General features: G+C 38.2%; 2 protein-coding genes and 1 non-coding gene across 5 annotated transcripts in view; 2 read left to right on the forward strand and 1 right to left on the reverse strand.

Annotated features, from left to right (window-relative positions):
• Window positions 1-62,236: 62,236 nt before the first annotated feature.
• On the reverse strand, window positions 62,237-121,644 carry PRCP (prolylcarboxypeptidase). 3 transcript variants are annotated; one of them, XM_012736112.2, is made up of 10 exons: window positions 121,544-121,644; window positions 120,167-120,355; window positions 90,802-90,942; window positions 87,345-87,446; window positions 84,470-84,651; window positions 84,070-84,227; window positions 83,191-83,360; window positions 73,097-73,261; window positions 72,317-72,504; window positions 62,237-62,998 (listed from the first exon to the last, which is right to left on the reverse strand). In XM_012736112.2, the coding sequence occupies exons 2-10, from the start codon at window positions 120,338-120,340 to the stop codon at window positions 62,770-62,772; spliced, it is 1,509 nt and encodes a 502-aa protein (XP_012591566.2). In that variant the 5' UTR covers window positions 120,341-120,355; window positions 121,544-121,644; the 3' UTR covers window positions 62,237-62,769. The 3 variants fall into 3 exon arrangements, with proteins under 3 accessions (XP_012591566.2, XP_012591565.2, XP_075858470.1); XM_012736111.2 differs by having other exon boundaries at window positions 121,539-121,639; XM_076002355.1 differs by lacking the exons at window positions 90,802-90,942; window positions 121,544-121,644 and having other exon boundaries at window positions 120,167-120,425.
• Window positions 77,793-77,901, forward strand: LOC142870864 (small nucleolar RNA U13). Its single transcript, XR_012919190.1, has one exon. It is a non-coding gene; the product is annotated as a small nucleolar RNA U13 (small nucleolar RNA).
• Window positions 121,645-132,780: 11,136 nt separating the features above from the next.
• DDIAS (DNA damage induced apoptosis suppressor) overlaps window positions 132,781-143,199 on the forward strand; it is an 11,263-nt gene continuing 844 nt past the window's right edge. The window contains exons 1-4 of the mRNA XM_076002356.1: window positions 132,781-132,906; window positions 138,163-138,324; window positions 139,635-139,752; window positions 141,100-143,199. The exon at window positions 141,100-143,199 is cut by the window's right edge and continues 844 nt beyond it. Coding sequence (XP_075858471.1) covers window positions 132,794-132,906; window positions 138,163-138,324; window positions 139,635-139,752; window positions 141,100-143,199 — 2,493 coding nt within the window. The 5' untranslated portion in view covers window positions 132,781-132,793. The remainder of the gene's footprint in view (window positions 132,907-138,162; window positions 138,325-139,634; window positions 139,753-141,099) is intronic.

Genomic DNA, 143,199 nt, shown 5'->3' on the forward strand with positions numbered 1-143,199 from the left:
CAAGTCCCCCAGGGGCTCAAGGGCTGAACTCACCCCAAACCGTTTGGAAGAATTGAGATTTCATATTGTTCTTTTACACTTGGATTTCAGGACATTACTTAGACAAAAGCCCACCTGAGAGCTTCCTCCTTTCTTGTGGGTAAATATAGCAGCAGGATCAAAAGCTGACTTATTTATTTTGTTTTCCTCTTTTGTAACTTTAATCATATTCCCTGCAGGACAATCTTAGCCCTCAGAGATGTCAGGAATGCACATTCATAATGAAAGAAATAATTATGCATCTTTTTTTTCTCTCTCGCTCTCTTCCCAAACCAATTTCCTGTCACTCATTATTTTTGAAATGTCAAATAAAGCAAATTAATTCCTCAATTTTGCAGCACAACTTAAAAAGTATCATTATCATCACAATAAAATGTTACCTTACAAATTGCTCACCCCCAAAAATGTGTTTCTTGTTTTCTTTCTCATCCTTTCCCCCTGCAAACCAGATTCTACTAACACAAGATCTTAATATCCATCTGAAAACATTAGACATTATTCTGGTTATCTACAGTTATATAACAAATTACTCCAAAATTTAATGGCTTAAAGCCACAACCATTCTTGCAATATTATGGATCAGTAATTTAAGCAACAGCTTCTGGTCCATATGATGTTGACAGTTGCTGGCCTGAAGGACCCAGAATGGCACTGTTCATACCACTGCTCCTGTGCCTACTGGCCTCTCCAACATGTTGGTCTAAGAGTGCTCAGACTTATGTGGAGCCTTAGGAATCCCAGAGACAGTGTTGTAAGAGGCCCATGTGGCACCTATAAGGTTTCTTGTTTATTTATTTTATTCTTCTTTATTTCAGCAGAAATCTTAGGCCACTTATAATGATACATAAAATGCAATAAAAAAGACAAATTAAAAGTAGGATGATCACTCAATGCCCAAATATTGGTTTATAATAACATTCTTCAATAAAAAGAACTAGAGTTCCTTGAAGGACGGGCTGATTCTAGAACTGGGGTAGGGAATATACAAGATGAGCCTTGAGCATCTTATGGTTCCAGAAAGTAAAGAAATGCTCAAAACAAAACAATGAGAATATGTCAAAGGGTACAGGAGCCAACTGAAAGAGCTCCCAATGACCAAAGCTAAGACAATTTGAATAACAATGAGTTACTGAGTTATAAGCCAAAAATAAAACAAATATCCATTTGTCCATACTAACATAAATAAATGATTGAATAAGTGAGGGAGAATAAACCAGACGAATTCCAGGTAATTTTTGTAGATACTCTGCTCTCAAGGAAGTGAAGCATAAGTCCTCACTCTGTGAATGTCAGCTGTGCATGGTAAACTTCCTTCCAAGAGTACAGCATAAAAAGAGGGAAAAACGAGTGACTTTACAGTGGAGAGGTCTGGCAAGCGCTATTGAGCCAGGTGACCAAGATTAACATCAAGAGTGATGTTATGGTTGACAGTATTAATATGTACCTTTGATAGTATATGATGAGAATGGCATTTTATTTTTGTGGTCTTTGCTGAAACCCATTACCCTTGTCTAACCATGAGAAAAACATCAGAAAAATCACATTTGAGGGACATTACACAAAATACTCAACCAATCCTCCTCAATACTACCAAGATCATCAAAAACAAGAAAAGTCTGAGAATCACTCACAGCTGAGAGGAGCCTAAGAAGATGCAATGACTAAATATAATGTGATATCCTTGATGGGATCCTGGAGCAGAATATGGGTATTAGGTGAAACTAAGGAAATCTGAATAAAGCATGAACTTTAGTTAGTAATAAGGTATCAATATTGGTTCATTATTTGTGGCAAATGTAGTAATGTAAGATGTTAACAACAGGAAAACTGGGTGCAGGGCATATAGGAACTTTCTATATTATCTTTGTAATTTTTCTATAAATGTAAAACTATTCTAAAATAAAAATGCTATTTAAAAATAAAACAAGGTAGAATTTCATGAAGAAAATTTTAACAAGGAAGTTATAGCATAAAATGGGACTGGGATCTAGACTAAGATTAAATATAACAAACATATAAATACATATACAATATATCTTTATTACAGAATCTCAAATTTGGCTCTAATATTCCTAAAAGCCAATGGGAAAAATTAAATCTGATCAGTTTCTATAATTAACATCCCCCAAAAGATAATGAGACCAATTGCTTAGAATAGATACAAAGATCCTTGGTAATGAAGTTGGGTAGTTCTCTCAAGGGTCCTCATGAAGAGGAAAGTATAAAATGGAGCAAACAACCTTTATACACAATACCTATGATAGATCATTATAATAATGACCCCCAATGAATCACCACTCTCTGGGTCTGAGCTTCTTTGCAATATGACATTGCCTCTCCTCCCACCAAGAGCTGGAGTCTATTTCTCCATGTGTTTGAATCTATGTAGAGACAGTGCAAATGTTCCAAACCTTTGCAACTTTGCAATATTAGAGGCTTTGAGCTTCCACTTTTACACTCTTGCAACACTAGGACTGCATGCTACAAATACTCCCTGTCTAGCCTATTAGAGAATGTGAGATTGGGCCAAGGGGGGTGGCTCATGCTTGTAATCCTAGCACTCTGGGAGGCCGAGGCAGGAGGATCACTTGAGTTCAGGAGTTTGAGACTAGCCTGAGCAAGAGCAAGACCCCATCTCTATTAATGAAAAAATGTCATTATACTAACTGCAATCAAAAGCATTCTAAATTGTATAAGAAGGTGCTATTCTTCTGTTAAAGTGTTTAGGGAAGAATTAGTAAAGTGTTCAGAGAAAAGTAAGTCCCCCCAAAAACAATGCAATTATTAACTTCAGGCAAAACATAAAGTTGTACAAGAAATCTCAGCAACATATACATGAATTATGAACAATGTTTATATAATACTAATAATAAATTAATCAATCATTAAATCAGTATCAATTTGATGACTATTAGGTATATAATGGACAAGATACTTTGTTTGATCCAAATATCCAGAACTGTCTAACATAACCAGTAAACATTTGCTGTCATTTCCAACAACCTGTAATTGAGTTAGAACTAATTTAGTATAAATAGGGAGTATTAAGAGTATGAAAATTTGCCTAGTTATGGAATCAGATCTATATAGCTAAAGTAATCTGTTTTGATCTGTATACACTCACCTTAGTAAAAGACTGCATATGATTTCATCCCTCTGTGTGATATGAAATATTTTTATTGCTTTTACAGCTGTTTTTTCTTGCTATATTCTATGATTAATTTTTTTTTAATTTTATTTCATTTGCCTAAAATTTGGAGTCTGTATTAACAGATTTGGGATTTCTTTTGGGGTGATGAAAAATTTTCTGGAATTAGAGGTTATGGTTGCACATTTTCATGAAAGTACTAAAGAAACCGCTGCATACTTTAAAAGGGTGAATTTTATGGCATATGGAAAGTAAAAGGGTGACCCACATGTTTGCTGAGTTTCCATTAAGAGGTTCCTAGATGTCAATAGTTTCAGTTAGAGCCCGTTATGTGACCAGAGATGGACACTAGATCTGTGAGGAGCCAGCAATGAGGAAATAACCCTCAAATGCCCGCATTCCCTCTGGACTGTGAAGAGTCCCTGATTCATGGGAGCTGTTAAAGCTATCCTACATAATCCTGAACCACCAATTCATTCATGCAACCAATGCAATTCTCAATTTGCTATCTTAAAATCCTCTGTTCACAGAGTGCACCACTGTTCTGATGCTGCAACAGCCGAGAGAAATTAGGCATTATCCCATTCTCAAGGCCTCTATGTCCATTCCATTACTGAAAATGCATAAGGAGTTGTGGCAATACAGACAACAGAGGAATACCTGGTTAACAGGTAAGGTGAGACATTGCACAGCCTTAAAGACTGGGGAGGAAGATGCCATGGAGGGAAAGGGAAAAAGAGCATTTCAGGTGAGGAGATAGCCAGGCCAGAAGACACAAGGGTAGCAGACAGAATGCATTAACAGAACAGCGAGACACTCACCTGGAACACAGTTTCCACGGCTGGAAGTGGCAGGATAGGAGAGACCATGGTCAGATGAGAAAGGGCTTCAATGCCATACTAAAAATTTTTGGATTATTATATAAACAATGGGGGGATGATGAAGGATTTTAAGTACAGAGAGAATGATCATTAGTTTAGAAAGATTATGCTGTGTGGTAGATATATGCAATGGAATACTAATCAGTAATAAAAAGGTACAAACTACTGATGCAACCACATGAATAAATTCTGAAAATGTAGTATTGGACAAAATAAGCAAGACATAAAAGAGTACATACTGTATGACTCCATTTATATGAAATTCTGGATAAGGAACTAATTTATGGTGCTAGGAATCAGAATAGTAGTTGCCTGTAGGGGGTGGGGTTGACTGAAGGGGGAACAAGGGAACTTTCTGTGGTGCTGGAAATGTGTATTTCACTGGGGTGTTGAGGGGGTTGCATTTATCAAAACTCATGCAACTATATGCTGTCGTGTCTGTTTTTGTAAATTATACACTGGAGAAAGAAACAAAAAGAAAGGAATATCATTGGGTGTCAGTATAAAGGATGGATTTACAGAGAGCCAGGCTGAAGATAACCCTGCCTTTCAATTGTTGTTGTTGTTGTTGTCTCTTCTGTTATAATTCATTCAGGGCCTGCTCCATCATGTGGTCAGTCTGCTGCAGGCCCAAGTAGATGAGGCCAAGACGGAGCTGAAGGATTTGATTTCCAAATAGTGATTATGCCCCCTCTTTTTCCAGTAAATGAGAAAAATTACAGAAGTCTCTCTGCAAGGAATCTTTTTATGTTCAGACTTCACTCAAATAACCTGATAGCTCACTGCTTTTAAAAACACTAGATTCAGGTTGAATCAATGGGTGAATCAACCATCAAAGCACAGCATAAGGCTGCTCTGAGCCCACAGAGATTTACACCAAAATGTGACAAGTGTGGACACCAGAAAGACCCTGAGCTTCACTAAGGGAAGCCGGGTAACTTGAGCAGCCCAACAGCCCAATATCCGGTGCACCAGACAGAAATGCTTAAAGACCTAGATCCTATTATATGAGCTTGAATTCATTCAATTAAACAGCTTAAGCAGCTCCGATCAGCCGCTGGAACACTTCTCTGCAGAGTGCTAAAACAATGGCCTGAGGGGCAGCTGAAGTTCGCTTTTTCTTGTGTGAGGCCAGCTGGAGTTGCCCAGCACATCCCCAAGCTGGGGAGGGCCAACACCGCACCGCATAATTGCATTAAACCTGCCCGTTCTTTCCGGAAAGCACTTCCTGACTGCAGCAAGGGAGGAAATGAGTTAAGAGGGTGCTTTCAAGTCTTAGGACACCACACCTACATTTCAATCCCCCTCCTTCTGCCCTCAAAATCACTTTTAGGAAAAGAGAATCTGAATTTAGACTCTCTTGCCTATGGCTAATTTTGCAATATTAATCTTCATCTTTCCTCATTATTATTAAATTGACTTACAGTGGGCATAGCATTTGGGAACAGCATAGAATATATTAGATTGTATTTCTATAAGGCTGAACCAGGGAATCACTAATCCACTCTCTCAGGATCCCATCCTGCTTTTAAAACTCACATTAAATCTTAACCTTTTTCAAAAGTCCTCCCAAATCCTCATTTTCACCAGTTTGGGCTGTCACATCTCCCTCCCTCATACTTCCTTGCTTCCTTGATATTTTACCTTTATTTCTTTTATAGCACTTCTTTATTCATCCATGCATTCACTCAAGCATTGATTAATTTCCCACCTTAAATTTGAAGCAGTGCTGAGCATTTGCATGTATTATTCATTTAATCCTCATAATAACCCTTTTATGTAAGAAATATCATCCCCATTTTACTGAAGAAACTAAACTGCCTATTGGCAACTTGCCAAATGTTAAATGGCTGGTAGCAATAGTGTTCAGCTTCAAATCCAAATTTTCTATCCCCAGGCCCAGTTTGCTTTGTATAAGCTATTTGTGTACTTGTCTATCTCCATCCCTTATTAAATATCTACTGGAGGCCTACTATGTGCTAGGCAACATCCTAAGAATCAAGGATACACACATGATTAAGTCCTGATCCAAAGAAGACAGATATATTCCCAATGATCTATTTGCCATGTTATTTATTTATTCACTCAGCAGACATTACTGAGCAGCTACTGCATCCTAGGTACACCATGTACTAGACATGGAGGAAAAGGTATAGACAGGCTTTCTGTCCTCAGGGATGTTTTATAGAGGTATGAGCAAATTGTCACTGGAGCACATAAGAAAGAGTAATTCACTGTGTATGGGAAATTTCAAGAATGCTTCATAAGAAGACACCATTAAGTTGGGCTTACAAGGATAAAGAGAGTTTTTATAGATCAAAAAAGGAAAAAGTTCATCCTAGAAGGCATATTCATGAGCCACAATGTGTAGATTTAAAATTGCAGGGAAGTAACACAGTATTGAAAGAGAAGAACAAAGTTGAAAGACTGACACTATCCAACTTGGACATTTACTATAAAGTTACAGTCATCAAGATAGTGTGGTATTAGTGAAAGAACAGACAAATAACTCAATGGAACAGAAGAGAGACTCAGAAATAGACCTATGAAATTAGTCAACTGGTCTTTGACAAAGGAGCAAAGGCAATACGATGGAACAAAAATAATATTTTCAATAAATGGTACAGGAACTAATGGACATGCACATGCAGAAAAATGAATCTGGACATAGATCTCACACGCTTCACAAAAATTAACTCAAAATAGATCATAGAACTAAATGCAAAATGTAAAAGTATAATACTCCTAAAAGATAACACAGGAAAAAACCTAGATGACCTTGGGTATGAAGATGACTTTTTAGATACAACACTAATGGCATAATCCATGAGGGAAATAATTGATAAGCTGGGCTTAATTAAAATTAAAAATGTCTGTGAAATACAATGCCAAAAGAATGAGAAGACAAGCCACAGACTGGGAGAAAACATTTGCAAAAGACACATTTGATGAAGGACTGTTATCCAAAATACACAAAGAACTCTTAAAAATCAATAACAAGAAAATGAATAACCCAATTTCGAAAATGAGCAAAAGACTTGGACAGACATCTCACCAAAGAAGATACATAGATAGTAAATAAGCATATGAAAAGATGTTCAACATCATATATCATCAGGGAAATGCAAATTAAAACAATGAGATACCACTACACACCTACTAGAATGGCCAAAATCCAGAAAACTGACAACACCAAATGCGGATAAAAATGTGGAACAGCCAGAACGCATTCATTGCTAGTGGAAATGCAAAATGTCACAGCCACTTTGGAAGATAGTTTGGAGGTTTCTTTCAAAATTAAACATACTCTTACCATATAATGGAGCAATCACTCTCCTTGGTGTGTACCCAAAGAAGTTGAAAACTTATTTCCACACAAAGACCTACATACACATGGATGCTTATAGCAGCTTTATTTATCATTGCCAAACTTACAATCAACCAAGATGTTCATTAGTAGGGAAATCGATGGTACTGTGATACTACTAAGGATGGTACCATGATATGTCCAGACAATGAAATGTTAGTGCTAAAAAGAAATGAGTTATCAAGCCATGAAAAGACATGAAGGAACTTTAAATGCACATTACTAAGTGAAAGAAGCCAATCTGAAAAGGCTGTATGATTCCAACCATATGACACTCTGGAAAAGGCAAAACTATGAAAACAGTAGAAACATCAGTACATCAGTGGTTGCTAGACATTGGGAGGCAGGGAGAGATGAAAATGTGAAGCACAGAAGATTTTGGGGGCAATAAAAATATTCTATGTGGTACCATAATGGTAGGTACATGTCAATAATTTGTTTGAACCCATAAACTGTCTACCACCAAGAGTGAACCCTAATGTAAACTGTGGACTTTGAGTGATTATGATGTGTCGCTGTAGGTTCATCAGTTGTAACAAATGTACCACCGTGGTGGGGGACGTTGATAATGGGAGAGGCTATGCATGTGGGGGTGGCTGAGGGTATATGGGAAATCTCTGTACCTTCTTCTTCTTCTTTTTTTTTTTTTTTTTTTTTTTTGGAGACAGAGTCTCGCTTTGTTACCCAGGCTAGAGTGAGTGCCCTGGCATCAGCCTAGCTCACAGCAACCTCAAACCCCTGGGCTCAAGCAATCCTGCTGCCTCCCAAGTAGCTGGGACTACAGGCATGCACCATCATGTCCGGCTAATATTTTCTATATATATTAGTTAGCCAATTAATTTCTTTCTATTTATAGTAGAGACGGGGTCTCGCTCTTGCTCAGGCTGGTTTTGAACTCCTGACCTCGAACAATCCGCCCCCCTCGGCCTCCCAGAGTGCTAGGATTACAGGTGTGAACCACCACGCCCGGCCACTTCTTCTTAATTGTGCTATAAACCTAAAAGTTATCTTTAAAAAATAGTGTTTTTTAAAAATTTTAGGGTAGCATCAGGGAAGTTTAACTAGTACTGCATGGCTGGCTGGAATGTGAGGTGTGAGGCAGGGAGTAAAGGGATATAATACTGGAAAAGGTGCCTCGAATGCTTGATCCGAAGGAGCTTAGATTGGATCTCATGAAAACGGGGAGCCATTGAAGATTTCCAAACAGAAGAGCTTATTTATCTTTGTATTCCATGGTGTGTGACACACTGCCTTGTTCTTGGTAAAAACTTTTTAGCATTTGTCACTTTCCTGGCACAAGAGAGGACTCTGGCCCCCAACCTGATGCCACGCTCTGTTTACACAGGAAAAAAATAATTCCCCACACTCTTGCATACAGCAATTTCCTTGCCAGTCCCACTGCCAAGTCCTCCTAGGTCTGTGAGCAATTTTTCTCTTTTAACTGAGGCCAAAGTGCTGCCTTCATGTTGTTGTCATTGCTATAGATCCTGCTAATTTCTCTTTGGAGAACAGAAGTCAAATAAGTTCTGATCCAGTGGAAGAAGTCCTAGCCTCGGAGGCTTACAGAACCAGGGTCCTGATTCTCACTATATAAGAACATAGAGTGTAAACTTGGCCTGTGCCCCATCTATAGAATGGATAGATGGTTCCTATATTCCCTTTCAACCCTAAGTGTCTCTGATTTTAAGTTCAGGGTCAACATGCCTTCAGCCAGGCCAGGGAATGGCTATAGCTGCAAAGTTCTGCTTTACCATGTGACAGGATTTTTGTGGTTATTTTAGTCTCCCTCTTCTTTGCCTCACATCTCCACATTCCACCTACTCCTTGCCCAACCTAGGAAGGTTGCCAGAAATGTTTGTGCTCTTCCTCAAGAGAGTTTTGTGTTGCTAAGCTGGAAGCAGAAGTTGCTGAAGGAAACCCTCTCTGCCAGTCTTCTTGAAAATCCTAAATGCACTGAGGATACTGGGCTTCTTGTCTCACTGGGGTCCTGAGAGAAGGGAGCACCTTTCAGAAGACAGAGACAGGAGTAGCAAGATTGAGAAGAACCTCTTAGGATGATCATGGACCAAAATCAATTTTCTGAAGAAGGACATTTTAAGAATACAATGTAACATTATTAATCAATGCTCTGGAAGCACAGGCATAAACCAGATGGTCCATGGCAAACTGCATGGTATAGTCACCTTTCATTTCCAACAAATTCAAGAAGAAACGTGGCCTCACCTTCCACTCTCTCATACAGACATCACTTATCAATCCCTACTCTTTCCACCAAGCCCAGATGAGCCTAGAACTCTTCCCAACATAGTGCTCCTGACATTCACTACTAAGCCACTAGGGTTGACCCTTGCATTGAAATACTTTTATTACAGTTAGCCTTGTAATAAAACCCAAGTGTAGCAGATACAATGATACTCTGCCCAGATCTCATCCAGGGGCTAATGAACCCATCCCCCACCTGCAGAGCAGAGCCTACTGGTTATTTGATGGCTCACCTGGACCTCTCACCAAGCATTGACCTCAGCTGAATGAAACTGGCTTGCTCAAGTTCACAGGCCTTCCCAGGTGTGCCAGAGACCAATGATTGGCTGGTGCAGGGCTACAAAAGCCAGACCCCTTTTGCCTCAACTTGGGTCAAGTCTGAAACATCATCTCAGCTCCAGAGATTCCCATGGGATTCGCTGAGGCTGATAATAGGTCACTTCTCCTTCTGTCCAATCTTGAATTCCTCACTTCCCAACAATCCCTCTTAAGGAAACTTCTGTGCACAACTCTCCGTTGCAGGATCTGTTTCCAAGTAGCCCTATCTAAGGAAACAAATCACCTCTGTGCTATTAGCAGGAAGTAAACTCTAAGGTTAATTTGCTTAGCAACATGAGTCAATTAATATATATTAATATATCTTTATCCCACTTTTAACTGAAATTAGTTTAAAGCTGCTCTGGAAAATGCATGCCTATTTACTCTTTATAATCAGAAAAATCCAAGCCCTCTCCGTCTCTGGTCTCTAGTATTAACACCAGGTAAAAGAATAGGATTGCCGCATGGTCCCACAGCAGTAAAGTAGAGCAAACACTTTCGGGAGACAGCAGATCTGGGTTTTAGTTCTGCCTTTGCCACTGATACCATGATGCAGACAAATTATTTCGTTTCTCTAGGTGGGTCCAAATTTATAAAATAGGGGGATTATTAGAAAAATCGTCCAAAATTTGGAAGTAAGGCAGAAAGTTTAGTGCCATATTCTTTCAATGTTATACAGGAAAAAAGACCAGCCAGAGATTGCTAGAGGAATGTATTCAATGTTTCTCGCTATTTGCTATTGATTAAAGCTCCTACATTTAATAAAATTACTTGTTATCTGGTAGAGTTTTGTCTGATAGGCAAATAATTTTTTGCCATGGGACAGATAACCACAAAGATGTACAGCCCAGTTTTTATGTAACTTAGTAAACTTATCCTAACATTGCATATGTATGTCTGGCTTCTTAAATGTTCTTTGAACCAGTCTTAACATTTTAGTGGTTCTCTTACTAAATAGAATCTTTTACACATGGTTCATATTATAATTGCCTACGAGTCATAATTTTACCTTTTGGGGAATTATACTTCAGCAGGCTTGATCTACTCCATGATGCTGGAAGAAAAACAATCCCCACACTCATCTTGCAAATTCAGAATCTCATGGTATTAGTGTGACACAAAGGCATCTAGGACTCCTTTCTGTAGAAATCCCTTGGACCATTTTGACCTTCAGAGAATAGTCAGCAATACCACAGCAACCATAACCACCATCCTTGATCTCTGCGTGGCTAAGGTGAAGCTAGGACAAAGAGCAGCACGGCCAAAGCTTAGTGAGAGGGGCTTTTTCAAAGTTTCCCAAGGTCTGAAAGATATAAAAGTTATACATTGTCAGAGCTAGGATTCAAACACAGACCTGTCTAGCATGAAAGGCAGGACCTTAACTACCCCTCCTCATATTACCACGCTATGTCTCATGTACCTGTATTCCCAACCCATATCACATGTGCCCAGCACATAGACACTCAATGTATACCCTATATTTACAAATTTTAAAGTGTTCCTAGTGGCCGGACGCCGGTGGCTCACGCCTGTAATCCTCACAGTCTGGGAGGCCGAGGCGGGTGGATTGTTTGAGCTTAGGAATTCAACACCAGCCTGAGCAAGAGCGAGACCCTGTCTCTAAAAAAATAGAAAGAAATTAGCTGAACAACTAAAAATGCATAGAGAAAAAATTAGCCGGGCATGATGGCACATGCCTGTAGTCCCAGCTACTCGGCAGGCTGAGGCAGAAGGATTGTTTGAGCCCAGGACTTTGAGGTTGCTGTGAGCTAGGCTGACACCATGGCACTCTAGCCCAGGCAACAGAGTAAGACTCTGTCTCAAAAAAAAAAAAAAAAAAAAAAAAAAGTTGTCCTAGTGACTAGAGTTTAGATATTTCCAAAAGACCAAATCTATCTGATGAACCTCAGTACAGAGCCCTGGAAAAGACAGACATCCTGGAGCCAAACAAGTCTATTCTGTCTTTGCCCTTTAGTGGCCAATTAAGCAGTGTAACCTTGAAACAGAAATGAAAGCACCTGAGCTTCAGCTGCCTTCTCTATCATATGCAAATAATCCTCATAGGCTTGTTACAAGGATTAAAGTGGAAAAAGTACGTGAAGGCACTTAGCACATGGCCTGGCCCATGCCCACACCCACAATGCCTTTCCTTCCCTTCTCAGAGGACCTGAAGAGCTTTGAGGCCTGGGCTGAGCTGCAACTCCTCCCAGCCCCCACTTCAGCCACACAGTGATCAAGGGATGGGAAAATCGCTCTGTTCAAACAGGTGTCACTGTTCTAAACCTACAGTCTCATTTCCTGATCGTGTCTTAATCTGCTCGCCGGTGGTGAAAGTTGATTTCTTGCACATTCTTATATCAGTGGGAATTTCTGCCCTTGGCTGACAGGCATTATGGGCTGGCTTTGACATACAGCCCTACAGGGCCTGAACAGCCCCCATTCTTTCCCAGTCCTGAAAGGGAGCTTTGTGCCAAGGATTCATTAAACTGCACTGCACAGCCCCTTCCTAAATGGAGCTCAATAATGAACAGTCGATTTAACTGGAAAAGCTGCTGGAGCTGTTAAATTAAAGGGAAATAAAGTGCACTTTAGGCTCAGTCTGCCAGAAGAAATGGTGACCTAAAAGGAAAATCTTCATTTTTATTGAATTGCAGTTTTTTAAAAAGTCTAAAATGTCCAGGAAGCTTCCTCGTGACAGGCAATGAGACATAAAACTCAAAATTCAGGCTTCAGATAGTGCTTGCTTTTTGTTCACCAGAGTCGTCCCAAAGTGAGTCTTAGGCTCTTAGAGTATATCATTGAGGAATGATCTAATTTTGAGAAGGAAATATGAGGGGACTCTGCAATGTGCCACAAGAAGTATTTGTTAAAAAGGAAAAAAAAAAGAGAAAATGAGAAGAATTATTTTGTTTAAGACTAGGCTTTCTCTTTCTTTCTTTGAACACTTGAAGAACCAAGAGGCATTCTTTTCAGTTTTTCTGCTATTTCAGGGATAAGAAATCTTTCTCAGAGAAAACCCAATTGTTTCTTCTCACATTACAGCTTGAACTTGTGTTTGGTCTGAGTATTTTCCTCTGAAATGTGACTCAGTAACCTCTGTTTTAGAGTTGATATTTTCATAAGTATATGTCAGTGCTCTAAAGAATTTCCTTTTTAACTTTGTCTTCTGAATTCTATAACTTCTCAGCATAGTGAGACAGAAATTTTATTAACATATGCTGGAATGTTGTGGCTTCCAATAACCTTATGTGCAAGAAGCAAAAGCCACAGTTCTTTGGCAAATAAAATAACCATACGGTGATCTGAGCTTTTTGCTGCTAAGCTGCTATGAGCTGGGAATTCTTCTTAGCATGCCCTTCTATCCTTCATCTGTTTTCAAATCATTATTTAGTCTGCTCCTGGGTATGTTACAGATTTTATTACCCTAGTGAAGGCCTTTTCTAATTTTCATCTTTAAGCCTCTTTTTAGCAGCAAAAGTGATAGTCACTCATCACAGGGAATTTAAAGAAAAACCTAAAAAACTGTGTGAAAAAAATAAAGGCCCATTTAAAACCACATTGTTCAGGGTCACTGGCATCCCTACGCAAATATTCAGTTGCAAAGCTATAGAGGAAAGGCAAAACTTCCTTTCTAGGAAGTTTTAAGTTCTCTTTCTAGAACCTGCTTCGTTTTTCACTTTGGGTTCCAAGACACTGATTAAGGATGTGGCATCAGGCAATTTAAGTAACCTTGAACATACTTTGAAGTTGAAAAAATATTACCCTAATACCAAAGCCAAGAAAGCTTTAGAAAACTATAGCTATCCCAATATCCCTTATGAATATACATGCAAAAATTCTCAATAAAATCCTAGCAAACCAAATTGAACTGTACATCAAAAAAGATAATCCATCACAACCAAGTGTGATGCAAGGATGGTTCAACATATGAAAATCTATAAATGTAATTCACCACATAAGTAGAAGTAAAAACAAAGACCATATGATCCTTTCACTAGACACAGAAAAAGAATTTTACAAAATCGAGCACCCTTTTATTATAAGAACACTTAACAAAATAAGTATAGATGGAACTTACCTCAAAATCATAAAAGCCATATATGACAAACACACAGCCAACATCATACTGAACAGGGAAAAATTGAGAGCATTCCCACTTAAAACTGGAGCCAGACAACATTGCCCTCTCTCACCACTTCTATTGAACATAATGCTGGAAGTCCTAGCCAGAAATATCAGACAAGAGAAGGAAATCAAGGGCATTCAAATGGGGGCACAAGAGGTCAAACTATCACTCTTTGCTGATGATATGACCATATATCTAGAAAACCCCAAAGATTCTGCCAAGAGACTGCTGGAATTGATAAATAAGTTCAGCAAAGTCTCAAGTTATAAAATCAATATACATAAATCAGTAGCATTTATATATCCCAACAACACTCAAAGTGAGAACAAAACCAAAGACTCAATACCTTTCCTAATAGCAATAAAGAGAATAAAAATGCCTAGGAATACATTCAAGGAGATGAAAGACATCTATAGGGTGAACTAAGAAACACTGAGGAAGGAAATAGCAGAGGATGTAAACAGATGGAAAATCATACCATGCTCATGGATTGGCAGAATCAACATTGTTAAAATGTCTATACTACCCAAAGTGATCTACAGATTCAATGCAACCTGTATTAAAATACCAACATCATTTTTCACAGATCTAGAAAAAATAATTCTACACTTTGCATGGAACCAGAGAAGACGCCATACAGCTAAAGCAACCTTAAGCAAAAAGAACAAATTGAGAGGCATCAATTTACCAGACTTCAAGTTATACAACAAGTCTATAGCAACCAAAACAGCATGGTACTGGCCAAGAACAGAGACATAGACCAATGGAACAGAACTGAGAACCCAGATATAAAACCATCTCCATACAGCCATCTGATCTTTGACAAAACATCCACTGGGGAAAAGAGTCCCTATTCAATAAATGTTGCTGGGAAAATTGGATCACCAAATGTAGAAGATTGAAACAGGATCTGCACCTCTCTCTCACACACACACACACACACACACAAAAAAAAAAAACCTCATGGTGGATAACAGACTTAAATGTAAGGCATGAAACTATACGAATTCTAGAAGAAAATGTTGGAAAACCTGTTTCAGACATTGGCCTAGGCAAAGAATTTATGAAGAAGACCCCAAAGGCAATCACGACAACAACAAAAATATACAAATGGGCTTGATCAAATTAAGAAGCTTCTGCACAGCCAAGGAAACTATCACGAAAGCAAACAGACAACATACAGAATAGGAGAAAATATCCACATGCTACACATCCAAAAAAGGGCTAATAACTAGAATCTATATAGAACTCAGGAAAGATCAGCATGAAAAAAATCTAACAACCCCACCAAAAAGTGGGCAAAGGACATGAACAGAAACTTTTCAAAAGAAGATAAACTAATGGCCAACAAACATGAAAAAATGCTCAACATCTCTGATCATCAGGGAGATGCAAATCAAAACCACAATGAGATATCACTTAACTCCAGTGAGTGATATCTCACTGGCTTTTATCAAATGGTTTTTTTTTTATTTCAGCATATTATGGGGGTACAAACATTAAGGTTACATACATTACCCTTGTCTCCCCTCCCCCCTTGAGTCAGAGCTTCAAGCGTGTCCATCCCCCAGACGGTGTGCATCGCACTCACTATGTATGTAAATACCCATCCCCTTCTCCCCCCTCCCACCTTCAAATGGCTTTTATCAAAAAGTCCCAAAACAACAAATGTTGGCAAGGGTGTGAAGAGATAACACTCATACACTGCTGGCAGGACAGCAAACTAATACAACCTCTATGGAAAGTAGAATGGAGATATCTCAAAGAACTAAAAGTAGAACTACAATCTGATCCAGCAATCCCACTACTGGGTCTACCCAAAGGAAAAAAACATTCTATAAAAAAAGACATCTGCACTCGAATGTTTCAACAGCACAATTCACAATTGCAAAGATGTGGAAACAACCCAAGTGTCCATCAGTACATGAGTGGATTAATAAAATGTGGTATATGTATACCATGGAGTACTTCTCAGCCATAAACAAACAAACAAAAAAAAAACTATGTTATGTTATCCTGGATAGTACTGGAGCCCATTCTTCTAAGTGAAATATCACAAGAATGAAAAAACACCAAATGTAATCACCATTAAATTGGTACTTATTGATGAAACTAATGTGCACATATGGGAAGTAACATTGACAGGGTGTCGGGCAGGTGGGAGGGGGAGGAGGGATGGGTAAATCCACACCTAATGAATGTGGTGTGCACCCCCTGGAGGACGGGCATGCTTGTCACATGGTGCAAAGGCAATACATGTAACCAAAGCATTTGTATCCCCATAATACTCTGAAATAAAAAAAAAATTTAAAAAAAGAAAATATTAACAGATCCAGATGCTGCCACTTCTAATCCTTTCTTTTTCCTTTCTTTTTCTTGCATCAACAAAATCTCTGTGCTAAAGCTACTATTTTATTATACGTGACATTTTGCAATAGTTATAAGTATTGTTAACTACATTCATGCAAATGCAACATGGCATGCTCAGTTTCATAACATGCTAAAGTTGAAGGATGAGGTATTCAGTGTGAATTTGCCTTATCATTCTAAAGTGTGTTGGCTATTGCAGAGACAGATGTTAGTCAAAATTTTATCTCTGTGAGAACAGATAGTTACATTTTATTAAGAACAGAATTAACAATGTGAATTATTGAAAGAAGATTTCTATAGGATTGCAGCATTTCTGTGTGATATCATGTCAAATCAAATTGACTTGAATATATCTTTGTAAGGTAAAACTAACTCTATATATATGTGACAAAAAATACAAGCAGTTCAAAAGATGCTATCTTTTTTCAAAACACTTCCTCTTCAAAAGAAAATTTCAGATGAACATTTTCCCCAGTTAGCGAAGGTCACTGATGAGCAGGATGATATATGTGAATAATTTGAAGAATACATAGCTCTTATAGACCTACTATTTGGAGATTACAATGAAAGGCTCACTGACTTTGAGAATCATGACATCACACTAAAATTAGCATTTTAGCCTCGCCTAGTTGATATCACCAAAGCACCTAAAGAACTACAGATGGAATTGATTGAGCTTTCGGTAGATGATATTTTAAAGTCATTGTTCGATGCTAGGAAAGATCCAATAGAAATACGGAAAAAGGCAGTAGAATACCCACGCCTTCAGCAACATGCCCGAAACATGCCTTCTTGCTTTTCAACCACTTATTGCTGTGAATCTACATTCTCCTACCTAAATCAAGATGCTCTTAAGATCACAAATAATTGATACTCATTTAGAAGATTAACTGAAACTGCAGACCTCCATGCTGGAATCAAATATTCAAATGCTTTCCAACAAAAAGCAGACACGACAAAGTCATTAAAAGTTTAGTTACCCTTAAAATTAACAAATAGTTTTCATTTTTTGAAATTATTAAGTACATAGTAGTTATATTTTTATAAAATAATGTACATTTTTAAGTATATCTAATTGAAGTTTCTTGAATGCAGTCTTATTTGATTATAGCTAAATTGATTCAGCCTCCCAGCATGAAAAGATTCCCCACCCCGAATTAGGGTATACTTTAAAAGAACTAAAAGAGTAGCATTGGAATGTTCTTAATACAAAGAAATGGCAAATGCATGAGATGATACACCAATTTACCCTGATTTGATTAATTCACATTTTATGCCTATATCAAAACATCACATGTTCCCTATAAAGAAATATAACTATTATGTACCCATAATACTTAAAAGTTTTTTTTAAATATAGATTGTATTGATTTTGTATCCTGAGACTTTACTAAATTCATTGATCAGTTCCAGGAGTTTCTTGGTTGAATCCTTGGGGTTTTCTAGATACAATATCATATCATCAGCAAACAGTGAAAGTTTGATCTCTTCTGCCCCTATTTGGATACCTTTGATTCCATTTTCCTGTCTGATTGCTGTAGCCAAGACTTCCAGCACTATGTTGAACAGAAGTGGAGATAGTGGGCAGCCTTGTCTGGTTCCAGTTCTAAGTGGGAATGATTTCAATCTTTCCCCATTCAGTATGATGTTGGCTATGGGTCTGTCATATATGGCTTGTATCATTTTTAGGTATGTCCCTTCTATTCCTATTTTCTTAAGTGTTCGTATCATGAAAGGGTGTTGAATTTTGTCAAAAGCTTTTTCTGCATCTATTGAAAGAATCATGTGGTCTTTGTTTTTGCTTCTGTTTATGTGGTGAATTGCATTTATAGATTTACGTATGTTGAACCATCCCTGCATCCCTGGGATGAAGCCCACTTGGTTGTGGTGGATTATTTTTTTGATAAGTGTCTGGATTCGGTTAGCTAAGATTTTGTTGAAAATTTTTGCATCTATATTCATTAGGGATATTGGTCTGTAGTTTTCTTTTTTTTTTTTTTTTTTGAGACAGAGTCTCACTTTGTTGTCCAGGCTAGAGTGAGTGCCGTGGCGTCAGCCTAGCTCACAGCAACCTCAAACTCCTGGGCTTGAGTGATCCTTCTGCCTCAGCCTCCCGAGTAGCTGGGACTACAGGCATGCGCCACCATGCCCGGCTAATTTTTTATATATATATCAGTTGGCCAATTAATTTCTTTCTATTTATAGTAGAGACGGGGTCTCGCTCTTGCTCAGGCTGGTTTTGAACTCCTGACCTTGAGCAATCCGCCCGCCTCGGCCTCCCAAGAGCTAGGATTACAGGCGTGAGCCACAGCGCCCGGCCTGTAGTTTTCTTTTTTTGTTGCATCCGTTCCTGGTTTTGGTATTGTACATGAGAAGGGCAAAAAAAAATTTGAAAATCTTGACAAATTAAATATATATATATATATATATATATATATATATATGCCACAAATGTAAGCCACATGTATAGTTTTAAGTTTTCTAGCCATATTTTATTTTTTTTATTTGTTATTTTTTGGTTTATCAATTCTGGACATAATGGCCACATTTTACAAAGTAAACAGAAACAGGAAAAAAATTTATAATGACATTATTTAAACTAATATACTGAAAATATTATCACTTTAGCATGCAATCAATTTTTTAAATGTTAATGACATTGTTACTTTTTACCCTAATTTTTCAAAATATAATATGTGTTTTACACTTACAACACATCTCAGTTCAGACAAGACACATTTCAAGCGCTTAATAGCCACATGTGGCTAGTTGCTACCATATTGAAAAGTGCAGGTATATCCTCTAAAACTAAGTTTCAGCACCTTGAATTTTTAAAATGTTTCTTATTAATAGGATATAGAAACTATTAAACTTTTATAAGAGGAAATAAGAACAGAATTAGCTATAGTTAAAATAAATATTTTATGACATAATTTGACAAAATAATTTTTAACTGCATTAATAAATAATACATACTAAATCAGAAAGCAATCATGGAAAACCTAACCATGGGCTTGATTCATTGTAGTTTGAAAATTTTGGCAGTCTCAATAAACATTCCAATTGCATTGAAAGCATCCAGCTTCACTATCCTATATGATATAATTTCTACTGCTTCAACTATTCAGAACAGCTTTTCTTTCCAGCTAATGATACAATCCTAGGTGCCAGTTTTTAGAGTGGTTAAAAAGAATTGCTTACATTTACATGTATTTTTTTAAAGACTTGGTTAGCATTTAATATTTCTTACCAGTCTCTCATTTTGCTTTGATTTCATAGAATCCCCTTAATAGCAATATGCTTTATAAATAATCATATAAAAAGCATACTCATTAGAAAAAAGTTATAATATTCCCACCACCTCATTCTATGACAAAGAAAGTTTCAGAGACAAATGTGAATGTTGATAAAAGTTGCTTGCAAAAAAGCCAGTTTCCAAAGGAATTTGTGGACTGAATAAAAATTACAGCAATATTAAACAAAAAAAAGCATGAAAGTTGCAGTTGATTTGTCCATTATTCTCACTGATAAAAAAAACAGTAGCTCCTGTTTTCCAGGCCCCACCATCCCCTAGTTTCTTCTGAGACTTTATAAAACAATAAAACTTGTTCTTGTTTTCCTTTTGCAAAAATATTTTCTTTGGGTTCCACCATCAATATATGATGTATGGTGTGGGAGGAATGCAAAGAAACTACTGAAGAAATGGTTTTAGATGTTTTAATCTTGCAGACAGTTTGTATAAAGAGATTTTGGTCAAGACATAGCTATTTGAAGAGCTCAGAGCTAATAACCTGGGCCTCTTTGCTAAGATCCTCCCCACCTTCCTCTCTCTACCAGCTGTCTCCACGACTTTTTAGGTTTCTGCATTATGTCCACAAACAGTGTCCCCTCCCTGCCATTGGGGGGATCCATCTGTCCTGTGGGGGAGACTCCAGTTGAGTTTCTCTTGTCCTGGTGAGATAGCTGCCATAAAATTTTGTTACTAACCTTTTATTCCCTATAGCTTCAAGGGATTTGGAACCAGGCCTCCACAAGATACAACTTATGGTACAGATACAAGTAGGACTTCGTTTACTAGCCTTAAAAATGCCTTATATCAGTTTTCTCACCAGATTCAACAAGATTGTGCAGCAAAAGTGAGGAGAAACCTCTGACAACTTCTGATTGGCAAGAGGGACTATCCACTCTGCTTAACCAAGGAAGTGCTCAACTGCCTAGATTTTTTTCTCCATCAGCCTGCTGTGTTGTATGCCACTGCCCATCACAAAGAAGAAGCCCATGGAGCTGCTGGAGGATTTCAAGGTATAGAAGTTGAAAGAGCACAGAGTAAGCCCTATCTGCAACCCACTGGCACTAACTCTGAAGTTCATGCAAATACTGCCCCTACACTTGCATGACTCTAGAAGTAAATGCTTCCTTACATTTTAGCCCTAGGTACCTGGCTTTCCCACCCTCAACTCAGCCCTTCCCTGGCACATTCTTGCTGAGTATGCCAAGAATACAAGGGCCTGACTTCTCTTTACCTGGATCATTTCTCAGTCATGTTTGCAGTGAGCAACCTTGAAAGATAAGATAATATGTTCCCTTGACAAAAAGCAAACTTGCTTCCACTTGTTATAAAAGTAGTGAATCTTCTAAATTCAGTCTTCTGCTCATGTATGGCAACCATTGTATATGCAGGCATCCATTTGGGCTCGTTGTATCACCCTGTGTGTATTGGGAGACACAAGGGTTAGATGCAAATGAACATGAGCCCCAGATTACTGCTTTGCCATGAATAATAAAGTTCTTTGCTTCCAACCCTATAGTCTCATGCTTTCAATTAGTACCCAGAAAACAGTAACAGGCTAGTTTATTAGCTTACAAATGATGTAAAACCCTAGATTCTGCACCATTCTTGAAAATTTTTTAAAGGTAGTATTATATTATTTCCCTATTGATTTTCACATTCTTCCCAGAGATTACAGGGGGAAACTCTGAAACTTTGCCCATATGAAAACGTGTAGAATTAGTTATTCTTGATTTTTGTGCCCTTGAATTTTAGAAGGAAAGGAGCAGCCATTTCTGCATTTTAAATTTTTCCCTGCCAGTCCCACCACTATCATATGCATCTATCATATACATCTCATTCCACATTGGTCATATGCCCACCTTTCTCTCTATTCCTGGGAAACTAGAAGAAATTGTTGAAAGATCATAATGTCAGTTCCTCCCTTATCCCTCTCAAACATGTTTATTCTCCGTATGTCTAGATATCCCCAACTTCTGCCTGCCTCTCTGTCCCTGTTAGGTAGATAGTGAGGGATTCCAGCTCTCACAGGGACAAAGGTGAGTGTCTTGTCTTGGTGCTGCCTTGAGCAATCATCCCACCTGGGAAGAAGGACAAGGGGTGCCTTGTCTTGGTGCTACCCCACCCTTAATCCTTCCCCAAGCAACTGCCACACCTAGGAAGAAGGAGGAACCCCTGCTAATATGCAAAAGAATGCAGGGAATACCCCACATCCCACCCCACCCCACCCCTCAATTCAGGCAGCCCAGGCACAATAGGATTTGGAAAGTGACCTAGAGTAACCTAAGACTAATTATCATGTCATTAACTGTCCATCATAGTGGTTCAATGGTGATGTCTGAACCATGAGGAGAAGAGGGCCCAATCCAGACACTGTAAAACAAGACCCCAGACCATATCAGAGCCCTTTTGTTATGACAGAGGGGTCCTGTAAGATTGATGGCGGCCCCTGGCCTCTCCCTAGATCAAAAAGTAATGGCTCACGAGACCAGACCTGCCAAGGACAACTGCCAGGCCCTGCTGAAAACAAACAACACCTGTATGTCCACCCAGATAAGAAAGTTTTCGGTTCCCAGATTCTGCAAACACTGCCAGCCCCTCCTATTTCTCAATGACCACCAAAAGTCACCCCAGCTCTTCCCACCAAAAGTCCTCAGGCCATTTAAAACAGTATAAAAGCCTTCCCCCCTTTCAAATGGATGTGACTTCTCTGGCCCCCCCTTCTCTTGGGACCCATGAACCTCATCTGGGAGTGCACAATAAAGCCATGTTGTTTGGCCCCACTCTCTCTGTGTTGGTTTCTTTTGCCACCGGAAAACTTTATAGGTCCATTTGTTGTTCTGTGGCAAACATCCTTGCTCTTACTCTGTAAACCTATCTTGTCCTTTCTCAAGAAACTTTGTTTCATGCTTGCCTTGTTTTTGGTGTGTATGGTCATTCTTTGGCTAAAAGCACACCAAGAACTGAGAACAAAATTGCCAACCTGACATCCCCACTACATGTCTGTCCCAGGCACTGGTTCAGGGCCACACAGAGAGGCTCAGTTCCTATCTCCTAGCTACCTCTTCACACACAGCCTAAACCTCTGTGAATGCTTGATGATGGATTAAACTTTTAAATTGACATTGCCAAATGATTTCCAAAATGACTGTACCCATTTATATTCTCACAGGATGTGAGAATATTTACAGAGTTTCATTCCTACCTATGAAAGCACTGGATATTTTTATCTAATGATGTACTCAGTCTTAGTATATATAGTTACTACTTAAGCTAACGATGTTTTCACATATTTTTTTCTGGCATTATTTCTTCTTTTATAAGCTCTATAAATACCTATTTTTTCCTGTGTTTTTCTAGACAAATGCCATATGCTTCAAGAGCCCTTGTTGCCTAATTTGAGAAAAATTGTCTTTCTTGAAGTTATTTCAGGGAATTTCCAGTGTGTGAGATGTATACACAGAAACAAGTCGCAAAAATAATATTAATCTTATTAATAATTAATTGTAATTGACAAATTATATATATTTGTCATAACTCTAGAACTTAATCATATTGCATAACTGAAACTATGTACCTATTAAACAGCAACTTCCTCTTTCTCCTTCCCCCAGCTTCTGACAACCACCATTTTACCTTTTGCTTCTGTGAGTTTGACTCCTTTAGATACTTCATCCAAGCAAAATCATGCAGTATTTGTTCTTCTGTGACTCTCTTATTTCCCTTAAATAACACCCATAGAATAACATACTAGATTTTATCATCTGGGAAGGGAGCATACATAGAAAGAAAACATAAAGAATGAGTCTGACAGCACTCCAACAGAAAGAACCAGCAAAGGAAACCAGTCATGGGTAGTCAATGAGGTAGGAGAAAATGAGAAGATTGTAGCATCGGCCAGGCATGGTGGCTCACGCCTGTAATCCTAGCACTTTGGGAAGGAGGGCAAGGCGGGAGGATTGCTTCAGCTCAGGAGTTCAAGACCAGCCTGAGCAAGAGCAAGACCCTGTCTCTACTATAAATAGAAAGAAATTAGTCAAACAATTAAAAATAGAAAAAATTAGCCAGGTGCAGTGGCGTGTGCCTGTAGTCCCAGCTACTCAGGAGGCTGAGGCAGGAAGATCGCTTGAGCCCAGGAGTTTGAGGTTGCTGTGAGCTAGGCTGACACCATGGCACTCTAGCCCAGACAACAGAGTGAGACTCTGTCTCAAAAAAAAAAAAAAAAAAGAGAGAGAGAGAGAAAAGAATGTAGAGTCATGGGGACCAGTGTTGAATTCTGTTGAGAAGTCAAGAAAGATGATGGCTAAGATCAACCAGTAAGTTTTTGGCAGTGTGATAGCAATTGTTACCTGTTAAACAAGAGTAGTCTCATTACAATGGTAAAGAGTTAGGATAGACTAGAAGATGAAAGAGTGGGGAGAAAGAGTGTAGTCAACACTTCCAAAAAATTTTATAGTTAAAGGGGAGAAATGAGAGACTAGTTATTGACTGATGACTAAAGGTAGATATTGTTGATCACATTTAAAATATAACCTTTCATTGGTAAAATTAAGAAATTTTAACAAGAATAAACATTAAATTTTATCAATGATTCTTTTTATTTTAATATACTTTATTTTTTACAGCAGTTTTACATCTATAGAAAAATTGTGCAGACAGTACTGAGAGTTCCCATATAACCTGTCCCCCGTTAATACAGTTTTTCCTATTATTATAATAACATCTTGCATTTGTGTGGTTTATTTGTTATAATTGGTAAACCAATTTGTCAATATTGATACATTATAATTAACTAAAGTTTATAGTTTACATTAAGGCTCATTCTTTATGTTGCACAGTTCTATTGGTTTTGACAAATGTTTAATTCCTTGTAGCTAACATTCAGTATTACACAGAATAGTTTCACTGACCTAAAAATGCCATATTTCAGTTATTCATCTCTTTCCTAGAAAAAACTGATATTTTTACTCCCTCTATAATTTTACCTTTCCCAGAATGTCATATAGTTGGAATCATACAGTATATAGGTTTTTCAGATTGGCTTCTTTCACTTAGCAATATACATTTAAGATTCCTCCATGTTGACAGGCTTTTCCCAGCTTGACAGCTCATTTCTTTCATCACTGAATAATATTCCACTGTACATAGTGTATTTATCCATTCACCTATTGAAGGACACCTTAGTTGCTTCCAATTTTGGGCAATTAAGAATAAAGCTAGTATAAACAGTCATGTATAGGTTTTTGTTTATACATAAATTTTCAACTCATTTGGGTAAACACCAAGAAGTGAAATTACTGAATCATATGATAAGCCTATGTTTAGCTTTGTTATAAACTTCCAGACTATCTTCCAAAATAACTGTACTATTTTGCATTCCTACCAGCAACGAATGAAAATTCCTGTTGTTACATATCTTTGCCATTTTGTGTTGTCAGTGTTTGGGATTTTAACTGTTTCTAACAAGTGTGTACAATGGTATCTTGTTATTTTAATTTGCAGTTACCTAATAACATGATGTTAAGCATTTTTTTTCATATGTTTATTTGAATTTGCATATCCTCTTTGGAGATGCTTCTGTTCAGATCTTTTGTCATTGGGTTGTTTGTTTTAACCCAATTGTTTGTTCATTGTTGATTTTTCAGAGTGTTTGGAATATTTTAGAGTGTTTGGAATATAATAAAGGACATAAGTCCTTTATCAGATATATGTTTTGCAAATATCTTCTCCCAGTCTGCAGCTTGTCTTTTGATCCTCTTAACAGTGTTTTTCATAAAGCAGAAGTTATTAAGTTTAATGAAGTCCAAATTATCAACTTTTTCTTTCATGGATCATACTTTTAGTGTGGTATCTAAAGAGTCATTGTTAAACTGAAAGTCACCTAGATTTTCTCCCATATTATCTTTTGGAAGTTGTATAGTTTTGTGTATCATGTTTATGTCTATGATCCATTTTGAGTTAATTTTGGTGAAAGGTATAAGGTCTGTGTCTACATTCTTTTTTATTTCTTTTTCTTTTTCTTTTTGGCATGTGGATGTCCAGTTGTTCCAGCATCATTTTTTGAAAAGACTATTTTTTCTCCATCCAATTGCCTTTGCTCCTTTGTCAAGGGATCAGTTGACTATATTTGCATAGGTTTCTGATTTCTCTATTATGTTCCATTGATCTATTTGCCTATTCTTTTGCCTAAGTCTTGATCACTGTGGCTTGTTAGTAAATCTTGAAGTCATACAGTGTCAATCGTTTGACTTTGGTTTTTTCTTTTTTCTGTTTTGTGTTGGCTATTCTGGTTCTTTTGCCTTTCCATGTAAACTTTAGAATCTGATTATGAATATCCACAAAACAAATTGCTGGGGTTTTGACTTGGATTTTGTTGAATCTGCAGATTGAGTCGGGAAGAACTGACATTTTAATAATATTAAGCCTTCCCTCTGTGAGCATGGAGTATCTTTCCATTTATGTATGTCTTCTTTGATTTCTTTCATTAGAGTTTTACAGTTTTCCTCATATAGACCTTATACATATGTTGTTAAGTTTAGAACTAAGTATGTCATTTTTTTAGTACTAATATAAAGGGTGTTGTTTTTAATTTAAAATTTTAATTGTTCGTTGCTAGCATATAGAAAAGCAATTGATTCTTGTACGTTAATCTTTTATCCTGCAAACTTGCTATAATCACGTATTGGTTCCAAGAGATTTTTGTTGATTCTTTAGGATTACCTAAAGAAATCATAACTTCTAAAAAAGAAAAAAAAAGGTGTTTTTCTTCCTTCCCAATCCATATACCTTTTGAATCCTTCTCTCATTCTATTCTATTAGCTAATACTTCCAGTGTGACATTGAATAGAAGTGATAAGGGGGATATTCTTATCTTGTTCTCAAACTTGAAGTTCTCCTCTATTCCTAGTTTGCTGAGAGTTTATATCATGAATAGATATAGGATTTTGTCAAATGCTTTCTCTGTATTTGAAAAACTATATAAGTTTTCTTCTTTAGTCTGTTGATGCGATGAATTACATTAATGCACTTTTGAGTGTTGAACTCACCTTGCAATCTGGAATAAATTCACTTAAGCATGGTATATCATTCTTTTTAAATGACTTTTTAAACTTTTATTAAGATGATTTATATTTGATAATTTTATTATTTAGTAATATTGGATTTTCCTAGTATTTCTTCAATTAAACTACATGTTGTATGATGTATTCATCTTTCAATATGATCATAAACTAAACTTGAATTATTTCATTGAGGATATTTCTATCTAATGGTGGCAGTATGGAAGCATTAGAGTGCTTCATATTGGAAAAGAGCAAAGGCTTTGAAATCAGATCATCCTGCATCTAAATCCTGACTCCACAACTTAATGACTGTGCTTAGACCAGTTATTTAATTTCCCTAAGACCTTAATACCTTCCACATCAGGCTGTAGGATTAAATAAGATATTATATCTCATGGCACACGGTAAACATTCAATAAATGAAAGTTATTGTGGATGTTAATATTTTAGGTGATATTATTATAATACAAATATTTTTTTATACTCCCTTTGCCAGATTTTGGTATCAGAGTTTAGCGGATAAGAATCTCAATATACAAACACGACCCCCCCCCAAAAAAAAACCATGCACACATATTTCTTTATTTTTTTTAATCATTTTAACTTTGACACTAAGCTCTACGCATGGGAAATTTCACCTCAATCATCCTTGGGGTTACTCCTTCCCCAGATGTTGCAAGGTTCTGGGGTCTTACATAGCATTGAGACTGGGACATGCTCAGCCATAGGTTATTCTTGCTGACACACAGTCTCGCATACTCTGCAGACCCATTCAGACCCAGACATACAGAATGACAGAAAAATGGTCAGAAAAAAATGGGCTCAGAAGCCAATCACCCCAAGTTTAAATCCTGAGCCTTGGTTTCCTAATCTATAAAATGAAGAGAATAATAATACTTAACCTATAGAGTTTATGTGAGGAACAAATTAATTATAACATGTAAAATTTTTAACAGTACCTGTTAAAATATAACAGTTGTAAATGATAGCTATTTTTTAAAAGTTTAATTATAACATGGGAACCTTGGGCAAAGCTAAGAACTTCCACTAAAGTTTTGTTTCTCTTGGGTAGTGCTGCCAAGGGGCAGAGAGATTCCTCATTGATCAAGGGACCCACAAATCGTTATCCCCTACCCAGTCTCCTGGAGCCTCTCCTATATGGGATTTGATGCTTCTCAAAGGATCATCTTCCTCACTCCTACCTCTCAGGCTACCTAGCAAGATTCCTTCAGCAGGCTTAGATTTTTAAGAGGGAAAAGCCAGGAAAGTAAGATGTGGATAGCCTCTGCTCTCTATCTTACCACAAATACTGAGGCAAGGGAGAACAAAGACTATCTGCTCAAAAGGGGGAAGGATAAGGGGGGAAAGGTAGAAGAAAAACCATAAATTCATATCTCAAATATCTATCCTGGCCGAAGAATAAACCTAGCTTCATAAATGACTCCGAAAAATTTTCTTTTTCTTTTTCTTCCTTCTCTTAGTACTGGAAGAATAATCATCAAAAAAAAAAAAATTACCCATAAAATTTTCAGGGTAGGCGCATTTTGGGGAGGCAAAATTTTTATATTTAATAGGCAGAAGACAAAGCCGGGATCTACATCAGCAAGTCACCCCACGTCATGGATTTCACATGTGCTGGAAGCAGTTAACGTGTAAAAGCCATTGATCCAGAAAGTCTGGTGCAGAAATTATACATTATCTCTTCATTAATTACTAAGAAATATGAGAGATAGAAGACTACAAAGGAAAGGAATGCAAAACTAAGTCCAACAAGCAATTAACAGGTGTCTCTTTCTTTGTTAGGTCGTTTCTAGACAATTAACATTTTTATTTGCCCACTTCTGTCATGTAAAAAAAAACAACAACACATTTTTATAAATGAGAATGATAGCAGAAAGGTAAGTTTGTTATCCCCATTTTATAGATATAAATAACTTCAATAACCCTGTTTGAATGAGCAAACAGGGTTATTGAGTTCAGACCACCAGCAGATAAGGGAGCTAATATTTAAATCTCGTTCTGATTGATGCCCAAACCTATGCTTTTTCTGCACCTCCATTGGTTTACAGCAAATTAATGATAAATATGTGAATCTTCCTCCTAAACTTCACTGTCACAAAGTGAGGTTTTTAGTAAGTCTAGCTCTCTGATAAGCTCTAAGCTGAGGGAAGATCTATAAAAACACATATATGTTTGTTAACATCAGAAGCAATTTTACTATAGAACGAACACAGGCCTCCTAAGAGTTTCTCTTGAACAAGCTGCATCCCAGATGAACATCTTCTATATCAGGAGGGGATGTTTTGAAAGGCCAGTTTGGGAAGTGGATGTCTTGGCTGAACATTTGGGTCTTTAAGCCCCTCTAAAAAAGGCTCACTCATACATTGACTTGGGACTTTTTTCCAAAGCCCTTATATGTGGATGCCCCCCCAAGTAAGAAGCTGAGCCTTATTAATGGGAAAGGAATATCACCCACTTCCATTTTCATGCAAATGGTCCCAGAAGAATAAAAAGGGGGACAGTGAAAGTGATGACACTGATATAATTATCTGCAGACCAATATCACCAAGTTCCTGAAAGGAGCCCACAGAACGACCTGACACAGTCACACAAAACACAGCCAGGAAACAATCGGGACCCTAGCAACAAGGCAAAAACTGGCTCCTCTCTGCATAAAGAGCTGCTTTATGAGAATTTCTTGTTACTTTCAATGAGGCCCCACCACTTCCCCCAAAGAAGCCCCATTTTTAATTGATGCCGCATTGCCAAACAATCACTGACGTGTACCATTCCACCAGCTTCTGCTTTCCCGACCATCATCCGCTCACACAGTTCCAAGCCCTGGTTCTATCAGAGAAGTATGTAGCACATGAGAATAAAACTTCAGTAGTCACAGGGCCTCAGCATCCAAATAATGTGATACTTCACAAATTCTCTCTCATATGATCCTCATAATCACAGAGTGAGGCAAGTGTTAAAATTAATTAAAGATATTTAGGAGGAAGAAAACAAAATCCAGGGAGATGAAGTCACTTGCTGAAACATTCAAAGCGACAAGCAACAAAAAAGGAGCCGGAAGTCTAAGATTCCTCATACTGTACCTCACTGCTGCCGTGTTGCTAACATATCAGCAAAAGGATGAAATGAGAGGTGTACCCTAAAAAGCAACTTTTAATGCAACTCAGCAAGTTCCTGGTTTACTTTAGTCTGCTCAACCTGGGTTCCAAGGCCCTCTTTTGCTGATGAGCCTGCTGTCTCAATGGGATGTGTCTCATTCTGTCTCTCTCATCACCACCTCCCAACCTGAGGCTTGCTCTAGTCCTGCTTCATTCAAATCCTGTCTCTGCCTTACCTGCACTCCCTGTTGCCTAAGTATCGTCGCTGCCATGAATCCTTGATGCTATATCATGCCCTGCCCTGCTTTCCAGACAAGAATCCTGGCCACCTGATACCAGCCTGGATCTAATCAAGTTCTTGGCCATCCCCCTCAGGGATCAGACCTACAGACAGCTTAGTTCCTCCAGCATGGGCCCTCTCTGAGCCTCGCTCCATTCACCACTCCATGGCCTGACTGGACACAGCCTCTAACAGAGGCAGAGTCGGGGAGAAAATGACCACAGCATTTGGAGTTAGTCAGAGACCCAGGTTTGAATTTCATTATATGAATTGGGCAAGTTATTTCGGCTCTATGAACTTCTATTTTTTTAGTCTGCATATGAAATAATTCTATTTACCTTATGAGGAAGCTGGTATACTATGGTTGTACAATAACAGGTAGGTGTTCTCATTATTTGTCAGCTATCTTCCAAGGTCAATTCAAGGTCATAACTCTTTTACATGTATTTAATCAAAATTCCCCCTACTAATTAGTTAAGAGTAACTTTATATTAAAATTAAATGATAATAAGTTGCTTATCACCTATGAACAGCTAACACTATTTAAGGAATTAAAAAATGACTAAATAAATGAATGAGTCAAACCATTGGATATACCTGCAGTAAATTAATCAATTCAATTAAATCAATATATATTAAATATACATTATGTCCTAGGTACTCTACTAGGTTCTAGGTAAATAGCAGTGAATAAGATATTTAGGATTCTCGCCCTCATGGAGCTTATAGTCCAGCAATTACTCTCTCCTTCCTATAGATTTTTATATGCAATCTATTATAACACTGTTCAAACTGTATTGGAACTATTTGCTTTGGAAGCTGCCTCATTCACTGGCCTGTGAGCACCACGAAGGCAAAGACTGGTTCTTGTTCATCTCCGTGTTCTAGCACTTGGCCCAGCACCTGCTAATGACTTTGTGCGCTAGCCCAACCTCTCGATCCTAAAAGAGATTTTATTACTCCTCTGGGCTTTCCTTAAGTGTTCACATTCCTATTTATCTCTGCCTAACAAGATTAAAAGTATCTTAAAGAATATATACGTATACTACAACATTATGCTATACATTATAAATACATACAATTTTTTGTCAATTTGTCAAAATAAAACTGAAAAAATAAAACAAATAAAAAATTAGAGCATCTTAAAGGAAAATACTGGGTGTTGTGACAGAAAAATTAGTCCAAAATAGAATATCAATCCAAGAGGGCCAAGTGATCAATGAGAGTCAAACAGGGCCCCAGGGAGTGAGGAAGCAAACTTGTGGGAATGCTCAAATTAATTCTTGAGGTAGGGAGCCAATTCTGTCGCTACTTTTGTCTACTCCCAATATGGATTTCTGTAAGTGGGCCCAGGTTAGTTAAAAAAAACACAACTGCATGAACACTGTTAAGCTGTGGAACTTCAAACCTTCCCCAGGAGACCAAAAAACCTGTGGTCTCGGAGTAAACCTCAGGGTGGACAGGAAAATCAGGGGTGCCTCCAGAGACCCAGGGCTGATCAAAAAAATGTACCTGTCAGACACCAGCACAAACAGCATTTGCCAGGGCTTCTTCACCTTCCTTCTGGTGTCATAGTTGGAGGGGAAAGAAGAGATGACAAGCCCAACAATTCTTTGTGCTCACTTATACAACAAGTGGAGAACAGGAAGCTTGAATCCACCCACCTCACCCTCTCCCCAACTCCTGTCTGTTCTGTAGCTGGAGACTGTGAACAGCTGACAGCATGGGATTGTCACCTGTTTCACAGAACAGCCCTTCAGAGTGAGCAATGCTCAGTAGGTCATTACGTAAAGCAGGTGGGAGCAGAGCTGCTCTGGTGGAAATGACGATGTGAGGTCTGGAATGCCACCTGCTCCGGCCCCTCCTTGTGCCTTGCACTTGGTAAGGGCGGTGGGGGAGGGGGGTAGTGGAAAGTGGGCAGACAGAGAGAGCCGGGAAAAGGATGGGGAGGTTATGGTTCATAAAGAGAAGCCACAATGCTGCAGAACACTGGGGATTTGATATTCTTTCAGGGTTTTATGTGCCAAAACAATGGTGGGAGAGAAGAGCCAGGAATGAGTAATAACTGGCCGCCAGGATCCTTGTTAACCATGGTGATTATCTCCCAGCCAAAGTCTACAGGCAGCAGACTGATAAGAGACATCAGTCCGTCTGTTCACAATGCATCTGGAGCTTTTTTTTTTTTTTGTCTTTTCATTTATATGGAAGCCAGTTTATTCAGGCTTCCAAGCTAGGTATCTAGTCACTGCGGGGGCATTTGTCCCTTATCCCTCAACTACTTCTTGACTCAAAACCAGAGAGGAAAAGGTGGCCAAAGCAGATGATAAGCCAGGTCCGAGTTCACACAGGCCTGGGCTGTGGAGGCTGAGGCTGGGAGTCTGTGTAACACACCAGCCTGTGGCCAGGCTTCTTCCGGAGGCCCCGCTCCCACCACGAGCCAGCTTTGGGCAGCTGCTTCCCAGCTGCAGCGCTTGCCAGCCCTCAGACAGAGGGAGGGAAGGGAAACCACTGCCATTTATCACCTGTCAAAAATTCAGACTCCACTTGTCCTGAACAGTACGGCCAGACACACAAAGACACCACCAGGCAGAGGACAAGAAGAGGGAGGTGAAGGAGAGCCAAGGGGCCTGCCTCCCACTTGCAGGGAAGAAAACAGGAACGTAACAGAACTTTTTGCCAGTATCTTTCTGTCCTTGACCTAAATAGGGCAGCAGAGTCAGTGGATGTGTGTTTCTCTAAGAATAAAAAGATCTGGCTGAGGGTCTCGATTCCACCTCTTCACCATGTGTCTTCCAGAAACTTACTTGACCCTCATAAGACCCAGTCCCTTCATCTTTAGCGGGGAGAATAATACGAACATCTGCTTCAAGACTTTTGTGAGGTCAACTAAGAAATATGACAAGTTTTGTGAACTATAAAGCACTACATACACAACAGTGATTATTAAGAGTTTCCAAAGACTCTCTAGAGTCTGGTTCTGAGTGTGTTTATCATCTTACCATACCCTGCAGTGATCTGATCAGGCCGTTGTCCTCAGCAGTGCTGTGCTGCAATCACTGACTCCTTCACTTTGCATAAACCTGGTCCTCTATAGGATGGAGTAGAGACAAGCGGATAGTGAGATGATGTTACAGATATGTGCGATGTGCCCAAATTCACACACGTGCTAAGAGCTTATCATGCCTGCAGGTCTATGTGCTTTCTGGCTGCTCTTACCAGCTCTGTGAATTTGGGCACATCACTTAATGTCTCTGATTGTTAAGTTCTTATCTGTAACATCAGGCTAATAGCACACACCTTCTGAGTTAGTGAAATGTGTGAGCTGCCTAAACTTCCCAGGTGTTAGGTAAAGATAAGCCTGACCATGCCTGTCCAGGTCACTAAGACAAAACATCTAGAAATTAGCACTCTTGTAACGGGGATGCAGATTTAACAAATTGCCATTTCATATTTTCTTTAATTGTTCCAATTCTTCTCAAAAGTTACAGGATGGAGAAGACTTACATTTTTCCATTAATGGTATCCTTTCTCTTTAGGTTTAATAGTCTCCTTTGTGCATGTTGGCGTCCTTTGGGCCAATGCTTAGGCTTTTGACTTTCCCTCTGATCCACCCAGGAACAGCGTTTGGGTCTGGGAGGAGGGGCTTCCTTGGACTTGCAGCAGTTGGGGAGGAAGGCCCTGACATTTCTTCAGGAAGTCCCTTATGTTGTACATCTCGTCTGGCCTCCAGACTGGCACACAATGAAACGTTGCTGATTCCATCAGATTTTGGGGGATTACTGTACTATACTGCTGCTAAAATTCTTGGTACTGGCCATTTGCCCAGGTTGCAAAAATTCTTATTCCTGTGTTGTCTGTTCTTTATCTCAACCCCAGTTCTGCTAGTCTACCAACTTCCTCCACATATCTGGGCCCCATCGCTAAGTCAAGCAGAAATTTCTGAATTCCCTGCGGGCCCTACACAGGCCCGGTGAACCACCACTGCCCTCTTATACATTGTCTAACCCAAATGCCTAACTTCTCTTAGAGACCCACTGGCTCCCTAAGCTCTGGACCTAGGCCACTATTCCCAATGCTTTCAGTTCCCTTATAACTATTAGAAGACTTCTATGGTATATATACACACAGATTCACACACACACACACACAAACACACACACACACACATATACCCCTCAAGGTTATACCCTAAGAAGAAGGGGAAGTAAGGACCTTAGTGTTTGTCTGTCTTACCTTACCTCTTCTATGCTTTCTCCTCTCCTTCTAGCATGAACATGCTAAGAGAATTGGGGTTTCTCTAGTCTGATGAGTCAGAGCCTTTCCCTATGTACTCTGAGTATTTCCTGTATTATGGTTTATGGTAGTTTTCTTTTTAATTACAAGTTACTAATGTGTCATAAAATCAGTTTAGTGGGTCCAGACCAGCAATTTTAGAATCAAAATAGATTAGAATAGAAAGTATCAGAAGGCATCCTCTGAAGAAATGGCAATACTCTTTCCTGAAATTTTTGTTTCAATTTTACATCAATATATGTATGTGTGTGTGTGTCTTTGGTGATAATAAAAAATGAATTTCTTGCCATAGATTATAATCAAAAAGTTTGAAAAACACTGGCTAAAGTTAAATATCCATGTCAAAAAATCTAAGCCCTGTTATTGATATAGCAAGGTAGCTTAAGACTTTTAAAAATCAATCTAGGCCAGGTTCAATGACACACGCCTCTAGTCCTAGCTCTTCAGGAGGCTGAGGTGGGAGGGTTGCTGGAGCCCAGGAGTTCAAGATTAGCCTGGGAAACATAGCAAGATCCACATATCTTAAAAAAGTGGGGGGGACGGTTGCAGAGAAATCAATCTTTTCTGTCAAAAATGCCTAACTCACAAAACTATTGTCTTACCAAGGATTCATCAAAGAATTCAAGTCTGAAACTGAATCCTGAATAAAAGACACATGGCTCTAGGTGGTATCTTCCCTTTCGATGAAAGATAATGACATTGAGTGAAGAGCTACAAAGCAGCAAGATTTATGATACGTTAAAATTCAACTGAATAGTCCAAAAGGTATGATCTCCAGTGCACCTTTTAGAAAAGTGCGTACACAAGGAGCAGAGCTGACCCAAAGATCACACTAAGATTCAACGACATGTTACTCCCTGGATTTTTGCCAGACATCTCAGAATCAAAGATGTCTTCACTTATGTCCTATCACAAATGGTCCATTAGTAATCTAGAGATTATCTTCAACCAAACTGGATTACTCAGTATTTTTAGAGCCAAATTTAGGAGTGAGCCAGCCAGGATACTTCCCAATGCCCCCACTCATAAGGAGAGGCAGAGGAGATCTGGACCATATCATGTGAACAGATGGTTTTAAACAAGTGACTGCGGCCCAATTTCACCAGAAAAAAAAGTCCATCAACAGAGTCAGGGGAACCTTGCGCTGTGCAAGTGAGAAGAGTGCCTCAGAGTTTGGGTTGATGCAGAGAAGACCACCCTTCCCAGACCCCTGTGCTCCTGACAGGAGCCTTGCTGTCCCTCTCTCTCATCTGCCAACATGCACAGCTTTGCCACCATCAGCCTTCAGACCGTCAGTGGTTAATCTCACGTGCCCTTTACTTCTGCTTAACCACTTCGGTACCAGCGTCGACTATAGCTGATAGCCACAGATGAGCCGACAGCCATGATATGAAGGCTCACGGCTGATTGGCGACTTTAGCGTTAATAACAAAACTTCTACAACAGTACTCTGAATCAAGGCAATACAACCCTTGTATTACATCAGAAAATCTCATGCGTTTTAGAGAAAGACATTTTCCAGCACCTTACAATAGTGATAAAACAAAAAGGGAAAATCCATTAAGAAGATGTATTGTATGCTCAAAAAATAATAAAAGGCGTAGTACTAGATACTATTGTAAACAATGTATTGTTGGCCTATGTGTAGCCCCATGCTTTGAAATTTATCATACCAAAGAATAAAATTTATCATAATATTCAAAAACTTGCTTTATTTCTTTATGGTATGAATGAAATAAAACTATAATTAGATAGATGTGAGATGGAAGATAGATGTCATCTATAATTAGATAGATGTCTCACCCTATCCTTGCCACTCCTCCCCATGGTCATATCCTACACCTTATTATTACCAATAATTGAAACTTTAATCTAATTTCAGTTCTGAGCACCCCAATCTCTGATCATCACCACCTCTTATTGTTCCAGTTTTATTATCCCAATTCCAGCAAGTCTTCAACCCCACAGAGACCTACCATCTATAGATTTCACCTTTCTTACCAGCCCCCACAAGTATCTTTTGTTTCTAAGTTTTTTGTCCATACACATAATTTTTAGTCCTATTTTTTAAAAGTGTGATAAAATATATATAACATAAAACTTGCCTAGTACATAGTGGCTACCAGGTAAATGTCTATTGAATGAATGAATGAACAAATGGATAATGGAATAAAAGTCCCACACCTCAGGCTGACTACCCCTCCCCCTAGATGCCATCCCCATGTCCAGAACAGTTTCCTGCACTTTTCTGAGAGAAGACGAGAGCTGTTAACTTCTTTCAGCAGTGCCGAGTTGGCAGAGAGGAATCGCTAGCCTCGTTTCCTGGGCTCAGTTGGCTGGGCTAGAGCTCCGTGGCTAGATCTGGGTTCTGGGCGAAGAGGGAAGCCCTGCTACAGATCACTGCGTGTGTGACGTGAGCAACACTCGCTTCCGCAAGGAAAATGTCTTCTTTATTCACCTTCACCTCAACCCAGAAGAGCTTGGGACCAGCCAGCTTTGTCCCCAGACCCTTTCTCCTCAATCTCAGGAAGCCGAGAGTCCGAGACCACTCCCTCTTTTCTGGTGTGTGGTCTGAGTCTCAATTCTGTCTGGCAGACAGTATGGAGGACCCAGGTCAGCAAGGTCATCAGAATGCTAAGAGGAAATCTGATTGATGAGCAAGTGTCAGCAGGAATGAATGGGAACCTTAATTAATGACTTCTGCCCTGTTTCAAAGAAAGGTTCCCTTATACCCAGTTCTCTCTTTTCTCTGCAAAAAAAAAAAAAAAAATTGGGGTGGGGTGAGGAACTGAGGAAGAAAAGGAGGAAAGAACACCCCTATAATCCAAAGTTTTCTAAACAACATAAAGGAGACTTCAAAGACAGACATGGTCAGTTTTTTATGTGCAAGACTGGTTCAGTGATTCTCTCCTCTCTTTGTTTCCACGGACAGCTAGGCTCCGTTCCAAAGCTAAAAAATAAAAGGCCACATTGTTCTGGGGGGAGCTAGCTTTTACAAGAAATTTCCTCCTCACCACTGGGGCAAATTAACTGCCTCGACCCTGGGTACTCTGGGAGCATTTCTTCCAGAGCTGGCTCAGCAGTCCTGCCTCCCACTCCTGCCCTGCTCATTCCTGCAGAAAGAAAGGTACGTATATTAGAAATCCACAAAGTCCACCTGTCAGACTTAGAAAACTGACCTGATCAAAGTTGGCATGAGAAGTGTGAAAACAGGTTGGGCACGGTGGCTCACACCTGTAATCTTAACACTCTGGGAGGCTGAGGTGGGCAGACTGTTTGAGCTTAGGAGTTCAAGACCAGCCTGAGCAAGAGCGAGACCCCATCTCTACTAAAAATAGAAATAAATTAATTGGCCAACTAAAATATTGAAAAAATTAGCCGTGCATGGTGGCGCATGCCTGTAGTCCCAGCTACTCGGGAGGCTGAGGCAGAAGGATCGCTTGAGCCTAGGAGTTTGAGGTTGCTGTGAGCTAGGCTGATGCCATGGCACTCTAGCCAGGGCAATAGAGTGAGAGTTTCAATAGTGTTTCAATAAGAAAAGAAAAAAAGAGAGAAGTATGAAAGTAGAGGTTCCTGTGCAACACAGAGGAGGCAATATTGGCAGAAATAGGTTACAAAGGATTCCTAGAATAGGTAGCATCAACACTGAAGTTTACATTTGACAACATTAGTTGGTAACTCAGCACTGAACATCTGCCACGTGCCTGGTCCTGTGGCTAGATGATGCAGCACAGTATAAAGAGGAAAAGTCCAAATCATAACTCGGCAAGTTACTCAAACTCTCTGCTCTCTGAATCCTCACCTCTAAAATAAAGATCATATTATAATAATATCTATTTCCATGGGTTGCTGAAGAAGTGATGAAATAAGATAGCTCAGGTAAAATTCTTATGCAGTACCTAGCACATAGAAAATAACTCTACAAATGAGAGTTTAGAAAGGCGGTGGGCATCAGTCCCTGCTCTGGAGGCCCTCCCTGCCTGGTGAGAACCACATTCATGGAAAACACATAATTACGTTGTGATGTTACAGAGCCTCCAAGAGGTGTGCACAAAGTATGGGGCACAAAATAGAAGTATGAAGTATAGTAACTCTCAAGGGGAAATTTCAATGCAGGTTTTACAGAGAAGAAAAATTGAATCTGAGTGTTGAAAGCTGAGAACAATTTACTAGGTAACACGAAGTGGAAGGATGATGCGAGCAGTGGGCCAAGCGAAGGCACATCAAGCAGCTCCTAAGGGCTGTCTGGGTGGAGATTCAGTGACAGAGACGGGAGATGCTGGGATGACAGCAGCAACCGAACTTGCCACTGGATTGGGCGTGGGGCGGACGGCAGAGGAAGAAATCAAAGAGGCTGAGGTGAGCTGGGTGATGGGAAGATGGTGATGCTCCAAATTAATCTCACAAGGAACAAGGCAGAGGTGCTCATTCAGGGCAAGGATGAAAGAGTAGTTTGATTGGATCCACAAGTCCAAACCAATAGGGTAATTTAGATGCTCGTATACTTCCAGAAGTAATGAGCTAAAGGGAGGACACACCATTAACTTTGGCCTAGTGGCCTAAAATTATAACAGACCAACTTCTGTAATTCCATCACCTTTGTGAATTGCTGTTGAAAAACCACATCAGACACTTCTCTGGCAGTTCTGCAAAGCAGGTGAGCATACTTACTGTCAGCTTAAAAAGATGAGAAAACAGGAACAATGAGTAGCCCTTAAATGAACCAATTCAGGTCCGTTGATTAACTTAATTGACTTAACTGATTGCACTTGAGGTTAGAATCCAGGCATTCAGTTTGCTGAATTTTGCAAAAGCACCTGAAGCTAGTAAGCTAAATTGTTTTCCAGTGATCAATCAAGTCTATATGAAGTTGAATTACTTTTTACAGATAACTCTTTTATCAGTTGTATTTTTCATCAGTTGTATCACTAACTTTTTGGTTAGAAAATACATGCACATGGTAAACATTTTAAAGGTATTAAGTTACCACTTTCTTGTGTATTTTTATACAAGAACTAATAAAAACTTGTTTGCATAATTCCTTTTATTTACACAAATGATATACTGACAGTTTGTACTTGGTTTTTTTTCCACTTAACAATTTGTCATTGTTTTCATATCAGTATAGATAGAGCTATTTGTGTTCTTTTTATCACTTTCTTTTTATCCATTTTGCCATTAGATCAAAACATGCTTTATGAAATATTCTGGTCCTTAGATCACTTCACAGTTTGTAAAATAAAAATTGCAGAGGAAAAGGATATGTGCATTTTTACTCTTTTTGGTTATTGCCAAATTACTCTCTGGTTAAGACTCGCATTAGCAAATTATTGAAGTGCCTGATTTCTCTCACTCTCACTGATGCAACATGTTAGCAAATATTTCCATCTTTTTCAATCTGACAGGTAAAAATTATATTTCATTATAAATGAGGTTCATCATTTTTTCATATACTTAGTAGCAGCATGTATATTTCCTGTTCTATAAATTATATATTCTGATAGTTGACATTTTTCTTAGTGAATTGTAGATTTTTTATATGCTTATGTGCCAGGCACTGTTCTAAGCATGTTACATAAATCAACTATTTTGATCCTCATAACATTACTAGGTAAGTTCTAGCATCCCCATTTTCTTAAAGGAGGAAACAGAAGCTCAGAGAGGTTTAGTAAATTCTCCAGTGTCACATAGTCGCAAAGCTTGCATTTGAACACAGGCAGCAGGCTACAGAACCCAAGAGTTAGCTAACCATTGTGCAATGCAGCTTCTTAGAATTGTAACCCTCTTCTTTTTTCTCATGTCTGCATGTACTTGGAGGCGCTAGATGAAGGAAGACACAAGTGAATATTTGACCCAGTGGGGAGACCAACAGGGGAAGAATAGGGCTACTCAGAAGAAAAAAGGTGCCTCCCCTTTGTGCTCCATCAAACAGGAAGAAGGAAAACTGAGGAAATTAGTTTAGGGTAGATCAACCTGTTGCCATGTCTCCCAGCCAGTGAGCTCTTAGGCCCTGAGTTATTTGCATGTGTCTTGAAGCCCTTTGGGGAATGCTCATCTAATCATCAGTAGCTGCAGAGAGAGGGAACATTTTAAACTACACCAAAGAGATTCAAATAGCAAAATCTGAAGTGTGAGAAACTGCAGGGAAAAAGTCTGTATTTCTTCAACAAATATTTTTTTGAAAAAAAAGGGGGGTGGGGCTGGGCGTGGTGGCTCACACCTGTAATCCTAACATTCTGGGAGGCCGAGGCGGGTGGATAGTTTGAACCCAAGAGTTTGAGACCAGCCTGAGCAAGAGCAAGACCCGTCTCTACTATGAATAGAAAGAAAATTAGCTGGACAACTAGAAAATATATAGAAAAAATTAGCCAGGCATGGTGCCACATTCCTGTAGTCCCAGCTACTCAGGAGGCTGAGGCAGAAGGATTGCTTGAGCCCAGGAGTTTGAGGTTGCTGTGAGCTAGGCTGACACCGAGGAACTTTAGCCAGGGCAACAGAATGAGACTCTGTCTCAAAAAAAAAAAAAAAAAAAAATGGGGTGGTGGTGGTAGGGATATATTTATTAAATTAAATTAAAGTATACTTGCAAGACTCTACAACCAAATCAATGTAAATACTTTGTTTGAATCCTGATCTGAATAAGTTAATTTTTTAACTTCATAAGACAATCATGGAAATGTGAATAATAATTGCATATTTGATGATATTGAGGAATTACGGTTAATTGTGTAGGTATAATAACAGTATTGTGGTGCATTTTTTAAAACAGGCCTTATCTCTTAGAGATATATACTGAAATCATAGATGAAACCATATGATATCAGGAATTTTCATACAGATGATCCAGTTTGGAGTAGGGAAAGTGGATGATGATGCTTTTCAAACAATATTGGCCATGATAATTATTAAAGCAGGATGATAGGTACTTGGGGGCTCATCATGCTATTCTACTTTTTCATATGGTTGAAATTTTGTAAGGTAAAAAAAATTAACTTTGAGCCCCAGCTCACACTATATAAAAAAGTAATTTAATCTGCATCACAGACCTAAATGTAAAAGCTAAAACTGTACAGTTCCTAGAAGAAAACATAAGAGAGTATCTTCATGACCTTGGGGTCGGTAGAAGTGTTTTATTTATTTATTTATTTATTGAGACACAGTTTCACTCTGTTGCCTGAGCTAGAGTGCCGTGGCATAAGCCTAGCTCACAGCAACCTCAAACTCCTGGGCTCAAACGATTCTACTGCCTCAGCCTCCCGAGTAGCTGGGACTACAGCCACGCACCACCATGCCCAGCTAATTTTTTCTACATATACTTTTAGTTGGCCAATTAGTTTCTTTCTATTTCTAGTGGAGATGGGGTCTCGCTCTTGCTCAGGCTGGTCTTGAACTCCTGAGCTCAAACAATCCACCCGCCTCCGCCTCCCAGAGTGCTAGGATTACAGGCGTGAGCCACCTCGCCGGGCCAGCAGAAATGTTTTAGTTAGGATACAAATGGCACCAACCATAAGAGGGGGAAAAAGTTGACAAATCAGACTTCTTGAATGTTTGTGTCCCCCCAAATTCATATGTTGAAATCCTAACCCCCATGGTGATAACATCAAGAGATGGGTCTTTGGGGACTGGAATTAGTGCTCAGAGAGGCCCTGGAGAGCTTACGCTTCCCTTCCACCATGTGAGGACACAGCTAGAAGTCACCATTTATGTACCAGAAAGCAGAGTCCTCACCAAACACCAAATCTGCTGGTATCTTGATCTTGGAATTCCAAGTCTCCGGGACTAGGAGAAATACATTTCTGTGGTTTACAAGCTACCCCGTCTGTGGCATTTTGTTACAGTGGGCTGAACAGATTAAGATAGAGGGCTTCTGCCCAAGCAGAATGAGAAGTAATATGTGATCAGAAAGGACAGTGTCATTGATGGGACATTAGTTATCAGTGGAGATTGATTAAATAAGTAAATATATTAAAAATATTGGGAGCCAGATTTCTCACTGTCAGAAAAGAGAGTTACAATTATGGAAAGAGAGAAAACTAGCAGAATCTTGTGATACTGGACTGAAAATGGAGGCATCATGGTTTTCAATACAGAGTGACAGATATAGAAGTATATATGCAAATAATATATATATTATTATGGGAAGATATGCATCTTCCCTAACTCTGTCCACTGAGAGGGCCTGGGACCAGCAACACCTCACTAGCAATGAGTACGAGTTGTATCAGTGTTTGATTTCTAAAATGCCACTGTCTACTGAAAAAAAATTAGGGCTCCTTGGAGAAATAGTTAATTTGGGGCTGGAATAGAGAAAATACAAGATAAGCCTAAAACATCTTATGCTAGAAAACAAGGAAGTGCTCAAAGAATGATGGGGATATGTAAAAAGGACACAGAATCCAGCTTACATGGGTTCCCACTGGCCAAAACAAGGACAATTTGAGCAACAAAATAAATATAGTGACAAAGTATAACCCATTGAATAAATCAATGAATACATTAGAAGTTCAAAGGGGAACTAGTTATTTATGTATTTCCAAAGTACCCACACACAAAATATTTATTACAAAGTAAAAAAGAATAAATATAACCAGACAGTCCTCGCAGAGACAAACCTTAGTCAAATGATTAAACATCATTAGTAGCGGGACAAACTGAAATCTTACACCATCTGATAAGATGCCGGAGATGTATAACTTAAATCTAACCACGAGGAAACCGTTAAGCAGACCCAAACAGAAAGACACTCCAAAAGATAACTGGCCAGGCATTTTCAAAAGTTTTAAGGTCGTGAAAATCAAGGAAAGACTGAGGAACTGGTTCACATTGAAGGAGTAATGACAACTAGACGTGAGGCTTGATTCTGAGCTGTAACTTTTTACTATACAGCACAGTATTGGGACAATTGAGGTAACTTGAACAGGATCTGAGAGTTAGATGATAATAATGGACCAATATTAATTTCCTGATTTTGATGGTGCATTGTTATGGAGGAGAATGTCCTTGTTTGTTAGAAATATGTACTAAAGTATTAGGGGACAACAGAGCATTATGTCAGCAACTTGCTCAAGTGGTTTAAGTTAAAAAACATCTGTATCTGTATCTGTAACTTTTCTGGAAGTTTGTAACTTTCAAAGTTGTTTAGCAAAGCTTCACTATAATTATAGCCATACTATAAAGCTACTGTAATGAAAAATAAAATGGTATGATATGTGGTAGGAACAAAAATAGATTCACGAAGCAATCATCCACTCAGCATTAAGTAAATATATATTAGCACCTGCCACATGCCAGGCATCATTCTAGGGGGAAACCATAACGAGCAAAAAAGAAAAAGTCCCTGCTTTGTGAAACTCATACTCCAATCAGGGGAAGCAGACATAAACAAGTAAACAAACAAGACACTTCAGACAACGAAAGGGACTGCAAAGACAATAGCACATGTTGAAGGAGAGACAGTGGCTGGAGATAGGGTGACCAGCAAAAGCCTCCCTGAGCAAATGGCTTTGAGCTGGAACTCAAATGACAAAAGGGAGCCTGTTACTTAAATATCTGCAGGCAGAGCAGGAACCCATTTGAGAACAGAAGGGAGAGTCCAAAAATAGATCAAAGTATATTTGGAACTTAAAATGACCAAAGATAGCATTACAGTTTATTGGCAAAAGAGGTTATATCAGTAAATGGTGCCAGCTTAATTGTCTGTCCACCTGGGAAAAAGCAAAGAGCCCTACCTCACACTATATACACAAATATCCTGATGTTTTAAAGATTTTTTTAAATATGAAAAATAAACCAATAAAAAAGTTAGGAGGAATTTTCAGACAATCTTTGTGTAATGTTTGTGGAGAGGAGAAATTACACAAAGACAGGAACAGAAGCAATAGAGGAAAATAGACATATTTTATTATGATAAATTGAATATTTTATATGGCAAATTATATCATAACCAAGGCATGTGATAAACTAGATGACAATCTAGAAAATAAAAAGTTGAATTTCTACCTCACTCTTGATCAAAATTGGGGCCATGGAATCAAATATTTAAAAGTAAAAATACAACCACAGTTGTAGTATAAGAAAACTTAGGAGTTTTCTAAGTATGAATCAAGTTCCCAAAATATAACTGTCCATCATACAGATGCACCATAAATTATTCAATCATTTTCTATTTGATGGACATTGATAAATAAATGGAATAAAGGAAAGTCCAGAAATAGACTCAGATCAATTGTAATGTGGGGGAAGTTGCTGGTGTATAATAATGGTAGCATTTTAAGGGAAAACTTAGTCTATTCGGGAAACGTTGTGGGGATAATTAGTATGTTAAGAGATTAATTTGACTAATGTAAAGATTTAAAATATTATACCAAAAGATATGCCATGTGTAAAGTCAAAAGACAAATAGCAAACTGGGAAAAATATTTACAGTATGTATAACAAACATTTCTATATTCTATCTACATAGTGGTAAGAAAAAGACAAAAAATGGACAAAGTAAAGAACAGAAGGTGGTTAATAAATAAATGAAAATCTTTTCAACCTCACTAATGGTCAATAAAATATAAATCAAGGCAAGAGTGAGATATTAGATTGGCCAAAATTTCAAAGAGCAATACAATCCAGAGCTGGTGAGCAGGTGAGAACATGGGCCTCCTTTGACATGACTTATGTGTGGGTGAATTGCCATGATCTTTTTGAAAATAATCCTGTAATATCTAAAAAATGCCTAGGTAATGTGCCTCAAGGAATGCTAATGGTTTGCACTTTTATGTTATGACTAAAAATAAAAAAAACATTAAATAAGAAATGCTGATGGTGAGGGATTGTTGTTATATTTAAAAAACAAAAATAATTTACAGATCATAATGTTAAGAGTTCAATTAAAACACAAGCCATAGAGACATAATATTTGCCAATCTTTCTCAATAAGGATCACTTGAGGAAATTAAATCCTACAAAAGCTATTTTGAATAACTTTTTAAAAAATTATTTCAACAATAGTACATAGCTAGTACCATTTCTAGATGTCATAGTGAGAAGTAATTTATTACACATAATGGATACTTTACACCATTAGGGCATAATTCCTTCATAGGGTGCATGAGAAGGGCTTGAATAAAGAGCCCAAGGAAGAGGAAAGGGTCAAGAAGAAACCATAGGTTCCTGGCTTGAAACTAAGAAGCTGGGAGTTTATTTACTGAAACGAGAAACACACATATTCCCTCCTCCCCCGTCTTGGTGTAGTAAATTCTGCCACATCTAGCTTGCTGTTTCTGCCTGGATGACTCACCAACAAATTTGCACCTCAACTCCTAAAACCAAGTTCTCATTTTGAATTCCCCTACACCCCTCTCTCCCCACAGTTGATTGAACTTTACCCTGGAGGTGACAGGAAGCCAGTGTTTTGTAACCATCTCTTCAATGTCAGTGTCTATGTAGACGTACCTATGCAATCTCACACCCACCCTAACACGGTGCCTGCCACGGGATGTGTTTATGATGACTAAACCAATTGAGTTATTTTTAAGCAAGCAAGTTGGCTGGACATGGTGACTCATTCCTATAATCCTAGCACTTTGGGAGGCCAAGGCACGAAGATTACTTGATGCTGGTAGTTCAAGACCAGCCTGGGCAACCTACCAAGACCCCATCTCTACCAATAAAAAAGAAGAAGAAAAATTAGCCAGGCATGATAGCATGCACCCGTAGGCCCAGATACTTTGGAGGCTGAGGTAGGAGGATCACTTGGGCCCAGAAGTTCAAGGTTGCAGTGAGCTACAATCATGCCACTGTACTCCAGGCAGGGTAATGGAGTAAGACTCTGTCTCTAAGAAATAAATAAAAATAATAATTTTTAAAAAGCAGGCGAATGACTTAAGATTTGTATTTAAAAGGATTACTCTGACTACAGTGTCCAGAATCTCCTAGAGCAGAGTTTCTCAACCTCAGCACAGTTGATATCTGGACTGGGTAATTCTTTGTTGTGGGGAGCTGTTCTGTGTATTGTAGGATATTTAGCAGCATCCCTGGCCCCTACACACCGAATGCCAGAAGTATTCCCCGACCCCAGTTATGACAACCAGAAACATCTCCAGGCATTGCCAATATCCCATGTTGAAGCGAGATTTCCCCTGGTTGAGAACTACCATCCTAGAGGGAAAAGAAGATGAAAGAGTAATCAGGAAGCCATTCACCAGATAATGTTATAGGAGAAAGAAGGAAGTGCACTCACATTGATTGAAAATGTCTACTATGTACTAGATACTTTACATGTTATCCCATTTTTAAAGAGGGGTATGGGATAAGAGAGCCCACCCCCATCCTAACTGACCCCTGAAATCCCTTCAGGGTTACCTGAGATCAAGCTCCCAAATGATTAAATCCTAAACCAGACACCACCACTTTCCCTGGCCCCCGTTTGAGTGTGGCAAAGTCTAATTCCCACGCTGTGTCAAAGAGGAGTGTTTGACATTGCTCCATGGATACTAATTTAAGTTATTCTGGGGAGGCCTCAAAGTCACTTCCCAGTCAGCTCCAAGGGGGAAACGGGGCAGAAGTTCTTTGATACAAGCTGGTCAAACTCCAGAACTTGGGTGCCTTCTTCCTTTGCCCGAGCCTTGGCCATCCTTGGGGTGCCTCACCCTGGGGCCCATGCCAGGCTGGGCCAAGAGCCGAATGCTGGAGCTGGTCGGTTTTCCTGGTGACGTCCAGCGCAGGTGCCTCCACATTCACTCAGCAGCCTGGGGACCCCGCTCCTCTCTGCTCCCACCAACGCCCGCTGGTTTCTGCTGATATTAATAACGTGAGCAGCGGGGGGCTTCGCACCAGAATCGGGGCTGTCTGGGTAATTATCCAGTGGCCTAGGACCAGTCAATAAATTACTCTGTGACCTGGGAATCCAGCAGGTTACTGCCATCACTCAGGCTTGCTCGCTTTATTGCTCTCCCCTCCTGCTGCACTGATATTTATCTGTCTAGTTCACATTCAGAGCACTGATTTCATGCCTTTTTGTTTTCCATCTTAGGGCAAGAAGTAGCCCCTTTGGGGAGACTAGTTCTCAGGTCAGTGGGATGGCTGTGGTGACATGGGAAGCAGGGATATTGGAGCATATTGGAGTTTTTGTTTTGTGCAATCATTTATGGTGCCCAGTCACCAGCACCTGGTCTCTGCGGCACTCCCAAATGTATTTCAATCTTTTTTTGTCAGACTGGTCACACTTTCTAGTAAACTGCCCATATATGTAAACTTGCATATTGGAGAAGAAAAGGACAGAGAAAAACTCTGCCATCATTCTCAACTTGCCCACTCCACTCCAGCTACAGTAAACAGGGATAGCACATCCAAGTTAATTTTCCCAAAAGCAGTGGTCTCTCTCTTTGGGGCATTGGCACAAACTGCTCCCTTTACCTAAAGTACTCTTTGCCTTCCTCCTTACTGCACTCTTACTCACCTTTCAGGTCTCCCCTTCCATGTCACTCTCCCCAGGAAGCTTTTCCTAACCCATCCAGTTACTCACCCACTCTGGGTTGCCATAGCATCCTATTCCATAATACATGACTCATCCCAGTTTGTTTCAATTACCTGATTTCTTGTCTGTTGTGTCTTTCAGACTGTGAGCTTGGTGAGAACAAGAACCAGCCTACATTCTCACCAGGTTCCCATTTAAATTAGCCAATGGAAATTAATAAATAGATATTGAAAGATATCTCCAAATTCCATCTTGTAGGCAAATTTGATTACCAGTTTTAGCCCAGCCATGACACCCACTTACACACCCAACACCATTCTCCAAAGACAGTTGTCACAAGGTTCTCAATCGGAAACCTACTGCTTCAGCAAAGGACTTCATTCCCATTCCCTGGAATCATCAGCTGCATCCCTCTGTGTTCAGTTCACTGATTTCTATAAATGCATCTGAAGGTAATTCTGTAATTCTCATTTACTATTTAACTCTATAATTCATCTAAAAAAATACAAATATTCCTGGTTTAGCCAGTTAAAGTGTTTTATAACCTTGATTCAGACATTCACATGCATTCAGCCGTGATTTCTTCTTGTATAGAATGAGTTCATGATTTCTTAAGTGCCTTCTATCCTCAAAGGTTTCTGATTCTAAAATTTGAAGTATATTCTGTGATTCTGCACCATAAAGGTGGCAACTGTTTCCACTTTGCTGCAAAACCCTCTTTGACAAACAGAATATAAACCAAGTAATGAATTAAAATAAATAATTTGCTAATATTTTTCACAAAGGTGTGGTGAAGGAGATCATAGTCTGGCCCCTGCTTACTCCCCTAACCTGCCCCACTCCACTGCTAACTACAGATTGCTTCCAGTTCCTCTCTGCACAAACACTTTCCTGGCCAATGTGCTTTTTACCTGTGCTGTTCCCTCTGTTTGGAATGCCCTTTCCCCTATGTACACCTGGCAAACTTCCTCCTATGGTCACTCCTCTGGGAAGTCTTTCTTAAGTTGGTACTCAGCACTGAACAATGGGTCAGAGTTTGCACTGGGAAGTCAAACAGATATAGGACTCCAATTTGGCCCACCTTGTACCAACTCTCATACTGTAAGAAAGTGACTTACTGGATCAGACTGAGCCTCAACTTGCTTATTTGTGAAATGGGATGATAATAGTTCCTACTTCCTAGGGCTGTAGGGATTGAATGAGGTAACCCAAGTAAAGCATTTGGCTCAGATTCTGGCAAATAATAAGCACTATATGAGGTTTAGCTATTGTTATTAATTACCCTGAGTTAGAATTAATAACTTCTAATATATATATTTACAATCTGCATTTCACATATCTGCCTCCCTATAAGATTGTACCTCCTTAAAGGTTGGAGATTTATTCCTATGTTTATCTCCAGAACTGTGCATTAGACCCAATGCATAAGTAGCCAACAAGTGCTTTGTTGAGTTAAATTAAATTATACATATAGAAGAGTATTCTTAAAAGAATAAGAATTTTAAACTTTAAAGTAAAATAAGATGAAAATGCAAGTATACAACATGTTATTGGAAAATATTCCAGATTGGCTGTGACATTTCGAAGTTCATGTTCCCATTTCACTTTGATTCTCACAATGAATGAATATGGCAAGCATTATTATCTCCAGTTCACAAATGAGAGACCAGACGCTCCAACGGATTTTATTTTGGCCCAAAGTCATAGAGCAGATTGCAGAACTCAAACCTGTATCACTTTTCTCCCCTCCTATGCTTCCCTTGCCTACTCACCTCCCAAAAAAGGAGTAGCTAAGCCACTCTTAAAGCTCAGGTGTAAGATTTTAAATGGTGTCATGTCATCTGACACCAAGCATCTAAAGAAGGAAAGTACTGGGAAGAGGACCCAATTCTGAAATGCCTTTCCTGATGGTGACCAAAGTTCTAATTTCTTTCTCTCTGCATCCATACCAGCATCTATTGATTTTGGACTTTTTAATAAAAAGCCATTCTAACTGGAGTAGGGCGATATCTCATTGTGGTTTTAATTTGCATTTCCCTGATAATTAGTGATGCTGAGCATTTTTTCATATGTTTATTGACCATTTATCTTCTTTTGAAAAGTTTCTGTTCATGTCTTTTGCCCACTTTTTGATGAGGTTGTTTGTTTTTTCTTTGTTGATTTGTTTGCATTGTTTGGAGATTCTGGTTATTAGCCCTTTATCATATGTATAACTTGTGAACATTTTCTCCCATTCTGTAGGTTATCTATTTGCTCTGTTGATTATTTTAGCTGTTTAGAAGCTTTTAATTTAATCAAGTCCCATTTATTTTTGTTGTTGCTGTGATTGCCATTGGGCTCTTCTTCATAAATTCTTTGCCTAGGCCAATATCTAGAAGAGTTTTTCCAATATTTTCTTCTAGAATTCTTATGGTTTCATGCCTTACATTTAAGTCTTTTATCCATCTTGAATCAATTTTTGTGAGTGGTCAGAGATATAGATCCTGTTTCATTCTTCTGCATGTGGCTATCCAATTTTCCCAGCACCATTTATTGAATAGGCCTTCTTTTCCCCAGTATATATTATTGTCTGCTTTGTCAAATATCAGTTGGCTGGCCGGGCGTGGTGGCTCACGCCTGTAATCCTACCACTCTGGGAGGCCGAGGCGGGCGGATTGCTTGAGGTCAGGAGTTCGAAACCACCCTGAGCAAGAGCGAGACCCCGTCTCTACTATAAATAGAAATAAAATTAATTGGCTAACTAATATATGTAGAAAAAAATTAGCCGGGCATGGTGGCACATGCCTGTAGTCCCAGCTACTCAGGAGGCTGAGGCAGCAGGATTGCTTAAGCCCAGGGGTTTGAGGTTGCTGTGAGCTAGGCTGACGCCACGGCACTCACTCTAGCCTGGGCAACAAGCGAGACTCTGTCTCAAAAAATATATATATATATCAGTTGGCTGTATGTGGATGGTTTTATATCTGGGTTCTCTGTTCTGTTCCATTGGTCTATGTCTCTAATGTTGTGCAAACACCATGCTGTTTCAGTTGCTGTAACCTTATAGTATAGTCTAAAGTCTGGTAATGTGATGCCTCCTGATTTGTTCCTTTTACTTAAGATTGCTTTGGCTACTTAGGCTCTTTTCTGGTTCCAAACAAAGCATAGAATTATTTTTTCAGATCTGTGAAATATGATGTTGGTATTTTGATGGAGATTGCATTGAATCTGTAAATCACTTTGGGTAGTATGGACATTTTAACAATGTTGATTCTACCTATCCATGAGTATAATGTGTTTTTCCATTTGTGTCATCTGCAATTTCTTTCCTCAGTGTTTCATAGTTCTCTTTGTAGAGATCTTTCACCTCCTTGGTTAAGTATATTCCTAGGTATTTTATTTTCTTTATAGCTATTGTGAATGGTATTGAGTCTTTGATTATACTCTCAGCTTGACTATAATTGGTGTATAGGAATGCTACTGATTTGTGCACATTGATTTTGTAACCTGAGACACTCTTGGTGGGACTACAAATTAGTACAACCTCAATAGAAAACAGTATGGAGATTCTTCAAAGAACTAAAAGTAGACCTACCATTTGATCCAGCAATACCACTACTGGGTATTTACCCAAAGGAAAATAAGTCATTTTATCAAAAAGACACCTGCACTCGAATGTTTATTGCAGCACAATTCATAATTTCAAAGATGTGGAATCAATCCAAGTGCCCATCAATTCATGAGTGGATTAATGAAATGTGGTATATGTATACTGTGGAATACTACTCAACCATGAAAAAGGATGAATTAAGCCTTTTGTAATAATTTGGATGGAACTGGAGACCATTACCCTAAGTGAAGTATCTAAAAAATGGTAAAACAAACACCACATGTAATCGCTCTTAAATTGAAACTAAACGATGAGCACACATTTGCACAAAGGGAAACAAAACTCAGTGGAAATCAAGCAGAGGGGAGAGAGCAGAAGGAAGGAGAAGATGGGCAAAAACCTACCTAATGGGTACAATGAAAACTATCTGGGTGATGGGCACATTTATAACCCTGACCCAAGCATAACAAAATCAATACATGTAACCAAAAAAGTGCATTAGGTTTCATTTGTAGTTATAAAAAGCATATTTGTCCTGTATAGCAGTTTTAATTAAAATATTTCCATGATTTTTAAATTTGTAAAATTTATTTCAAATATTCTATACAATATTAGTGCTATGATATCATATGTGTGTGCTTTCATTGATATATTGATTCTAAATAATAATAGCAAAAGGAAAAAAGTTTTCCTTTCTCAGGATGCCCTGAAGAAAGCATGCCGTGTGCTGAACGTTTTGCCCTTAGCATTTAGAGGAGACACTGCTTTCTGTCACTACTTTGGACTCCTCCAGGCTTTTCCTGTGCTTTCGTGCAGCTGAGAAGGTGAAGCATAAGGTATTAAAAGCTGCAAACAGTCCCTACCTCTGGAGACAGGCATTTACCAGAAGAAAGAACCGACCAATGGCTTCCCAGAGCATTGTTCAGCCACATTAGAGAAAGGATTAAGCAGATACATTCAGCTATTCTAACAGATTTTCTTTAAGCCTTGAATACGCCTCTCACACTCACTCAGATAATCACATTAGTTTTGTCATTAAAAGATCCCTTTTATAGAAAGTACCTAAACCGCTTAAACCACCCAGAGAGGTTGCATACATTATCAAACACCAAGACAAACAAAAGGGATTTTCTGTCCCACATCTCAGTTTTCCTTATTCCTCGAAAAAATTAGGAAATCATGGTAGAAATATTTTTGCAAATGGCCAGTGGATGGACAGCAACCCTTTCCTTCCTTCCCTGGGCAGTCCCTCTGCAATCGGAACTGGGAAGGCTGGAAAACTGCTTAAGCACTGAGGCTGACAGGAAACAGAAGTAAAGACAGAGATAAAATCAGCAGGACACGGAGCGGGTAGAAAGAGGTGTGCTTGCCTCTCTGCCACAGGAAATTGCATTTGGAACCAAGGAAAACCAAGGAATAGTAGAAAAGCACAGATTTGGAATCAGACAACTGACACTCACTAAATTCATGGCCATGGTTGTGGGAAGAAGGGAGTCATTTCATTTCTCTTAGCCTCATGGTCCTCCCTTATAATGTGGAGATAATATTAGGTCATTAAATATGAAATGTCCAATTTTGAATCTAAAGTGTAGTTTATTATATCTTAAACAAGAAGCAGTACAATTAATCAAAGTATGCACCTAACCTATCAATGCAGTTTTGCTATCTTAACGGTAGCTTGTTACGGTAGCAGCAAAGAAGCCTAGAGAGAGAATGGTGATGAAATCATGAAAGGCGTTTTCCACAGCTTGTTGAGAATTAAATATTTTTCCTTGCAAGAAGTGGTCCAAAGCCTAGAAGAAGTAGTAGATAGTTGGTACAAGGTCTGGTGAATACAGTGGATGACAGAGAGTTTCCAAGTCTAGCCTCTGTATTTTGAGCAGCGTTGTTTGTGCCACATGTGGCCAAGTGTTGTCTTGCAAGAGGATTGGCCTGTCTCTATTGACCAACCTCAGCTGCTTAATCATAAGCATCCTCATCATTTCATCCAACTGGTTGCACTAGACATCCACTGTAATCAATTGACCAGGTCTCATGAAGCTGTAGTGAATAATACCAGTGCTGGACCACCAAGCAGATACTATTAGCTTTTTTATGATGAATATTCTGTTTTTGGACTGAGTTTCAGCACTTCATCTTTATCCAACCAATATGCCAAATGCTTGCGATTGTCAAAAAGAATCTATTTTTCATCACACATTAACTATACAGTGTAGAAATGGTTTGCCTTTGTGTTGTGACAGCAAAGAAAGGTAAGTTTCGAGATGATTTCTTTTCTGACACTCATTTAATTCACGCAGAACCCATCTATCCAGCTTCTTTGCCTTGCCAATTTGTTTCCAAATGGTCCAATATTGTTGAAATAGTAACATCAAACCTTGCTGCTAATTCACACGTAGGTTGAGATGGATTCTCTTCCACTACAGCTTTCAGCTCATCATTATCCACCTTGGTCTCAGGTCACCCACTTGGCTCATTTTCGAGATTAAAATTACCAGAATGGAACTTCTCAAACCACTGACATACTGTGCATTCATTAGCCACATCCTTCCCAAACACTTCATTGATATTTCTAGCTGTCTGCAACTGCATTGATTCTACTAACGAATGTGTATTTGAAAACAACACAAACTTTTGACTTATCCATGGTTTCACAAAAATTGCTCTAAAAACAATTTGAAAGATAATCACAAGCCAAAATGTGTGCTTGATAGACTGAGGATGTACCTTCACAATAAAAATAAAACAAGAAGTGTCAAAGCGAAATATCAGAGATATCAACTGTCAAAGTTAGTACTTAAGGAAATTGGACACTTCATACTTAATAACCTAATATGTATTTTTCCTTCCACCCAGGATGTTGAAGGGCTCAAATGAGGAAAAGTAGGCAGAAGAATTCCACGATCTATAAAGTATGATCCAAGCAGTAAAGGGAAGGTTTTCTTTGGTTCTCTTTTTATAGACCCTGCAATGATAGGAGCTATCTGGTTTTCTTCCCCCACAATAACATGATTGGTGCCTAACTACTGGCACATAATGGGTGCTTAACAATTTTTTGCCAGTGAATAATGTTTTATCACCTTTCTCCTCAGTCCACAGCCATGCTGCAAACTCCTATCCCTCAAATCCCAGTTTGAATGTTACTTCTCCTTTAAAGCTTTCCTCAGATCTCTGGGTTGAATTCATCATCTCGGCCTTTATGCTGCCACAGCATCCTGAATGCAACTGAAGTTGTTAGCTGAATGTATTTAATCATCTGACATTGTGACCCTCTCTCCCCATTAACCTTGAGGTCCTTGAGAACACTGAGCTTTAGCTTTGAACTCTTATTCCTTAACACTATACCTACACAGAGTTGCTGTTGAATAAATGTTTGGATGAAAGAATGATAAGTAAACAAACAAACCAAATAACTGGGGTTATTTGGCTCAGAGAAGAGGATGTATCTTAAAAATCAGTCTCCAAAATAAAGGTTATTGAATTTTAGAGCAGAGGGTGTCTGTATTAGACATTGTGCTCTTGTGCTGTAGAGAGGATAGAGTATAAGGCTGTTGAATTAATAATCACTTTTTCTTCTCCTTTGCAGGGTAAAACTTAGGAAAGGGTCTTAAATTATGATGGAGAAGATTTAGGTTAAATTCAGTTATCATCAACAGTATTAACATTTGGGCCAGATCATTCTTTGTTACAGAAGCTGTCCTGTGCATTGTAAGATGTTTAGCAGCGGTGCTGGTCTGCATCAGGGATGTCAGTGGCTCACCCCACCCTGAATGTGACAACCAAAACCATCTCCAGCATTACCAACTGTCCTCTGGGAGACAAAATTGCCACCAGTTGAGAACCACAGGTTTAGACCTAAAGAACAAACTCCTGTGGGTGAGGGGTTTATGGCATCAGAAAAGGGAACAAAATAGATGGCAGAACTCTGACTGTAAGTTCTTTAAAGACAAAGCAGATGGATGGATGTTTTACTGGCTTATATTGTGCCTTCCATTCTGAAGGCAGGTGGATGGACCAAATGAACTGACATTATGATAACACATGAAATGTCTTCTGTCAACTGTAAAGGATAATCTGGTAGCCTTTTGATGATGAGAGAAGGAAAGTCATTTATTAAATCATCTGGCGTCATCAGGAGTTTGAGACCAGCCTGGGCAAGAGCAAGACCCTGTCTCTACTAAAAATAGACATAAATTAGCTGGACATATAAAAATATATAGAAAAATATTAGCCAGACATGGTGGTTCATACCTGTAGTCCCAGCTACTTGGGAGGTTGAGGCAGAAGGATTGCTTGAGCCCAGTAGTTTGAGGTTGCTGTGAGCTAGGCTGACACCATGGCACTCTAGCCCGGGCAACAGAGTGAGACTCTGTCTCAAAAAAAAAAAAAAAAAAAAAAAAAAAAATATAAATATATATATATATATATATATCACCTTAGCACAAAATTTCAATTTGAGTTTAATATCTCATAGTTATTGGTTGATGGTTTTGTGTAAATCTTTCTTTGGCTATGTACCTCTACATTTTAGGAGTTACAAAACAAAGAAAAGCAGTTGTTAGTAAAATCACTCCCCCAAAGCCATAGAGGAAGTTTGGTAACAGACGTCAACATCTCTGTGGTGGACAAAGCACCTGTTTCTTGTCTTGGCTCTGCCCCACATGGCTGGTGAGTTTCTGTTGGCCCCTAGTTCACCTGTGAGCCAAGAAGGGTGATAGTATATTCAGGTATCTGAGTTCATTTTTTAAAAAACGACTTCACTTGTGTTATAAAACATCATTCTTTCCCTCTGTTCAATATCTACTAAGGCAATTTAAACTATCCAAGAAACATCTATCTAGCAAAAGTTTGGCTCAGAATGCACCTCCAGACATTGTAAAATCTATTTCTAGTTCAAACCAGATCAGCAAAAAAGTTTACCTGTAGTATATTTCATTAGTTCGTTATAAAATCACTGTCATACTTTGGTGTTATGACTTTCATCTATCCTGAAAGATTGTATAAGGATGAATGCAATGAAACTTATTAATAAATGCACAAAAATTGAAGCTTTCATTCATTACACTTTTCCCCTTTCTAAGGTTCCTCCAGGAAGTTCCTACATAGGCTTTTCCAGATTGATTGATCTGTTTTTATTTTACGCACAGTATAAACTGTTTAGCTGTTTTCATCTGTTTTCTACTAGAAAGCTTAAGGCCAAATTTTCTTAGCTCTCATCTTCAGAAGATATATAGACTTCTGTGGCAGCATTTTTCAGTAGTTGTTCAGCAGAGCACTAGTCCTACAAATGTTGCATGAAAAACGAGTTCTGGATAAAATAAGTTTTGGAAATGCTGCATTCTTGTTGATTCACAATGTACATAGCATATTAAAGGTTTGAAAGATTGTGTAGTAAAGACAACCTGTTCAAGTTTTTTCAGCCATGTTCAAACATTTTTTATCATGGTACCCCTTTTTAATGTAACACATACTAACATCTGGCCTTACTAGCATTCTGTGGAACTTACTTGATAAATATTGGTTTATGGTTTGCATTCCTACATCCATTTTACATCTCTAACCCATTTAAATCTCTTGTATTCCACTTGTGCTATGTTTAATGTATATCTTCAGAACACCCGAAATCCTTTCAGAACCAGGTGTGACAAAAATAAATGAATATTAAGTAAACATGTTGAGCTATATGAGCTATATACTTTGGGCCAATAATTTTCACACTTAAGCCTGAATTTCTTGTTAAAGATGTTAGCCATGTTAAACAATCACATAGAGCTAAATGATGCCAAGATTGCTTTCCAGCTCTGCTGTTGTAAGCTTCTATCTTTCTTTCCAAGACAGCAAAAACTATCAGAACCAAGTTGTTCCTTAAACCCCTAAATGGCTTTGTTTCTGACCAATGTTCTGCGTCCACTCAACATCAAGGCAGAGTTACATACATTCAGCTCCTTTGACAAAGAGTATTAGGCTGACAGAGTGGGAGAGGGATCCAGGGCACATGCAGGTGAAGTGACTATAAATCAGGAAGTCCAAGTTCCAGAGATACTGAGTACTAGGAGATCCCCTTTCCAAATCCAGGCAAGCCAAGGACAGGAGGTCCCTCCAATGCTGCCTCTCCAGTGTATGGCATCACCATCTATCCAAGTGCACAAATTAGAAATTATCATCTTTGACACTTGCCCAGTTCATATCTCATATAGGACCTACCACCAAATCCCATTGACTGTCCTTACTAAATCTCTCTCGGATTCATCCCTTTCTCTGCAGCTCCATCTCTATCACTTTAGTGAAAGCTACCCTCTTCTCTTACCTGGACAATTGCAACAGTGGTCTCCTCCAGTACTTGCTTGCCCCCTATAATGCATACTCTATAGCCAGAGTGATCCTTTTAAATGAACATCTATTCACATCACTCCCCTGATTAAGGCCCATCAGGGGTTTTCCATCATTATAATGACTTCTCATTATAGTGTTTGAATGAGCATTCCCCGTCCATGTCTCCAGATTCATATTATGCCACTTTCTCTGTGGTCATCTGCTATTCCATTGCAGTGGCCTCCTTTCAGTTCCTTGACTATGCTACACTCAGAGATATTGCACATGTCGTCTTCTCCACTCATCTTCCTAGTATAGCTCCCATTCATCATTTACGGCACAGCTGAAATGTGACATTTCATAAAAGCATTGTTATTGCCCCAGACTAACTCAGATTCCCTGCTAAATTTCCTAATAGTCCTAACTCTTCATAACACTTATAATTTTACCAATTCATTGTGTAACCTGACATTTCATGTCTTTCTCCCACTAGAACATAAACCTTATCAGAGCAGATACTGTGTTTGCTTTCCCACCACTGTATTTTCCAGGGTTTAGACCAATGCCTTAGGCCCAGTTGATGTTCTGTTAAGTAAACGTAGGAAAAGTTGTGTTCTCGATTACCATTTTGAAGAGTCACATGCACATTTACAGATAAAACAACTATTTAACTTTGTTTATCCCATCATTTTCCGCACTTGCCCAACTATGGATCTTTCTACTACATAAGCAATCGGCATTTTGTTGGACACACTCGTGTAGCAAGAAACACTGTGATAGATGCCCTGTGATTGTGTGGTCTGAACTGTTGCCCACTCCTCTGTCTAAGAAGTGTATCTCTGTAACGATGTTTACGTGGCCCTGCTCTTCCCTAACCACCTGAGGGTTGGGGGCTTGTGGGTCAATGCAGGCTCAGGGGGCTGAGGACACCCTTCTGGTAAGTCATCATGGGCCTGTGCGAGTAGAAAGGGGAAGCTGGTCTGCAGAGGGAGAATGAAGCAGTCAAGGGAAGAGACGCTTTAGGCAGGGCTCCCATACTCATATGGCTCAGGCAGGCTGAGAGAAGGTGAACTGAAGGCGCATGCCCTGTGTGAAGGAATTCAAATTCAGAATTCTTTCGATTAGTAGTTCTCAAAGTGTGCTCCCCCAGCATCACCTGGGAGTGTGTTAGAAATACAACTTCCCAAGATCCACCCCAAGACATATTAGAAACTCAGGGATGGGGCTTTGCAATCTGTTTTTATCAGCCCTTTGGGTAATTCTGATGCACACACTGTCTGCCAAACTGTAAACTCCTGAGGAACCAATCGAACCCACCATCTCACAACTGGTGACCTCCTTTGTTGAAAGTGAAACAGAGTGTAGCAGTCTTGACTTTTAATGACTTTCCAGACCTCATTTCCGTCCCCTCGTGACTCCTAGTTACCCAAGTTTTTTAGCTATTCTTGCATGGTTTCAAAAATTCCCTCTTTTGCTCAAGCTGGTTTCGTTTGGTTTTGTTGCTTGAATCCAAAGATTAAACTACATCAGTAAGGTGAGACAAACGAACAAACAAAAACCTGGATTTAAAGCCCTTGTTCTGCCAAACATGAGCTGTGAGGCCTGAGACAAATCCCTTCTCTCTGGGCCACAATTCCATCACTTACAAACTGATGGGGCTGGGCTGGATGTCTGAGATGCCTTCACTCTGTAATATAATGGTTTAGACATCGGCTTCTCTGGGTAATCTTTTAGCTCTACAGATCCCCTAAGAAAGTTACCTAAGTTTCTTTAGTTCTACCCATTGACTCCAGGCAGTTAAAGTAACAAATACAGAAAATAAAAAATACCCCAATCCTCCATGTCTCTCCTCCCCTGTCTGCAAAAACTCAGTCTGTTAATTAGAGGGATGCTTTAAATAATAAGGCTTATTTGATGTTCCAATTCTTTTTCATTTTTTTAATGTTATTTATCACAATAAAAAATTTCTGATCTTCAAATACTTTTGTGTACTTCCTACATTATTTTATTTTTTTTACTAGTTCATGAAATCCAAAAGTATTACCACTATTGATTCATGGAAAATACAGTGTTCTCAATAATAAGAGTTAGGCAGTATGGTAGATTGCAAAAATAACTACAATTCTCTTATTGTCTCTGTATTCATGTCACTTTGACTTTGCACTGTGACTTTTCAACTCCTCCCATCAATGGACAGAGGCTATTTCCTCTCCCCCTTGAGTCTGTCTGGTCTTGTGATTTGGCAATACAATGGCATGGACATAATTGTGTGCCAATTTGAAGCTTAGGCTTCAAGAAACTTTGATTACCTCTACTCTGTCTCTTAGAACCTGCAACCATGATGTGAACAAGCCTAGGCTAGCCTGTACGAGAAAAAAAAACCATGTGCCCAGATGAGCACCCCAGAAACCAACAGCCTATTAACCCTCAGAAATAGGGCCATCAGCATACATGAGTGAGCCCAGACCAAATCATCAACCCATAAAATCATGAACTAAATAAATGGTCGTTGCTTTAAGCCTCTATATTTGAGGGTGCTTTGTTGGATAGGAATGACTTGGGGTCTGCATTCTTTCAATAGGATCATCAAATACATCTTCTAGAATTGAGTTGCAATTATCAATAGACCTATTGATAGGTCTATTGATAGTGCCATTCCTAGTGTCATTAAAAATAGCAGTTAATCACTATGAGATGGGTAAATGTATTAAGAGCTAATTTTGGTGCACTCAGGGCACATAGGAAATAAGTTCTATTGTTCCAGGTTTTTAGATTTATTTCCACCAATAATTGGATGTGTGAGCTTGCATAATTCTTACAATAGCTTTGCACCTAAATTTTTTCAACTTTAAAATAAAACCAGAAAAGGAATTGCAAAGCTATCTTTTCAATAAAAATATATGTATGTTAAGGAATTATTCCAAAATTAGTGTCAGAGTTTTGATAAGTGACAACATCTTCTAATATCTGTCTCTTTTTCATTTTAAAATTAAATTTTAGCAGATTATAATTAGGCTAACTTCAATTAAGGCTTCTGTATATATAAGATGTATTTATTAATAGGACCAAATTATGCTTACAAAAAATATAATCTTTTGGGGAGAATTTGTTTCTTTAGAAAAATGCAACACATCTAAACAATGAGTATTAAAGGAAATGGCAAAGTATTTTAAAGATTTTACACAAGTAAAAAACTTCGAGGAAAACATCCTAAATTCCTAAAACAAATTATAAGAATATCCTCTAATAAGCCCATAAACCCTGCATTATATAACTTCTTAGTTAACAAAGAATAAAAAGTAGTATTGTTTTGATCCTTAAATTCCCACCCCAATAGACTGTTCTCGGATGCAGAAACAAAAATAGTGACCAAATGCTTTGATAGATAACTCATTGCAATGAGAACCGAAGGCTTCTAAAACAAGACAAAGATTTTCCTGTATCTCCCAGATGCCAGAAAAAGTAAGGGAAATATTTCAGTCTCCCATCCAAGAATGAACTCTATCTCTGCACTTCAAAAAAATAAGTGCTTTAGAAATGATCCAGCTCAAGGTACAATTTTTTAAAAGCAGAAAATGTTCCCAAGCAAGATGAAGAAAAAAATTTATTGAGAGAAAATAAAAAGAAACGAGGAAGAAATCTTTCAACAGAGTAAAAACTGTTAGTCTGTGTGTCCCTGAAAGGTTTTGATCCAACCCTATTTGTTATCCTAGAAAAGCTCTTCTGAAGAAAGGTCTCAGTGTAAGAACTGCTTGAAAGAAGCCAACCCCTTGGAAATAGGAAAGCCTTGGCCATTTATTAATGTCAAATATGCTGCCTGCATGAATTAGTCAGTTTGTCTTTTGGAAGCCATACAGAAAAGTTCTCATGCACCTGCCTCTTAGTGTCCTGACACTTCTGGCTTCAATGACAGCAGTAACAACCACCAAAAAATAAAATTTAAAAAATTAAAAAGCTGAACATAACTGTATTCTACTTTCTGAATAGCTGATTCATCAATTTTTAAAGGCTTCTTATTGAAGTATTATCAGTGACCACAGCATAAAGCTTGTTCAGATTTAAAGTGAAAGGCAAAACAGAGTCATTTTCCTAAACTGGCAGAATTTAGCCAAATTACCACAAAACTGACCTTTGAAACAAAGAGAACTGAAGTAGAAAGAGTCCAGATTTCTTACTGGAAGTACCGCAGTGGCAAATATCCCAGAACTAAGAAAAGCTGCCAAATAGAAGAGAGAAAATTAAAGGACTTTCCAAAAACAGCCAACCGCAGTGCACACAGCATTCACAACAGCTGGAGTGAGCTTCAGAAGCAACACACAGGTATAAGGTCCAGTCTTATTCTTTATTTACAGCACAGTTCAAAGTCATTAAATCAAGTACAAAAGAAATGGCTCCCATTTCCTGGATTGGCATCAGACATGCTTCCTACCAGCTGCAATTACATCATTTTTATGTATCTTCTGCTTTTTCTTTTTGGAGGGTAGGGGTGGGCATTTACAAATGGGCCAAAGAGATTTCAACCTCAAAACCAAGGAGAAATCTCCATTTGCAGAGAAACAAAGGAAGTGACTCTCTCTCTTATGAAAGGCAGTCAGGAACTCTGTTCCATTTACAAGGGCCATGAATGGTGTGGGAGAGCTATCGTGAAGAGATTCTTCCTGGAGGTGGTACAAAGACAGCAAGGACCCAGGAATCACACTTGGGGGATGGCTGCTCTCACCACCATCATCCTCTCTTCTGTTTCAAGCTCAGCCCCACCAAATCTAATGATAAATGAGGGAAAGTAATTACATGTAGAAAACCAAAGTGAATGGGAATGTGGGTGGTGTGAAAATAAAAGAAGAAAGTGAAAATGATCAAAAGTCTCTCAATTCTTCTTTCCCCGCCCTGCCATAGAAATCTTTGATCCATTTCTTCATGTGTCCAACTTCCAAGGTGCGGGCTAACAGCACGGAACTGGGATCTAAGGGATTGCTGGCTCGGAGATCTAAATGATGAGCTCCCTCTGAGATGGTGATGGCAACCAAGGTGTCTGTGATGTCCTCGGTTATTCCACCTCCTGACCAGGGATCTAGTTCACCATTGCTGCAAGCAAGAACAAGAAAATAGTTAAGGTTAATTTTTCATATCTATATTCAGATAAGAGAAACCTCTTATTAATACATGTTTGATGCCTAAAATTATAAACTTCTAATCTGGGAGATTTGATCTGAGGAACTAATCTGTTATATAGAAAGGTGCTTCATTTGCCTGTTCTGGACATTTCACAAAAAAAGATTACAATAGATGGTTCTTTTGTGACTGGCTTCTTTCACCTGGCATGTTTCCAAGTTTCATTCACATTGTAGCATGAATCAGTACACTATTCCTTTTTATTGCCAAATAATATTCCATTGTATGGATATATCATATTTTATTTATCCACTAATTAGTTGATACATATTTGTATTGTTTCCATTTTTTGGCTAATATGAATATTGCTCCTTTGAACATTCACATACAAGTCTGTGTATGGATGTATGCTTTAATTTCTCTTGGGTATATACCTAGGAATTTCTGAGACATATGGTAACCTAACCTTTTGATGAACTGCCAGACTGCTTTCCAAAGTATCTGCACCATTTTACATTCCCACTGGCAACATCCAGTTTCTCTATAGTCTTGCCAACACTTATTATTAGCTGCCTTTTTGATTACCTTCTAGTAGGTGATTGCCTTCTAGTAGGTGTGAAATGGTATCCCATGTGGTTTTGATTAGCATTTCCCAAGAGCCTGATGGTACTGAATACCTTTTCATGTGCTGATTGGCCATTTGTACATCTTCTTTGGAAGACTGTCTACTCAGATCTTTGCCCATTTTTTAACTGGGTTATATGTTTTTTTCTTTTTGAGTTGTAAGACTTCATTACACAATATGGATACAAGTCCCTTATCAAACACATGATTTGCAAATATTTTCTCCCATTCTGTATGCTATCTTTGAACTTTCTTGATAGTATCACTTGTAGCACAGAAGTTTTTTATTTTCATGAAGTCCAATTTATCTATTTTTTTATTGTTATTTGTGGTTTTGGTATTATATTTAAGAAACTACTGTCTAACCCACAGTCATGAAAATTTATTCTTATGTCTTCTTCTAAGAATTTTATAGCTTTAGCTATTAGATTTAAACCTTTTTTGAGTTAATATTTTTATATGGTATGAAATAGGAATCCAACTTTATTCTTTTGCATATGCATGTCTAGTTTTATCAGCATCATTTGTTGAAAAGCATATTCTTTTCATAATGAACTGCCCTGGCACTCTTGTTGAAAATCAATTGACCATACATATGAGGGTTGACTTCTGTGCTCTCAATTCTCTTCTATTTATCTACATGTCTATCCATATCCCAGTATCATATTGTATTGACTATTATACTTTTGTAACAAGTTTGATATCAGGAAGTGTGTGTTCTTCAAATTTGTCCTTCCTTTTCAAGATTGTTTTGGCTATTTTGGGTCCCTTGTATTTCTATGAATTTTAGGATCAGCTTTCAATTTCTGCAAAAAAGTCAGCTGGGAATTTGATAGAGATTGCATTGAATCTGTAGATCGATCAATTTGAGGAGTATTACCATCTGAATATTAATATTATTACCTCTTCCAATACATGAACATGAGATGTCTTTCCATATATAGTGATTTTTAATTTCTTCCAACAATGTTTTATAGTTTTCAATGTGTACATCTTATACTTCTTTTGTTAAGATTGTCCCTAAATGTTTTATTCTTGATGCTACTGTAAATCAATTTGCTCCCTAGTAATATTAACTCCACACATGCCACAGTGGTTTAGAATTTACAAAGTCTTTCACATTTGATCATTATAACAACCCTAGGAAGTAGGTTTAATTACAACCCTTTTATAGACAAGAAAACTGATGCCCAAACAAGTCAAAAGGCTTGCCCAAATCATTCATCTTGGCAAGTCTGAGATTCAAACTCAGGTCTTAAAACCTTAGTTCAATGTGCAACTTTATACTATTATACATTGCATTTCATAGACACATGATTGCTGTTGGAAGTCAACAGCTCATAAGTTCTTGACTTGTGTACAGAGTAAGAAGAAAATGAGCTTGAGGATCAGACACACCTGTGTTTCAGTCCCCAGTTTGCCTCTTATCTACCTTATCTCATAGAAACTCAGATTCCTCAGAATAAAATTGGCACTGAAATACCTGGATCTAAATACTTGCCCCATGGCACTTTCCCCTTATATGACATCTCTTGGCATATCTTATCTACATGACACTTGAAATCATTTACAAAACATTGTTATATGTGTTCTGACATTTGTTTAATGCACAGTCTATTTTGCTGGTATTGTTTACAAAGCCTGAAATAAAAAAATTTCCATGTATATAAAATTATTCCCATAAATTGCATAATCATAAAAAACCTCTCAGTTATAAGTACAATCTATACACAGAAGACTACCAAATAATATCTCTAGCCAGGACCTTTCCCCTAAACTTCAGAACAAAAATTCAACTGTCTGCTTGATATTTTTACATGGAAGTCAAATTAGACATCTCAAACATACCAGGTCCAAAGCTGAGTTCCTGATACTCCCCAAATGCCAGCCAACCCCACCCACCATCTTCCCAATCTCTATTAATAGCAACTCTATCTTTTTAGTTGCTCAGGCCAAAAAGTTTGGTGTCACCCTTTAATCTCTCTTTGCTTAACACACAGCCTGTCAACAAATCCTATCAGCTGTATCTTCAAATACACCCAGAATCTAACTTGTCACCACCTCCACTACCACCACCCTGACTGAAGTCATCATTCTTTCTACCCTGAATTACTGCAATAGCCTTTTAACTGATCTTCCTGCTTCTACTCTTGTCCTCTACAAGTTAGTATCAATAGAGTTGCCAATGTCATCCTATTAAAACCTGAACTAGATTATGTCATTCCTCTGCTCAAAACACTACAAGTTTTCCCATCTTGTTCACAGTAGAAACCTATGTCCTTATTAGAAACAACAAGTCTCTACTGACCCAGGCCCTCTGCTCTCTGCCTCTTTGATATCATCCCCTGCTACTCTCTCCCTTCTGACTCCACTCCAGCCACACTGACCTCTCCTCCCTCCAGCTGAAGGAGAACATGCTGGAGACATTTATCTCTCAATGCTTTCACCCTTGCTTATTCCTGTCACATGACCAACCTAATGTCTAGCTCCTTTACTTCTGCTAGTCATTTTCCAAAAGTTACCCCTGGGTGAGGTCTTCCCTGTCACTCTAATCTAAAATTCCAACTGTTTTTCCTCCCCTTGACATTTCATAACCCCTTTTCCTGGTTCATCTTTTTCTTCTTAGCACTTATATCCTCATAACATGTATATAGATGCTATCTTGTTTTATTACCTATCTTATCTCTCAAACTAGAACTCCATGAGGGCAGGGCAGGGATTTTTGTCCATTTTGTTTATTTCTATATCCTCGCAGTTTCTGGAACCAGACTTGACTCACAGTAGGAGCCAAGCAAATATTTGCTGATTGAATGAAAAAAGAATTTAAGTATCTAGTTATCTGTTGCCTTGTACTGGGTACCTTACATATATACATCTATAAATATATAAGTCCAGGAACATGTTGTAAGTCACTTCAGTACATTTTACATGGGAAAGCAGAGTTGACATAAATGATTAATACAGGCCGGTGCGGTGGCTCACACCTGTAATCCTAGCACTCTGGGAGGCTGAGGCGGGCAGATTGCACGAGGTCAGGAGTTCGAAACCAGCCTGAGCAAGAGCGAGACCCCATCTCTACTATAAATAGAAGGAAATGAATTGGCCAACTAATATATACAGAAAAATTAGCTGGGCATGGTGGCACATGCCTGTAGTCCTAGCCACTCGGGAGGCTGAGGCAGGAGGCTTGATTGAGCTCAGGAGTTTGAGGTTGCTATGAGCTAGGCTGATGCCACGGCACTCACTCTAGCCTGGGCAACAAAGCGAGACTCTGTCTCAAAAAAAAAAAAAATGATTAATACAAATATACAGAGACTGACCTTTAGCTGTGTGCAGCAGTGAAAAGAACAAAACATTAAGTCAGCAGATCTAAGTTTTATATCCTTACTAGCTGCAGGACCCTCCCTGGGTAAGTTAACTGATCCCTGCAAACCTTGATTATCATGGGTATTATAGAAAAAAAATTTTTTAAGAAAGATAATGCCCCTTTCTCACAGAGATATTATGAGGCCCAAGTTAAGTAATAAATGTAGAAATAGGTATAAACCATAAAATACTACACAAGCATGCAGTATAATTATTATCACATTCTGTAACCATGAGAGTATTAACACCTCTGAGAGTTAAATGAATCATGAAAATGGATGTGAAAGTGTTTCTCATAGAAATTTGGTCAGAATACTAATTTGATCAACTACTTCTAGGTAAATGTACAAATTAAATGAGAAAATAAACACTTAAGTACATCACCTATATGTGTGTTTGAAATACACTTTTAGCCAGGTGTGGTGGCTCACGCCTGTAATCTCAGAACTTTGGGAGGCCCAAGCAGGAGGATTCCTTGAGTCTAGGAGTTGTAAATCAACCTGAGAAAGAGTGAGATCCCATCTCTACAAAAAATAGAAAAATTAGCCAGGTGTGGTGGCACGGGCTGTAGTCCCAGCTATTCAGGAGGCTGAGGCAGGAAGACCACTTGAGCCCAGGAGTTCCAGGTTGCAGTGAGCTATGTACAATGAGACGCCACACTGCACTCCAGCCTGGGCAACAGAGCTTCAGCTTCAAAGAGATTCAGCTTCAAAAATAAAAAATAAATAAATAAAAAATACACTGAAATTCCATGTTCCATTCAATTACAATTCAATAACATTTTTCTTGAAAAAATATCAGTCCATTCCAGGCTGCAGTGCACTATGATTGCACCTGTGAATAGCTATTGCACTTCAGCCTGGGGGACACAGTGAGACTTCATCTCAAAAAAAAAAAAAATAATAATAATTTTTTTAATTAAAAGAAAACTCCAAAAATGTACATTTTTGGTTTTATTAAAAACAAAAAGGAAAACTCCCATGCAGAACAGAAGCCTTAGTTTTCAGCTACCAGATAAATTTTTAAAGTAAACTATACAGGGAGTTGAATTCTCTTAAGTGAACAAATAGCCTTTATCATTATTCCAATTTGACAGGCCCAACCCAGATAGGAAACTCTCCATTATTTGCAAAACAAAAAAGCTATCCCAACAGCCACATAATAAGCAAACTGCATTTGATTTAAAAGGTCATCTGAAATAGCCTAGTGGCTTAGCAACAGTGTTTGGAGTTGCTGAGAGACCTAAGATGCACATGGACTTGAATTTCTTGGTCCTAGACATGTGAAAGCTAAACCAATCATTGGGAAATCTGAAAAAAAAAAAAAAAAAAAAAACCTGCTTTCATCAGAGGATCTAGATGCCTGGGTAAAATTCTCAACAGGGAGCCTCACTTTATCACTGGCAACAATTAGTTTGCAAGAGAAATGATGTTAAACCAACCAGCTCCTCAGGGATACTCTTTTCGGATTTATATTTAAATAACTGAGAATGACTGTTGATAAAATAATGTCTATAGGCTGGGAAAGAAAATAAATCCTCCTGACAAAAATACTGTGAAAATTAAAAAAAAAAAAAAGTTGCTGAGATGAGACTATTAACAGCTACTGTTTGTTAAGGTCTCATTCATTCTATAAACGCTTACTGAGTGCCTGCTATATATCAGGCACTGATTGAGCATAGGGGATTCAACAGTGAACAAAACTGACAAAATCCCTACTTTCAGGTGTTTACTTCCACACTAATCTATTTACTCCTTGAAATAACCCTGTTATATAGTTATTGGCAGTTTGCCCAAGGCCATGCAGTTAATTCAGGGAAGCAGAATGCCATCAAGGTCTACCTGACTTCAAAGCCTTCACTGGCAAATCTCCAATCCAACAATCACTGATTGAATCTTCCAACCAGCAAAGCAGTCACACTTGGATTTGTGTGAGGCAACAATCTAAGGAGAGAAGCCTGGTCACAAAGACACTTTCTACAGGGTTCCTTGGACATTTTCTTATTTAACAACCAGAAACGTTTTATAGCTGGTAGCCACTAAGTACACAGAACAGAGACTCCTGAGGCTGCTCCTTTACTTTGGGAATTTGCTTTCTTCAGAAAAGAGAATTTTCAATTTTTTTTTTTTTTTTTTTTTTTTGAGACAGAGTCTCGCTTTCTTGCCTAGGCTAGAGTGAGTGCCGTGGCGTCAGCCTAGCTCACAGCAACCTCAATCTCCTGGGCTCAAGCAATCCTGCTGTCTCAGCCTCCCGAGTTGCTGGGACTACAGGCACGAGCCACCATGCCCGGCTAATTTTTTATATATATATATTAGTTGGCCAATTAATTTCTTTCTATTTTTATAGTAGAGACGGGGTCTCGCTCAGGCTGGTTTTGAACTCCTGACCTTGAGCAATCCGCCCGCCTCGGCCTCCCAGAGTGCTAGGATTACAAGCGTGAGCCACCGCGCCCGGCCAATTTTCAATTTTTTGATAACTTGAAATTTTTACACTGGATTTTTCATGCCTAGCAGCCTATAGAAAAGACTTCTTTGTAAGAGTATACTTGCCGCCTCAAAAAGATAAACCAGCATCTTCATACAGTCTTGCCTTGAAACTTTCACATGCTTCTAAAGCCTTCCTGAGCTGTAGATTTCATTACTCATCCTTATCAACACACAAAATCAGCAGGCAACCATTATGTGCCAGTCAATGTAGCAGGTGCTAGAGGCACACAGATGATTAAGATGAGGTCCCTGACACTGAGAAGATCACAATCTCATTGGGCAGGGAGAAACAAAAACAGATAATTTCCACACAGAGTAGTAAATGGTATTCACAGGTGCTAGTGGAACTAAGGAGGTAGCAGAAACCTATTCTCCCTGGAGGAATCAGGGAAGATTTCTTGGAGGAGGCCTGATTCTTAAGAAAAGGGAAAGAAGAGGAAAGAAAGGGACATTCAGGGCCATATGCTCTGTTCCCTGTGGCTAGAACATAAAGTGCAAGGTGGAGAGTGTACATTCATTTATTTGTTCAACAAATATTTTTTAAGCATATATATTAGCCAGGTCTGGGTCAAGTACTTTGCTGGGTTAACTGTTTTAAGCATCAAAACAACTTCATGGGGTGAATGGTATTATTATTCTCATTTCACAGAAGATAAAACTGAGAATCAAAGAACAATTAATTTTAGACAGCTCATTCTACTTCTGCATAGCTCTTTTTGAAAGTCTTTTCTTACACTGAGCTAAAAGTTTGTTACACTGAGCTATAATTTCCATTTACTGACTTCTGTTCTATTCCCAAAACTTTTCTCATGAAATATACCCCTTCCTCTAATGATGACAATGATGATGATGATTTTAATAGCTTGAGAAAAATAATATAAAAGAATAAATGGATAACTGAAATACTTATCTGTAATGGTGAAAACCAATAAAAAAGGACAATGTATTTGACCAAAACTCATATATTAAAACCTCATACAAAAATTAAAGACTCCACTTAACAATTCAACTTGAACTTCGGCTTTGTAGGGTCAAAGCAAAGATGGATGAGCTTAAAGTTCAGAATGCTAGAAAAATTCGTGTAAATACTCCATGAAGATAAGCTCCTAAAGAAAAAGAAGAAATTGACAAAGTACTTCCTCCTCTGATGGAATAAAGATGAGCCTGGAGACAGCTATGGTCCAACCGTCCCCCAAAATTCATGTGTTGAAACTTAATCCCCATTGTGGTAGTATTAAGAGGTGGGGCCTTTGGGGAAGTGATTAAGTTACAAGGGTTCCACCCATATCAATGGATTAGTGCCTTATAACAGGGCTAGAAGAAACAGGCTCAGGCCCTTTTTTGCCTTTCAGCCTTCTGCCATGTGAGGATGCTGCCTTCAAGGTGCCATCTTGGAAGCAGAGATCAGGCCCTCACCAGACACTGAACCTGCCGGGGCCTTGATCCTGGACTTCTCAGCCTCCATAACTGTGAGCAATAAATTTATGCTGTTTATAAATTACCCAGTCTCAGGTATTTTTGTTATACAGCACTAGTGGACTAAGACAGATCCAAGGCTTATACTTTGGTCTTTTTCAGTCCTTTCAAGTTTTCCTAATTTCAAACACCCTAAATTTGGCACAGCTTTCTTAAATATCCTAAGCAGATTAATTTGCTCAACTGTAACTTCATAAGACTAAGTTGAAGGATATAGTTTTGAAGAATACTGTAGAGGACAAGGAACACAATTTAAGGAAATTAAACAAAAAGAATCTTTAAGTTTGCCACTAAAGTGTCTCATCTTTTATTTGGAGACAGGTATCCTGCTGGGTTAGAAAATAGCAAGAGTCTAATAAGTCAGAGGCTTTTTTGCAAAGTGGAAAGTGCCACCAGCTTAAACTCAGAAAGTCAAACTCCAGACAAGCAGCACTCCTCACTCCTAAAAGCTACTGGCTATGTACTAAAGGCCAAATCTGACACTTGTTTAAAAGAGCTTATAAAAAAAGAATGACATTAACAATTTAAGCAGTATCTCTGGTTAAGAGGTATGTAGCGGTAATCCCACTCCTTTTTTTCATATAGATTTGGAGAAATGTTTGATTAACTAGTTGTTCCTTTAAGAGCTGACAACCTAATGTTCAAGCTATTATAGAACACAGAAATTTTAAAGTCACAGTCAGACACACATAGAGTCTACTCAGTTAACTCTAATATGAACCAATTGTAAATAAGTCACTTTATAAGGGGCAGTTAATGTAGAAGAACAAACGTGGGGTTTATAGTCAGATAGGCAAAGGTAGAAATCTGGCTTTATCGCCTAGTAACGAAAACAAAGCTGGATGAGCTTTGGCAAGTATACTAAACACAGTGACCTTCAGTTTCCTCCTTAGTAAAAAAAATGACAATAACAACTACTTCACAAGGTTGTTGTGAGGAGTTAGCTAGGTAATTTGTTTAAAGCGCCTCATGCAGTACTTGGAACAAAACAGTATGGGCATTTCAAAAGTCTGTCAAATAAATAATGATAAATTTTTATGGTCATTAACAACAATAACAAGACAAATTGAGAAAAACAGGTGATGCTTCATTTTGTGCTGGAGAGGTTTTTTTAAATATTTCAAAATTGTGTTGCTATAGCTTTTTAAGCCTTTAATAAAGTATACTGGTAATAGGGCATAACATCATTATCTCAGTATCCTCTGTCTTTCAAGGAGCAGGAAAACATAATGGGTACCACTACTGTATCCTTTATAGTTTTATTGTCCACCATTCCCTGGTTCTATTCTACAAATGTCTCCATCAACCAAAGTTTCTCTTTGGACCAGCTAAAACTCACCTGAAAACTATGTTTGTATGTGAACTGATGTTTTTGCCTCCATACAGGGTAGAAATCCAGGAAGGTCTCGGTCTCACACCCCAATGGTTAAAACAGTCATCAGAAAATTCCTTCAAGTCCCACAAACGAGGTTCAAACATGTCATCGATACCATTGGTACAAAAAGGCATGACCATTTCTGTGCAGGCCTAAGAAGCAAACCAAGAGAGGATCCAATGAGAAAATAAGGCAAAAAGAGGTTAAATAAAATATGTTAGCTGGTAAATAGCAAAGCCAGGTTTAAACTCAGGCAAGCCAGCTTCAGAGCCCCTGCTCTTTACTTCTATGCCATCCAACCTCTCATTATACATAGAAAGGCTGGGTTGAGAAGTCACAGAAGTTAGGACTACATATTCCTTCTTTGCAAACTGCTTTCTTTCACATCAATTATCATATTTAATCCTCAAAACAACTCTGGAAGGAAAATATCATTATTAGGCTCATTGTGCAGATGAAGGAATGATGGCTCAGAGAAAGTCAAATTAGACTTCCTCTCTTTTATGCTTCTTTTATAGGACTTATGAAGTGTAGAAGAGTGCCTGACACATGGTAAGCACTAAATATATATTTGGTGATGATTAAATGAAAGAATGAACAAGGAAACTTATCCAGGGTCTCACAGTGTAAGGTAACAAAGCCAGAACTGGATCCAGATTAGGTGACAAAACCTCGTGTACTCTATTGCAGCACAACTGTGCCAGTGAAAAGTAAGTTCCATTTGCAGAAATTATATACACTTACCTGATAGCTCCAACCCTGGGATCCCAGACTTCTAGTTGTTGTCTCTGACATATTCAGGCATTGTGCCTGGCCAGAATAATTATAATATACATTCAGAGCTTGGAAAATATTCTCCAGCAGCACTGAATCAGATACATTGGGATTTCTCAAATACTGGCACGCTACCTATCATTTTAGAGAGAGAAACGGGGAAGAGTCAGAACACAAATATAAAATGAGTGATAGTTTAATAACACAAAGAAGAAATATGATTTTGATTTGGTCATAAAACATTTTTAAACATCTACTTTCACTGCTTGACAATTTCTATCTCTTGAGTATAATAACCCTTTATAAACCTCTTAAATTACTCCTCAAGCTACAGAACTAAACCAAAGCCATTTGCATAGTATGCAAAGTCCTCTCCACCTACCACTCTAGCTTCATCTTTGCTGCCTTTGTTCCAGCCTAGCAAAACCATTCCCTGCCACACCAAACTCCTTCCTTCCTTTTTGCCCTTCTTCACGCCCTTTCCCACTCTCCTACTCCACTATCGCCTGGCAAACATCAACTCATCTTTATAATATTCAGCTCAAATATCACCTCCTCTCTGAGGCCATCCTTGCCTATGTGTCCCAGTTGGGAAGAACCACACCAGTCTCTTCTTAGTGCCTCCACTATACCCTGTACCTATTTCTGTCAGAGCCCCTGATGCTCTATCATGCTCACTTGATTCCAGAATGTCTCCCTCCATACTTAGCAAATATTAATATCTGATAACTAAATGTTTGCTGAATTAATATTATGAAAATGCAAATTTTATAATTTCTTATGGAAAAGCTACATGAAGCTCCAATACTGTGGTGTAATAAAAGAAGCATATCCTGCAACTCCTTAGCATCCAAATATTCCTATCACTAGTATATAATTAGTGCCTGAAATTCTAGCTCTAAAACTCACAGGCCATATTCGGGTTTAGGAGTAAAGGTAGAGACTGACTATGCTGAGGCATGGGAAAATTTCTGGGGTACAGAAATATTCTGTATATTCATAGAGGTTTGGGTTACATAACAAATGGTATACTTACAATTTGTGTATTTCAATGTATCTAGATTTATACTCTCCCCCAAAAGAAGAATCATAAATAAATATTGAACTCCAGTTAATGATAATAAAGTTGAAGTATTTAGGGGGAAGATGTCTGCAACTTACTTAAAAGTGCATTAAAAAAAATTAGATAAGGGATATATAAAGGGATAGATAGGTGAATGAATAGATATGTGATAAATCAAATACAACAAAATATTATTTATAGAATTTAGGTGGTAGGTTTATGAGTATTCACTGTCCAATTGTTTTAACTTGTCTGTATATTTGAAAATTTTAATAACAAAATGTTGGGGGAAAATCACAAGCAATGGGATCCTAGGTGAATAATAACAACAATACCTACTGATTAGCTAACCCTGAGTTAATAATCATTATACCATATAATCCTTAAAAGCCCTATCAAATAGATTATTATCCACTATTTTATAGGAAGAAACTAATTATTAGGCTAAATCACCTTATTTAAGGTCACTCAGTTATCAAATGATAAGACCTAGATTTGTCCCCATATGTCTCTGGTTATGAAATATACATCTTAACCATTATGCTACACAGCTTAGGAAGTATCCCCTTATTAAATGGCAAATAGCCCCCATGGCAAGGAAACACATTAAGCTCACATCCTCTATCGTCACATTGACACGAATTCAGTGATCTGGTCCTTTCCCATTTCATATGGAAAAAATATATATGATAGGCAAGTTCTGACAAAAAAGAGACAAATCCAGAGAAGGGGCCAGGAAAAAAGGAGCCCAGGAGGAGTGACCACACGGTCTGGGCTGGGGACATGCTCCCAGTCAGGAAAGGAAGGTACTAAGAAAGGTTGTAAGAAGCTACAAGCAAACTGGGCCCCTCATCGCAATTCTACCTGCAACACTTTCCTGAAAAAAAGGGAAACTTGAAAAGACAGAGAAATGAATTGTAGGGAAAATTCAATATCTCTCTCCAAATGTCTTCTGTACAACACTATTTCTATAAATTGTTAATTGGCACTTTGTGAAAAAAGGTTTCTTAGTCAAATAATTTTAAGAAATGTTGTATTAGCAAATGTGAACAATTTTCTTAACTGCAGGATTTCTCACAGCATTTAACATGCTCAACTGCAATGGACTTGCCAAAAGGAAGGCAGAACATGTACCGTTCCCAGTAAGTTTCCAGAAATGCTGAGTGTGAGAAAAGTCAGAAATTAAGATGTCCAAATAATAGGATATACCTTTAAAAAGTAGCTGTGAGAAGGCCGGGCGCTGTGGCTCACGCCTGTAATCCTAGCTCTTGGGAGGCCAAGGCGGGCGGATTGCTCAAGGTCAGGAGTTCAAAACCAGCCTGAGCAAGAGCGAGACCCCGTCTCTACTATAAATAGAAAGAAATTAATTGGCCAACTGATATATATATAAAAAATTAGCCGGGCATGGTGGCGCATGCCTGTAGTCCCAGCTACTCGGGAGGCTGAGGCCGAAGGATCACTCAAGCCCAGGAGTTTGAGGTTGCTGTGAGCTAGGCTGACGCCACGGCACTCACTCTAGCCTGGACAACAAAGCGAGACTCTGTCTCAAAAAAAAAAAAAAAAAAAAGTAGCTGTGAGGTCATAAGAATAAGGTATACCAGGGTTTAGGATGTACATGAAGAAACAGAATTGAGCTTAACTGAGAGCTTCACAAAACTATCAAGCTTAAAGCAAGAAGAAAACACAAAGAAAAATTAAAAGTCAAAAGTCAAAATTAAAAGTCAAATAGTATTTTACTATTTTGACAACTTTCAATTATTCATGCTAAGTAAAAAAAATACCTAATATTTGCATAGCACTTTTCTCAAAAAATGTTCCTAAGAAATATGCCAGTAAGAAATACTCAAGACAATATAAAAACCAAGAACCAATCACAAGATTGCCAACTATCTACTGCCAACAGTTGATCTGCATTCTTTCCTGAATCTGGACACCAACAGCAGACTCAACTCTTTCAAAATCCAGCACAAAATGAAGAGTAGACACGTGGAATGCAGAGAAGAGCATTATGTTCAAGCACAGCACAGTAGATGAGGCGAGGGGAAATGCAAGCTGGGCAGGGGGAAAGGAGGTGCTGATATGCAGCAACAAGTGGCCCAAAACTCTGGAAAAGAACAGTAGCAAGTGAGTGTGACTCACATGCTGGCATCAGAGCCCCTCTTACAGCTTAGAACACTGAGCCTCTGTCAAGCAAAGAAAAGGAGTCCCTATGAATAGCCATCTCCACAAATAGCAGTTACTGTCACTCTTTAAAAGACACAAGCATGGCGGGAGACTGGCACTGGCTGACAATAATTGGGTTCTGGCAGCCCCAGTTACACAGAGAGAACATCGTGGTCAGAAACTTGGCCTCTGCTGATAGAAATTCCATGTCCAGATTAAGGACAATCCTGGGCCCACTGTCCTCTGTGAGGTCAGATCACCCTTGGGGTACATTCTGAGCACCATTCCTTAAGAAGGACTCTGACCAATGTTATAAAATCCCAAGGGGAGCAGTCAGAATGGGGAGTTGAAGAATAGTTGAAGCAACCCTAAAATTGGTCATTTGCATCATTCCCAACCTTTCATTATTACAAATACAGCTACAGTAAATATCTTTAGGGCTAAATCTTTATATATATTCTTAATTGTTTTCTTGAGATAAACCCTTAGAGGAATTACTGGTTCAAAGGAGATAAACATTTTTAAAGCCTTTGGTACACCCTGTTAAACTGTCTTATAGAAAGGAAGTATCAATTTATAATTCTAGCAGTCTGCTTGATATGTGACCTGAAAAAATGTCACTTAAAAATTTTTTTGCAAAAATATCTGCAAATTTACTATGGGAATTTTATTTTCTATGGTTTTAAAGTTCTTTTCTAACTCAAAGATTCGGCGAATCCAAGCATAATTCTCTAGTGTAAAGAACACAATCACTAATATCTCCATGCACCTCCTTAACAATTTTGGTAGCAGAATGAATGAAGTTTCAAAAAAAATGCTGAAGTAATATCAGCAAGACCAGCCTTACTCTCATGCTTACTTAAGGATTATAGAAATTCAAAAGGAGATATTCACATACTTTTATCAAAGATCTATAGGATGCATAAAACATGTAAATATTAAATTAAACCATATGAAATTCTCACATTTATAAGTCTAACACAGTCAAATATCAGCAATATTGGTTCAACCGCATATAATACTTCAGCTTAAACTCCACAATTTGCAGATTACCACCCACTTAATGGGGGCAAGCACTTGGCCTGTCGATTGTTTACATGACTCTGATCTAATCAGACAAGGAAAGAGTCCCTGCCAACCATCTCTGTCCAGATACTCAACACCTGGTAAACTATACTTTCTATTTATTTTGTGAGCACTAGCAAACAGCGTCTTCTAAATAATCTCTGCATAAGGCATATCATTCCTACTCATGCCATAAACTGCCCTGAAATGGGAACAACTGGGGCGGAGGTTGCTAGTACAACGATTGAATATTCCTTGAGGCCAGGTTCTTTCCCCACAGTGACCCACGGGGCAACATATTATATAATGACAATTCCCATTTCACAGAGAAGAAAACAAGCTCAGAGATGTCTGGCTATAGATACACAATTTAAAAACTACGTATACAGGAAGAGTGATGATTGAGTATTCACGTTCATGCAAGATATGCGAGATGTGCCTCCCTTAAACCTTGTTCCACTGTCGCCACGTTACCCACCTGACGTGGAAAAAAAAAAAACACCTATAAAAATAGGTCTGAACTTAGACTTTCAACAAAAAATCTTGATATAATAATCTGCCTTCCTGATTTTATATAGTAATAACAATAGCTATTATTATTAAATAATTAGCATTAATTTAGTGCTTCCTATTTACAAAGATACTAGGAAATAGTCATAACAACCTTAACAAACATTACAGTTGCTATTATCCCCAATTTGCAAATGAGGAAGTTGAAGCACAGAGAGGTTAAGAAACTTGCCCAAAGCCACATACCAAGGAAGTGGCAGAGCTAGAATTCAAATGCAGACTCTCTGGAGCTTTCATATATAACCACTATACTACACATACCTAACTTTGAACGTTATGGAAAATTAACCTTTAGAAAAAGTTAAGAGAAAAATAATAGAAACAGTGCCTAAATATACCTGCAATCTCATGCTTAATTTTTAAAACAAATTTGTTTTTATTCTTAGGTTGCCTTTATATTTTTCTAAGTTTATTTATTTTAGGCAAAAAATTAGAGGGAATTCTGTGGCCATATAAAGTCATAAAATTTTTTAAATGTTTAATAGTAAAATGAAAACTTTAAAATAGTAGATTAATGTGAGGCTCAGGAATAAAAACTTGACATGGACAGACTTAATTCACTTTCAATTCAGGAAACTCTTAATAAGAATATTAGATGCCCATTTTAATAATTCTTGGTTTAAAGAGTATAGAAATAGTGGAGAAAGCAGAGCATTCATGCAATCTTTGTACCAAACTAATCAGATCTACACCCAAATATTTAGGTTTTGCCCTTTGACCCCAGATACACCAAAGAAAGTAAAGATAATGATTTGTTTAAAAGCTTTAAGTGTTGCTACCAAGGAAGATAAGCATTTGAATAAGAGAAAGAAAAAGGGGGCAGAAAGAAATTTTTTTTAAAAGAGGAAGGAAAGAAGATAGGTTTTAAAAAAAAGACCAACCTCCTCTCAGAGAGGATGGTGCATCCACATTAGAGAAAGGATTAAGCAGATACATTCAGCTTTTCTAACAGATTTTCTTTCTCTAAGGCTTCAATACCCCTCTCACACTCACTCAGATAATCACATTAGTTTTGTCATTAAAAGCTCTCTTTTCATAGAATGCATCTAAACCGCTTAAACCACCCAGAGAGGTCGCATACATTACCAAACACCAAGACAAACGGAAGAGATTTTCCATCTTATGTCTTATTATTTCACTATATCTATCTGCATGATATAGTGTATATTGGATGAGTTACCAGCTAAAAACTAATTTCAAAATTAAAATATTACAGTATCCTTTAAAACCGCTTTAAGCTGAGAAGAGACCTAGTAGTATTTATGCTGACAGAACAGTCAAATGACAGAGGGGTTTTCTATTTCCCTTTTCTCTTCTTCCTTGTGTTCTACCAGCCAAGTCCATGATTATTTCTGCATGAATGTTGCAGCTTCTGTTAACAGTAAACAAAAGCAAATGGAGTCTGAGTGTGCAAAGCCCAAAGACAAATTAAAAAGAACGATACTTGAATTGACACGGAAAATGGCATTTAGTCGCTGCCCATGGATCCTTCAGAACTGTACAAGATCCAGACAGAATTGGAAATCACCTGCTTTTTTTCATAACCCAACTGTTACATATTATCTCACCATCCTAAGCCTGAGTTACAGACTGAGAAAAGGACGGCTGTTTGTCAGCCCTTTAAAAAGAAGGAAGTGTATCAGAGGGAGGGGGAGTCCTGGTTAAATGGAACTATCCAAGTGAAAGAGTGGTCCCCAACTGGGTAGTGTTTCAGGGATTAGTGGGTTGGGAGAACAGAGAGGGGGGTCAGGAAAGGAGAAATTGAATGAACAGTGAAAGAAAGTGATCTGAAGCTATAAGTTTGGGAGAAAGACATGTAGTGGAAAAATTCTGAAAATCAGATGGGTAACTAACTATTGGATGAAACTAGAAACAGAGAGACGCAAAGGAAGTTTCTCAGGCAAGAGGCAAGATAGATTACTTCTGGTGGTGTGCAAGCAGGAAACAGAATCATAAATATAAGCAATCAAGAATTCTTTGGTTTGTCAAGAGAAAGAATAACGTCAGTAAGAAATAACTGAAAAGAATGACAAGTATTAATCCTGGATAAAAGGACTAAAAGGTGATTGTGGGGGAAAGACACAAAGTTATCTTACCTTAAAATTAAACTTTTATTATCTATATGTACAAAAGATAAAAGAAGGGTTGTGCTAAATCAAAAATAGACAACAAAATATTTAAGGTGTATTCCACTGGTTTTGAGTAAGTATTTAAGAGAGCAAAGGATAAAATATTTATTTATATTTAAGACTCAACAGCAAAATATCTCAAAAGGAACATTAAAGAAGTGGGGAGATCAAAGTTTTTCTTTTTTTTTTTCTTATTGTTCCAAATCACAATAAACCAACTGACACTAAACAGCTATATTCCTCTGGCTCTTTTTCTAGCTCAGGGGTAAACAAGCTGACAACCACCAGGCCAAATCCAGCCCACTGCCTGTTTTTATAAATAAAGTATTATTGAATACATCCATCCTCATTCATTTACATATTATCTATGGCTACTTTCATGCTACAGCTGCAGAGTTGAGTAATTGTTACAGAAACCATATGGCCAGCAAAGCCTAAAACATAGCTCTTTACAGAAAAAGTTTGCCAATCTCTGTTCTAAATAATAAGGGCATTTCCCATATGTTTTCATCATCTGACAACTCATTTGTTCTTCAAGTGGGAATAAAGATGCAAATATAATTCTCTCCTAGTACACAGAGTACTGAGTTAAATCTGATGTCACACTGTGAGCAGCAATCTGCTCAAACCTTCGGTCAAGTCTCCTGCTAATTCAATGCAATATGGTAGATCATAGGCTCTGAACAATAGCAGAACCAAGTTCAAATCCCACTTCCAGTACCTCTTAGTTGAGCGTTAATTTCTTCTCCAAAAATCTGAGATTATAGCTCTTTTTCCCCCACAGTATTTTTCAAGGATTAAATGAGACAGCATATATGAAAGTGCTTCGTAAACAGTAATATAGACGGATAAGGCATTATTAGCACATACACATTTATGGAGACTAAGTGGTCTAGATTTCATTTCTCTTTATTATTTTGATCCAGATTTTCTTAACATGAGAGAGATCTGCTCTCTCTAATAACTCTGTATTGTCAAAATTCAATTCAATACATATTTACCTCCAGCCTGCTATGTGTAAGATACTCACTCATCATTCTACTTTTTACATGAAGAAAAATAACTCTAATAACAAATGGACTTGTTCAATTTTAGTTACAAAGTTTTAAGTAAGGTATATATGTAATAGTTCAAAGGGACAGTTAAATTCAAAGTGCTTTTGCAATCCAGCTCTCATATTACCAATTCTATTTTCATTTCCAGTACCCATTCTAGCTGTAGAGTCAGTTATATTCTCTAAACTTTACCATCAAGTTGACCAGCATTTGTTTTTAAAACTAAGAGGAAAGTTCTTTACAAAGGAATGCTTAAAAATAGCATATACAATAAAGAATTTTGACATGAAAAAAAAAACCTTAAAATTTATAGTGTAACGTGTCTTTACACTTTCCAAAGTGTTTTTACCTCCAATGTTTTATTTGATTCTCAGCACAACCCTATTTAGTATGTAAGCATTGTTATCCCATTTTGCAGAGGAAGACACAAAAGGTTGGGGTAGAAAAGCACTTTGCCGAAGATCATACAGCTGGTTAAGTGGAAGTTCTGGATCAAACCTTTAGGACCCAAGTCAATGTTCTTTCTACTCTATCATGCTGCATGGGAATCACCCCTTCACAATGCTTGTAGCACTCAGAATGCTTTAGCAGCTGTGTGGATCATAGTACTATGAAAACAGCTACCATTTATTAAGCATCAACCATGTATTACACAGATCCAGGCATTACGTATATATAGGCAGTCCCAGGGTTACAGTGAGATACATTCCTGAGAACATCGTTAGGTCGGATTTATCTGTAAGTAACTTGGATCTCTGATGAACAGCACAGATACAAAGATACTCATAACAATACTATAATGGCTCATATGTGGTAAAAATAACATAGTGTAATAATATTAATATTCCTGTACTGTAATAATAAGTTACAGAAACTACTGTGCTCTTTATTTTAATTCAAACAAATAAAACATAAAAACAAACTCATTCAAAAAGTTTATATAGGAGATAAGAAACATTTCAAAAAAGAATATTAAATGTTGACACCTAATGTTGCATCAACATTTGCATCAACATAGTTTAATAGGAATGTTACAAGTGTATTTTGGTCTTCTAAATCCATAATAACCTTTCCATTTCAATAATTAACCCACTATGCTGCTTTCATTGGAGCACTGCCTTCTTCATGTTCTATTATTCTCACTTTATCCTTTATAAATTGTTCTGATAGCAGAGCAATTAAAGCCTAATGCTTTCCCAGTGAATGATGGTATCTGGCCTTTCTCTGAACACTTAATTATTTCTACTTTCATTTCCATTGTAATCATCTTTCTCTTTGCTGCAGGCTCACCCGGACTTGCAGTCAACTTTCACTTTGGATCCATGGGCATAAAGGTAAACACAGACTCAAAATATCAAATAAAAAAGTTAAGACGAAAGTGATGCTGTGCATAAGCGACCATGTAAAAAATAAAGAAAGACCAGCCACTAGTGTAAAGATGCTGCTCCAGTGAACCACTTATGCCATGCGGGTTTATTTACACGCATGAGAGAAACTAGTCCCAGAATTATTAACTTAATTATTTAATTTTAAATTATCCTTAAGGGGAGACTTGGGAGCCCTTCCGTAAGTACAAAACACTGTAAGCTGGATCGTCCGTAACCTGGGGACTGCCTGTGTATAGCGTAAAGATTGAGTAAATTATGTATGCAAAGTGTACAACCCAGAATTTGGCACATAGTAATTATTCCATTAGCAGCAGCTCTGCTCTTATTTCTAATTCATACAAATTTATAATTGATACATTTTATCTCCATTTTTCAAATGAGGAAACTGAGGCTCAGAAAAGTAAAGGAACATGCCCAAGGTCATGTAACTAGAAAGTGCCAAAACCCAGGATTCCAGCCCAGGTTTGACCAACTCCAGAGCGATTCCAGAGCTCAGGTTTGACTAACTCCAGATCTACTGAAATTTTCTCTGATGCTGAAAGTCAGAGAATGTACATGCACATTCATACACACACACACACACACAAATGAGAACTATGTTATTAAAAATGATGAGGGGACATTTTCTTACCTTAATAGGCCAAGCAGGCAAAGGCTGTAAAAAGTTAGATGCATAAGGGTAGTCTACCATAGCCAGATTCACCCAGGTTTCAGCAATCCAGTCTTTCAAATGTTGGATGTCCTGAGAATCTAACGGGTTGCATAAGTGAAGGGCTTCAGTAAGCCACCGTAAACCTCTGCCTGGGAAGAGAATCACACTGTTGGAATCTAAAATGTACTGGTCAACAGAAGGCTTTACAGATCATTTATTCTTCATATAGTATTTTAGAAAACAAAATCTTCTATACCACTTCTCCAAGAATGTTTTTTCAACATTCAATAAAGCACTTTTAGAGCAACTGGAGAACACCATGATAGACAAGTTACCTATCCTCATGGAGTTTACCAGAATTAGTATTATGAAGTATTCCTCACTTTTATGTATTTGTTGAAAGAAACAAATAAACAGAAACTCTCTAGACAAATACAATGCATAAGCTACAACTTAAAACAAATGAATGTATCTAACAGCATTAAGCAAGACAGTGAACACAAAAATAATACATACTATGCAATTCCAATTACTAAAAAATTCAAGAACAAGCAGAATTAATCTATGGTTCCAGAAGTGAGGATAGTGATTTGGCTCGGTAGGTGTGGAGGCAGTAACTGAAAAAGCACGAGGGGATTTTTAAGATGCTGACGATGTTCTTTCTTGATCGGGATGTTAATTATACTCTATTATCACTTTGTGAAAATTCATAAAGATATGCATTTTGATTTGTGTACTCTTCTGTATGTATGTTATACTTTAATATAAAATGTTTACTTAAAAAGTGAGAAGTGTTGAATTTAATAAATGCAAGGGTTAAAAAAAACCCACAATCCCATTCTCTTAATAAAAGCTTACCTGTATTTGAAAGTCGATTAATGGCATCCCAGGACCTGCGGATGCTCTCTGAACAATATGGACCACTTTTCCTAAAATCTGTAGTTACAATCTTCATAAATACACCACAAGGTATCAAATTATCAAACTGCAAGATAGGGGCAGAAGCTGCAAGAGCTCTAAAAGGGAAGAAAAACAAGGAAAAAGCAAAGAAAAAACATATATGTAACATCTCTAAATCAAGTTTTAAAATTGAAACTGATACTGAACAAAACTGGTAAGAAAAATAACATAACCATTAATGAAACAGAAACTAGAAATCTCAGTACAATAGAATGGAACATGTTTTACCCAAAACGAGTCTCTAAGTTTGCCTTGACAATCATTAAGAAGCACTCATGTCCAAGACAAATGCACTTACCCAACTACAATGTGAGGGTATTTCATCCTGAACCAGGCTGCGAGCATGCCGCCATAGGAGCCCCCTAGAGCAATGACAGGTTGATTTTCAGCTCCTGGTATTGTTCTTTTCAAGTGTTTGATTAACTCTGCAAAATCAGCCAGAGCTTGTTCTGATGTCAGAAAATTCAAGTGTCTGGAATCCTAAAGAAAAATAACAAAGAACATGGGTATAAATGTGCTCATAATAGCAGCTCAGCCATAGCATAGATCTAGAAAAGAGCCAGACTCAGATAAGCTTTTCTCCAAATAGAATTTCTAGGCAATTGAGCTAAAATGCCCAGTCAAAGCAATAGCTGTGCTAATTTAAACAACTCATGAAAAAATTATTTTAAGTTTGTGGAAGACTATAATGTTTTTTGCATTCAAATGTAATGTCTGTTAAATGCTATTTACCAAAGACCTTGTTGAGGCTGTAGAAATAATAGAAACAAACAATAAATAAAATTTAACAACAAATGTGATGGAATATAAACTAAGCACAACAGACAACTATTACACATTTTATTTCCAATTTTGACACATCTAAAATGTCTACCATATAGGCAAAGATACGCTAAATCCTGTGGACAACTGAGATAAGAATCACCAGTAAAAATAACACTCATCCTTCCTCATCGGAAAGATTATATATTATATAGGCCATACCAACAAGTGGACCAAACTAGGCTTCCCGTTGTAAACTACTATAAAATTGGAAGGAAAAAAAAAAACTATTTTTAGGCATTAGAAAACAGGCAACACAAGACATTGATCCCTGAGAGAAATTCACAAAGTTCCACGATTATCTAGCTGTCTGTGTGGGGACAATTTCCCTACTGCAGTATGGAAGGTGAAGCTTAGAGTCTTGCTGAACTGAGGAGGCTAACAAGGTATTTTTAAAATATGCCTGCAAATTCTTGACACTCCTTCCTTTAAAAGATGAAGCCTAATTCCACTCCCTTTGAACTTAGGCTGGACTTAGTGACTTGGTTCTAATGAACAGAATGTGGCAAAAGTGATGACATGTGACTACCAAGGCTAGATCATAAACAAGCTCTGCAGTTTCCACCTTGCTCTTTCGGACTGCCAACTTTGAGGGAAATCAGCTGCCAAGTGTTGAACTAGAGTAGGCCTCTTGTCAACATCCAGCACCAGTTTATCACCCATGAGAGTGGTCCTTTATATGAGTGAAGGGATCTCCCAACCCCAGTCCAGCCTTCAGATGACTGCAACACCAACTGACATCTTAACCTATCGAGACCTCCTGAAACAGAACCACCTAACTAAGCCACCCCTAATTCCTCACAGAAACTGTAAGGTAATAAATGTTTATTGCTATTTTAAGCCACTAAGGCTTGAGGTAACATACTAACAGATAATAGTACAGCCACATACCTATATTAGGCTAACCTGTTTGACCTTCAGGCTTTGGTCTCACCATTCCGATTCCTTCCATCAGTTGGCATATTACCGAATCACATAACTCCCATCTTTCCTCTTTCCCATTTATTTTATTTTGTATTTTATTTTATTTTATATTTTATATTATTTATACTTTTAGCCTTCCTGTTCATCCAAGATGTATGCTTTCTAACTTCTTACCTCCTCTCTCACTGTCACTATTCTTTACTTCCAGTTTTAATGACCCTATGTATAGTTAGTTGAGTACAATTTTTGTTTCCAATCCTCTCATAATATCTGTAACATCTATCATGTTACTGACAAGTTCTGTGAGCAAAGGGAAAGAAACATACCAACAAGAGCCCCCAGTTCCCTTTTGCTAAGAGTATCAATCACAGGGACTTGGAAAGGGAGTTATATTTCTATCCAGAACAAGCTGACTGCTTCCCAGTGGTTTTAGGACCTGTCCACTCCCTTAGTCAGATATTTATGAAAAATACTAAGCTAAGGAATAGAGTTTCCCATACAACCCAACAAATATTAGCAAATCGTTCTGCTTTCTATTGATAACTCAAGGACAGTTTTAACTTATTTTTATTTATTTATTTATTTATTTAATTTATAATACAAGATAATAAAACCTACTTTTTAAAAATAAAAACTCTTTTCAAAGAGAGCAGCCTAGAAAACAACTGACCCCAATTTCTTCTAGCTGAGACTTCCCAAAAGCATAATATATATATAGAGAGAGATATATAGATATAGATATAGGGATATATAGATATACTAGTGGTGCTAGGTAGTGCACAAACATTTTTAATGTAACATTTATTGTTTTATTTTAACATATAATTTGAAAAGAAACAGTACATGAAGCCATTGGTTAAGACAATGCTAAGTTTAAAAAATAAGTTGATTAAAGAAAAATAGTAAGTAAATAACAGTACAAGTGGCAAACTAATATAGCCAGGATCACAAGGATAGCACATGAGTGACTGAGTTGAGGAAAAGTGTCCTGGTTTATTAGGTATAGAGTCTGTGGCAGATGCCAAAGTTCCTGTGGGTACAGGAAAGGCGGACAGGGAATCCAAGTGGCCAGTTGGCCCCACTGAATCATAGAGCCCATTTATCCTTACTTTATTGATTGAAAAATACCTTACAAGATAAATATTTACATACTCATATTTTTTTCCAGTGGAAGGCCCAATAATGTGTGTATAATTTATAAAGCAGAACTGTTCACTGATATTTTTGAAATAATGATTAACATTAGAAATGATAACAATGTGACTAAAAAAGCCTCAATCTGTTCAAATTATATATAAAAAGGAAATATTAAATACAAATTATTGAGATGTCAGGCAGTTCAAGTTAAAGATATCTCACAGTGGCATATGTAATTAGAAAATATGATAAACTTCAAAAAAAACTTTTAAAAGTACAAGTATACTTACTTTGTATGAGCTGTGACCAAAGGGTAGGGACTCTCCATAGTATCGATGTTCAGCGAATACCAACATAGCTTTCAGTTCCTTGGCCACATCCCACATGAACCCCTAGGAAGAATTTACAAATTCATAGGATAAAATCAGGATATGAACAAAAGTCAATGTACCTTTTTGCACACTGTATGATATGGATGTTAAAACACCAAAAAGAGATCTCAAAAAGTTGTACAATTTATGTTTGTCCTACAAATTAATGACACAATTGCTGTTTTACTGTTGTACATCAATCTCACAATGTATTAGAGTGAAATAATCAAAAATAACCCCAGGTTGCTCATCCACTAGACATTCCAACTCTTTTTAACCTGACTCTGTAGCCCTAGAATCAATATTATGTCTACAATGGTCTTCAAATTGCACTGTGTGCCAAATCTTCTAGGAAAGAGTTAAATTTACCTAAGTAAGCTGCCTACTCATAAGCATTTACAATATAAAACAGAAAACAGTACAAATAAGCATATTAAACTCCCTTGGGGTTTCCATTAATCTTACTTATTGGAAAATAAATAGTAGCTTACAAGAGCTAATATTAACTGAGTGCTTATAATATGTCAGGCACTGTTATAAATACTTTATATGTATTAATTCACTTAATTGTCATTAACTATCTAAGAAATAGGCACTGTAATGATCCCCGTTTTACAGATAAGGACACTGAGACAAGAGTTTATATAACCTTCGAGACGTTCACATAGCTAGTAAGTAACAGAGCCAAGATTCAAACATAGGCTGCCTGGCTCCAGAGCACCGTCACCAAGTGCTATTTGACCTCCTTGCTCCACTATCTATGGCTAGTCATTAATCAATCACTGCATTTTTTCATTTACCTCAGCTGTGGCCTCAGAATGCCTTCTCAACAAAGTATTATAGGTAACCAACATCAATCGATTAGATTTAGATTTAGCACAGATTAAAACTATTTGTCATTCCTAGCGCACCTTGCTGCTTTTTAATGAATTGCTACTCTTTGGCCAGGACTAAGAATCTCAAATTGTTTTTGTTTGTTATGATCAATAAATGAACAATTAGAAGAGCTGTATGTATATGAGGATAAAGAATTTAACCTGCTATCTGTGATGGTTTAAATAACTCCCACTTTCTCTCTTTAGGACATACTCATTCCCTGCCCATTCATCTACAGATTCTGCAACACCCACCTCAAGCACACCCCCCTCTGCCTGCCTGACCCTGGCAATGCTGATCACTCCCTTCTCTCCACACCACTGTGCTAGGGATAGATCACTATTACTGTGCTGCAATATTTGCTTACATGTGTGTCTTACGCTACCAGATTGTGAGTATCTCAAGGGTAAGGACCATCCATCAAAATATCCAGACCTCTGTGGAGTTGACCTCCGGCTTTGAGAGGAAGCAATTTCATTCAATTGGCTCACAATGTAATAAGTGATTATTTGCCTGCATCTATTTCAGGGGTATTTTTATTTTTCAAAAGAGGTTCATGTAATATGTTAACATTTGTGAACATTATGTGCTTACAAGTCCTTTAATCCTACTTAGTCTTTACAACTACTCTATGAACTAGATATTATTTCCTATATCCATTTAACCATTTTGGTACGAGCATGGACTATAGTCGACGGCCACAGATGAACATGCACAGTGACTTTAGCCGACAGCTGTGATACGATTTTTCTAATTATTCATTTATCAAAATAAAATTATGAACATTTAAAAATAACATAATGAAAACATATATGTCTCATTCTTCTGATGTGGCAAAAAAAAAAAAAAAACATATATGTATATGTTACCTATTCTGATTTACATTACAAGTAAAGCTGCCTGTAAAGTAAAACAGTCTTTCAGTGCTTTAAAGCTTTCCTCATCACACAAGAGCAAAACGGATTTGTCGTCAGTGCACAGCACAAACTATCGTGCGGACTATGAGTACCAGCTGTGGGCAAGGTTTTGCGGCCAGTGAGCGCCATACCAAAGTGTTTACCAGATGAGAAAACTGAGACAAAGAAACGTCCCCAAAGTCACAAAGCAAAGTGGCAAAATCACAATTCAAATCTTGTCCATCTGGCTGAAGTCTTCACTCTTGACCACTATGTTACACTGCCTCTCAATAAATCAAAGTCCAAAAGTGTGTGTGCATTAGAACATTTTGGTATGTAAAGAAAGGTATCTGGGGCTGTGGAAGTGCCAGGATCTGCTCTTCTAGAATCTGCTCTAGTCAGTTCCCTAGAACTGTTCCTACACTGAGTATTTTTTCCTTTCTACCACTTCTGAGGACAGAGAGTCTCCAGCAAGGCTTAAGTTCTGCCACAGTGCCTGTCACAACAGTGAGGCCTGGTGGAAGCAGGAACAACTATCTGCTTACAATTAAGGGGAAAAAGAACTAGGAAAATCGCTAGACAGGAGAAGCTGCCCTGTGGCCCTGGCATAAAAAGAAAGTCACACAAAAATGAGAAGAGACAAGGCAGCCTCTGTTGTTTCATAGAATAAAAGAGCAGAAATCTGATGGAAAGGAAGTTCTGATGTCATTTGTCACTGATCTAAAAAAACAGACATCCTAGGGTCTCATTTTGCAGGGAATTATTTTATCTTCAAGTAAAATATTTAGATTCTGAACGTTCCTAAAAAAAAGGTCAGGAATGAGGAATGCAATAACAGTATAATTGGATTCATATCCTTACTTTCAATTACATCAGTTCAACAAACATTGACTAAGACCTCCTTCCTTTCACGTGCCCTTATAAATTAAGTTTTTTATTGGATTTAAGTATTATTATAAAAGGTGATAGAAAGTATAGTCAGGGAGGTAAGCTAACAGACTATACTATTTTTAACATTTACAAATACAAGAAAAATGGTAGAACAAGAAAACTAAACTAAAATATAATTACAACTGTATTTTAATTTGTATTGGCTTTGTTTAGGTTTTATTCATTCATTCAACAAGTATTTATGATTTGTTAAATAATAAATATTATGTGCCTAATACAGTCCTAGACTCTGAGTACAAATCCCTGAACAAACATATAAAAATTCCTGCCCTTGTGTTTACCTTCTAGAGACCATAATCAAAACAAACTATATGCAATAACATCCCTATGCCTATTTCCCTTATATCTTTGTTCACTCTAAAAATAAGATAGGATTTTTAAAAAAAATTTTTAAACTCAACTTTCCAAAAATAATATTTCATTCTTTTCATTTGTAATTCTTTCACACTGAATAGGCAGACTTATTAGATATTTGTATTTATTCTTCTGTGACCTGCCCATTCATGTACTTTTGCTGTTTATCTTTTTGTTATTTTTTAAAAACTTTACAATTATGAATAGTAATGCTTGGTTAAATATACTGCAAAACATTTTATCCACATTATCATAATAAAGGCAAATTGAGCACTGGAATTTCACAAATCTGCACATACCGTATTATTGCAAAACCAGATAATGTCCCCTTCGTTACCAGTGTAGAAAAGTATTGATCCCCCATCTTTCTTCCAGTATTTATCAGCTATTATATAGCGCTGTTTAAAAGTTTTCATAATAGTAAATCCAAAATGATCAATCTATGATAAAAACAGACAAAAGATAATTCAAAGGAAAGTAATTAAATGAAATCAACATAAAATTAATTCTTCCAGTAAAATTACAAAATTAAATTACAAAAACAATCACAAGAAATTTTAAATATCATTGATTTTATTAATACTAATATTGATATATCATAACATTTTAAAATTATTTTCTTTTTCTTTTTTTTTTTTTTTGAGACAGGGTCTCGCTGTTGCCCAGGCTAGGGTACAGTGGCATAATTATAGCTCACTGCAACCTTGAACTTCTGGGCTCAAGTGATCCTCCCATCTCAGCCTTCCAACTAGCTAAGACTGTAGGTACACAACACCATGTTCATCTAATTTTTAAAAATTTTTTGGAGAGACCAGGTCTCACTATGCTGCCCAGGTTAGTCTCAAATTCCTGGCCTCAAGTGATTTTCCCACCTGTCTTAGTCTCCCAAAGTGCTAGGATTACAAGCATGAGCCACCATGCCTGGCCCTATTTTCTTTATATTTTAAGAGAAAGCAATGTTTGTTACTAGTGGTTAAGATGTTTTATATAAAAGAAAATATACAATTATAAAATCAAGTAGCTACTTTAAAAACATAATGTTAAAATTGAATTGATAATAGGAATATGAACCCATTAATTTTTCATTTTTTAAATTATTTTTAGATTTGACAAAAATTATATACATTTGTGGTATACAACAATATTCTGAAATACGTATACATTGTGGAATAGCTAAATTGAGCTTATTAACATAAGCATTACTTCATATGCTTATCATTTTTTGTGGTAAGAATACAAAATCTACTCACTTAGTGATTTTCAAGTATACAGTACATCCCATTATTTTTTAAACTCTAGATATCACTTAGTATCTGAATTTTCATTATATAAACTTTGAATACCAAAAATTTAAGAACTAAATAGACCATAGAAAAGGTCTATAAACACTGTCTCCCAGGGCACAATAGATATTCCAAGTACCAAGTGATTTTGATGTCTAATATCATTTCCCCTAAAAGAAACTAGGACTTGTTAGTGAAGTGGCTGATTGATATTTGGGACAAAGAAGCTAAAAGATAAGCCTACACATCTTGCCATGCAAGAAAGTGCTCAAAAATGGAGTTATAGTTAACAGACAACTACAAGAGACAATTAACTGGCTAACATTTTAATAAATTGAACATAAAACAAATTGAATGCAAAAAAGAATGATTGTAGTTAACTAAAACATTCAATTCTTGAAAATCCCATTAGTCCATGAAAATATTAATTAAAAAAAAGCAAGAAAAAAATGTATTCAAAGTATCCATTAAATCAGCAGTCTCCAACCTTTTTGGCACCAGTGTTCATTTTCATGGAAGACAATTTTTTCACGGACCAGGGAGGTAGGGAATGGTTTCAGGATGATTCAAGCGCATTACATTTATTGTGCACTTTATTTCTATTAATATTACACTGTAATATATAATGAAATAATTATACAACTCGCTATGAGTTGGGGACCCCTGCATTAAATGAAAGCCTTATTTTTAAACTGGGAATTAAAAAGTAAAAAATTCAACATTTAGCCTGCCTTTCAAACAGAATTATATTTGAGGGTACAAAATAGTCCCAGATTTGATTAAGAAGAGCTCGATGTAGTCAAATGTTAGCTAATACAGAAGGAATGACAAAATTAGAAAAATGATAGTGCTTTAAAGTTACTGATTCAAGCAAGAATTATCAATTGGTGTGAAAAACATTAGGAGAATGGATGATAGGAAGATGAACATCCATATAGTGTCAAAGTAATACCATAAGAAATACTCTCTTGTTACAAGGGAAAAACATAACTTTACAATGGACAGATCAGGCTGCCATCACCTTAATCTAGTGATCAGTGTTAGCATCATTAATGGTGGGGGGCAGCTGGGATTATGTATTCCCCCCATGTGACATAGCATGAAGCACTTATCACCTATGATGTATTCTTGCCAAAAATTTTCAACTTGTATCTTAATCTAGCCTTTGGATCTAATTTCCAGGTTCTAGGAAATACAAACGATAGAAGAGCAAGTTGAAAACACACTGAAAGGCCGGGCGAGTTGGTTCATGCCTGTAATCCTAGCACTCTGGGAGGCCGAGGCGGGCGGATTGCTCGAGGTCAGGAGTTCGAAACCAGCCTGAGCAAGAGCGAGACGCTGTCTTTACTATAAATAGAAAGAAATTAATTGGCCAACTAATATATATAGAAAAAATTAGCCGGGCATGGTGGCACATGCCTGTAGTCCCAGCTACTTGGGAGGCTGAGGCAGCAGGATTGCTTGAGCCCAGGAGTTTGAGGTTGCTGTGAGCTAGGCTGACGCCATGGCACTCACTCTAGCCTGGGCAACAAAGCAAGACTCTGTCTCAAAAAATAAAAAAAGAAAAAAAAAAAAGAAAACACACTGAAGAGGTAATCAGATAAATCTGAAGGTGGGACATTTTGCAAGACAAAGGCAAGGTAATGTCGTAAAAAAAAACTGCTTTAGATTAGATGAATTTTAAAGAACATAATCAAATGTAATGCATGATCCTGGACTAGCTCCTAGTTTGAACAAACAAGATATAAATGACACTAGGGACAACTGAATTACTTTTAATATGGACTAGTTATATAATGATACAGGTAGAACATCCCTAATACAAAAAATTGAAATCAGAAATGCTCTCAAATCGAAAACTTTTTGAATGCCAACACAATGCTCAAAGGAAATGCTCGTTTCAAAATTTTGTATTTTTGGATTAGGGATGTTCAACCAGTAACTGCAATACAAATATTCAAAAATCAAAAAAAAAAAAAAAATCCCAAATCTGAAACACATCTGGTCCCAAACATTTCAGATAAGGGATATTCAACCTGTACTAAAGACTTATTAATTTTATGAGGAGTAATCATATTATTTTTGGCTACATAAGAAAATGTTTTTATTTTTTACATCTTTACACTGAAGACTTTAGTATTCAGTTTAGACATTCAATTTAGAATGTCATACTGTCTGTGATTTACTTGAAATACTTCACTATAAAAAAGTAAAGTGAATTCAAAGGAAGAAAAGTTTAATCTACACTGAAAGAGACAAAACACACAGGATACCAAGACTATGCAAGACAGATAATATAAAATATATCAAAAAATAAGAATGCCAAAATAATTTTAAGCTTAAATTGAACTTTAAATATATTTTGAAAATTTTTAATCCTTTGAGATTTGTTTAACTCACCATTCAAAATATAATCACCACATCCTATAACATGGTAAGATTCATGTACAACTAACTATCTCAATCTACAGAGTTATCCCACAGTACCGAGCCTCACTGAGCCTTTAAGATGATGAGGGCTGAATTCCTCAGTGCATGAGAGGGACAGGAGTGAAAATGCAGCATCTGGTCTGGAGCAGACACAGGCAGTTCCAGTGCTACTCTAGCCTTTCTGGACTAGGGGTTGGTTCTAGTTCATTCTAAAACAGATGGGTTAGCCTGGCATGGTAATGTGCCTGCCATCCTAACTACTCAGGGGCTGAGGGCGAGAGGATGCTTGAGCCCAGAAGTTTGAAGCTGCAGTGAGCTATGATCGTTGTCAGCGCACTCCAGTCTGGGTGACAGAGCAAGATCCTGTCTCTAAAAATAAAATAAAGTAAATAAAACAGATGCGACTCCCTGCACCCAGTTCTATCAACACACACACACACACACACACACACACACACACACACACACACGTACTTCATATTCATACCACATCCCGAAATGCAATTGTCTCAAAACTGCACCTAACTGCATTCTTCCTGATAGCCATCATCATCATTATATGTAGTCCTATATTATAAGCTATTCTAATCTACAGAGTGCCTACTTTTAAGGAAAATGAGCAGTTTGTACGTACTAGATATATAATTATGATATCCGTGTGCTATAAATCCTTCCCATTCTATATGTTAATTTACTCAATCACTCATTCAATGAGCATCTATTTAACTCCTATTCTTGGCCAAGTATTGAGTTTAGCAATGGGATAAAGAACTGGCTGAGCTACAACCTCCGCATTTCTTAAACTAATACAACTCCATCCACTCGGCCTAAAAATAAGAGAGCATGAGAAACAGATAGTGAAGGAAAGATAAACAAGTGATTTCACCTGCTTCCATTCAATTAGTCCATGTGCGGTCCCTGGACAAGCAGCATCAGCATCACCTGGAAACTTATTAGAATGCAATCCCTCTGGCCAAATTCCAGACCTGAACAATCAGAAACTGTGGAGGTAGGCCTGGCATGGTGGCTCATGCCTATAATCTTAGCACTCTCGGCTGGGAGGCCGAGGCGTGAGGATGGCTCAAGGTCAGGAATTCGAAACCAGCCTTAGCAAGAGCAAGATCCCCGTCTCTACTAAAAATAGAAAAAAATTAATTGGCCAACTAAAAATATATAGAAAAAAATTAGCTGGGCACGTAGTCCCAGCTACTCGGGAGGCCGAGGCAGAAGGATTGCTCGAGCCCAGGAATTTGAGGTTGCTGTGAGCTAGGCTGATGCCACGGCACTCTAGCCCGGGCAACAGAGTGAGACTCTGTCTCAAAACAAACAAACAAAAAAGAAACTGTGGAGATAGAACCCAGTAATCTGTGCTTTAACAAGCCCTCCAGGTGATTCTGATATACAGCTAAAGTTTTGAAAACCACTGAGTTAGAATAAGCACCAAAATAAAACATGAATTTTCTATTCCTTCTCTTGATCCAGGTTTCAGAATACTCTAATAGTGTAAGCTCCCCATCATGCTGAATGAGACTCTGGTGTCTAAAGATTTGAATTGGGGAGGCGGGGAAAGGGCATTTATTGAAACCTTAAAATCTATACCCCCATAATATGCCGAAATAAAAAAAAAAAAAAGATTTAAATTATCACCCAACAAAGCCCCCAATACAAGCCAACTGCATCATTTGAAACTCAACAGGAGAAAACAAAAAAACAACAAGAGCACCTGTTGAAGCTCAACAGGGTTCAACGAGAGAGGAAAGACTGGCTATGGTGGACTTTAAGAAAGTAAGTAGGCCGGGCGCTGTGGCTCACGCCTGTAATCCTAGCTCTTGGGAGGCCGAGGCGGGCGGATTGCTCAAGGTCAGGAGTTCAAAACCAGCCTGAGCAAGAGCGAGACCCCGTCTCTACTATAAATAGAAAGAAATTAATTGGCCAACTGATATATATATATATATAAAAAAAAAAAAAAATTAGCCGGGCATGGTGGCGCATGCCTGTAGTCCCAGCTACTCGGGAGGCTGAGGCAGAAGGATCACTCAAGCCCAGGAGATTGAGGTTGCTGTGAGCTAGGCTGACGCCACGGCACTCACTCTAGCCTGGACAACAAAGTGAGACTCTGTCTCAAAAAAAAAAAAAAAAAAAAAAAAGAAAGTAAGTACATGGCTCTCTAACCAGATGACTGCCCATGGGGTTTTTATTTTTTTAAGAGACAGAGTCTTGTTCTGTCATCCAGGCTGGAGTACAGTGGTGTGATCACAGTTCACTATAATCTTGAACTCCAGGGTTTAAGCCATCCTCCTACCTCCAACCTCCACCTCCCAGCACTTGGACTACAGGTGCACACCACCATGACTTGCTAATTTTTTTTTTTCTTTTGTAGAGATGAGAGTCTTCCTCTATTGCCCAGGTTGGTCTCAACTCCTGGTCTCAAGTGATCCTCCCACCTTGGTGTCCCAAAGTGCTAGGATTACAGGCATAAGCCACCATGCCTGGGATCCCATGGTATTCTTCAAGATAATTCTGCCATAATGATTTTCACCTTACCACTGACTTTAGAACCTAGCCTTCTTGTAAAATGAGATAGTGCTGTAGCCTTTAAAAGCAGTCCACAAAGAAACACATTCAATAACCTAAAGGTTTCAAATTTGAAAACACAGGTGTTTGTATGTGTTATGTTAAATATAACTGGTAAAAAGTTCTTGCTAGACAAAAAAGCTTCCATCTTAGAATTACAAGGGCCATGAGAACCTCAGAGCCAGAGAAAGCCAAATTCCCTTGGATGGCCACACCCAGGGCACTCCTGCTCCTAGCAATCAGCCTTGTTAAGATTGGAGAAAAGAGGGAGGCACCCTGGCATGGTAGAAAGCCAGTAGGTTTGGGAGTTAACACACCTGAACTTGAATCTCAACTAGCTGTGAGGCTAGTTGGTGTTTTTTTATATAGGAAGCCCTGGTGTCTTCCTATATAAAATAAAGATAATACATATAATTGGAAGGATTGCTGTGAGGATACAGAAAATATACCTAAAGTACTAGGTATAGTTCCTGATTATATAATACGTGCTCAATAAATACTAGTTCTCCTCTCAATCCCATTTGCACACAATCCTAAGCATTGGAGTACTTATCTGGGAAAGAGATGATGAAGATGTTTACAGAATTATAGGAAGTATCGTCTGATTGTCAAAATCTCCTATTTTGTGAGTGCTTCATCTAAATATTAAACAACTGGAAATATGCAACAAAATGTTCTTTACACAATATGAATTTACAGAATTTTCTTGCTCCTCCCCGTCATCATGGATATCAACTTCCAGCTACTTAACTGTAGTTTTCAACGCCTAATGGCCAGGCACAGTGGGGACAGTATGCCCTCTGCTGTTGAGAAAGTGGACCCACATCCACTTCCAGTTACGGGCTCCTGAATAAAGAGCGATTTTATAAATCACAACACAATCTGTATTGTTCAACTGAAGAAACTAGCCTCAGAAAGGTCAAGTGATGGTCAAGGTCACAAGGCAGAGCTGAAGCCTGAAATTATTTTTGCAATCTGGTTTATTGAAACAATTAAAACAAATAATAGTGCTGTAACAACAATATAAGCATGACCTCAAAAATGAAAGACACCTCTAGTCATGCCCAACAGTTCTTTCTTGAATGTGGCCCCCAAAATTTCAAAAGATGCTTCCCCCTTTACTATGTAGTGGAGAGCTGTATCTATGAGAATGGGTAGGCAAGAAGAAACAAAAAGAACATCATTTAAATAAAGTTCATTGTGGCAAAAATAATTATTTGGACTTTAAAATTGCTCAAGAATAAAGTTCACATTCAGAAAAACCAGTTAAGGACATTACATGTGTTAGACACCGTTTTTGGTGGCAATTTGGGAGCAGTAGAGATGGGAGGAGGAGGGATGAGAGAGAAGGACACAGAGCCTACTAGGTGCCTGGCACTGTGCTGTTGCTTTATGCAGATCTCCTGTTCACTCCTACCCCCCTACCCCATCACCCCCTGGGCACTTCCATTATACCTATCTTACAGTAAGGAGGCTGACACTCAGAGAGGTCAGATAACTTGCCCAAGGTAACATAACCAGTAAGTAGAAATCAAATATGATTCTTTTCAAGTGCTTTTAACACCTACCCAATCCTGCCTCTGACAAAACCCAGATCTGTCTGCTCTTTTCATTACAACACACTCCTGCAGATAGGGCTGACCACAAACTTCAATCCTCAGCAGGGGACACTAGAGTGAGTGTCTTTTTCCTAAATTTGCAAAATGAAGGACAAATTCTCCAGCCATTTACTAACAGTTACATTGCAGAATACGTGGAATGTTGATCTTTTCACTCAATAATCATTATTACTATACTATTTTTTAACTCACTTAATTATGTCACTGATAAAAATAAAACCACATTGACTCCTTCTCAGAAGCCTTTAGTTTTACAAAACTCAGTATATAGTTGGTTTCATTTAGGCATCCAAATATTTAATAATAGCTCACTGAAATTTTACTAAGATACAAAAAGCATACTTAGAGATGTTCAATACCAAAAAAAAAAATGGACTCACAACTCCAATAAATCAAAGCACCATGAAGGAGGGCTCTCTGATATCCAACTCTAATCCAGAGATACTAAAATGAAAAAAGACCCTTTTTCTCCCATATGACATGTGTGTCCTATATTAATTTGAGGATTGTGTCATCATATGCTGTTAGAGTTCTTAAATGGAGACTGAAGATGTTTCTCAGCAAGCATGATCTCCCCTGAAGGGGCAGACACCTACACTTTAGAAAGACACAAGTTCTCAAAGAAGGACCCAAAACCTAGAAGGCAGGTAGACTGTGGGCAGGCCCTAGAGCTATAGTTGGAGAAGGGTGGATGTTGGGGAGTGGGGTCCTACTAAGTTATCCCTTGCACAGGGGTAGCCCCAGAGCTAGGACAAGATCAGAGAGCATGCCACATCTTACCAGTCAGATCATTCACTGGCCACTAGGTGACTTCCTATTTAATTCCATTTTATTATGTCTGGGCCTTTCAAAAACCCTGCTTAAATGCTCTATGTTTATTCATCTATACAATGGGGATACCAGGAAGCACTGGAGACTAAATTTGGCTGAAATAATTAAAGAGGAAGCAGCACCCCTTGAAGATAATGCAGTGGTGACAAGGGAAATAATTGCAAGTCCCTCCAAGGGGAAGATGAGTCTAAGAAACAGGAATTGTCCTTCCCTTCCCACAGGGATGCTCTCTTCCTTGCCAACCTTAGAGGGTCTAGCTTCCATTTTAATAAGGAAGGTGGAAGTTTCCTCAGAGACATTTTTCAAATGAAATCATCTCTGCATGCAGTAAGACACTGCTGTTCTTTACACATCCTTCTATCCATATTAACTAAGAGAGAACTGCATTCCCTTCCTTCTATACCTTTTTGTAACATGCCCCACTCTTAAAAGGAGACTGTTAGGAAAAAAGTTATTTAAAGAGAAGATGGCAAATGGGGAACGGAATAAAGCTAAAAATGGGAGAGTCCATCATGGAAAAAGTCTGGCAATCCAGGCTCCTATGCTTATAAATGGATAGTTTGAAAGGCAAGAACATGATAGCTACCATAGTGCTCTTAGACAAGACAGATAGTTTATAAATAATTGTTAAATGAAGGCAGTTCAAATCTAAATCAGTGGTTTTCCATGTTTCTGAGTATGAGGTCCCCTTATTAATGTTAAAACGGTAATACACGTGTTATATTTTAGTAGCCAGTGCTTGAGAAAGTATATGAGAAGCTATTATAAATTCAATAGTGTTATAAATGAATATCACAACAGCATCTAATTACAAGTGAAAAAACAGGATATGCTTGGCAGAAAAATAGATTCAAACACCCACTCCAAAAACTCCAATGTTCAGTAACCTCTCTTTCCCCTGACCAAGAACACTGGACTACAGAGGGGGAATCACATTCTAAACTACCAAAATGCTGTGAAATACAATATTCTCTGCTCTACAGCTAACATAGAGGTGGGTGGAAGTATCCTGCCCTTGAGGACACCTAGAATGTTCTAGTAATCAAGAAATAACATGTTTTGTCAAACAACAGTGAAGTGTTTCATCAGAGGAGCATTCTGAAATCAGCTGTTGGCCAAACAGCTCTGTGAGTGCACCACATCATCAATAACTTCCAATGGCTTCAGGAAGCTTGGTGCCACCAGAATTACCTGGCCACAGCTTAAGCTCTCAAATTAGAGATAAAGTGCTGCTGACATAAATTTTAGAAAATGTTATACCATCAGAGGGCGCTCTTGTATAAGTATTAAAGTGGGAGAGCCCTTAATTTTTAAATTAGATTCATAAAACTTTAGGACAGGAAAGGATCTTAGATCTCAAGTCCAAACTCTTAGATAAAAAACTGAAACCCAGATGCCAATTATTTTAATTATTTCTTTTCTAAATAAATAAATATATATTCACATAACTTAAATATGGCAATCATCTCCCTTCTTTTTAAAGTTAAATTTCAAAATTAATGCTGTTAGAAGTCAGGATAATAGTTACCAATGCAAGGGAAAAGTGACTCTAAAAGACAATGAGGGGATTCTGAAGTTAGGATGGTGCATTTTTCTGTATGTATAGTAATAATTAAACATTTGCAAACATGTAAAATTTCATTTAAGATATATTATTTTATAATATATGATGTTCACATTTCCATTTCACCATACAATCATATGTAAATTATATAGCATAAAATCACATCAATATTAAACTTTTCTTTCATTTCAAAATATTCATGAGTACTCACTAAATGGCAGGCATTAAGGAAAGAACTGAGTAAGATATAATCCAATCCCTCTCAAATTCTGAATGTAACAAAAGTGATGAACATACTACCAAACAATCACACAATGGTTTGGTTCAGTTCTACATAAAGAGTACTGTGGGAACTCAGAAACCAAAGTTACCATCCTCCTGAGGGAATCATGGAAGGCCTAATTTACCAAGGAAGTGACATCTGAGCTGAATCTAAAACCATAACAAGAATTTTTTCAGGTACAGAAGAGACATAAGCAAAGGGAGCAAAAAGCATGTGCAAAGCTCTGATGAACTGTGCAAAACAAGCATAAATTCAAAAACTGCTACTGTTTTATAACAGAAGGTATATGATTTATGAGAAGACATGGGAAATGAGATTAGATTCACTGGGCTGCCACAGATTTAGATGAAAATCTTCCTATAAAGAGAAATCTAGCTTAAATCTGAATTGTTTCTATAAACCAACAGTGAATGAAACAGGTCTACTGAAAATAGAGACTTAATGAGGCAGGGACTTTGTCTGTTTTTGTCCACTGCTAAGTTGACAGTGACGAGAACAATGCCTGGCATATAGTAGATCAGAGAATATATAGAGAATAAATGAATACATGCATGCACCATGACCTTGCAGTTGGTATAAAAACAAACCAAACACGACTTCACAGAACAGCATGACCCAAAGCAATGAGAATGGATAGCAAAGTTCCCAAGAAGATCAAGTTTGTGTGGGCTTGTTTATTGGGTGGGTCTGTTGCTGGCTTTGGAAGAGTAGTTGCACAATGCTGTAGCTGAAGATGCTTTTTGCAAGTGACAAATCACATGCCTAATGGAGAACCCACACTCAAAATCTAAGACTGACCCATAACGGTTTCAGTCTTCCCAGGCTGCTGAGCAAGCGGGAACTACATGTCCTCTGCTGGGGGGAGACAAAGGGAGATAACTACAAATACTACAGACAGAAGGCATGGTGGGGGATGTGGGCCTCACATACAGGAGTTCAGACCTGAGATCTACGTAACTTAACCCAGTCTTCCATACCTCTCCCCCTGCCAAGGGCTGTGATGACTTCCCAAATCTTTTCTTCTCCAACAGAGCAATCCCTGTTCTTAACTAGTTCCCATATAACACTCACTATTTCTAAAATCCTCATAAACCTGCTCACATGTTGGTTCAATTAATGTTTTTATTGATGGTGTGCCCAGAATTGTGTAATATATGTGTCATGTGGTCTAATGAAGTGCCTTGATCATCATTGGCCAGGAATAACTATTGAGTATGTTTACAGATACAGTAGTTTCCCCCTTCCTCCACCCACCTGCCAATTATCCAGTTTTGCTTTCTGCAGTTTCGGTTACTCACCCTGTTAATAGGTGAGTACAGTATAATGAGATATTTTGAAGGAGAAATCCCCACATAAACATAACTTTTATTATAGTATATTATCATAATTGTATTTTATTATTCATTATTATTGTTAATCCCTTACTGAGCCTAATTTATTAGACTTCATCATAGGCATGCATGCATAAGAGAAAACATAGTATATACAGGGTTCGGTACTATCTGAGGTTTCAGGCATCCACTGGGGATCTTAGAACGTATCCCCCACAAAAAAAAAAAAGAACGTATCCCCCACAGATAAGAGGGGACTACTGTATCCACTAATGCAGACTACTTTAAATTGAGAATCAGGAAAGATGTACTGGATTGAATAGCATCCCCCCAAACTTCATGTCCTTTCGGGAACTTCAGATTGTGACTTTATGTAGAAATAGGGTCATTGCAGATGTAATTAGTTAAGATAAGGTCATGCTGGAGGAGGGTCAGTGCTTAATCCAATATGACTGGTGTTCTTTTAAGAAGACAGGAGACACAGAGACAGGCACAGGCAGGAGAATGCCATGTGAAAATACAGATGCACAAAAAGAAGACAGCCATGTGACAGAGAGTCATGCAGCTGCAAGCCAAGGAACACCAAGGATTACCAACAACCACCAGAAATCTGGAGAAAGGTGGGAACCAGATTCTCCCACTGAACCCCTAGGAAGGAACCAATCCAAAACCTTGATTTTGGACTTCTGACCTCCAGAAGTGAGAGAATAAATTTCTGTTGTTTTAAGCCTCCCAGCATGTGGCAGGCATAAGAAACTAATACAGAAGGTCTCTCCATGGAGGTGGTATTGGAACTGAAGGCTGAAGGAGCCAGCCTAGGAAAGAACTCTAGAAAGATGGAACAGAAAATACAAAGGGCCAGAGGCTAGAAAGAGCTTGTTGTAGAAACAGAAATGAAAGCAGTGGTAAACAAGAGGGAGAGCAGCATGGGATGAGGCTGAGGGCTGAGTGGGCTCTGGTAGGGAGTTTGAATTTAATTCCAAGGGCAATGGGAAGCCTTCACGAGTTTTAAGGTTTATTCTGATCTATTTTTATTTAAAAGATCACTCTGGCTGTTCTGTGGAAGATGGCCTAGAAGTGATTAAAAAAAAAAAAAAGGAAGGGAGAAGAGTAAATAGAAGGCTACTGAAAGGTCCACATGGGAGATGATTCTAAGAACAATCCAGGTTTCAAACAATGGTCTCTCTTCAATTGCTACATATATAACATATATAACAATATTGACTTTCCAAAATCATCATGAACCCAAGAAAGATCACAGTGAAAAAGGGCCCAGTGTATGACACCAGCAGTATTCATTTAACAACAATCAACAAAAGGAAGTCTTTTGAAGAGTTGTAGCCACCACTACTGCCCACTGACAACTGAGTCTGCACAGGCCCTGTCTGTGGGCATTCTACATACTAAGCACCCCACTAAATTGGTAAAGGAGTTCCAAGGCCATCAGGCTCCCCCCAGCACTTAATATTAATAGAAGGCAATAATACATGTTCTACTTCCACTGTTTTTCTCTAAAAATTATTTAAAGAAATTGATAGAAAGTGACAAACTAAATATTCTCAAACTTTTCAGTCCCTATTCCACTGTGGTGAAACCAAAGACATCAGGACCCACAATCTTCACTTGTTTACCTCTGATAAATTAATAAACTACCTTTTTTTATTTTAAAAGAAAAAGCACATACAAGCACAATATTACATCATAAGGCTAAAATACAATTCCTCCTCCTTCATAATCTTCTGTGAATCACACTATGAGAACCACTGAAACAAAACCTACATTGTTCTCTTTTTAGAGACTGCTTTAACATTATTTCTATTACATTGAAAAACACATGATTTTAAAGCACTCTGGAAAATTAAACTTTACAAAATCCCCACATGAATAGCATCCACAAAAGGAAGCAGCTGAAGAAAGTAATGCCTAAGTTTTTTCCTCCTGGGAAACTCCAATGTCAAATTTTCAGTCCTGATTTCAGTATAAAATGGCCTCCACGGACTTTTTTATCATCATCTTAAAAATACACTCTACAGACTACTCATTGTTTTGTGCATTCATCCGGTCTAAATGATAATGGCACTGTAAAAAAGATAAAGGAAGGGAAAAGGATATCCTTAGCTGAAACCAAAAAGCTCAGAACAATAACAGTAAGTTCAAATGCAACCAAGTTGCTTCCTTTGATTACTTTCAGGTGCTTTTGCCACTACATCAACAGTTTGTATAACCACTGCCCAGAGCTAATAGGATGTACTGAGAAATGACAGTGATCACAATCATACAACTAGTATTTCTTGAGTGCCTTGTGAACATACATACAAACGAGGAATAGACAACAAAGTGCTTAGAAACTGTAATTGTCCAGGTTATATTCTGATACGGAATAACAGAGACAGCCCTACTTTAAAAAGGGTAGTCAGAAAAGGGGTTTTTGGAGCAGGCAACATTTAATTAAGCTTTTAATCACCATAGCCCTCCATTCTGCAAAAGGTCCCAGGGATTCTATTCAATGCCACTTCATTTATGAAGCATTCCTGCCTTCTTGTGGCTTCCATGGTCATTTCAGCTCTATTCAAAGGCTTTTCACATGTAGCCTTGCACTGTAGTTATTTATACACACATGTCTCATATCTGCTATGCTATCAGAAACTGCAAGACTAGAAAAACCCTATTTAATCAAAGTTGGAATTTTTTTTTTTTTTTTAGAAAGAGTCTCACTCTGTTGCCCAGGCTAGAGTGAGTGCTGTGGCATCAGCCTAACTCACTGCAACCTCAAACTCCTGGGCTCAAGCAATCCTCTTGTCTCAGTCTCCTGAGTAGCAGGGACGACAGGCATGCGCCACCATGCTCGGCTAATTGTTTCTATTTTTAGTTGTCTGGCTAATTTCTTTCTATTTTTGGTAGAGACGGGGTCTCGCTCTTGCTCAGGCTGGTCTCGAACTCCTGAGCTCAAACAATCCACCCGCCTTGGCCTTCCAGGGTGTTAGGATTACAGGCGTGAGCCACCGCGCCCAGCCTGTATTTTTACATTTGGTATGTGATCCTGAAGAACCTGAGAAGCTATATGATGATACATTTTCCCCAGGTTCAATTCTGTCCTCATTAGGAAATAAAAATGATTTAAGGTATCCTCTAAATAAGATCTCCTACAAGGGAAAAGAGCTGCCACGAAGGATACGATCAAGAAAAGCTTTATCACAAAGGTTCATTTTGTTTAAAAATAAATAACTAAATAAAAATCAATGGAAAACAAAACTGCACATTTGGAGGGAAACTGACTCATGGGTTAATAATTACAGTTTGCCACTGCTACTTACTACAGGACATTCCCTTTTTTTAAAACTATAATGTTAGCAGCCTACAATGGGAAGATAATTACAATTATTTGCAAGTGATGGTGTTCCCATCCTATAATCTAGCACCTTGTAGAGCTCCTCATTTTTAAAATGGTCTTCTTTGATCATCCCCCAAATGGATGGGTATGAAGAAATCTTCTCTCTTAATGGCATCCTGCTTTACTCTTGTTAGTGTTTAGAAACACAGTCCAAGTCAGAAGACCTCAACAAGAAACTCTGATATTATGCAAGAATATAAACATGGAGAAGGAAAACAAGATGGCAAATAAATAAAAGCTTAATGAAAACTAGAAAGGAGGAAGTGAATGTGTATTATTCCCACTTGCTGTTGGAAGGAAAAAAAACACCTCTGCAAAGAATGAATTATTAAGAGAATACCTATAAACTACTAAGAGATAGCCACGTCCCTTCTCCACCGAACAAAATCATCTTCCCATAATAGGAAGTAATTTTCACCATGCAATTTTACCTCCTCTGAATTCTCATGCTTTATACCTCTCTTAAAATACTTTACACTCATCCTATAGTAAAGATTTTTGCTTCCAGGCCTTACTTTTCCATTATGAGAGACACATTCATCTTTGTAAGGCCTGTATGGTCTAGATCAGTGTTTTATAAAATGGAGGTTGATTCATTAGTAGGTTAGAAATTTAATTTTGTGAGTCACAGCATTTTTCTTTAACAAAATTGATGCTGTTCAGCAAACAAGCTAAAGAATTTGAAATTATTATTTCTATCAAGAAATTTTAAAAATCTAAGTGGTCTGAACCATTATGTCCCCATGAGTGTATTAAATCTAGGGTATGTGTGCTCACTACTTGAGGGACAACTACCTGTTAAATCATATTCCAAGATGCAATTACAATTCACGTAATCTCACAAAGTAGAGCACAGTTAACAGCCAATGAATGCTACAGACAGTAAGTACAAAAATCTATGTACAACTTTTGACTCCCAAAAACTTAACTACTAACAGCCTACTGTTGACTAGCAGTCTTACTAATAACATAAACAATTACACATATTTTGTATGTAATATGTATTATATACTATATTCTTATAATAAAGCTAAAGAAATCTTATTAAGAAAATCATAAGGAAGAGAAAATATATTTACTATTCACTAAGTGCAAGCAGATCATCATAAAGGTATTCATCCTCATCATCTTCTTCAACTTGAGTAGGCTGAGGGGGGAGTAGGAAGATGAGGGGTTGGTCTCGGTGTCTCAGGGGGAACAGAGGTAGAAGAGGCAGAGGAGGTAAAAGTAGAGGCAGGAAAAAAATCTGTGTATAAGTGGACATGCGCAGTTCAAACCCATGTTGTCTAACGGTCAACTGTAGTGCCATTGACAGTAATGTGAGAAAAAAAAATCAGATTTTTAGAAAGAAGTGTTATGTAATAACATTAATATTTGTTATAAAAGTTTATCCTGTTGTGGACACCTATACCTCTGAATTGCAGTGAGGTATCCACATGAGGGACACTAAGCAGTGTAGGCAGTATCCTAATTCTTTTGGTGCTCACTACCTGGGAGGACCAAAGCTGATATTCAATCATTTCTTAAAATACTGAAATATTTCCATAATAGTTGGCAAAAAACTATTGGAGTACTTTGAGTGATGCACACCAGTTCCCATACACACACCTGCCCTGCTGCCCCAGTCCCTTCTCCAGATCTCCAGTCCTAAAGAACTAAAGAACATGAAGAACCATGGTACTGCAAAAGGCCTCAGCTCTATGACCAGCTTCTGTTTTGACTGGGCGGTGTCTGTGCCATATTGGTAGTGCAGTACTAGGTAAACTATAATAAAAACAAGGCCGGGCGTGGTGGCTCACGCCTGTAATCCTAGCTCTCTGGGAGGCCGAGGCGGGCGGATCGTTTGAGTTCAGGAGTTCGAAACCAACCTGAGCAAGAGGGAGACCCCGTCTCCACTATAAATAAAAAGAAATTAATTGGCCAACTAATATATATAGAAAAAATTAGCCAGGCATGGTGGCGCATGCCTGTAGTCCCAGCTACTCGGGAGGCTGAGGCAGCAGGATCACTTGAGCCCAGGAGTTTGAGGTTGCTGTGAGCTAGGCTGACGCCATGGCACTCACTCTAGCCTGGGCAACAAAGTGAGACTCTGTCTCAAAAAATAAAATAAGAAGAAGAAAAACAAGTGCCAGAAGTATTCAGAAGAGTAACTTCAGCTTGAGCCAGTTTTTCATCCAAACAGCTGTTCCTCTGAGGACATATACCAAGGATCCACTGATGGATGTGGTCCCAGCATTCAGGCTGCAACTCAGGTTGGTGTCTAATTGGGACACCAATATGTATATAAATCATTGCAATCCAGAGTAGTAGCATAGAAGAAGTATCTATATAGTTCAATAGGAGGCACGAAGAGAAGAGTAGTTGATTACACAGCCTGTGAGAGGGAAGCAAAGTCATTCTGGAAAGTTTCACAGGAAAGATAATACAAAGACCTGAGCAGTGAGAGATGAACAGGAGCCTGACCGGCAGAGAGAGGAGGAAGACAAACTATTCCAAGCATAGAGACACCAGCACTGTATAAGCCACATCCCAGTGTACTGTGTAGAAAAACAATGAGATAGTGTCGATAATAAATAACAATGAAAAATAAACATCAGAGTTTTTTTTCTGGCAGATTTATCTCCGTGGTTATGGTTTTTTTTTAAATTTTTAACTTTATTTTATTTATTTGTTATTTATTTGAGACGAATCTCACTCTGTTGCCACGGCTAGAATACCATGGCGTCAGCCTAGCTCACAGCAACCTCAAACTCCTGGGCTCAAGCGATCCTTCTGCCTCAGCCTCCCGAGTAGCTGGGACTACAGGCACATGCCACCATGCCCAGCTAATTTTTCCTATTTTTGGTAGAGATGCTCTTGCTCAGGCTGGTCTCAAACTCCTGAGCTCAAACGATCCACCTACCTCAGCCTCCCGGAGTGTTAGGATTACAGGCATGAGCCACTACACCCGGCCTGTGGTTATGGTTTTTAAAGGTTGATCTTAAAACTTATTTGCATTATCTAAGCCAGGCATCCTCAAACTACGGCCTGCAAGCCACATACGGGTGTTTTTGCCTGTTTGTTTTTTTATTTCAAAATAAGATATGTGTAGTGTGCACAGGAATTTGTTCATAGTTTTTTTAAACTATAGTCTGGCCCTCCAATGGTCTGAGGGACAGTGAACTGGCCCCCTGTTTAAAAAGTTTGAGGACCCCTGATCTAAGCCTATACTAGCTGAGCAAGGGGTTGGTACTCAAGATATCCTGGGAGGCAGAGGTCAGTTTGGAATTTAAAAATGAAACACATGAATTCACAACATCAATTAGCATTGCCTGCACTAGTTAGATGTGTGTAAGCAAGGATGAGCCTTGGTGCTGCTGCAAGACTCTCAGATCCACAGATGAGTGAGGCCCAAGGTTGCTGCCCTTGAGGAGATCACAAAGAGGCGGTTGTAAATATGAATTCCCTTCTGTTTTAAAAGGTGGTCATTTTTTAGAAATTAGACTACATAAAAAGGCAAACCAAAAGCCTGTTTTAGTCTGCATTGGTCACTGTCACTTAAAGCCAACTGTTCAAAAGAAAGGAAGCATTCAGCGCCAAGGAGAAGGAAGTCATCAACACTGCTTTCCGAAATTGTTGTATGAGCTGCTCCCTCAAAGGAAGAGGCCATCAGTGCTCAGGAAGTAGCAGAGGTTTCCGACAGTTTTAAAGGACAGTGTCTGCAGCATGACCCATGGTTCAAACTGCATAAAAATAAAAATTCACTGACAAACCATAATAAGTACTTCCTTACTTTCCTATCTGCTTAATCAGAGCCATTGTTTGGGTTGTAGTTCCTTGTTTAAATCAGATTATTAAATCACAATGATGCTGGCCAAACATGCTAGTCATATGCCATCAGGAAAACTTGTCAAAAAATGCCAGTTGTGTCAAGGCTTAAACGCACAGACACAAACACTTTTGCACTGATAAAATCTAATCAGTACCTAGGGTACTTTTTAAAACAATTTTTGCCTCCTTCTGAAGATCACAAATGCTCTGGGATGTAACAGAAAGAGAAAGGAATTTGAAGACAGATCTGAGTTTGAGTGCCAGCTCTGCCATTTATTAGCTATTTGAACTTGAAAAAGCTATTTCATGTCTTTGGGCTTGTTTTAATATTTATCCCAGAGGGGTTGTGTGATGATTCAGTTGGATAATACACATGTGCAAGTGCCCAGCAAGGCCCTGCAGGGAGTGAAGCCTTGATGTATTATGAATATATTTTGTAAAGCATTATTAGCACGTACCTCCCAAGGCTGAAACCACTGCCAAACACAAGCACAAACATATACAACAATATATGTTATCAATGTTTAATATTGCCGTATAAGAGAAGAAATCATGATATTAAACTTCAGCAATTTGTTCTGACTGTTCACTTAAAAAACCATGATTTGCAAAGTAAAATTAAAAAAAAAAATTGCAGCTAACTTGGAACCAATGACAGCAACAGGGTAGAATCTTGGTGGTAGTAAAAGCCTCTTATACACCAAATATGTATATAATATATATGTAATACATATGGCCTAATATGTAATATGACTTTTTGTCCAGTTTCCAGTCACCAAGTCTGTGACATGTACAATATACCTTAAGTATATCACTGTATAAATCACAGAACTTTGAGGAATGGTACATGTTGCAGAAATAAAACATGAGTGATTTGGATATTTCATTTTATAAAGAATTTTTAAAAATAATGTTTATATCACATTCATCACTTCATATGCTGAAGATTATAAATCCATATCTCTAGGGATTATTTATCTCTGATTAAGTGGCAGAATAATATAACTACAGACATGGGTCAAACAGACAAGCTTCTCATAAAAGTCGTTATGGAGACTACCTTAAATTTTCAGCCTAATATATCCTTTTAAAGTATAACACTTTAATAAACAGAAGAATAATGCTATTATTCTAAACATCATGTTTAAAGATGAGAACAGTCCCAAGGCTTTTAAAGAAAACAAAATGTCTAGGTACAGTTTACTGGACTTGATTCTCTAATCTAGGGGCTGGTAGACTTTCAAAAGCAGAATGCAAGAGGGGGACACACAAGGATTTCTCCAAGTGGAGTGGAAGATAAATATATGGTAGTGACTAGTCCATGTAGCAAAGATTAGAGACACTTACATGAACTCTTATTAACTTATTCGTACACAGACTGTTGAGAAAGCTTAAAATGGAGGATTTGCTAATGGAATTAGGGTAAGCTTATACTGAGCACCAAGGTTCAGGAGACAAAGTTCTGTAGCAGTGACTTCACTCCTGCCTCATCTTTTTAGTCCCCTCCTTTATTCCCCTGGATAATCCCTTTTTGCGACTGTCAATGGAAGCCTCTTGACAGCCTTTACTCTATGAATGCATACAGCTAGGCAAAATATTTCATAGTCAGTTTTATCTTAGAAGGTTTCATAGTTCCCTTCTGCTGCTAATGTAGTTCCCATTAACTTAAAGCTCTTCTTTCCATAACACAAAGCCAAGGTCAGAAGAAAATTCTGTTTCACTAAAAACTACATTATGATTCTTTTGCTCTCCAAAATTACCCAACCTTGTCTAAGAAGAATAATTAAAATTGCACTCCACTTTATTACTGCTTGATATGGATTATTATCTCTAAATCAGCCATGAACTACATGAATCAAATGTAAGCCATGAACTACAAAACCTTCTATTTCAGAAATATAGCCAGTACAGAGACAACATGGTACAAGGGCTCTGATATCAACTCAGCTGGCTTTAAATCCTGACTATCACTTATCAGCTATGTGATCATGCATAAATCACTTTACCTCTGAACCCTTTATTCCTCTATAAAATAGTAGTACCTCTCTGCAGGGTAAAAAGGTAAATATGCATTTATGCAGTGCCTGTCACAGGTAAATATACAAAACCATCATACTCTGATCAACTGTGTTCTTTCCCACACTATTTCAACACCAAGTTATGTTCTTAAAGTCAATGAAAGCTACAGGGAAGGAATGCAATGTGTTCCTCTGTCTTCTTTCCCACTAAACTATAAGCTTCATGAGGTCTGCCTTTGTTTTCCACTTATCTCTAGCTACTAATATAGCATATAGCACATAGAGTTAAATAAATATTTGTCAAATGAATATGTGACTGTGCTGTTTTACTATGTAACTGTTAGATCTTACATCTGCTATAATAGAGTGATACTTCATTGTATCTTTGGGGGCTCAGAAAATGACACCCCAAAGTATGGTCCTTTGGCCTGCTAAGTACTTTGAACTAAAAGACACTGGAAGGGCCTCAGAAGCAAAGAATCTTTCTGACCTTTTCCTGCCCTTCTTTCTCCTGCTCCTCTTTCTCCCCCCAAGACAGGTCATAGAAACTAAATTCTTATCTCCAAAAGCTAACCATAAAACCTAGAAATACTAAACCTAACCTTCCCCTACCTTTCCATGTAGAGGCTGACCAAAAAGAAATTCTCTGACGTACCTTGTCTGAATGTAGGTTATAAGGCCTTCATTTCAGAAGGGGTCCTGCCCTATATCCAGGAAGAAGGAATGCCATATAGGGAGACCCAGAAGAATCAGAACAGACCTTGCTGAGTTTCCTCACTCAGTCTATTACCATTAGATCATTCCCTTTTTGTCCAATCACATTTCTATGTGGCTGTCCATTCTTCATCGAACTCAAGCATAAAAATGAAGTTTTCCCTGGGTCTTTGGATCTTCATTTCTGAAGGCTTGTGTGTCACATTAAATTTTGATCAAATAAATTTATTATGCTTTTCTCTTGTTAACCTGTCTTTTATTAGAGGAGTGTCAGCCATGACTTTTATGATGGGTGAGAAAAGGTATCACAGCTTTCCACCCCTACATATCGTAAAACCAAATTGCACGGATGCTCAGAGAAAGCTCCTAAAGAAATCTGACTTTAACAAATCTGCTTTTTCCTCACCCATTTGGGCCATCCACATGACATACCAGCAAGAAAGATAGCAACACAGGCTTGACAGAGACACCGCTGCTGCCTCGCTTCAGCAGCAGCACCACAGGGTGAGGTGAGCTAACTGCCATGTATGCCATAGGGAGTAAGGATTTATAAATTACACTGTTAATTGGCTTCTACTTGCAAAGGAAAAACCAAAATCATAAAAAGTTCACTTTAGCTCCTTAATAAATATGGGCGGTACACAATCACCACACAAGTAGCCTTTAAGAAGACATTTATCTTGATGGGTTCATTCTTTACCTTTCCTCCAGCCCACACCAAACAAAGAAAAAATAAGAAATGAGCATTCCTTACTATAACCTTTCTCTGTTGATGTGTTGGGAAAAGAGTCAGCACAAACTTCTAGCCACAGCTTCCAAACCACCAAAATAAGAGGACAAAAGCAAGCACATCTGTTTTTGTCTGACATTCGACCATGCTCTCCAAAAGAAGATGAGACAGTTGGGATACAAGTTTCCATGCCCTCCCTCTCCTCCATCTATACACACCTTCCTTACCTCAATGGGTAAGAAAATGGGACAGAGGGAGGGGGAAGGATGCAGATTCATCAGATTTGTGAAGATAATACTGAGGTAAAACAAAGTACTATATGCCATGGAGGAGTATAGATATTTATAAGATGGTGTTTCTGCTTTAAAAGTGCAAAGAGGGTCCAAAAGATTATAACACAAGGCTAGAACGAGACATGTGCCATAAAAGAAGTACAAAGAAAGATGTAACCGATCACCCACTCTCTAGGATATTTTAAAAAATGGCTCCTGGAGGAGGCAGTGTCTGGGATAGGGCTTAAAAGACAGATGGGATTGATCAGGGAGTAGGGGGGAAGGGCCATGGGAGAGAGACATTCCAAGCAAAGGGAACAATGTGGACTAAGGCATAGGGATAGAAAAGAACAGGCATGTGTGGAGACTAGATTAACAAGTTGGAAAGGTGGGTTGGGGTCATAGAGTAAAAAGCCTTGAATGCTACAGAAGTTTGTTCTTAATAAAGCAAACAATAAGGAGTCATGGCAGGTTCTGAGCAGAAGAGTGATTCAACTAGAGGAAAGGTGATTCATGTGAAAACCTATGTAGTGGCAGTAGAGGGGAACTGCAGGTAATGAGGAGGACCAACTGGTCTACTCTTATAGTTATCAGCAGAGGCAGTAGTAGGGGCTGCAATGAGGATGAGAGCCACACAACCAAAGATAACAGATATGCCCTGAGGATGGAATTAACCCAACTTGGTAATTATGAGGAGTACAGGAGAAAGAAGAGCCAAAAACAACTGTGACATTTTAATGCTTTAGGGACCTCATACTTTCTGCTCCCTCTCAGGTCCAATGTACCTTCCTCAAAGAAACCTTCCTGACATAAAGGCTTTTCCATCCCCTGCACCCCACATTCACAAACATATCACCCTGCTTATTTCTTTCAAGGCAATCATTCCAATTTATAATCTCATTTAATATCTACTTGCTTATTATCTTTTTATTTCCCAATCAGACAATGAACTCCACATGAGCAGCCCATCTGTTGTCTACAGAATCAGGCCTGGCATATTATTTTTCAATAATATTGTGTCATAATAATTGTGTCACCAGAAGAAAGTTAGACCAAGTCATCTAACCCAGGTGAGCCTGGTTCTGAACAATGGTATGAATAAATAAGCTCCTTTTTTATCCTGTGTTTCAATGCATATACATCAGCTCAGTGAACTATTACAATGACAAGTTGAACGAGAAAATATTAAATAAACCTGCCTTACTTCAGGGATATTTTTTGAAGCAATCTGTGAGTTGCAACTATACAAATGCTAAGACATTACAAAGGTTTCAGTGCTTTTCCGTGTTTTTCAGATACAGGTTTGAGTATGTGCAACTGGAACGATCAACAGGTACAATTTGAGCTCCTTCAGGATGAAGTCATCTCTGCCTCCCCAGGACTCAGCCCAGTGCCTGACATATAAAAGGCATTAAATGAGCACCGAGTAGGTGGGTGAGCAGGTTAGTGAGTGATTGAGTATGGCAGTCATTAGTGCTATCTCTCCTTCTAGGCACTATAAAGCCAATACTTTTTGTCTCCCTGTCCTATGGTTGGGTGTAGTCATTTAACCAGTTCTGGCCAAGGAATTATGACAGGAAGTATCATGAGTCATTTCCAGGTTGGAGCATTTATATAAGACCTTCCATGTTCTTTTCCCACTGCTATGGTGATCATGAAAGCATATGTTGAGAGGAAGCCTCCACCAGCCACTCAGTCTCTGAGTGAATGGAATGATCACAGCCCCTGCTCGCACCATTGTGTTTCCACTGGAAACACAGTAAAAGTCAGAAATTTTGTTGGGTTAAGTGACTGAAATTTAAAAGTTTTTTTTAAAGCAGCCTAAACTAGCCTATTCTGACTAGTACAAGGAGCAAGTTAATGACATCTATTTTAGAACTAGAAATCCATTAGTTTATTTTCAGAAAAACAAAATGGTACAGATAAGTGGTGTAGCTCAGACATGTCACTTAACGTCTCTGATAGTTTTCTTGCCTATAAAGTGGGATAATAATAGCATCTACTTCATAGGACAGTTATAAGAATTAAATAAGTAAATATCTATTAAGTACTTAGCATATTGTCTATGGCATTTAGTTTTCAACAAATGGGCCAGGCATGGTGGTTCACACCTGTAATCTCAACACTTTGGGAGGCTCAGATGGGAGGATCACTTAAGACCAGGGGTTCAAGACCAGCCTGGGCAACATAGTGAGACCCTAACTCTACCAAAAAAAAAAATTTTTTTTAATTAGCTGGGCATTGAGGTGCATGCCTGTAGTCCCAGCTACTCAGGAGGCCAAGGCAGGAGGATCACTTGACCCCAGAACTACGAGGTTGCAGTGGGCTATGATTGTACCACTGCACTCTAGCCTGGGTGACAGAGCAAGATCCTATCACTAAAAAAAATTAAATTAAAAATAAATATATAGTAATAATTATCATTACTAAATGCATTAGACATTTAAGCACAGCTTTACTCTCCGTCTTACTCCTTAATCATTTTAATTTATGGTCAATTTTTTCAATTCATAATATCTTTATTAAGAAGTATATCCTGGGCTGGGTACAGTGGCTCATGCCTGTAATCCCAGCACTATGGAAGGCGTAGGTGGGAGGATCACTTGAGGCCAGGAGTTTGAGACCAGCCTGAGAAACATAGCAAGACCCCATCTCTACAAAAATAGAAAAATTAGCACATGCCCGTGGCCCCAGCTACTTTGGCTACATGATCTCTCAGACTCCTTCCAAAATTAATTCTCTGTCATCAAACATAGAATCAGTTCAGAATTCACACAATATTTGTGACAGCATACTCCAGACCTAAGGGGAAAGCCATCAATAGATGAACCAATAAGAAGAGGAGAGGAAGAGAAAGATCAATAGCAATATGCCTTTCCAAGGGGCCTAACACAGCTACATTTTATTAGATACCAGGGCCACTGAAACAAAAGTAGGAAGGGAAACCTAGAACAGGAATTGAAAGCAGAACTCTAAGGGATGTACATAAATTGAAACAGCTTAGCCCACTAATGTGATCACCCCACAGCAGACAAGGAAGGCATTGTAGGAAGGATCTGCAGGAGTCAGTGGCAATGAGTTCAATTCTGAGTCAAGATGCAGATGTCTTACAGAAACACTGATCAGTAGTTAAAGAAGATCAGTTTGGTACAAATGACTGACCACCAGTTTAGGGACAAGGCATTACCACAACTGTCAAGCATTCAGAACAATCTGAAATGTATAATTACTATGGAGACTGTCATTTTAGGACACAGCAGGGAATAAACTACCATTTACTCTAAGTCCCTTAAATTGCTACCATGTTCCAGGCACTGTGCATGTATGTGGCTTCCATGTGTTACCATACTTAACCCTGACAACAACTCTGGTAGATGTAATGGTTAACTTTATGTGTCCACTTGGCCAGGCCATGGCACCCAGATTATTTGGTCAATCATTAGTCTAGAAGTATTAGTCTAGATGGCATTTTTTAAATGAGATTAACATTTAATTCAGTGGACTTTGAGTCAAGCAGATCACTCTCCATGATTGGGGTGGGCCTCATCAAATCAGTTTAAGGCCTTAGTGGAACAATGACTGACCACCAAGAGCAAGAAAGAATTCTGTCAGCAGACTGCTTGTGGAGTCAAACTGCAACTCTTCCCTGGGTCTCCAGCGTGACAGCCGACCTTGCAGATTTTGGACTTTCTAAGCTTCTACAACTACATGAGCCAATTCCTTAATATAAATCTTTCAGACAATCTCTCTCTCCTCCTCCTCCTCTTGCCCCCTGAGAGAAATACATACACACATCCTATTGGTTCTGTTTCTCTAGAGAACCCTGACTATTAATAATACAGCAGATATTGTTCCCTATTTTACCACTGAGAATAATGACAGCCTGACAGGACCCATTTTCCTTCTCCATTACATCACACAGTAAACCGTGTGACTCTGGACTCGCATTCTAGCCTGAGGGACTAGCCTGAGGGACTCCAGTAGGAGGTGAAAGGTAATGAGCAGTACAAGGCTATAACCACAAAAGGAGTCCCTTATGAAACTGGGATCACACAGGTGCCCAGAGCCTTAATGTGCCCAATCAATATACTATCCTTTTTCTGATTCAGCTATTTCATGTAAAAGAAATTAAATATTCCTACTAAATCAATGATATTTGAAGACTCTGAAAAAGCAAGAAAAATAAATGGTAAAGAACTAAAGTAAAATAAGAAAAATTTAAAATGATTTATGTCAATTAAATGATGTTAGTCTTTGCTTTGTTTAGGTTCTCTTTGGATAGTCATGCATTCACTCCCTCAACAACTACATTTTGGGCTTTATACTTTTTTATAGTATAGTAGTAATTGTGTAGGATGAAAAAAGACTAATTAAATGGCCTTAAAGAAGTCAAAGTTTCACAGAGGAAGGGGTATTTCCACTGGAATAGAAGTATGAGTTTAACTAGTAAAGAGAAACGGTATTCCAGAGAAAATTTCTGACACAGTAAACTTCACTTGAATTTGTGTTCTAAGTTGCTAAAAGTGTAAGTGTGTGGGAGTGGGGAGGATATAAAAGCTGGGAAGACCAACTGGGGTTATGTGGTAAGGAACAGTGGATTCTATGACAAGGAGTTTGGCCTTTATGCTGCAAACAATCAGAGTTACAAACGATTTCTAAGCAGGGGATGGACAAGGCCAAAGGCTAAGCCTTTTTACAGAGACCACTCCATAAAACCATATTCGCTATGAGCATATAAGGACAACTGGGACCAGCTTGGTCACCTGGACAGATATAATCAACAATAAAGAAATCATCATAAAGTTTCATAAAATTAAACCTTGAATAAAAACTGAGCCTTATAGTTTTAGTAAGTTTATTATTAAAAGACATAAAAGTATGTCATATGCTCTAACTAAAAACATTAAGGTTGAGTTTACACACAATCTTCCCCAACTATAAAAATCTATGGTCCAGAAATTGGCAATTATTATGATTAAGTAATAAATATATATGTGAAAATTTTTCTCAAAAAAATGAAATCAGACTGATTGGAATTGATATAATGAAAATTATCATTATGGTAATAAATATATATGTGCAATCTGTGTCCTACATATAAACTAAATATAAACCAGTGGGCAAAAGGTGGCTGGGTAAAGCCAAACAGATTTTGCAAATTATCAAAAAATGGAAAAAGAAACAGCCTTAAATTATATTTCTAAAGAGTGAAGTGGCCAACAAAGGAATCTACAACAAAGAAATATAAAACAGGAACTAACAGATCGTTCATCCCTTCCATCCCCCCCCTTTTCTGCTTATAATTCTCTTTTCATCATTCCCAATAGGATTTCAGAGATCTCCTATTCCCATAGTTTCCCACTCAATTTTACTTTAGGAATAGAACTCTGAGAATAGTTCTATCTAATATCCCAGTATATAAAACAGATAAAAGCAGAGACCTCCTGTTGAAAGAGGTCAGGGAGAGAGGGGCTACTGAACCAATTCGAACTAATTTGGCCTCTACTTCAGCCTTCATGTACCTTCTCTGAGACAGCTCCCCAAAGAGTCTTTAATTTTTCTCAATAAAATATAAAACACATTGGTCTTTGTCCCATCCTCTCGATTTACAAATGAGGAAACTGTGCCCTAGAGAGTTAATTTAAGGGAGTTGCCTGAGAAAAACACTTCTATTTCCTGGCACCTCTGCTAAAATTAGAATGCTTTCTCTTCCTCATAGACTCAAATTTCTAAGTTAAAAATTGTTTCTGATAAGTTATTCCACAAGTTCATGACATCTCTCTATCCCAAATTCCTATTCAAGATTCACACAGGTCTGTAACCACACAATAAGTGCCTGAGGCCAGATTCTCTGCTAGGGACATGTCATCTGCTCTTTTTTAACCATCACCACAACCCCAGGAGATCAAGAAAGTAAGCTCAGAGAGGTACAGTTACCTGCCTGAAGTCACAGAGATAGCAAGGTGGAATCCTGTTCTGACTCCTAAAGCCAAGATTCAGACTCTTGCACTGGTTTCTAATCCCAACCTTTTCCAAATCTTTGCCTATCTTTCTACAGGCTTCCAGAAATGCAGAACCATAAGAGTTCCTTGTCATTTCACATAGAATACTTTTCCATCCAGACCTGTGGGGAAGGTCCCACGCTGCAGCCAAGCACAAAAGCATCAAGCCTGTCTTAAATCTCTAAACTCAAGTTACAGACCATAAAGAGGATAACCCTCACTTCCATACCAAATTTTGACATACTCCTACAACTTTCTTTACAAGGATAGGCTACATGTGTTCAGTCTTATGGGGAACAGGGACTGTAAAAAATTCTTAATAATAGGGCTACAAAATCAACTTTGAGCTGATCCTTAGATGACACGCTGGCTTTTAGGCTGGATAAATATCCGGTATCATCTAAAAGGTAAAGATATGAAAATCTGTATTTAGAGGCTGCCTTGGGGCAAAAGATGACTGTTACCACATAGTAGGGGCCAGAGTTGCATTCAATAATTTGAATTTAGGGGAAAGTCAAGGGATTTTGCATTGGGGAATCCTCTGGGAGCGGGAGAGTTGAAGTGACTGATTACAAAAGAACCTGAATCAACGGTATAGAGCCAGGACTTATATCAAATTATTGGTAATGGGAGGAGAAATTTTAAACAGAACTGGGACTTGGGGCTACCCTCTGGGAAGTGCGAGCCAAAGACCAGAGAGGTACCAGGCATTTGGGGGTCTGAATTTCGGCGTGGGCTCCGCTGCCCGGACTCTGCGGGGCGGAGGTCCGGGCGGTTGGGCCTGGGACCGCGAAGCCCCCTTCCCCCCTTACCTTCTGTTGGAAGTAGTGAACGGAGTAGTTCCTGGCTACAGCGTAGCGGGATGTAGAGCTAGTTGGCAGATGCAGGCTGCCGAGGGTCCTTAGGGTCGGTCGGAGGGTTATGGCGGCCCCAGGCGCTAGGAATGCCAGGAGCAGGAGCAGGAGCAAGAGGGCTCGGCGGCCCATGGCTCAGGATGGCAGCTGTAGTGCGGGTGGGAAGGCGGTAGGGAGACTGGCACAAAAGCCAGCCTTAGGCCCGGCCCAGCCCGCAGCTCCGCCCGCCACTACAGGCTCCTCCCCCTGGAAACCCAAAGCCAGCCACCTCCTCAACGACGCCGCCCAAACCCCCGCCACACTGCCCCCATCCCCGAGGGCACTGCCGCCACTCCACTTCCCTCTCGTGCCATCCGCTCCTTAGAGCTCGCCTTCACTGAGCTCACACCCCAAGTCCGACCTTATCATGCCAGGGCCGCCTCCTACCTCACTGCGGTATCTCAACCCTATCTGTAGCCCCCCCCCCCACGCCCATCTCTTCTATGAGTCGCCCTGTATGCCTATCTTCATCATCGCCATCAAAACCGGCCCTGGCCACCTCAATCCCATGGCGACAACTGCTCCGTAAATCTCACAGAATGGTAATAAAAATCGCCACAACGACAATTTATTGACGGCTCACTACATGCCAGCATATCACTAGGCATGATGGCACACCCATCATCTCATCTAACTCAACCATGACAGCAATCTTGTGCCTCCTGTACGATTGTTATTCTCAATTACCGATGAGGAAACTGAGGCTCAGAGACGTGCGTGCGGGGACTTGCACCGAGTCACTCAGATAACAGGAAGTGCAACACAGCTTCGCAGACTGCAAAGGCTACACTCCTTGCACCCTGCCTCCATTATGCCAGCCCAACCACTCCTATGGTACTCTGCTCTTGAATTACGCAAACCTCCGTGTCGCCTGCACAACTCATCCCTGACAAGGTCGCCCAAGGCTCAAACATCGCCCCTGAATCCCGCCCGTTGCCAGCCCCTTCTTCCAGGGTACGCCCCTTTCCTCTCCGGGCACCTAGCAACCCACTTCAAGCCCCGCCTCCCCCCCAGGACCTCCTGCGGCGGTCCCCGTCCCCCCTCCGCCCGGGGTCCTGCTACTCCCCGCCCCGCCAGGACAGCGCCCCCTCCTGCCTTCTCGGCTCCGCCAACCCTGGGGACCCCGCTTCCACCCCCAAGGCACGCCGCCAGAGCCCAGTCAGAGGGACGCTCCAGCCGGCTCCCACGCCTTCCCCAAGTCCCTACGCCCAAGTGGCTCAGAGCCGCCCCCAAACCAACTTTACGGGGTGTGCCACGGCTCCGCCAGTCGAAGAAGAAAATCTCCCCAAACCTTGCCTCTGCCCCTAGTTTGACGAATGCGTTTGTTGCTAAATGCCGCCAGGATTTCGTGGCGCGTCTCCACCCTCTACGGCGCCTTCTTCTGATTGGCCCTGAGGAGCCACGGCCAAAACGTCACCTCCGGCGGAAGGGGACGCGGGAGATTCGATTGGAGAGTTCTCGGCGAGCGCTGAGTCCGGCCGGCCTGCGTCTCTGAGCGTCGCCTGGGCTGGCTCCAGGTCTTCTGCCCCAGGTGAGGAGCTGGGTAAAGAGGCTCTCGGGGCGCTCGAGGGCTGGAGACTCCTAACGAGGTCCTTAGCTTCATTATGAATGAGAGTCAGAGCCCTTTTCCTGTTTTCCTCCACCTTTTCCTGTTTTCTCAGGACTCATCCTTCTCTATAAAAGGGCGGCCGTGAGGGTGCAGTGAAAAGTCAGTCTTTTTTTTTTTTAGACTCAGTGCTGTTGCAGTCACTTGAATGTTTATTGAAAACTTACTATGCCATTCAGCTAGACACGGAGTGAGCATCTAAATTCAGAAATACACAGAGGAAAAGGCGCGACTGTCGCTTCCGCGATATGATATGCAAATACATATCCAGCGGGCGTCTTTTCCAAAACTGCTTTGTTGGCCAAAAGGGAAATTGCTTAACTGAGCTATGTACTCAAAGCAGAAACTTGCAAGTTTTTAGATTCCTTCCTCATGGGGTCTCATGTCCAGGCAATCATTACCAGCTTCGTGAGTATCTCAAACCCGTTCATGTCTCTCCACTTTCACTGATATTACTTCGATTCAACCCTATGACTGCTACATGGCTGTGACAGTGGCCTCCCACCTGGTTCTCCTGCTCTCAGTCTTGCTGCCTTCCAATCCAGTCTTCACATTGCCAGGCTGATAAAATTTAAATATGATGAGACACTCCTCATTTAAAACCCTCATGCGCTCCTATTTGCCCTGAGAGTTTAAATCCCAACTCGTTAGCATGGCTTACAGGTTCCTTCTTGTCTGGGCTTTGCCTGCCTCTGAAGCTCCAGTGGTTTTCCATCGCCCTAGCTATACAGAATGTGTTTGAATTCCGCTAACGTGCCATCATTTCTCTCACCTCCAGACCTCTTCTAACCTTGTCCCTGACCTGCCTAATTCTTACTCATTCCTTAGGTCTCAATTTGCAAAGCCTTTTAAGTCAGAAAGTCTTTCCTGGCCCTACGGAACACCCAGTAATTATTTATTTTATTCTGCAGATAGTTTTAAAGTGCCTCCTTCCTTCCTCTGTGTCTAGAACTGTGTCTAGTACTGAAAGACAATGGTAAAGTAGATTCTTATTCTAATGGAACTTACCTTTTACAGATGGCCTTAAGGAGAATAATAGGAGAACCACATGAGTTAAATTAAATTGGTCTAGGAAGGCCTTTCTATGGAGGTTTTTTTTTTTTTTTTTTTTTTTTTTTTTTTTTTGAGACAGAGTCTTGCTTTGTTGCCTAGGCTAGAGTGCCGTGGAGTCAGCCTAGCTCACAGCAACCTCAAACTTCTGGGCTCAAGCAGTCCTGCTGCCTCAGCCTCCCAAGTAGCTGGGACTACAGGCATGCGCCACCATGCCCGGCTTATATTAGTTGGCCAATCAATTTCTTCCTATTTATAGTAGGGGTCTCTCTCTTGCTCAGACTGGTTTCAAACTCCTGACCTTGAGCAATCCACCCACCTCAGCCTCCCAGAGTGCTAGGATTACAGGTGTGAGCCACCACACCCGGCCTCTATGGAGTTGATATTTAAATTGAAGCCTACACGATGAAACTGATTCAGCCATACAAGAGAGGAAAAGAAGAACCTTCTAAACAGAGTAAATAGGATCTGCAAAGGGTCTGATGCAGAAAAGAGTTTGCCATCTTAATATCCAAGAACCCAAGAAAAGACCAGTGTTGCTGGAACATACTCAGAAAGGACAATTAGTTATATGAGATGAGTCTGGAGAGGTGGGCAGAGATCACGTAGTTAGGAGGCTGATGCAGCAACATAAGCAGGAAATGATGGTGGTTCGGATTAAGTGAATGGCAGAATATATGGGAGAAAAGTGGATGAGGTTTCTAGATATGGAAATAGATTCAAGTTCTTACTTATGGGGGTATGATATGGGATGTCAGGGAAAGGGAGAAATGAAGGATGACTCCTAGATGTGTGACCTGAGTTACTGGTTAGAGAGTAGTACCATTTACTGAGATGGAGAAAATTGCAGGGAAAGAGGTTTGAGAGGAAACTAAGAATTCAGGTTTTTTACCTATTAAACTTTGATATGGTTATGAGACATCCAAATACAGTTGGCTCTCAGGTAAGCACTTGAAACATGGAAGTCTGGAGCTTGCATATATTGTTTATATCCCTTCATTGATAGCTATACATTATCTGTCTTAGCCAGTAGATTATAAATTCCTTGAATACAGAGCCTGTTTTTGCCAACTCTAACCCTCTCCATCTATTTCTGTCCCATTCTCCATCCCTATCATAAATTCCCCATAAGAGTGTCTGTCTCCCAATCTAGACTTACTTTATCATTTCTTAACACATCCCTATGCACAGTGCCTGGCATGGAGAATGTATAGATAAATGCTTATATAGAAATGAAAATAAATAAGTGCTCTATAAATGATAGCATCAATGGACAAACTGTGTTGTAGTCACGAAGACTTTTCAGGTTAATGTTTTCAAAGTATTTTTTTACTAACATTTCTCCTTTCACTGGAGATTTTGTCGCTTTGTTTTTTGTTTATTTAATTTTCAGTCCCCTGCCTGCCTCACTCTTTCCTTTCTAGAATGTTCATTTTAATGTCAGTAAACTATTTTTTAGGAATTTGTTATGACTGCATTTAGAAAAATTAGACAAAACATGTCCCCTTGAAGGAGACCATTAGAGTATTAAGAAAACAATTCAAAATAGCCACCCTTCTCATATGCCCCCTTGGCCTATAAAATGTGAAATAGGAAGTCTGAGAGCAACAAGGTGACAAAGATTTTCTAGCAAGATAAGAAGTGCTTGAGGAGAAAATAAGAAAGAGAAGAGTTAGTCATACTTCTTTTTCCTTATGTCATTAGAACTGGGGACTAGTTTTTTAAAGGGGTAATTTCATCCTTTGGCCAAAGTCTTAAAACAAATACAAATAGTTTCTTAAGTGTGAAGCTTAAGCAAAGAGTGTAATGGACTAGAAAGTCTGATGATCTACTCATCAGATGGCATGAGTTACAGACCTCATTCCACTTGCTTCTTGACCTTTAATTAGTTACTTAATTTCTCTGAGTGGATCAGATAATGATGTAAAAGCACCTTGTGAACTGTAAAGCAGGCAAATGAACCCAACTGGATTATGAACTTTGAGATAGGATCCACATCATACACGTCTCTATCTTCATCCCCATCCACATGTGCCAATTCACATTAAATACTTCATTGGCTTTTTTTCTCCCATATCTTATGTTTAATAAGAATTATTCTAGATTTTCTAATTTAACCCAATTATTATAGATTTTTTAAAATCTAACCCAAAGGAGAAAAAAAGTGTGTTGGTGGTATGTGTACATGTATGGGCATGGGTTTTCATAGATTATTAAGGTGCCTTCTAAGAACTTGATTATAAGGGAGTTAAACTGGAAGGTCAACAAATAATGGATTAGAGCAAAGAATTGCAAAACAGTCTAAAAGAGGCAGAAATGTTTTCAGGCCTTGGGATTTAACTATAACCATGTTAATCACAAGTGTTGTTCACCATTATAGAGTCTCAATGACTAAGCCAGTGGTTTTCAAGTGCGGACAACTTACATGGCCATTACTTGGGAACTTGTGAGAAATGTAAATTCTTGGGCCCTCATCCCAGACTTAACTGCATCAAACTCTGGAGTTGGAGCCCAGCAATCTGTTTTATCAAGCCCTGTAAGTGATTTTGACGTATACTAAAGTTTAAAAAGAATTGGGCTAGCATGAAAATCAATGAATTTATATGTTTGGTCCCATTGACAAAAACCATCTCTAGAGTGAAAAGGATTACCATGATTCCATTAAAGAGTTGATTCATCAAACAGTGTTTCAGGCAACTTTCTCTTTATAATTTGAGTCTAACATATACTTATGCCTCCCCCCCAAAAAAAAAATGGTTTCTGATATGCCCCCTCCCTGTGATGGTAATTTTTCATGTAAATTAGTAAAGCATCTTTGGATTATGGTTTAACTCCCCAAATGGCTTGACTAGACTGAGCGAAAGCAAGTCTTCCAGAGTATTCAAGGGTAAATTAAATAGGCACTATAGTGTGTCCACATGGACCCTGTAGTTTATCAGAGCCTTTATTCCTGGACATTGACCTAGGCAATCTCTGTGCTTCCAAAACAAAGGCCAACCGAGGCCCTAATTAGTTCCCATCAACCTGCCCCCACTTACACTTTTCTCTCTCTTTTCACCTCAACCTTATTTCTACTTTTATATATCAGAGATTTAGAAGAACCAAGGTTTTCTTTGTATGTTATTGCTAAGTTCCCTACTCAGTATTTTTTTTTTAAGAGATAGGGTCTCATTCTATCACCTATGCTAGAGTATAGTGCTGTGAGCATAGCTCACTGCAGCCTTGAATTACTGGGCCTAAGCAATTCTCCCACCTCAGCCTCTGGAGTAGCTAGGACTACAGGCATGCTCCACCATCCCTAGCTAATTTTTTTTATTTTTCGTAGAGATGGGGTCTTATTATGTTGTCCAGACTGGTCCCAAACTCTTAGCCTTAAGGGATTCTACTGCCTCAGCTTCCCAAAGTACTGGCATTATAGGCAAGAGTCACCGCCACTGGCCCCTACCCAGTATTTTTATTATATTCATTGATTTTTCTAATTATAAAAGTAATACATTTAGCAAATATTTTACATATAAATGAAATAAATATTTTAAATATAAAGAAAATAAATAACTCATTGATTTTTCTAATTGTAAAAGTGATACATTTAGAAAATATTTTATGAGACCGACACGCTGCCTACTGCACTAAGGAGGCAGATTAGAAAATAATATAAAGGAAATAAAAATCACTATTAATACCACCCTCTGAGACAACATACTTTTTTTTTTTTTTTTTGAGACAGAGTCTCGCTTTGTTGCCCAGGCTATGGTGTCAGCCTAGCTCACAGCAACCTCAAACTCCTGGGCTCAAGCAATCCTGCTGCCTCAGCCTCCCGAGTAGCTGGGACTACAGGCATGTGCCACCATGCCCGGCTAATTTTTTCTATATATATTAGTTGGCCAATTAATTTCTTTCTATTTATAGTAGAGACAGGGTCTCATGCTTGCTCAGGCTGGTTTCGAACTCCTGACCTCGAGCAATCCACGTGCCTCGGCCTCCCAGAGTGCTAGGATTACAGGCGTGAGCCACCACGCCCGGCCGAGAACATACTTTTTAAAAATAAGATTATGTATATTCCTAACTGTCTTCTCTCCCCATCCCCCCAAGCAAAAACTAGATCAGTCGCCTTGTTATATTTTCTCATGGTATTATGTACTTTTCGTTTATAGAACTTACCAGAATTGCAGTTAATTTTTTGTGTGATTATTTAATGTCTGTCTTTTGCTCAAGGTAGGGGCTTTGTCCATGACTTATATTACCCCCAACACCTGGCATTTAGCAGCTGCACAATAAATTAGTGATGAATAAGTAAATATACTGAGCTCATTAAAAAGGGGTATGATTTGCTTACTGTGATGGAGCTGAATGAAATGTAATGCTATATCATCCTTCCCAATAAAATTGAAAAGAAAGATAAATTGCAAGAAATGCCACATGTGAAATTGTTCCCAAGTCTATCATCATGTTTTCCTAATTTTAGTATTTAACTCACTCCTGGGCTCAAGCAATCCTGCTGCCTCAGCCTCCCGAGTAGTTTCATTCAATTATCCATCAAACACGCGTTCACCATACTGCAAGTCAAGCAGTAGAGAAAGATAGAGATATTAATAAAACAAACTAAGTGACAAGTATCATGAAAAAAATACTCTGAAAACAACAAAGGGCATAACTAAGTGACTGTCTAAAAGGGTCATTTATTGTCCACCAAACAATAAATGGGAAGTCTTTCTGCCATTTCCTGGGGTTCACTATTTTTACAAATAATAAACATACTATATTGACCCCTTTAATTTCACTTCTCAAATTTGCTGGTAAGATAAAGTTTTTTTAGACACCCAGTTATAGACATAGTTGTCTTAGACATATTTGATCCACTAGAGGGCAGTAAATCCTTAAAGACAATTTAATCAACCTTTCTTTAAAAATTATTATTGCCAGCATAATTAATTTAGAAATGAATCCCAGATTTCCTACTTATTTAAGTTTATCCTGTATTGATGACTTGTCTGCCCAATTGGACAGTAAACTTTTTAGGACAGAACGTATCTTATTTTTATTGTTTAACCCAAATATTTAGCATAGTGTCTTAGTCATGTTTTAGGTTTAATCAGTTTCCGCAAGTTTGAATTTGATGACCATTGTGTAAGGACAGTGATTTGATGAATGTCCATATTAGTTGTGGTACAATATATAATTGTATTTTAGAGCCCTAAAGAAAATAGTCTCCGCTCACAATATGACCACAATTAAGAAAAAAAATTAGAAGTGAGGGTAAAATATAAAACTACTCTGTGTACTCCATATATAAATATAAGAGTATTTTATGATTTGGTAAAATTGTGTTTTATATTTCATGCTATGTGGTAAAACTGTGGCTTAAGAAGAGGAAAACTGAAAATCATGAAGCAAGTTAATAGCTAAAGGTTAGATTGACAATTTTTGAGCTTGGCACTTGAGATACAAAGAAGTAGTCCTTCTAAGGTCTTACTCTGGTTCTGGAAAAAGACATATTGAACAGATAAATTTAATATAATGTGATAAATGAGAAATTAGGGTCACTTAACCTAGAAAACCTTCCTGGAGAAGACAACCCCTGGGAAGGATCTTAAAGAAAAATGAGCATTAGCCAGGAGAATGAAAGAGCATTTTAGAGAGAAGAATGGAAAAAAAGCAAAGTCACAGAAATGTGAACCATGCTATAGGTGTGGAGAAGCAAGGAACACAACTCAGATTACTTTTTGATGTTTCCTTTAGCATGAATTACTAGTACATAAAGAGCAAGGGAGAAAGTCAAAAGATTAGGCATTAGGGAGAATAAAACCAAATAGACAATAGGGTAGAATAAACAAAACAAAAAGTAAGACTATAGGTGTACAGTAGTGTAAGGTGTAGAAAAGAGAAGAAAAGCCTTCCTCTTTCTGTTAATAAAGACTTTCTCAGATGGGGAGCTTTACATGAAAAAGGAAGAAAATCCCAGTATCATGGCATATGCGTAAGTTATAAAAATTTTCTTAAATTGCAAGATTATGCTTAAACAGTTTTTCATTCATTCAGTGAATATTCATTATAAACTTACAGTGTGCTGAGCACTGTCATCTAAGCACTGGGGATACAGCAGAGAACAGGATAGACCAGGTCCCTGTCTTCATGAAATTTTCAGACTGGTGTGGGGTTGAACAAATAATAAGTCAGCTAATGCACATATAGGTTGACTACAGAACATGATTAATATGGTGAAGGATAAAACAGGTGATGCCATAGAAACTAAGAGGAAAAAGGTGTCTACTTGAGATAAAGTGGGGCTTCCTAAGGGAATAACAAAGTTAAAGATTGAAGGATAAGAAAGAGCCAGCAATACCTAAGGAAAGAATATTCTGGGCAAAGAAAACAGAATAAAAACCCAGGAAGGGAAATTGTTTGGTGTGTTTGAGGAGCTGAAAAAAGGCCAGCATGCCTTGAAGTGCAATGATAAAGGGGGGAGAGTGACACAAAATGAGGTCAGGGAGATGGGTATGGTCTAGATGACCCAGGACCTCACAAACCATTGTAAGGAATTGAGGCTTCATTTTAAATAGCAAGATTTTAAGCAGGTAACAGATGGCATTTTCAGGAGGGAGTTTTGCCCTGTTTTATCTCCCCTGGCTCACAGATAGGTGTACCACTATGCTACTACATTCCACCCCAAACTGGATTTATAGATGTGGAGGGAGGATGCCCTTGATGACATACATCATTTGTTGTGTTAAATAAAAGTTATAGGAGGCCATTTCTTTGAACTAAGCTCCTGCGCTAGGCCCCCACAGACCAGACTGAAATCCAAAATATTCTCTGATACTAAAGTTCTATGTCAACAAAGCAAACCTTCCTAGAAATCAGGAGAAAGAAATAGCCAAATTTCCCAAAGTTCCCTCTGCCTTGAATCCTTAAAACAGAAAGTTACTTGTTATTAGCCAGTTATTTCTCTACTGTTCTGTTTCCCCGTTCCCACCTAACAAGGAAAGTAACTTTGAAATGACCGATTTGCTTTTTGTTCTTTGTTTCTGCTTTCTTTAGCCCTTCTGAGTGTATGAAATCTGCTTGGCACACTGGAACTTATTCTATTTTATGAAATGAAGTGTTGACTACTTCTAGAATTATAAATAAACCCAATTAAGATCTTTAAATTGTAATTTTGCCTTTTGACAGTTGCATTTGCAAGGAATTTGAGGTTTTAGCAAATATTAATAGTAGTTTTCTGTGACCCTTCTTTCTGCCTTTCTCTTCTACATCATCTACTCTACCTCTTTCAAGCTCCACTTCTAATTCTCTTGCTCTTTCCATTATATCTGCAGTGACTTTCTGCGCTGAAGTCTGCAACCTCTCAAAGTCATCCACGAGGGTTGAAATCAGCTTTTTCCATACCCCTGTTAATATTGATCTTTTGACCTCCCCCTGTGAATCACAAATGTTCTTAATGGCATCTAGAATGGTGAAGCCTCTTCAGAAGGTTCTTGATTTACTTTGCCCAGATCCATCAGAAGAATCACTGTATGTTGCAGCTACTGTCTTATGAAATGTATTTCTTAAATAATAATACCAAAAGTTGAAATTACTCCTTGATCTATGGGCTGCAGAATGGGTTTGGGATTAACAGGCTTGAAAACAACATTCATCTCCTTAGATATCTCCATCAGAGTTCTTGGGGTACCAGGTGCTTTGTCAATAAGCAGTAATACTTTGAAAAGAATCTCTTTTCCTGAGCAGTGGGTCTCAAGAGTGAGCTTAAGGTATTCAGTAAACCATGCTAAAAACAGATGTGCTATCATTCAGGCGTTGTTGTTCCTTTTATAGAGTACAGGCAGAGTAGATCTAGCTTAATCTTAAGCACTGTAGGATTTTTAGAGTGGTAAATGAGCATTGGCTTCAACTTAAAGTCACCAGCTGCATTAACCCCTAACAAGAGAGTCAGCCTGTCCTTTGGATCTTTGAAGCCAGGCACTGACTTTTCCTCTCTAGCTATGAAAGTCCTAGGTGACATCTCTATTCAATATAAGACTGTTTCATCTACATTGAAAATCTGTTGTCTAGTGTAGCCACCTTCAACTATCTTAGCTAGATCTTGTGGATAACCAGCTGCAGCTTTTCTATCAGTACTTACTGCTTCATCGTGCACTTTTGTGTTGTGGAAATGGCTGCTTTCCTTAAACCTGATGAACCAACCTCTGCTAGCTTCCTCACCTCTCTCACCCTTCATAGAATTAAAGAGAATTAGGACCATACTCTGGACTGATTAGGCTTTGGCTTACGGGAATTCTGTGGCCGCTTTAATCTTTTATGCAGACCACTAAAACTGTCTCCATCTCATCAATAAGGCTGCTTTGCTTTCTTCTCACTCATGTGTTTACTGGAGTAGCACTTTTAATTTCCTTCAAGGACTTTTCTTTTGCATTTACAATTTGGCTGACTGTTTGGCATAAGAGGCCTAGCTTTCCACCTGCTTCAGCTTTCAATATACCTTCCTCACTAAGCTTAAGTATTTTTAGCTTTCGATTTAAAGTGAGAGACATGGAACTTATTCCTTTGACTTGAACTCTCAGCAGCCATTGTAGGGTTATTAATTGGCTTAATTTCAATATTGTTGTGTCTCAGGGAACAGCCGGTTGGTGGAGCAGTCAGTACATGCACAACATTTATCGATTAAGTTTGCTGTCTCATGGATGCAGTTCATGGCACCCCAAAACATTTACAATGGTAACATCAAAGATCACTGATCACAGATCACCATAACAGATATAATAATAATTAAAAGATTCTAAGTATTGCGAAAATTACCTAAATGTGGCACAGATACATGAAGTGAGCACATGCTGTTGGAAAAATGGCTCTGATAGACTTGCTTGACATAGGGTTACCACAACTTTCAATTTGTAAAAAATGCAAATTATCTGTGAAGCACAATAAAGCAAAGCATAATAAAATGAAGTATGCCCACATTTTATTATTGTTTTACTTCTCTGAGATGATTTATACACGGATCTTTAAACACTGAGCTTTCCTTTGGCCATGTAACATTTTTCTATTTCTACTTATAAAACCCAAAGTCTTTTTTTTCTCTTCAATCTGTATAAAATGTGCACACTGGAATCTAATTAAGTGACTTTTCAGCTAAAAAGAACCATTTCCCACTAATTTAGTTTCTTTTAAAAAATCATGTATGTTCACATACAGGTTGACTATCCCTTATCTGAAATGCTTGGGACCAGAAGTGTTTCAGATTTCAAATTTTTTTTTTTTGGATTTTAGAATATTTGCATGTACATAATAATAAAATATCTTGGGAATGAGACCTAAGTCTAAACACAAAATTTGTTTATATTTCTTTCTTATACACATAGCCTGAAGGTAATTTATACAATATTTTTTAATAATTTTGTGCATGAAACAAAGTTTGTGCTAAGTACTTATGTACCCAATTTTCTACTTATGACATCATGTTGCCACTCAAAGTTTGAGTTTTGGAGCTTTTCAAATGTTGGATTTTTGAGTTAGGAATTTTTGAGTTGGATTTTTGAGTCAACCTGTAATTTCCTTCCTATAAATGGTAGACACAAGTTCTGTATCTTCTTGTAAAGGTATGAAAAAACTAACATCTTCCTGAATCACTAGGATGGAGAAACAACATACAGGTATTTGTTTGAGCCACTCTGTTTTAAATCTTATTTTCTTTCTGTTAATACCTTTAAGCAGAAAAAGAAAATTTTCCAATACATCGACACTACCTTCACTTTGAAAGTGAAACAAAAGACATTTATTGGCTTTGCAGTGGAGATTAAGTGATTTTCTTAAGAAATGAAAGTGTTCATACAATGAACAATTTGCCATTCATCCCAATGGCTATTTTGTTTTGCAGGCCACAGTGTGAACGCATGAATAGAAGAAGAAAATTTCTTCTTGCTTCAGTACTTGCCCTGCAGAATTCAAGTTTTATATATCCATCATGCCGAAAGTGCTTCTCTCGGATAATCCTAGTCTCCAAAAGGTAAAAGTAAGCCTGTAAGCATTAGAAAGGAAATATAGGTGTACACTGTAGATTCCTTATGGCTCAAAGGCAAGTAAGGACTAAATTATTTATACAAGGATATTAGATTCTCTCAGGGGTTGGTTCTTCTGTAAATCCCAGAACAGAATTGGCCAGTTTTCCTCTATTACTAGAAAAGAATCTTAAATTACTGCCAAGTCTTTGCTAAATACCTACCTCATAGAAGAAAAATAACTTCTCAGAGAGTAAGTCCCAATCATGGTGCAAAACTTTAGCTCACTTCTGGGATAGCCCTGGAAATAATATAGGGTTTTTTTTGTTTATTTTTTGTATGACCCAGAATATTTTTTAATATAAATAAATAAACTCCTTGAGAGCACAGAGTATGTTATAGTAATCTCTATCCTTCAGCAGTTAGAAAGGTATTGGGCACATAATCTGAGCACTGTAATTATTATGGTGCTCAGATGCTGGCCAAGTATACCTGAAAGCCTAAGATCTTCCTCTCATCTTTGTACAGTAGAAATGAGAGGTTAGGTTTGGAATTTCTCAAGAATAGATAAGGATATCTAGTAACTATTTAGTGGTATGTAAGAAAGAGTAGTGTGCTAGCAGTGTTAACTAGTTAGCATTAAATAAGGAGGCTAACAGGAATAAGCAGTTCTAATTCACACCTAGATCCTGAGATCCTTGCAGTAGTTATCGCTGCTCCTTTATTAAGCCACTGTCTCAAGTACTCATTTGTAAGCTTACTGAGAAAGATCTTGTTTTTGTTCATTAAATCCTTGGCATCTAGTCCGTGGCTTAGTTCATAGAAATGCTCAACAAATGTTTGTTAAATGACGGTATGATAGAGTCTAGGTTGTCTTAAGTTTACCCATCCATCATTTGAAACAACTAAAACCCATGGGCTATTTGCCTTTGATCAAGATCTATTCTTAGAAGCTGTGTGGTACACAGTAAGCCCTCACTTAATGTTGATAAGTTCTTGGACACTGCAATTTTAAGCAAAATGACATAATAAAACCAGGGGTTTTTTCTCATTAACATTATAAAGGAAATTACATTATTTGAAGACCTGCTATGTATCATTTCACTTAAATCACAGTATCTAAGAACCTATCAGTGACATAAAGTGAGGACTTACTGTAATGGAACAATTTCAAGCGTCAGAGAATACAACAGTGTTGCAGATAGTTTCTGACACTCACTACCTGTATGACCAGGAGCAAGGTAATTAACTTCTGTGAGTCTAATTACTCATTTGTAAAGTGGGATAAATGTAAAGTTAGAGATAATGCACAGAAATAATACATGACATTTTTAGAATTTCCAAAATGGTAGCTATTATTATAAATCTATTATAAGTATACTTTACCTATTGCAGTATATTGTGGTCATTAAAAGCATAATTCTCTGGAGCCAGACTGCCTGGTTCAAATTCCAATCCTGCCAATTATAGTTGTGTGGCCTTGAGCAAGTCACCTTAATTATCTGAGCCTCAAAATGGGAAAAGTAATATCATCTGCTTCATAGGGTTTTTGTAAAGATCATGGGCTAAGTTTGGTGGCTCACACCTGTAATCCCAGCATATTGGGAGCAGGAGAATTTCTTGAGCCCAGGAGTTCAAGAAATGGCAGTGAGGTATGATTGGGCCACTACTCTCCAGCCTGGGTAACAGAGCAAGGCTCTGTCTCAAAAAAAAAAAAAAAATGGTTTATTATACATAACATGCTTAGAACATTGTCTGGTACATTATCAGTAATGTATATATATATATGTATGTATATATGTATGTATAAATTTTTTTCAAGTTATTTCTTTTAAAGATAAAACCAAAAATAAAATTTAGGTTGAACAATAATGCCGTTTTTAACTCTTTAGATTGGTAATACCAATAGATGACATTAATTGTTGTTTAGTGTACATAGCCACTATGCTAGCAGCTTTGTAGGCATTATATCTTTTAATACAACAGCCCTATGAGTAGATGCTATTTTAATGTCAACCTTTATCCCCAAACAATAAATGTTGGCGTGGATGCGGAGAGATATGAACACTCCTACACTGCTGGTGGGACTGCAAACTGGTTCAGCCTCTGTGGAAAACAATATGGAGATACCTTAAATCGATACAAGTAGATCTACCATTTGATCCAGCAATTCCACTACTGGGCATCTACCCAAAAGATCAAATGACACTCTACATGGAACACCTGCACTCGAATGTTTATAGCAGCACAGTTCACAATCGCAAAGGTGTGGAAACAACCTAGGTGCCCATCAATACATGAGTGGATTAATAAAATGTGGTATATGTATACCATGAAGTACTATTCAGCTTTAAGAAACAATGGTGATATAGCACCTCTTGTATATTCCTGGATAGAGCTGGAACCCATTCTACTAAGTGATATATCTCAAGAATGGAAAAACAAGCACCACATGTACTCACCAGCAAATTGGTATTAACTGATCAATACTTAAGTGGACATATGGGAATAACATCGGGTGTTGCGGAGGGGGGAGCGGGAGCATGGGCAATATACGTAACTTTAACATTTGTACCCCCATAATATGCTGAAATTAAAAAAACAAAAAGTCAACCTTTAAAGGAGATAGCTGAAGCTTAGAAAAATTGAATGACTTGCCCCAAATCACACAGTCACAGGGGCAGAAACATATTCAAGCCTAAATAACCGGATTGCTGTCTCCATTCATAATCACCATATTACCTCCAAATTAGCAGTGGAATTTGTATTCAGAATGACACCTTCCCCTCTCTTTCCCAGAGCTTAAAATGCCCTGGGAAAGGAGCTCTGACTGAACCATTGAGGCACATAAAACCCACAGCACGTGATATTTGCCTGTGGAAATATAGTTCTTGGAAATATAACCTGTTCTCTGCATATATTACATTGCAATACTAAAAAAAAAAAAAAAATACCCATAATTTCTGTAGCTTATTTTTTCTACTGCTGTTTCTGCTGTCCTTTTTTCTTGCATGGAATCAGTTGTAAGCCAATAGAGGAAACAGAAATTTCTCATGTTCATTTCCCCACTGCCACAGCACAGCAAATTCATGACAGAGTTCCATACCCTTTGCAGAAGATCTTAGAGATAATGAAGAGCAAAGAAACCACTCCCTAAAGATTTTCTTTGAACCCCAAATCCTTATTGACTATGGTCATAGTAGGTATTTTGTGTTTTATGGAATTAACTTTTTTCTTTTTTTTAACTTCCAAGATTAGAGCAATGGTGGTTTTCAAACTGTACATAATTTGCAGAGTCTTAGGGCTCCATGGAAGCACTTCTGGAGGGAGATAGGATTACAGTTGCATAGTGGATAGTGCTGAGTAGTAAGTAGGCCTCCAGGGTCCCTACCTTAGTTTCAACAGGAGCTTCATTATCATCCTTATATTGGAGTTCCAAGTGAGATTTCATTGGAAAAGGGGTTTTGTGATATATAGACATAGACATGCAAATATTTAAAAACACATGTGTATAGAGTAAGTTTTGTCCTTGATATGAAGGACCTAACTACTGTATGTATAGACTACTGTATGTATATGTGTACTCTCTCAAAAATTATGAGCAAGCGCCGGGCACGGTGGCTCATGCCTGTAATCCCAGCACTCTGGGAGGCTGAGGTAGGAGGATCACTTGAGGTCAGGAGTTCGAGACCAGCCTGAGCAAGAGCGAGACCCTATCCCTACTAAAAATAGAAGCAAATTAATTGGCCAACTAAAAATATATAGAAAAAATTAGCCAGGCATGGTGGCACATGCCTGTAGTCCCAGCTACTTGTGAGGCTGAGGCAGAAGGATCGCATGAGCCCCAGGAGTTTGAGGTTCCTGTGAACTAGGCTGATGCCACTGCACTCTAGCCTGGGGAAACAGAGTGAGACTCTGTCTCAAAAAAAGTAAATAAATAAATAAATAAATTGGTAAGCACCTTGTTAACCTCTCAGAATAAAAGAATTATGTTGAAAATATTTGTAAATAAAAAGCTGATGCATACTTTAAGATTTGCTGGGAATTTTACATTAGACCCAAATGCATTATTAATATGTAACCTATAAAGAAATTCTAATGTGTATATTTAAAACACTTAGCTCGTTTCACTAGAGGTTGGTACTAATGAGGTTTTATGCCCCAGAAAGTCAGTTTATTCAATGGTCAAGCTATAGTACAAATTCCAGCAAATTTGGGTAATATTATAGGAATGGGTTGGTACAGATCTGTCCCCGGTGTGGCAAAAAATAATTAGCACAAATCTAATCATGGTGAATCAGTAACATCTTCTATGAATGGTTAACCTTTGTTGAAAAACGTCACTGAGAGCAATGGATTTTACACTCCCCCTAGTGGCTGTCTGGCAACAATCAAATGTATGCTACTATCTTTCACATTACTTTCTATTTGCATTTTGCCACGATTTTAAGACAGATCATTAGCAGTGTGAAGAATAAACAAACTTCTAGTATTAGCCTATTACCATAAGATGTTTGAAGGGGTCAGTTTGCTACATTAAGAACATGAAAGATGGAAATCAGGGTTATAAAACATTACAAACTACAAAGGAGGGAAACACTAAGTAGAAGTGACAATAATTATCACAATATTTAATATAATTATGAGAGAAACAAAGTAGCACTTATTAATTTGGCAATATTTACACTAGACCCTTTATTTATTTTTTCTCATCTTATTCTTCTTCAACCCTGAATTTTGTAGACAAGGAACAAAAGTTTTAAGAATTTAGTAACTATAAGACAGCATGTATATGTCAGTAGTGTTGCACTGATGTGTAGTTTTTGACTAGAAAGCCTTTGGCCACAATGAGGTATTGTCTTCAAAGCAAGTTAAATTGCATGGTTTTCATATTAAAGTTTTATAATCTGATAAACTCTCAGCATATTTCAATGAATTAAAAAAGGTAAAGTTTTTTTATAATGGTAAGAGAATGCAATTAGCTAAGTGCTTTATATATAAACATTTATTAAAGATTTCAATATTCTCATATACACTGTTTTTCTTCGGTTTTCTATCAATTTGATGCTACTTAATTTAAATTGGTAATGCTGTTTTGAATAGAGAAATTCAAAAAAGTTAATCTGAAATTGTTTAAGAAGAGTATGTTTTATAGGAGCATTTGTACACAAAAATTTAATTTTTTACTTTTCTGGATTTGTTTTTTTATCATATGAAAAATATTTAATGAACATCTCTATTCTTTTTTTCCTCTACTTTTCCAGGTCTAATTGTCCAAAATGTGGCTCTACTGGGGAAGCTGAAAATGCCAGTTATAGATACAAACTTTCCTTAAAAGTTGCAGAATCAAACAAATTGTTTGTCATTACTGTATTTGGAAGCTGCTTAGATACATTTTTTGGTCTGACTGCCACTGATTTGCACAAGTAAGATTATTTAAAGCATTCTTTTTCCTGACTGCTCCTTTAGACTGCAAGTAGAATTTGAAGATACATATTTTTAAGGAAATATGCATTTAGTAAAAAGATGACAATTACAACCTCAGATCATCAGTTCCTTTAAAATATAATGAAGTGAGAAAGAGAAAGATATTTATTTCCTGAATATATATTTTGATGATGTTAAGTCAGTCTCCTGTTATTCAGGCAGCTAAGCTTTAATTAGGATATTAAATTACAAAAGTCTAAGTTAGAGAAATGCAGACTAAAAGTAAAATCATTTCAAACTGAAGGGATATCCAAAGGTTAGCATTCTAGTGGTTAAGTTCCCCTGAGGCAGGTGAAGCTATTTGAGAGACTATTTGCATATCAGAGGCTACAACTTTATTTTTTTCACTTGCATGGCAATGTCATCTGCATAGTTTAACCTATTAAGACATTGCCCTGAGAATGTAAGGATATATATATGAGCAATTAAAGCCTTTTCTCTCCCCTCAATCTTCTGTCCTCCTCCCCTAATAACTTGGCAGAAAAAAATCTATGTCCATGTCCTTGTAGTTGAGGGCAAACTGATTTGAGAAAGTGACAGTAAAGGAACCATAGCCAGGATTGCCAGGGACAAGAAAAGATTTCCCTCTGAGGTGACAGGCTAGACATACCACCACTACTGCCACTGCCATTTTTATTTTTCCCTAGAATAACTGCTGGTTGTGATGATTAGGCAGGCATCTACTTTATTCATACTTGATCAGTTGGGGTTTTTTTTTATCTTTCTGTATTATTGAAAACTAGAGGGAACAAAATGCCTAATTCTAAAAGTCCCTTTTTTCTTCATATATAACTCAAAACATTCATGCTATATTTTCAAACTAATTACATCTTCTGACTTTATGACAAGTTAAAATTTTAAAGTTTATCTCTTGGCCGGGCGCGATGGCTCACACCTGTAATCCTAGCACTCTGGGAGGCCAAGGCGGGCAGATTGCTTGAGGTCAGGAGTTCGAAACCAGCCTGAGCAAGAGCGAGACCCCATCTCTACTATAAATAGAAAGAAATTAATTGGCCAACTAATATATATAGAAAAAATTAGCCAGGCATGGTGGCACATGCCTGTAGTCCCAGCTACTTGGGAGGCTAAGGCAGCAGGATTGCTTGAGCCCAGGAGTTTGAGGTTGCTGCGAACTAGGTTCATATCATGGCACTCACCCTAGCCTCGGAAACAAAGTGAAACTCTGTCTCAAAAAAACAAAATAAAATAAAGTTTATCTCTTAACATCTTTATGTTCTTTCCAATCAAGGTACCTTCAGGATCCTAATAAAATTCCAGAAACACCGGATAATGATACAGCTCAGAACTTGTTAAGGAAAGCAGTTGAAACTTGCTTTGTTGGACAAACCTTTATTTTTGGAGTGACGGTAATTGGGATTAGTTTTCTTTTTAGTAGTCTGTTAACATTTCCATTGTAATGAAATTATTTCAATGTTCTAAATAGTTTTTAGGAGTTATAAAAATGTGAAGACATAGAAGCACTTTGAACCCGTATAAAAATAGCCTGTAGATGATCTGTTAAAACACTGTGTGACAACTTCCCCTTTCAAAAATCAAAAGACACCAGTTCAAATGCTTTCATAGCTTGAAAAATATACATGTATTATAAATTCAGAAATGTTAGATATTTGATTTTGATATTTGTTATTTCACCTTCTAGATATTATTCAAATCTATAGTAAAGCTTTTATCAACTTTTAGCTTTTAATTCTGTTATCTGTAAAAGAAGAAGGAAGAAAAGAATATTAAAGGCAAAATACCCGTGTATTGATAAGAATGCTAAGAATAGATTAAGAAGGATAGTCTTACTTGATTATAAAAGTGACTATAGAAGAAGTTAAAAGAATGTACTGATTCTGAAGGAGTAGCAATTTTCTGTCTCATCTGTGCTAAAGGGAACAAATAGAAATTTTGTCCACTTTGGTCTTAATGTTTTAAAAAGGGAAATAGCTCACTCCACAACTGAACATTGAGAAAAACCCAAAGGGAAGGTGAAACCTAGTCTCTTTCTTTCACATGTGAGAACATTTTGTTAACAGACCGCCACACTAGAAAAAAAGTTTTTCCTGGGGCCAGAGTGTTTTATTAAAACAAAATGATCCTTTATAATTTGTTGTTTTTTATTGTTTTCCGTGCTTGAGTTCTATCCAATGCAATCCACGTTTTTAGAAGTAAATTATCAATATTAATTGTAATAATAAGAACATCAACAAGATTTTCACAAACCATCTGCAGGGTTTTGTTTCACAAGGCCCCAGGCTCAAAACTAGCCTAAGTTAAATACAACTCACATAGCAGTTAATGTGTTAAACACTCAAAGTTTATGGAAGCTTATGAGAAATACAATAATGGCTACCTTTTATTGAGCAACTACTATTTGCTAAGCACAGTGCAGTTTTCCACATTATTGCTAACAATAATCCTGCATTATTATCCTTATTTTATAAATGAGAAAACTAAGGCTCAGAGAGGTTAAATAATTTGTCCAAAGTCCCAAGACTACTAGTAAATGCTGGAACCAGGATTCGAAGATAAGGTTTTTACTCCAAGGTTTATATTCTCTTATGTATGCTACTCTGCCTACAACACTAAAGGAATTAAAATGAGGGGATGGGAGTTAATGGTTGTATCTGCTTTAACTTTTTAAATCCCTGTTTCATATTCGAGTCAAAGGAAGAAAATTTTTATTCTTAATTTATTTACTTCTTTCACAGAATTTTGAAAGCCAAGATGGAAAAGATTCAGATTTCAGTTACTTACGTACATGCCCTGACCACAAAAGAGAAATCAAAGCACTAGTTGCTTGCCAGATTGTTCTACCAGACCCAGGTCTCGCAGGCTTTACTGTCATCCACTATTTCCATCAGCTTTTGCAGACTTCCAATTTCAGGAAACTTCACTGTGGCTCCCAGGTACCTAATAGCCACTTGCTTGCTTTAGATCACTCAGACAGTGATCTCAGCAGCATATGTGGCTGTGATCGCACTTCATATTTTTTTGAGTTCTGCAGCAGAGATAATTTTTCAAGATTCTGGCAGCCATCAATTGAACTTACTTCCATTGTTTCACAACTAACAGAAAATGATGATTTTTCAACTGCAGAACAAAGCAAGGTCCTTGGTATTCTTCACCAGAACAAAGCATGTATCTCCAATGCAGAGGCCACTGTTTCCAATAGCTGCCATGATCCTATTCAGGGTTCATGGAGCCTTGTTTCATATATGGATAAAAAGAGTACCTCAGAAAAGCTGGGTGAAGAACTTGGCTTACAAGCTAATCAGCTGAGTGCAGTTCATAGCAGTCATCATGAAATTGGATTTACTGACTCTAATTTATTCACTTTGAAAATTCAAAAGCCCCTTGAGTCAAGCAATACAAAATCCTTCTACAGTGCAATGGAAATTAAAAATAGGTATTCCCAGTGTGAGCTACCGTGTCATCAGCAACATGATGTAGATACCCCTATTAGCCTTCGAGAGAGATCTGCGTGTTGTCCACCTTCATCACTCAGACTTGAAGAGATAGCTGGCAGTTCCCAGGATTTTGACCCTGAAATTTGGGATGATCTGCCATTCTCTGAAAGCCTAAACAAGTTTCTGGCAGTTATTGAAAGTGAGATTGCTGTAACTCAGACCGATGCCAGTAGTACAAAACATCATGTAGGTAATGACATCGATAAATTGCATACAGACCACAGCAGGTTAAGTGTGACTCCACAGAGAACTACTGGAGCACTGCATACACCACCTGTAGCTTTGAGATCTTCACAGGCAACAGTCAAAGTAAACTCTGGCAAAAACAAACTCTTCTATAAATGTGAAGCAAATCTAAGTCCTAGTGTTCAAAAGGAGTCACGATCAGATAACACAGCAGAGGCTGTCTCTATAAGTAGTAATAGGAGAGATAGTTTGGAATATTTTCTACCAAACACTTGTCTGTCAGCTCCGTTTTCATCTTCAAATGATTTAGAAGCAACAGTTACTCTTAAGACTGTAAGAATTCTACCACATAGGGATGACATTCTACTTAAACCCAGTACTTCAGAGAGTGACCATCCTTGCCTCACTATCAAATGTTGTAATGGGTGGGAGGAAAACTCACTTTCAGAAATGAATGAAAAGTTGACAACTTTGTATTCTAGGAAGTATAATGATGTTCTTGATCTTTGCAAATTAGAAAATAAACAATATTATAGGTGGCCAAAGAACCAAAGTGACAGTTTTACAGTTTGTAAGAAACTTGCATATCCTTTAGAAACTCTTTGCAGTAGTCCAAATAGAAGTACAAATACATTGAAAGAAAAGTCTCATGGACATATCAGTAATAAGTTAACACAAAGTTATTCTTCTTGTTATGAAGGTAGTTACAATGCTTCTGCTGATCTCTTTGACGATATCGCTAAAGAAATGGACATTGCAACAGAAATTGCCAAAAAATCACAGGATATCTTGTCACAGTGGGGAATGTCTTTGGCAGAAAATCATCCTTCAGAGTCTGATTTTTCACTGAGATCCATTTCTGAAAACTCTATCTTGCCTTCACAAAAATTATCCTTGCAAAGCATATCTGTCTCTAGGCATCCAACAACATGCTCTCCTCCACCTCATTTTCAGTCAGATTCAGAATATAATTTTGAAGATAGCCAAGACTTTGTTCCATGTTCACAGTCAACTCCAATTACAGGGTTCCACCAAACAAGAATTCTTGGGATAAATGGAGCTTTCAAAAAATTATCTCCCTTATATTCAGATTTTGATGTTAATTATGAAAAAACAAGAATTTCCCCTGAAAATGACAAACAGCAAGCCATCCCA

Source organism: Microcebus murinus, chromosome 4 (genome assembly GCF_040939455.1).
Source record: "Microcebus murinus isolate Inina chromosome 4, M.murinus_Inina_mat1.0, whole genome shotgun sequence".
In the NCBI taxonomy this organism is placed as follows: Eukaryota; Metazoa; Chordata; class Mammalia; order Primates; family Cheirogaleidae; genus Microcebus; species Microcebus murinus.

Bases quoted from the DNA above. Each gene is read 5' to 3' on its own strand.
- PRCP (XM_012736112.2), bottom strand. From the start codon at position 120,340: ATGGGCCGCCGAGCCCTCTTGCTCCTGCTCCTGCTCCTGGCATTCCTA. The intron at 84,228-84,469 runs GTAAGTGCATTT...CTTCCCTTTTAG, and splicing joins TACCCTCACATTGTAGTTGG to AGCTCTTGCAGCTTCTGCCC. The intron at 83,361-84,069 runs GTAAGCTTTTAT...TTCTCTTCCCAG, and splicing joins TAATCGACTTTCAAATACAG to GCAGAGGTTTACGGTGGCTT.